Source organism: Mesoplodon densirostris, chromosome 10 (assembly GCF_025265405.1).
Source record: "Mesoplodon densirostris isolate mMesDen1 chromosome 10, mMesDen1 primary haplotype, whole genome shotgun sequence".
Taxonomy (NCBI): domain Eukaryota; kingdom Metazoa; phylum Chordata; class Mammalia; order Artiodactyla; family Ziphiidae; genus Mesoplodon; species Mesoplodon densirostris.
Window position 1 is genome coordinate 22,329,007 of NC_082670.1, and position 140,499 is coordinate 22,469,505.

A 140,499-nucleotide genomic window follows, 5' to 3' on the forward strand; every position below is an offset into this window, starting at 1 on the left:
GAGAAATAAATACTCCAACCTCTCTGTCTTCTCTCATTCTGGTTTCCTGCTAGTGCTCCCACAAATGAAACTCAAAGCTGAAGTCACAGGGCAGGGGAGCCCATGCTGTAGTCCATACAGGCTGGCCTTCCATGGAAGAATAGGCAGAGATCAGAATGTGTGTGTGTGTGTGTGTGTGTGTGTGTGTGTGTGTGTGTGAACATTAACAATTAAATGCACTTAGCTTTCTATCAACATTTTTCTCCATTATAATGCTTATGTTGTGTTAATGAAAGTCAGTTTAATATCCAGTGACATACTGTGAGTCTTATAAGTTTTCATCTCTTCGGAACAGTAATTCCCTAGATACTGGTTCTTCTTACCTAGATCCAGACTTGGAACACAGCACCATGAGTGCTCTTATGAGGTTTATATAAATCACTTAGAACAGTGTCTGGCCCATGATAAGCTCGATCCAACTAGTGGCTGCTATTGTTATTTAGATGGAATGACCTCTAGAGGTTCAGGCATATCTCGGTCTCTCTCTAGGACTGTGTGGTGGGAATGTAGGAGGAGATCGTGTGGTGAGATGGTCATTACTAAAGAGTCTATATCGCTTCTCACTGCTCCTCACTTTAAGGTGTATGTAAAGATCCCAGTTCAGTAATGCAATAGACACCGAGATGTGGAAACACTTCTGCCCTCACATACCTTCATGCGTCTGTATGGAGAAATTTGCTCACTGCTCTATTACTCTCTGTCCTGTTTGTTAAGTACTCTGTGGTCAGGAATAGACTATTCCTTTCTTTACACAATCTCCTTTTCTCTGACAGGAATTATTCCATAAAAGCCAAAAGCCTTCATATCTCGTGTGTATGTGACAGCTGCGATTTTCCCACGCCAAAAACAAGCAAGCAAACACACAAGTAAACAAAATTAGCCTTTATAATTAGATGCCCCAGGCAGGAAACGAGGATACTGGGTGGGCATTAGATCGCAGAAGCAAACTATCTGCAATGAACCTCTAAAGAAGGTCAAAACAGGTGGAGGAGCAGGGTGGGATTAGGGGTGGTGGACACCGCCTTGATTTCTGTAACACGCGTCACAAAGGAGCGGTTACCACTCTGGCTTTTCCCGCAAAAGATGCCGGACGAGCTGGCTGTATGACTTCGAATGCGGTTTTCCTGCAGGCTCAGGGAGGATTTGGAGGAACCGGGCGGCGCAGCCTGGAGGTGCTGGACAGCGAGGCGGGTAGTCCCTCCAGGAGCGCGGCGGGTGCTGGGAGACTCGCGGAGCGAGGGCTGGGCTGTCTCGGCTTCTCGGCGTCCTCCATCTGGTAGGAAGCATCACGGACCAGCCAGGCGGTGCGCGGTGATGCTCTGCCTCAGTCAAATAGCCCTTGTCTTCCATGGATATCGTTCCCTTCTTGGGGTCAAGGCGAGGAAGAGCCAGAGTCCGCTCGCTCTTTCTCCTCAGCCTTCTCTCGGGGCTTCTAAAAGGAGCACCCCCGGATCCCGGGGAAATGCTGATTTCCGCTGGCGTAGAGGAAGGATCACATACACGCTTCCGCGAAAGATGAAAGCGTCTCGAACAAAGCGTGTTTTATTCGCCAAGGTAGCCGCGGTGGAGGAGGGTAGGGGTGAAAAGGGCCCCTGGCAGTGCCACGCGCTCCAGCTCCAGCTTGTCTCGGGGACCGAACGCTCCCGTCTCTCCTGACTCTGTAGAGTGCGCACCGAGAATACAAAGAAAGCATGCTCCAGTGGCGCAATCGGTTAGCGCGCGGTACTTATACAGCAGTATATGTGCGGGTGATGCCGAGGTTGTGAGTTCGAGCCTCACCTGGAGCATGTTTTCTGCCCTTTAAGATTTCAGTCTCTTTTCATTCTACTGCTTTCTGTCCCTCTTCTTTAAAGAAAAAGCTAAGAAGAGGTTATTACATTTTCCATGGTGAGAATGCAGATATTCCATGATTAAGGAGGATGTTTGTTCATTTTTCAAACATAGGAAGAAATCACAAGCCAAAAGGAGGCAAATTGAACATGTTCAAGCAAATTCGATTCTCCTCAATCAGGAGAATTTAAAGTCAGGTTGTACAGCCTCAGATGAGTCTCCCTCACCCTTTCCTCGCTCCTTTTAAAAAACCATTTCTCAGATCCTTGGCGACTGAGTAAGGAGGAGGAAAACCTGGGTCTCGTGCTCTGCAATTTCGTGCAGCTGTCACCGGGGCTCACGGATTTGCGGAAGCTGCTGTCAGGCATCTTAGCTTTGAGTTCCACAAGATGTGCAGTGAGGTTGCTGAACTCCACCTTTGAAATATAAATGTACTTTGAGTCAGGCTCCACCGCCTACTTTACATACACCGGACTGGGGAACAGAAAATAATTTCCCCCAGCAATGAAACATAGGTGGCTATGTATGTATCTCTTCCTAATTTCATCAGAAAATAAACGGCCTGGTTTGGAAAAACGACATTCATCCTGACGCTGTGTCTGAAATAAATGATTGAATGTTGCTCTGCTTTTAACCAGTTTCTCCTGGATTTCATTGTCTCACAGGGCCCCCCTTCTCTTCTGTCTCTTACATATGGCTATATCCCACAGTTCTATCTCAGCTTTTTTCTCATCTAATGATATATACATTCTTTGTATTATATTCATTCCCTTGATTACAACATCTCTCTAAATACTGATGATTGTAAGATTTCTTTCCCATCCAGTCCTCGCATTTGAATCCAGACTTATGCATCCTACTGCCTATAGGACGTTTTTGTCCAGAAATTCACGCAGGTCTGTTACATCAACACGTGGGATAATCATCAGCTTCAAATCCACTCCCTCTCCTGTGCACTGTATCTCAAAGGCAGTCATTCAACAAATACCTGATGCCTGCTTTTTGCCAGATCCACTCTAGGTGCTGAGATTACTGCAGTAAAATTCAAAAAATCAAGCCTCTGCTCTCTGGAATCTAAGTTCTAGTAGGGAGAAATAAACAATGAACGATTAAATATAAATATATAGTTAGACAAAGTGATGATATGTTTTATAGAGAAAAACAAAAATAGTATAAGAGGGATCAGGGATACCAGGGATTATGCTGGGAGTGCTATATGAGGTGAGGTTGTTAGAGAAGGCCTCTCTAAGCAAGTGACATTTGAGCAGAAACCTGAAGGAAATAAGGGAGAAAGTCTTGGATATATAGGTTGAAAGAGGTGGAGGCAGAGGTAAGAACAAATGCAAAAGCCTAGACGTGGGAATGGCCCCATGAGCATACTTAGAGAAGAACAAGGAACAGAGGTCGCTCCAGTAAGTCCCCTATGTACGAACCTTCAAGTTGAGAGCTTTCAAAGATGTGAATGTGTGTTTGCACATCCAACCACATAAGTTAGTTCACGTGTCTGGCGTACCTTGTCATGTGCGTGCATCCGCTACAAGTGGGTGTGTTTTTGTGTACTTTACTGTACAGTACTCTATAGAGTACAGTAGTACAGTATCTTTATTTCAAGCCCAGGATGTCTGGAGGCAAGCATAAAAGCAGTGGTGATGTAGATGGTACTGCTAAGAAGCACCAGGAATTGGAGGCTCAGAGAAAGGACAAAGAGAGACAAGAGAAAGAAGTAACTGAAGAACCAAAGAGATTCACGATGCAGGCAATAGCAAGGGGATTTTCTTTCTTTGAGGAGGCACTGTTAGTTTTGAGGTAGGGGATCTGAAGGTAGAATGGTGCACGAAGGTTGCAACAGCCGTTCAGAACGCAGTCCAGTTCTACCATGTCATCTACGACGAGAAAAAAAGAGCTACTACCCAGACATCACTGGATCGTTTTTTTCAAGAGGGTAGATAGAATTGAATCCAACAAGGAACCAGAACCTGTGCCACCAACGTCAGGCATTAGTGAAATTGCACCTTGCCCTCCATCTCCTATTGCTGACGATCCTTCAGCTCTACCATCTCCCACCTCCTCTCCCTCCTCCATTCATAAGTCTTCTTGCCTGTGCACTCAATGCCAGCTGTTGGACTGTACTACTGTACTTTTCAAGGTACTGTACTGTAAGGTTAAAGTTTTTTTATTTTTGTGTTTGTTTTTAATGTATTATTTGTGTGAAAAGTATTATAAACCTATTACAGTACAGTATTATGTAGCTGATTGTGTTAGTTGGGTACCTAGGCTAACTTTGTTGGACCTCGGAACAAATTGGACTTACAGATGCACTCTCCCAAGGGAACTCGTTTGTATGTAAGGGACTTACTGAATTTTTAAACAGAAAAACCTCTTCAATGATTCTTAAAAGCTAATGCATGACATGATATTTTTTTTTTTGTTTTTTTTTTGTTTTTTTTTTTTTGCTGTACGCGGGCCTCTCACTGCTGTGGCCTCTCCCGTTGCGGAGCACAGGCTCCGGACACACAGGCTCCGCGGCCATGGCTCGCGGGCCCAGCCGCTCCGCGGCATGTGGGATCTTCCGGGATCGGGGCACGAACCCTAGTCCCCTGCATCGGCAGGCGGACTCTCAACCACTGCGCCACCAGGGAAGCCCGACATGATATTTTATAATACTAGTTAAGACAGTGGCCAAATGACGTTTGAGGAAACAGTGTGAAAGTAAAGTTGCCAGAGGCACAAAGATGTCTCCAGGGGCTATTCATGTTTCCTGTAGGAATCTCAGTCCAGTCAAGGGCTGGGGTTGTCCCTGGTTTCCATGGCTTGATTTTAGAACTCTGTAATGACTCTGATCACACCAGCTTCTGCGGAGCTGTTCAAAACAGAAAACAGAGATACAGTTCTCTAACATTTCCTTTTTAGTAAGACATGTATGTACAATAAGATTCACCCATTTTAAGTGTACAGTTTGATTAATTTTGATAATTGTATTAATTTCCTATTGTCGCTGTAACAAATTAGCACAAACTTAGTGGCTTAGCACAAAATTATTGTCTTGCAGTTCTGTAGGTCAGAAGTCCGAAATGGCTCTCACTGGACTAAAATCAAGCTGTTGGCAGGTCTGTGTTCCTTCTGGAAATTCTCGCAGAGAATTCTTTTCTTGCTTTTTCTAGCTTCTAGAGGCTGCCCACATTCCTTGGCCATGGGCCCCATTCATCTTCAAAGCCAGCAATTGCATCACTCTGATCTCTGCTTCTGCTGTCACATCTTCTCTGACTCTCCTTATGCCTCTCTCTCCTATCTTTAAGGACCCTATGATTATATCAAGCCCACTTGGATAATCCAGGGTAACCTCTTTGTTTTAAGATCCTTACCTTAATCACATCTGCAAAGACCCTTTTGCCATGTAAGGAAGCACATTCACAGGTTCTGGGGACTATGGTGTGGACATCTTTTGGGGAACCCTCATTTGCCTACCACAGTAGTTATATACCATTGTACACATAGCACTGCATTTAACATGGAGAACAGCACTTTCCCCTAAAAAGTTTCCTCCTGCTCTTTGGTAGTCCATCATCTCCCTACACTCCTGCCTCTGGCCACCACTGATCTGCTTTCTATAGTTATAATATGTCCTTTTCTGGAATCTCATGTAAATAAAATGATACCGTTTGTAGCCATTTGTGTTAGATTTCTTTTACTTAGCTTAACACTCTGCTGATCTCTGTGGCAGAGAAACATTTTTGATTCCCGGCTTCTCCACACTCCCCATATTTACCTGTTACTGAGTCTTCTCAATTCTATCTTACCTCCTTAATATCTCTCAATATTTCTGTGCTCACAGTCCATGTTCCCGAAGGCCTCTGTACCTTGGCAGATACTCCTCTTCTGCCCTGAAATTTCTTTGCTCCTCCTTTTCATTTGCTTCTACGTCTTCCATTGGAGATCACTCGTCTGTCCTCAGGGCGTGATGAGAACTCCACCTCCACGGGTTTGGATCTGACGCTCTCCTGTGAGCTACATATGCTGTGCCAGGCACTTGATGTATTAGTTCAGTCTTATCTTAATTCACTCTCATTTATTGGGTCATAAGCTCCTTGGGGGAGACAGGGACTGCATCTTCATTGCTTGTTTATTTAGCACCCAGCTCAGCTGCTGACCGAAGAGATTGTAACTCCCACATACTTTTTCCGCCTGTGGTTTCGTAGAGGTCTCTGCTTCCTTTACAGCACTACTTTGTCTTACCCCATTCTCACTGCTTAGGGTGAACGTTTATTGTATTGATTTAATTTATTCATTTTGGCAAAATAAAGGTTAACTTTCAGCTCTGGGAAATGAGCAACATTAGCAAGAGAGTTTTGTTTTGTCTTGCAGTTTCTTTCACTAAAGGAATGTAAAGATCTGAGGTCAGAAAAGAGATTTGCCAGTGCAAATAAAAAAGACCTCTTCAGCTCTTTTCTCCACAGATAATGCTCATCTTCCTCTTGTCCATGTGACAGATGCCTACTCATACTTCATGGCCCAGAAAAAAAATCTGATAATTTATTTCTCCTTACTAATAGATAATTTGTAATATTAAATTCACATTTATCTCATTGTAAAAATGATGTATTTACACATACAACTATCTTCCTACTAGTTTGCTTATCAAGGACAATTGCCATGACTTTATTTAAAAAAATTTTTTTTCAATTAAGTAGTCCAGTATGTGACACTTAGTAAAGCCTCAAAAATATCAATAGAGTATCAAAACTGTACAGTGGAATAAAGTCAGAACTTTGGATAGAAGAGGAGGATAGGAAAAGAAGAAGGAAAAAGTAAGGTGGTTTGGATGGGAATGATGAGAAGGAAAAAAAAGTGTTTCTTTTTGGTTGTTCCAGATGAAAATATTGGACATTTTGAACACTGTTACTCAAGGTTTTTCTAGAGTTGATATATGCTTCTGCCAAATAAAAGACTAATATATATGTTTGGCTAATAATTAGAATTCGAAATGAGTTTGTTTTAACCCCATCGTAGGGTAAATAATTACTGTAGATCTCATACTATTATGAAAAAGAGTTAAATATTCTGCTTAAGAAATTTTCCTGTTCATATAAGAATACTCCAATAATTTTTTAGACTATAGAATTATAGCATCTTATATAATAGTGGAACAAGAAACTTTTCTTACCATTTTGACCTTTTGGGTTTCTTTACTATTTATTTCTCCCCAGTTTCTGTTTCTGTTGCTGATGCAAGCTGAAAAGATTTGTATCCTTAAAGGGTCTCCAAGTGATTTTGTCTATAACATAAATATGGCCTACTTTGTGTCTTTGGCATGTCCAAATTATATTTCATATAACTACTTTGTTAATTTTCAAATTTTTTGTATACATAATATATTCATATGGTTCAAAATATTTTATGTATAATGGCCCTCCCTATTCCGATCCGCAGCCAACCAGTTCCCCTCAGTACAGGCTATTCATTTATGTTATTAGTTTCTTGGAAAACTAGAATTATTCTCACTCTCTTTGCCAGATACCATTCTAGGTGAGGGTCTGAGGAGGAGCCCATCCCTTCCCACGTAGAGAAAAATTTGGCCACACCCAAAGAGAGGTCTGGCCTTTGCTCTCAGCTTTTGGGAGGTAATCTATATCACATCTAATAGTAGTGTAGTTGGGGTGCAGGGGGTGGTGGGGTTGGCCATTCTCTGTAGCCATGTCAGAAAGAGCAACCAGGTGATTTACAGCGAGGGCTTCGGTTCACTCAGTATCAGTCAGCCTAGCGAGTGAGCTCAAGCATGTGGGTAGTCAATCACTCATGCATATGTAATGAAACTCCAATAAAAATTCTGGACAAGGAAGGTTGGGTGATATTCCTGAGCTAGCAATAGTCTGTGTGTATTGTCACACATCGACGTCAGGAGGGTAACTCATCCTGAGGACAAGGAAAGTCTTATATTTAGAACCCTGCCAGAATCTACACTATATGTCTCTCCTTTTGGCTGATTTTAATTTGTATCCTTTTTCTGTAATAAGTCATAACCAGTGAGCATAATAGCTTTTGGTGAGTTCTGTGACTTCTTCTAGTGAATTATCAAACCCAAAGGTGTTTCTGGGAACCCTCCCAAACTTGCAAATAGTGTCAGAAGTGAGAACAGTCAAGGGGACTTTGCTGTTTGACTAACTCCAAGTAGAGAGCTAAATACCTCTTCCAATTTGACAACGCTTCCCATGCAACTCATCAATTGTAATATATCAAATAAATTAAACTCTTTCTAGCACCTCTCTTTTTACCTCTTTTTCTAGGACCTTCTGGGAAATCTCAAAGCCAGTTTTAACTGCAAATGATGTACATTAGGACTTGATTTGAGGAAGAAAAAAGTCAAAAGTTGTCAGATATTTCGAACACCTAATTAAACAGGATCATATATTACTGGAAAACAATACTTGGCTGCCTAGTTAATCAAAGTAACAATAAGATTTTAAAAGTAGACATAGAGGACTTCAAGTTTCTACCCCAATTGTAAAAAGTTTGGAAGTCATCACTCCCTACCTCACAACAACAGGAAAGCTAAGAAAAATTCAAAACTAACAACTCTTCTTAGATATATCAGAGAATTGAGTCACAGGGAAACCTGCTGACAAAAAAAATGGAGAGAGAGGCAGATCCCATGAATCACAGTAACCAGGGGGTAGAAGTCCAGGAGCAAAAGCTCACAGCTGGAGCCAGTACTAGTTGGAGTATCCAGTACAGAAACTCTAATTGATATGCTAAGAGGAGAGAAAAAAGAATCTATAAAATGCTCAATTAAACCCAGAGAAGGCAGAAACAGAGTGGAAGACAAAGAATAAAACAAAGAATAGGAAAATGAATAGAAAGTAGTTACAAATATGGTAGATATTAATCCAACAATAGCAATAATCACATTAAATATAAATGTTCTAAATACACTAATAAAGAACAAAGACTATCAGAGTGAATAAAAAGACAAGTTACAACTACATTGTTATCAGTTGAGTTGTGTTTCCTCTGCTCCAAATTCATATGTTGAATGCCTAACCTCCAGTATTTCAGAATGTGGGCTTATTTGGAAATAAGATAATTGCAGATGTAATGTGGATAAATGCAAATTAATTAAGTTAGGATGAACTTATACTGGAGAGGAGGGGAATCCTAATCCAATAAAACCAATATGACATCTCCTTATAAAAAGGGGAAATTTGGAAGCAGACATGAACACAGGGAGAATGCCTTGTGAAGAGAAAGGCAGAGGTTGGAGTAGTGCATTTACAAGCCAAGGAACACGAAAGATTGCCAGCAAACCACCAGAAACTAGGGGAGCTCACAATTTATATTTATAACTAATCTAAATACTCTTTCAAATAACACTACACAACTTCATGTGTAGTGCAAATACCTCATAACAGAATTTTCCCAATTCCTTCCTCCCATCAATTATAACACTGTTGTTACTCATTTCAATTATCTATAAGTTATAATCAGTGAATACATTGTTGCTATTATTTTTAGCAAACTGTTACCTGTTAGATTGATTTTAAAAATAAAAATAAAATATTTGATTTTACCTTTATATATTCCTTCTGTCTTTTGGTTGAACTGTGTTTCTCCAAAATATTTTGAACTAATAAAAATTAGAATACAACTTATCCAAAGTTGTGGGATGTAGAGAAAGTAGTGTTTAAAGGGAAATAGACAATGAATGCATATATGAGAAAAAAAAAAAAGAAAGATCTAAAATCAATAAGCTTCCACCAGAGGAAACTAGAAAAGAAGAGCAAAATAAATCCAGGGTAAGAAGAAGAAAAGAAATGACTGTAAAAATTGAACTTTAGAACTGAAATCGATCAAATTGAAAACAAGAAATTAATGAAAAAAATCAACAAAACCAAAAGCTGGTTCTGTGAAAAGATCAATAAAATTGAGAAACCTTTAGCCAGGTTAACAGAGAAAAAAAAAGAACACAAAATTACTAATATCAGAAGTGAAAGAGGGGCCACGAACACTAGATAATAAAGGAATATTACATATTATTAGTTATGCCCACAAGTTTGATTACTTAGACTGAATGAGCTAATTCTTCAAAAGATACAGTTAAAATCCCAGCAAGTTACTTTATGTGTATTGATAAACTGATTCTAAAGTATATATGGAAAGACAAAAGATCCAGAATAGCCGACAGGACGCTGAAGAACAAGGTTGGAGGTCTGACATTATCCAACTTCAAGATTAGTTATAAAACTACAGTGATCAAGACAATATGGTACTGGTGAAAGAATAAACAAATAGATCAATGAAACAGAATAGAGAGCCCAGATATAGATCTAAACCAATATAGTCAACTGATCTTTGACAAAGGAGCAAAGACAACTTAATAGAGAAAGGACAGTCTTTTCAACAGATGATTCCGGAACAGCTAGACATCCACATGCCAAAACAAAACAAAGCAAAAAACAGTCTAGACACAGATCCTATGTCACAAAAATTAGTTCAAGTAGATGATAGACCAGACCTAAATGTAAAATGTAAAACTTCTCTAGATAACATAGGAGAAAATCTATCAGACCTAGGGTTTGGTGATGACTTTTTGCCATCTGCAGGGCTTACGGGATCTCAGTTCCCTAACCAGGGATTAAACCTGGGCCAGGGCAGTGGAAATGCTGAATCTTAACCACTAGACAACCAGGGAACTCACATGGCAATGACTTTTTTAGATGCTACACCAAGAGTATGATCGGTAAAAGAAAAAAGTGATAAATTGGACTCCATTAAAATTAAAATCTTCTGCTCTGTGAAAGCCCATGCAAAGAGAATGAAAAGATAAACCACAGACTGGAGAAGATATTTGCAAAACACATATCTGATAAAGGACCAATATCCACAATACGCAAAGAACTCTTAAAACTTAGCAATAGGTAAACAACCCAATTTTTAAATGGACAAAAGATCTGAATAGACATTTCATCAAAGAAGAACTACAGGTGGCAAGTAAACGTATGAAAAGATGTTGAACATATATATTTAAGGATTTGTAGATTAATACAATGAGATATCACTACATACCTTTTAGTAGGCTAAAACCCAAAAGACTGACAACATCAAATGCTCTTGAGGATGTGGAGACAGAGACTCACTCATTGTTGATGGGAATGCAAAATGGCACAACCACTTTGGAAGACAGTTTGACAGTTTCTGACAAAACTAAACATTGTCTTTCCAGATGATCCAACAATTGCACACCTTTGTAATTACCCAAATGCATTGAAAACCTATGTCCACACAAGTATCTGCACACAGACGTTTATAGCAGCTTTATTCATAATTGTCAAAATGTGGAAGCAACCAAGATGTCCTTTGTTAAGTGAATGAATAAACGGTGGTACACCCATACAATAAAATATTATTCAGCACGATAAAGAAATGAGCTATCAAACCATGCAAAAGACATGGAGGAACATTATATGTGTATAGCTAAGTGAAAGAAGTCAGTCTGAAAAAGTTACATACTGTATGATTCCAACTATTGAACATTCTGGAAAAGGCTATAGAGACAGTGAAAAAGGTTGATGGTTGCCAGGGGTTGGTGGTTTGTGTGAGGGATGAATAAATGGAGCACAGGAGATTTTTAGGGCAGTGAAACTATTCTGCATGACATTATAGTGATGGATACATGACATTATGCATTAGTCAAAATCCATAGAACTATACAACACAGAGAGCAAACCCTACAGTAAACTATAGACTTTAGCTAATAATAATGTACCAGTATTGGTTCATCCATTGTAACAAATGTATCACACTAATGCAAGGTGTTAATAATCAGGGAAACTCCGAAGTGGGGAAAAGATGGTATATAGGAAGTCTCTGTATTTTCTGCTCAGTTTTTATGTAAACCTAAAAATTCTCTAAAGAATAGAGTCTAGTTAAAAAAGTAAACATAGGAGGTAATGTAATTATAAATAACCTTAGCTGTTTCGAAAGTGGAAAGACTTTGTTACCTTAAGTAATCAAGACATAATAAAAAGAGTGTCTTAGTAGTTAAATTCTGCCATTTTAGGAGGTAATGAACTGAATTGTTATCATAATGCAAAAGCATGTAATGGTGAGGGTTGAGGGGTGGATTTTATATTTTAACCCCAAATGCCAAAGGTAAACAAAAACTGGCAACAAAACCAAACCAAAATAGTGCTCAAACAAGGAAACAAAATCAAATCCTTACCATGCTACAACTGCACATGTCTGGAGCACAGGGCCCAGGAGCTGGACTCACTGAGGGATCTCCAAATTGCCAGTCAGGAAAGAGCCACAGCAGGCATGCGAGGACTCGGTGCCTGGATGGAAAAGATGGGTGTCTGAGGTGGGCTATGACTCATGGCAACAAACTGTCAAAGACAAAACCCAAATAATAATAAATGATAATAATAATAAATGAGATTTATTTTACTCAGGCTATTACATTCAGGAGAGAACTCCAGATTCAAAGATCAGTGTCTCTGCAAAGTGGCTTGCCTTAGATTTTTATAGGGGATAGTAGACGAGTTACAGGTGAATTTATTTACATTGGAAATTGCTGGGAAATCTCAATCAGGTGAATAGAAAATATTTATCTCTGGGTCTAGTTACTTTTAAGGGGATTGTACAGAAAAGGGTTAACATAGAAGCCTGAGATTGCTATTCTTAGGAAAACCATCTTGCAAGATGGGCCCTTAGCTGGCATCTGGAAACTAAGATTTTGAAATAGTTCCCACCATTTCTTAAATGACACAAGTGGCTCACTCTGCCTAAACTGCAAACAATATGGTTTATCCTGAACTCTTTCTTTCTGAGAGTTCTGGTACATGCTAGGCAGCTACCAATAAATATCTGGACACTGAGTCTCTAATGAATGAATTTCCCTTGTGGACATTTCCCATGTGTTGTCTTTGCAATTATATACAATATATATTATATATAATATTATATATATATATATATATATATATATATATATATATATATATAATGACTCCTATTTATAGATTAGAATGTTATTGTTGTTAATGGTGCAGTAGGTACTGACTTTGGGATTTCTCATTATTCATGGTGCTCAGTTAATTAGGCTTTAATTACAACAACTAAACATTTCTAAATATTTTATTTCCATTTTCAAATAGTTATGATAGCACTTTTCTATGTAAAATGGTGTAAGAAATAATTTTATTAGGATCAGTGGGTTCTAATAATGTCCACATCAAGTATCCGAGCTCTTTCTTCTTGATAAAGACAAAGACTGTGTCTTTGTTATGGCTAACGTGGGTAGTATGCTGGGTAAAGCTTTAGTTCTTTTAAGATGAGGTCCTAAGTTCAAGCCCCTTAATATGAAATTTGAACTTAACTTCTGCCTCTGAGAAAAATTATGTAGGACACGAAATCCTAAAACTCCCACTACAACAAGAAAGAAGGTGAGATGAATCACAATTACAAACATCATATTTGTAAAACATGGGAGTGTTATGGAAACAATGAAGACTGTATGAATTGGAGTTTCAGAGAATGGTAAACCCTTCTGTGGTGAGCTTATATTAACTGGATGTTTTTCTTTTGTTTTGTAACATACTGAGATTAGCTTGTAAAAGGACTGTTCTGGAGGAAAGAGAAGCCCGAAAGGATTTGGTTGGTTAAGGGAGCTGACATGACAATTTAGAAACTACAGGAGCCCCAAATATGATTAGTTTCCTTAATGAGACAGTTGATAGATTGGGGGACTATACAAGCATACTTGGGGAGTTTGGCCAAAGGCTTCTAAGGACAGAGTAAAATCTTCCATAATCATACTGTTTAAAACAGAAAGTCCAGCTAGAGACAGGCCTCTATCTTGTACACACAGCTGCTCTCCCTTTCAAGATGTTTGCTAGATTTGAAGCTGTAGGAGATAGGAGACTAAAAACTCAAAATATCTGACGGCCAGCATGTCATCTCCTACAGTCTTCCACAGCTAAAGAGACAAACATCTGTCAGGGTAAAACAAACAAACAAACAAAAAATGCTCAGGAAATTCAAGGAACAAGAACAAACTAGACATAGTAAAGATGTGAAAATTTAAACTGCATGATTAGCCAACCTCACCAAATTAACATATCTAAAACAATATATAGAACAGTGTTAGAATGCATATTACTTTCAAATGTACATGGAACATACATCAAAATAGACCATATAATGAGCCATGAACAAAATCTCCAAAGACTTAAGTTATGTAGTATATACTCTCACATCACAGTGGAATTAAATTATAAATCAATGAATGTATCTAGAAAATCTCCCACTATTTGGAGATTAAGCAAAGAACACATTTCTAAATAACACTGGGGCCAAATAAGAAATCAAATGGAAAATATAAAATAGGTAGAATTGAATGATAATGAAAATATGACATATCAAAAGTGCTGAGGTGTAATTAGAGCAGTGTTGAGAGGCAAATTCACGTCTTTAAATGTATATGTTAAAAAGAAAAGTTGAAAATCAAATATTTAAGCTTTCATCAAAAGAAGCTAGATAAACAAGAGCAAATTAACTCTAAGAAAGTAAAATGAAGAAGATGCTAAAAATAAGAGGAGAAATCCATTGAAATGAAAGCTAACACACAATAGAAAAAAATCAACAAAGCAAAAATATTAACATTTTTTGCCAATGAAGTTAACGATTTAGATGAAACGATTTCTCACAGAGGGAAAAATGCAATTTGCCATAGCTGACACAAGAAGAAATAGAAAATCTGATCTGTCCTATATCAATCAGAAAAATAGACTCTCTAATATGAAATTTTCCTACAAATTAAACTTTAGGTCAATATAGCTCACTGGTGAATTCTTCCAAATATTTAAGAAAGAAATAATACAAATTGTACACAAATTCTTCCAGATAATATAAAAGGAAAGCTTCTCAGCTTACTTGATGAAGTTAGATGATCCTGATATCAAAACTTGACTAAGACATTATAAAACTGGAAAATTTCAGGTCAATATATCTCCGGGAAATAAATGAAAAATTCTAAATATTGGTAAATTGAATCCAGCAACATATTAAAAGAATAATCTATTATGACCACATGGAACTCATTCTGTAAATTTAAGAATATTTGGTTTAGCCTGTAAAAAACAATATACATTACCACACTAAATTTTAAAGGAAAAAAATTATATGTATATCTCAATAGATGCAGAAAAATCATTTAATAAGGTTCAATCCCCATTCATAATTACAATTCATACAAACTAGGAATAAAGGTATCTTCTTTAATATAAAAGAGTATTCAGGGGAAAAGAAAACCCTACAACTAACCTTATGCAATGGTGAAATATTGAAAGCTTTCTTTGAGATTAGGAATAAGACAGGAGTGTCCACCATAGTAACCTCTAATCAGTATTGTACTGGATGTTCTAAACAGCAGGTAAGGGGGAAAAAAAAGTATAAAGACTAGAAAGAAGTAAACTCAGCATTGATCACACTGACATGATAGCATACCTACAAATCCAAATGATCCACTAACAATTATCATTAATAAGTAAATCTAGCAAATTTACTGTATATAAAGTGGATATACAAAAATGAATGGCATGTCTCTATACTAACAATAAGCAATTAGAAAATGAAATTTAAGAAGAAATGCCATCTAAAATAGCATTGTTAAATATCAAATGCAGAGCAGTTAATCTTTTAAAACAACACTTCAACACTGAAAACTTCCAAACATTGTTGAGAGAAATTAAAGACTTGAATGGAGGAATCTACCATGGTCCTGGCCAGAAAAATCCAATCTTGCTAAAATATTAATTCTCTCCAAACTTACTTATAGATTTTATGCAATCACAAAAAACCAAAAACCAAAAAACAAAAACAAACAAAAAACTGCTAGCAGGATTTTGGGGGAGAGTGGGAGGTGGAAATTGACAGTTGATTCTAACATTTATATTGAAATAATAATTTTTTAAAAAATCCAGAATAGCTATGGCAATCCAAAGTGAGAAAAACAAAACTGAACCCCTATATTATTAGATATTATTACTTATTTTTAAGTTAGAAAAATTAAGACACTGTAATATTGGTGTAAAGACAGACATATACCAATGGGACAGAATAAGAGAGCATGGGGGAAAAAAAAACACATATGCAGTTCCCTGTTTGATGACAAGGAGACACTGCAATTCAGTGGGGAAAAGATTGACTTTTCAATAAATAATGCTGGGTCAATTGAAATCATATAGTAAAGAAAATGATTTCAATCCTTATCTCACACCATATATAAATTGAAAATGGAATATAAACTTAAATGTTAAAAGTAAAATACTTAAACTTCTAGAATAAAACATAGAATAGCTTCATGACTTTAGTGTAGGCAAATATTTCTGAACTAGGATGCAAAAAAGCACTAACTGTAAAGATTGGACTTGATTAAAAGTCCAATTGGACTTCATTAAAACTGAAAAGTTCAAAATACAAAATTAGGAGAACTAAAGGTGAGCCACAAATTAGAAGATATTTGCAACACATATATCTGACAAAGGACTTGTATTCACAATACATAATGAACTACAAATCAATTTTTTAGAAACTGGCAATCAACCCAATTTTTTAAATGGGGAAAAGCATATGGGAAGATGCAAAATATCATAGTCATCAAAAATGCAAGTCAAAATCACAAAGACCTATCACTACATCCTGGCCTGAGTAGCTAAAATTAAAATGACAGTACCCAGTAGTGGCTAGGCTGTGAAGCAACCAGAAGCCTCATACATTGTTTTCAGTAGTGAGAACTGGTACGTGCATTTTGGAAAACAGTGTAGCAGCACCTAATAAAGTTAAACATACATATATCCTATAGACCAGCAATTCCACCTATGTATCTATGTATCTATCTAATAAATCAGTGATTATGTTCACCTAAAACCATGCACAAGAAGGTTCAGTGCTTTTTATAATAACCCTACATTGAAAACCAAATGTCCATCGACTTTAGAATGGGTAAGTAAATTGTAGTATATCCATAAAATGGAAGTCGATAAATAGGAACAAACTGCTTTTAACTACTTTAGAAAACATAGATGAATCTCAAAGACAATATTGAGTGAAAGAAGCCAGACATAAGAATGTGGAGTCTACCGGATTCAGCGTAGAAGTTTAAAAACAAATGACAGTAGATATAGTGAAAGAGTTCAGAACAGTGGCTTACTTCGGGGGGGTATCAAATCGGAGGGAGCAGGAGGGAGCGTGCATGGTGACAAAGGGGTGTAATCTTGTAAAAATCAACACTCTGTACACTTAAGATGTGGGTGCTTTACTGTATATAACTTATACCTTAATAGAACAGAAAGGAATAAAAAACAACTGAAAGAGTAAAAGATATTTAAGCGTCAAGCTAGAAATGATCTCAAATGATGTTGTCTTATGTATCTAGGAAGCTTACCATTCCAACGGGAAACTCTGAATCACCACACCCCTATAGCTATCCAATTCGTATCCTTAAGAACAATACATAAATTTTCTTTTATCACTGTTTTTTTGTTCTTCCTATTATACTCAGGAAACTTTGAGTATGTTTCCCCATTGCCTGAGTTTTTGTTGGCACAATTATTTTTGAAAAGGGAAATACGTTATATTTTCAGAAAACAAGACAAAATTTTTTCTTTTTTCTTTCTGAAATGGAAGAGGTTGTTAAGAAAAGACTATTTAAAGGGAGTAGTTGAGAGAAAGCTTGCTAAGGGGTGGCCGAAATAGCTCAGTTGGGAGAGCGTTAGACTGAAGATCTAAAGGTCCCTGGTTCAATCCCGGGTTTCGGCAATTGTTTGTCATCCATTTTGTAAATGTGAACTAAGGAGATACTGACTCAATACCAAGTGTCCATCACCTTCAAATATATTGTCCGTAGTGCCATTTATACAGTGAGGGGTTACATACATTTACCCTTAATTTCCATGGCAAAATGCAATTCTATGCCCATAAGCATAAATTCTTCCACAGCTTCAAGTTATTCCTTGCGGTAAAGAAAAAAACAAAAAAAACTCAAAATACCCCACAAAACTTAGTGCTTTATTTAGTTTGAACCTAGATGTTATTAAAGGCATCTGTAAGAAGCAGGGCATAAGCACTTTCCATTCTCCACTTATTTACAGTAATTCTTTCGGTGTTCAAATTACTAAAACAAGCTCATTCCTTCGCGAAGGCTTTCTATGTGAACATCAGGGATCTATACACAAACTGTGGGATGTACAAGGATCTTCAAAAGCCAGAATGTGGTTGATTTTGACACGTACAGAGGACATGTGACTGCGGAAGAGGTGTCAGATAGATGTCTTTTCTGTGATTTTTGAGCACCTGGAAGTCTTAGCTCTTGAAACCCAAGACAAGAGCTCTTGAAGACTAGAGGAATAAAACTTAGAAGACTCTGGTGGAACTTGAGCCAGTAACGGTTGAATATATACCACTAGAAACCCACACTTCTCTCTTGAGCCAGCGTCGGCCTAAAAATCAACAAAATCATCACTTGCTGATTCATTTAGCTTTAAATTAATGTATTCATTGAAAATTTAACTAGGGGTCAGTCAGCATGAAAGTTCTAAAAGTAGAAATGATACAACCTCAGGAAATGTAAAGGGACATTTCCCGAGGCTGCAGGAGATTCCTTCAACTTCAAATGTTAAAAACTATAGCCTCACCAAGGACCAAAGAGCACATCTCACTTGTTCTATCCTCTCCGACCTAGTGCTTGGATCCCCTGCTTCTCAAAATGCAAGTTGAGTGATACAGATAATGCACAGTTGGGTGAAAATTTTAATACTGACTTGAAAAACTTAGGTCACTAAGTTGCAAGTCATTAAAAAGACGTTTGCAATTTGTGATCCAGCAGGGACATGCTTCTAAAAACCGGAGGCTCCCTTCATTCACGATTGAAAATCTCATAACAGTGCTTTCTCCACAAATAAACTAGACAGCCTCTGCACGAAAATTTCTCCGTGGATTTTCTAGTCCAAATAAGAAGAATTGGAATAGTGTAGTTTCCTCATGAAAGTCTATGAATGTAGTTAGAGGGAGCGGGGGAAAAGAAGTTCCTTTTATTTTTCAAACACAAAAAAATGTAAACGAATTTACTTTCTTAAAAGAGAATAACTTTCAGAGTAGCAGGTTAGTTCAGTTGGTTAGACCGTCGTGCTAATAACACCAAGAGCGCGGGTTTGATTCCCCAAGCGGCCAGTCGAGTGTGGTTTTGACCTTCTGGTGCCTGCCGAGTAGGCACTTAGAATCCAAAGTACCTGTTAACTCCGAAACGCTGCTGCTCAGAACCGGAAGTTCAGATATTGTCTTTGTGAAACAAGAAGGCTATGTATTTTCGTTTCGCCTTGGTTGTTGTAGTTTTTCAAAGTAAAAGTAACTTTAAAAGTTCAAGTTACAAAAACAAAAAAACCACAAAAACAAACAAACAAACAAAAAGTTCAAGTTTATTGAAGAAAATTGAAGGAGTAGTGTGGGAACGAGACTGTTGTGTTTTAGGGAAGGATTACGGTTTAAAAGAGTTACGAAATGTGCCTGCTTAGTTTTTGTGAACCTTCAGGAGACAGTATTATTTTGGCGCTTGTAAACGAGTTTCAATCGAGAAAAGGAAGCAAGCTCAGGGTGGCCAGTGACTGAGTTGTTTAGAGCGTGGTCCTAGTAGCAGCGAGACGCGGGGTGTGTCCCCGTAACGTCTGTGCTTCCTTCTCTTTCCTTATCCCAGGCAGTTTCCAAGGTAAATGCCCGCTCCACGTGAGGTTGCCGCTTGGCTTTCACGGAAGATCTTTTCTCCCTTTAGCAGTAAAGAGCTGGGAACGGGATACGAAGCTGTAAGACGCCAGTTCTCCTTTCAATCCATTCACAGCCCAATAGACTTGGGCCCCCGGAGGCAGCGCGCTTGGTGGTTCCTTTCGTTTCAGCCTCAAGGGCTCCTCAGAGCTCACGTCGGCAACTTCGATAAATTTACCTGCGGTGCAGAGCGAGGATACAAGCTACACCTGCGGAAATCGAGCCACATGTTAAGATGCTCTTTTGGTTTAGTTTGAGAAATCCTCCCCACCCCCCACCCACCCTCCCGCCTTGGCAGTGATTTCCCCCCAGCCTCTCTGTTCTGTCTCCACACAGAGAAAAGAGGCAGTTCTGTTCTTTGGAGGGGCCGCTCCAAAGCTGCCTTCCCACGTCTTCCTTACACGCTCATCTATCTTCTCCTGGGGTGTTTACTTTAAAAAAAAATAACGGGGAGGGCACTCCTCTTGGTTCTTCTGTCCACTGAGGTCCGGTTTCCCAGCTCCTGCCTACTTCCAGAAGATGGTCAGTTACGGCTGGTGAGGGAGGAGGAAGAGGGGCATCCGCCGGGCTTCAGAACTGGAGCCTAATGCGCCCAACTGAGTGAGGCAAGGAGCCTCTCGCATCCCGCGTCCCCAGCAGCCGAACCCTTCTTGACTCAACCTTTCCCCAGGAGACGTCCCTTTTCTTTTTGCTAGTAGCCATGCGAGGAAAGAGCTGTGCAGGGTAGTCCTCTGTGAGTGCGGACTCTTCCCAACGGGAAAAAATACTGATGGAGAAGATACTGCCAGGAAAGTTTTTTTCGTTTATTTTTTTTAAGTTTCTTTGATTTAAAACCCTCCCTTCCAGTGGTCTTTTTCAGCCAATATCTTTTCTCAAGTTCAAGAAGTGATGAAAGGAAGAACATTTTCAGGATGGTCCTCTGATGCTTCTGAAGTCTCTTTCAGACTCAACTGACAGAAGGTGAAGGATTACTTCCACGAAAATACATTCGAAAGACTTTAAAAATTGTTTCAGTATCTTTTTGAAAAAAGTACCTAGGAAGATAAAGTAAAAACCAAGCTTATCGAGCCAGCCAGGAGTCGAACCTAGAATCTTCTGATCCGTAGTCAGACGCGTTATCCATTGCGCCACTGGCCCCTGCTCACTGAGTCTTTTCATGTTCATATCTTCATTACTATCCACAGTTTATGCCAGCCGAAAGATTGATTGCTTTTTTTTTAATTGAGTAAGAGGTTAAAACCAGAGACTTTATGGACTTTGGGAAAGCATGATTTCTTTTGTGCTTTGGTTGCATAACGTAGATTTACATAAAATGATTTCTTTGAAAACAATGGTTAATCTTCACTTATTCTCTCACTATGCGTTGAAAACTTGTTTGGTGCTTAGTATGCAGCAGCTCTCGTTGCTTGAACAAATCTCTATGAACTCAGTCATCTATTCACTTTTCCTCACTCTATTTCACATCCTTTCTTACCCAGCTTATATTACTGCCTAGTTTTGAGCTCTTCATTCCTTTTTTTCCCTCAGAATATTCATCTGCCCTCAAAATGCAATAAGGAGACAAGAATCCAACAGAAATATACATTTTAATAATCTCATTTGACAAATAAACTTAGAAACCAGAATAGAATTGGCTTTAAAAATGTACTTAGCTGTTCAAAATAGGCAAAATAGCTGAAAATGCAAAAGTGCTTTAAGAGTGGTTTAGTACGTTAAGAAGGAGACCAAGTTTTTGAAATTCAAGGCAAAGTCAGAAGTTAAAATGTAATATATCCTCTCTGTGCCTCAATTTCCTCGTTTGTATAAAACGCTTGTCTTAAAGAGTGCGTAGCAAATATGATGGAATATTATCTTAAATTTTTATGGCTCTCACCAGCAGCCGCTGACATCAGGACAGACACTGAAGATTGCTGCCTGGGAATGTTTTAAAGAAGCGTTCTTTATCATCGGCTCTCTACAATCACAAAGAGGAACGATTTTCCCAAATTACAACGTCTCGTCTGTACAGTTTGCTGCTGTAATCTCCTTAACAGATTTAACAACTTCATTTCATCGCAGCCAGTACTTTTGAGCGCGCTCTAAACCCAGTGAGGACAGTGGGGAGGCTGGGCTCAGGAGGCTCACAGAGCAATGAAAGGGATTGAAATCTGGCAGCCGCCCACGGTCTTTAAACCTCTTTAAAATCTTGGGTTCCAGATCGGAACTGCAGCCGGAGGGATTTCTGTGAGGCGAGTTGGCACAGCAGTCAATTTTACCGAAGCCACATCGAAAACGAGGACGCTGTGAGCAGGATTTGAACCTGCGCGGGGAATCCCCATTGGATTTCGAGTCCAACGCCTTAACCACTCGGCCATCACAGCTCACCGGGAAAGTCTTCCTTCATCAGACTAAAGACAAGTATGCATTGTTTCCATGCAAGGTGGAAGAAGAGATAAGATCATGGACTTCTAAGTGTCCCCAAGAAAAACTTCTCCAACTCCAGGCTTGCTTATTTCACTCAGTGGCGATTTCGACTTTTCAGATATTTAGGCAAAAAAAAAAAAAATCTTGGCAACATTTTTTAATACTCCAATTTTTCTTTCATTCCACGGATGTGGGTGAATTGTCTTGTTCTACTAATAAAATGTATCTAGATCTGGAAAACTTCTCACCACCCCAGCTGCTACAGCCCTGCTCCAAGAAACCTTCATCTCTAACATGGAATATTGCACAAATCTCTTAACAGGTTTCCCTTCTTCCACGTTTTTCATGCCTACAAAACAATCTATGAAAAGCAGTCTGAGAGATCTTTGTGAACCTAAAACACGTTATGGCACAGCTTTGCTCAAAACTGAACCGGAAACTCCTCATTTCATCAGAGTAAATGCCAAAGTCCTCACTGGGCCTACTGGATTGTCTGTGATCTCATTTCTCTGGTTGTACTCCTTCTTGCCTACTCTGCTGCCGTTACTACTGACCCTCTTGTTTTACATTGTATGTATCAGGCACATTGCTGTTTCAGGGTCTTTGCACTGACTGTTCCCCCTGCTGGTAATACTCTTGCTTTGATATATGTATGACTCAGCCCCTTATCTACTTCAGGTCTTTTCTCAAATATCACCTTATCAGTGAAACACGGCCATAAGTATAAACTCCCCTCATTCCGATGCTTCTCTTCCCCGTTCTTTATTTTTTTCCATATCACTTATGATCATTTGACACACTTTAAAACTAGCTTGTTTATTGTGTGTATTTTCTGTCTCCTCTATGAGAGTGCAAACTCCAGTGAGGGCAGAGAGTTTTGTCTGTTTACTGCTAGACTCCCAGTACCTTGAGGAATGTCTGGTACATTTATTGAATGGATGACATTCAATAAATATTTGCTGAAAATGAATGAAATGGGTTTTAATATCCCATTTTGCAGATGAGGAAATGAGATGCAGAGAGGTTATTAAGTTTCCCAGGATCACAACATAATAAAACCAAGACTAAAACCCAGCATTCAGACTTCCTTCCTAAAGATCTTTCTGCTCTTCCAGAGATGCCTTAAGGGTTAGGGATGAAGTTGAGGGGGGAGGATAGGGAAGCAGTGTTGGCTGACTTGGGGAAAGAGGAAGAACTACAGAGGTTGGGATGGTTCAAAACAAACTGCTTCCTCCACAAGAACCATGTATTTGACTAGAACTTTTCTGATGCTCACATTCAAAGGCAGCAATCTATATACTGTGTCTTAGGGAACACTGCCTCAACATCAGGACCATTGTTCATACCCATTCGCTTAAATGAAAAAATTCAAGTCTCCTTTTGTTCTGAAATATTCATTTCCCTATTTCCTCCAGGGGAACAATACCAACAACAAGCATAATATTTGTGACAGTTATCTCTGGTTACTCTCCATGTCCTCCGAGACTCTTCATATCTGGCTTTCTCTGCCTTCTCCCTAATCTGGTAAAATCGCTTTCATATTCTACGCTCAGTATCACCATCTTAATATCCATGTCTTTCTGTAGGCCCACCCTTCTTCTAGAAAACTGCAATAATGTGGAACACTTTAGCCCCAGTCACTCATGGATGCAAATACTGGCTCCAAGTTTTACAACTTGGTGATCTTGAGCACTCCTCCGTGTCTGCATCTATAAAACAAGTAAATGATTGTCAATAACAACTGCACCTACCCCCTTAGGCTTGCTTGTTAGTTTATATATGAAAAATCAATAACTACTTGATTTAATAGCTGGTAACAAATGGTAGCTATTACTACTGTTCTAGCTCTTTCTTTCCCATTTTTAGTTTCAACAACATGACATGGGGAGGGAATCAGAATATGCTACCCCAAAATATGCCACTTTGGCATAAGGATGGTTTTGAAGGCAATGGAGAAAAAGCAAACGCAGGAAGGCCTCTCAGCCCTCTTCCTCTCTGCCTAAAAGCAGGGCGTAAATTTCCCTTTGTGAAGATGTTCCCCTCCCCATCTCCTGTACCAGAAGGAGGAGAACAACCCTTATCACCAGAGATGGAAAGTCAACACCAAGATGACTCTGCACAAACAACCTTGCTAAAATAACCCTTATCTTCTATTAGTTTCCCTATGTATTTACCTTCCCAGATTACTGCCTTTGGAAGCCCAAATCCCTCTTTTCTCTGTCTCTACTGCTCTATAATTTATTGCCCTTTGTTAAAACAGTATAAAATCTTTTGAGTCTAACTGCTTCTTTGGGTTTTCACTTCTTTTTTGTGAAGTCTCTGTGCATGTAAAATTAAAATAAAAATATTAACATCAATAAAATTTGTAAACGTTTTCTTTAAGTAATCTGTCCTTTGTCAGTTTAATTCATAGGTCCCAGCTACAGACCTAAGAGGGTTGGGGAAAAGGTTTTCCTCCCTTACCCATGGCAGGTGCAAAGATTAGAGCTTTGCGACTTTGAAGAAAATACACCCACTTCCAATAGGATATTAAGGAATGAACAGGTAATGTGGAGCCAGGCGTATTTCATGTTTGAGTCATAACACACACACTAGATCCACACTTAGGCCAGATAGGCGATCACTGCAAGACTCAGTATCTCAAATTACTGAGATACTGAGTCTTGCAGTGAAATTAGGAAAAGAATACCTTCCTCAGAGAATCATGGTAAGGGTTCAATCTTAACACCAGTATCTACTGAGTGTCTATTTTGTATCAGGTATATGCAAGGCAGTGTGGATTCATTGATGAGCAAAACTAGACGCTGCTCTTACCCTCATGCAATTTACTACATTCCAGTGAGAGAAACAGACATTAAGAAAGTTATCACCCTGATAAATGTAAAATGTGCTGGGAAAGAGAATACATGATACTATGAGTAATACAGGACGTTCACTTAGGGATTTTAAGGAAGTCTTCCCTGAGAAAGTAATAATCCAGCTGAGATCTAAGCACGAGCAAGAGATAACTAAGCAAGGAGGCAAGCACAAAGCTCTTCAACTAGAGGAGACATCATGTGCAAAGAGACGGATTACCTGAAGGCCCATGAGTATGGAACACAGACTGAAAGAGACAGTGAGCTGTGACATGAGGGTGGAGAAGTATTTAAGAGTTGGTATTTGGAGCAGTTATACGTAATGTGTTGTATAATATGACATCTACAACGTGTAGTGTGGTTCAGACTCTTAAAATGCTTGTTTCTGCCTCCTCTTGCCTCCCTTTATCTAGACAAAATATCCAGAATATGAGATCTGGTGTGACTTAACCTCTAAGGAAAACCCAGTTAAATTCCCCCAATAAGTTTGAAAGAATTCACCTCAAGGATCGTGAGAACCCTCCAAGAGGCTGCTAGGGGCAAATTCGGAGCCCCTGCTTCCCATTCGGAGATCCCAGTCTCTGTCGCCCCCGTGTGGTCACTTCGTGCAGGCACGGATGTTAACTGAGTTGAACGCTTGCAAGACGAAATAATTTCCCTGAAGGTGGGTCAGGAAAGCGGAAGCACCCTCCTTCCTGTGTTATGTCCATTCCAAAAGAAAAACTGTCCTCCTTAATGGTTTTTAGCAAATATATCATGAAATATACACAAACAAGTCACCAAACTTCTCAACCCTTTCTTATTTCTGGGAAATCCCTCAAACTGCCCGAATACCGAACTGATTTCAGAAATGGTCAGGATCCTTCCTTTCATCCGGGACGGTCTCCGCCTGAGATGGATGCCAGATGCTGAGTTTTAGGAAAACGTTGCGTTGATTCCGCTGAAGAAAAGGAATCAACGACAAGCGAGGGCCCCGAGGCCTCCCTGAGCCTGGGGGTGGCGTGGTGGGAGGGGGCGGATCCGGCATTTCCCCCTGCGGGGCGACACCCCCTGGAGTTGAATAGCCCAACATCAAGCCCCGCCGAGAAGCAGACCCAGAGGATCTTCCTGGGGTAGTGGGAACGGAGGGGAAGGGGCGGTCCCGAAAATGCAGGGAAGAGTCGCCTTTCTCCAGGACAGATACCCAGGGGGTTCTTGAGGGCAGGGGTCTTCTCTTACTCAACCCCCCACCCCTATTCCTCCCCACAACTCTTCTTCCCCATCTACGCCTGATGAGTTTTGGAACTACTGGATGGTACCAATAGGAATAAGCATAACTGGACAGTTTGCGGTCGCTGCTCAGTTTCGAAGCGGAGCACTTTTCTTCCTCTGAAGTTCAGGAGAAAGTCACTTCGCAGAAAACCCACACGTCCAAGGGAGCCAGTGTCTCCCGCGCAGCGCAGGCGGGGTCTTGTGCAGCGGGTGTCTCCTCGGGTTGACACCATTCCGGCCTCTAGGCCCTTCCAGCGGGAGGACGCCGAGTGCAGGAGGAGAAAGAGCGGCCCGCGACCTGCGCGGGAGGGGAGGCGGGGAGACCCGGGCTTCAGCGCCGGTGGCGTCGGTACGGCTTTTCATTTTAAACCCCTGGACCTCAAAAGAAGCGCAAATGAAAAAAAAAAAAAAAAAAAGCGCAAATGTCTGTGTATGTTTTGAAGTCTGGCACCACGAAAAGGAAGCAAAGGTTTTATGCCGAAATGGGAAACAATTCAGAAATCAGAGAAGGAAAAGCCAGAGCTGTTTCCGCCCGGTTTCGAACCGGGGACCTTTCGCGTGTTAGGCGAACGTGATAACCACTACACTACGGAAACCGGACACGCAGAAAATAGATGAAGATATTCCTTGATGCCCTAGATCTCAATTTTTTTCCATTTTTTTTGAAATCAACAATATTATACATGAATAGAAATGCGTTTACCAAATATGTCTACCACAATGTTCAGAAGAAACCTGTTCGAACAGCCAAAAAACTAGAATGCCCTTGAAGGCTTCCCAGAGAAAATGACACCAAATCTAAGACTTCATAGATGAAAAGAAGTATGATGGTTGTAGAGAGGTAGAAAGGGAATTTTGTTACTGGGAACTGAATGAAGTGGGAATAGTTCGTGGAGTGGAGCGGGGGTGGGAATCCAAGAATTTGAAGCAAGGCATGGAAAGAAATGAGACTTAAATGGAAATATATGAGCCAGATCAGAGGGAAGAGGGATGTGCCTTCCAAAGAGGGGGAGGTAGATTTCAATCTGAATATGATGAGAGATTGGAGACTGCCCTTTAATTCTTGGAGTATAGACGTTATCATTGAAGGTTTTTTTTTTTAAATCAAAGTGTAGTTTACATACATTAAAATGCTCTAATCTTAAGGGTACTTATAGCTCAATGGGGAAAAAATGTGACAACAACTCATTGATTCAATAAGTTCAGCAAATAACAACCAGGATAAACATAAAGAAAACTCTAACTAGCCAAATTATGTTGAAATTCTTGAAAAACAAAGATAAAAACATCTTAAAAGAAGCTGGAGAGAAACGATACTACATGTTAGGTTAAACAAAGATTAAATGGAATAACAAATATTAATTCAAAGAAAGGTAGAAAAGGAGAAACAGAGCACAAGTAGGACAAATGGAAAAAAATTATGATGACCAACTTAAACCCAAATATAAATAATTGCATTTAATGTAAATGGAATAAACAATTAGAAGGCAGAAATTGGCAGGCTAAATAGTAAAACAAAACAAAGAAAAACAGGAGCCCTCTGTGTCCTGCTTACAAGACATACACTTGAAAAATAAGACAAAAGATTGAAAGTAAAGTGACGGGGAAAGATAAACTATGAAAACATCAACCATTAGAAAGCTGGTGTGGGTATACAATACGCGATAGAGTAGACATCAAAGTAAAAAGTCATACTAAAGATAAAGAGGAACATTTCATAATGATAAAATGATCAATTCAGCAAGAAGACATATCAATTCTTATATGAAGCAAAACTGAGAAAACTAAAACAAGAACTACAATAAGCACAATCATGGTTGGTGATTTTAAAGACCACTTTGAGCAGCTGATGAGAAACTGACAGAAAAGGGGAAATAAGTAGGGATAGAGAAGACGAACCATAGCTAGTAACCAATCAACTTGACCTAACAGACATTCAGACTACACCCAACTACTGCAGAATTCACATTATTTTCAAGTGCATATTAAAAATTCACCAAAACAAACAAGTGCCATCAAACAAGTCTCAATAAATTTTAAAGGGCTAAAACAATTTTTTAAATGTTTTCTGACAATAACAGAATTAAACTAGAAGTCAATAACAAAAAGATAATTAGAAAATTCTAATACTGGGAAACAAGCATTACACTCCTAAATGAAGTATAAGTACAATGGAAACTAGAAAATACTTTGAACTGAAAGAATGAAAATACAACATGCAACTAAGCAGTGCTTAGAGGGAGATATATAGGCTAAAATGCAGATATTAGATAAAGAAGAAAGGTTTAAGATGGGGAAATTTTAAGGAGGAAATTATGTTTTGTATTTTAAGCCAGAGATTTTTGCTGTGTTGAGAATGGCTTTAGATGGCCAGTCTTGGAGACAGAGAGAACAGGAAGAGGCTGTTGTAGATTGTGGTGAAGAAGAGATATTGAAGATCCAAATAGGAACCAACAGATGAACAGAAGGGAAGGACATCTCACATATGCTGAAGGTAAAATCAGGAAGACTTTGAGATAATTTGATTGGTCAGGTAAGGCAGTGGGAGGAGTCAAGTTTTACCACAGATTTCCAGTGGGATTGATGATCAGTTGAGCTCATGGTGTACTGTGCAAGTGGTACTCATGTGAAATGCAGGTGGCAATGGAAATATGAGTTTGATATTAGGGAGAGACCTCTTTCAGACATGGATATTTTGAAAGCTCAGCTCCAGGCAGGCAGCCAAGGAAAGATCAGCTCCAGAGACTCCACAATGGAGACGAGATGTAAATGTCAGCCCTGGAGAGTGCCGAGTGCTTTCGATTTTTCCATGTGTGATCGTGGTTTAGGCGCAAGGTTCAGAGAACTTTAAACTTAACAATCTGTGGATGTTCAAGACTCCTAAGTTTGGTGTGCTGCTTATGTGGAATTGTAGACACAGAGAAGAAAGTATGGTAACAGGAAACAAGGACAGTTGAATCCAGAAGATCTCAGTTGAGTCTGCAGAGTAACAATGTTTGGAAGTAGTTTTCCATAGTGTAGTCGTTATCATATTCACTTCACACACCTAAGTGTGTGGGCACCAAGTGGAAACACTTCTTAATCATTTCTCTCCCCCCAACATTTTCCATCATCACCGTGCCTTACCTTCCACCTTTTTAAGGGACTTTCCATTTGAATCGGTTCACCAAACTTTATCCAGTGCCCAACACGAGAAATGAATACCTGGCCATGAAGAAGAAGGAACCACACAGCTGGCCTAAGACAACGTCAGGCCTACATTGAGAGCAAAAAAGAGGAGCTGTCCATTTGAGGATCCCAAGCCAGGACACATTTAATGGGGGAGGAAGTTTGAATGAAGAATTGTTTAGGTCAAGAATGAAATAGCATTTCAGTTAGAGAGAAGTCCCTTTAACAAAGACATGATTGTGAATGTCCATGATTTGTTTAAAGCTGTTTTATAGAATAACAATAGTTTTATCATTTAGTACTATTAAGTAGTCAACATTTCTGGAGGTACAGAATATTACTGATTAGATTCAATTCCATTTTAAGGGGTTCTTTAAAATGTCAGTCTTCTGACACATTTGCATACCTGATGCTCAACAAAGGTGTAATTAATCTGTTGGCCCATGACAGTGAGAAGCAAGAAGGTACTTAGGGTGCAATCATTGCTTGTAGAATTCTGTGCACATTTCTAAGTATGGGGGATTGAGCATTTGTAGAGTCTGACAAATTATTTTAAGATATATCTTAGAATGCCAAAAGAAACTGCAGATAACACAGAAACACATTTGTTTTTAGGATTTGATGTGTTTTTCAGAACTTTTATGTAAAAATCTGTCTAGAAAAGAGTCTAAGGCTTCAGACCTCAAAATGCTTTTTTCATTTGTCTCCAAACTCTTGTTAGATGCTTTATATGTTTTGTCACTAATCATTTTTCTCTTAGGATGACATCATATTCTTCTCTTTTCAAAAATTTCACTGATGTCCTAGAGTCCAGAATCACTTAAAAAGTAGAAACAGCTATTACAGTACTCAATATAAAGTTTAAATTAGGGTTTTTTTTAGCCCTTTCTTTAATTTTTTCCCCTTACCTTCCTCTATTCTTCCTTTAGAGTAGAGGTAAGAGCAAAAATGCAAGGGAAAATTGCAGGTTTACTAGGAGAAATGGTGAGTAGCAAGAATGATTCAATGGTAGAGGATTTAAACTCACCCCCATTGGCCATGGGTCTCTGTCTTCAGTGCACTATCCATTGTCCCTCAAAGGTACTTGATAAATACTTCTACTTATGACCTTGAAATTAGAAAAGTCATTAGCCATTTAATGGTTCATTGTAAAAAAAAATTGAGTGCAAACTCTATTCCAAGTGTGTTTGAGGTTGAAAAAATAATTAAACCTCTCAGTAATCAGGCAAATCCAAAGGATATCTGAAAGGGCATGTATTTAAAGCTGTTGAATCTCCATCACTTGATTCAAACAGTTGGATAAAGGGGCAAACCTCTGCTAGGCTAGGCTACCTATCCACTGCTAATATCATGATTCGGACAAATATTCAGAGTCCTTCAATTACCCTTGGTATGTGTATCGGGAATGCTTCTCTGGATATTATTCCACCTTCTACCTCTGTCCTCTTCTACAAGTACCCCATTTTTCCCAAGCAAAGCTTAAGTCCTGGAGTATTGGAAGATTCATCGGGTGTCAATTCAAGTTGGTTTCTACTCACCCAGAGAAAAATACTTCTCTACCACGTTGCTCAGTAGGGTAAAAGTAGGCCCCACTGGGACTTGAACCCAGGATTTCCTGTTTACTAGACAGGCACTTTAACCAGCTAAGCCACAGAGCCTGCTGCACTGTGTTATTTGGTTACATATCATTTGAAAACAATTTTATACATCTTTGCTCTAATGAGCTTAGTAACTGGTTTACCAGGTGATTAAAAAATATATATATATATGTATATATGTATATATATATATACATATATATATATATACATATATATATAAAGACACCTTGTCTCAGTCAAAACCAAGGAAAACATATTCGTTTGGAAGAATAAATACAGGGACTAGATTAAGATGACTATCTCCTCCTGGGAAATTGTTCCAGCGTGGACACCACTAGATTCACTAGACTGTAAACTCTGGCAACAGGGGTCAAAGACTTTTGTCCCAAGAGAAAAAATGAAATGGCTTTCTACTAACCAGCATTTTGTTTAAACCACACCTGCTTTCTTCTCTGTTAGTGTGTTGAGGCGTTACTGGTCAAAGATTAGCACATGTCTGACACATGGTTGCTGGAAGAACTGTGTTTGTTGCACCTGTCAAATCATCCTCGGGATGGCAGCACTTATTTCTCCACTTCAGGAATGTTGACTTCTGATCGCTTACTACTGGGTTGGTCTCTGGGCACTGCCCTCAAGGGAAAAGAGGCACCTTGCTCAAAGTTATACCTGCCCCTGGGTGCAGCTCAAATCCAGCCTCAGTTCAGAACATTACTGAAGGGCCATTTCAGGTTCAGATATCCCAGTGAGATCAGCTGAGGCCGCTGTTACAACAGCAAGTTCAACTTCTGCCTCTTAGGAATCCTACTTCCCTCACCCTCTCACTGCTGTTGATTCTAAGAGTGCTCCCAATAAAACTCCTGCACACAAATCTCCACCTCAGTGTCTATTTTCCAGGGAACTGACCTATGACCAAAAGCAAGTGACTGTGGCCTACTATCAAAGTAAGTCTGAATGTGGCCCAGGTTTTCAAAAATCACTTAACCGTACCAAGTACCCTAGTAAAACAAGAATGATAGATACTACTAATAATATTCTGCTCTACAAACTTTCAAAACTTTCACCACAGAACAAAACAAATGAAGACACCTGCAGGTTGATTTGGAAGATGTACAAATTTAGTGAAAGGTGCTAAAGAACCAGAAGAATCATTTACATTTATGATATTAAAAGCAAAGGATTGAAATGGAAAGTTAGAAAATAAATGGCAAATTTAGCTAGTCAAAGGATATGATTCTCATTTCTAGGGGGAAAAAAAACCCCGTGAATACCAAATACTAAACACTTTATATACTAGCAGTGCATATCCAAAAGGAAACTATGTAATATCTATAGATATATATGCACACATGTACTTATAAATGGCGGGAGAGAGCATAAAGAAGGCTTTTTACAATGTACACAGGTCAATTAACTTCTGAAAAATACTACTACCCCGAACTTAACAGAAACAGGCGTGGTGGGAAGGAGGGAAGAAGTAGAACCCAGCAAAGAGAGCAGAGGGTGACTCAGGAATTAGCTGCTCTACTGGCCCTTCCCTGGGTTGACACCTGCCCGCAGGTGGATCAGGGTTCACTTCGGCCTGGAAAGGGTGCATTTCTCAGTTATGCCTCTCGAAGGAGGTTTCCCGCCTCTTTCCACTGAGTTGCCCAACTGGGGCCTCGGCTCCTCCTTCCCTTTCAGATCCCAACGTTCCTCTCAGGTCCAGATAACTGACCTGACCCCTGACACGTCCTGGCTTCGACATCCCTTGTCTTTGGTTCTACCCAAGGACATGGCCGGTCAGATGCTCTTGAGAAGCCATCCGCAAGGTTCTTTCCCTCCCGCGGACCCCAGCCACTCAAGTGTTCGATGACCAGCACTGCAGCACCAAGGCCGTGACTCCTCCGCGCGGAGAGGGAGGCCCGAAAGCACAGCTGAGGACTCAGGGTCTCGATGACCGCGGAAGGACCCCGGGGCCAGGCGGCCACAGGGTGCAGGTTCCCGGGTCCCGAGCCTTCCAAGAGGAGCTGACCTGCCTGAAATGGTCTCCAGGAGCAGAGAGGGATCTGGATCCCACGCGCAGGAGCCGAGTCCTTCAAGGTCTGTGGCGGCTCAATGGTCAGTTCCGTGATCCATCCGTCGCGGTCTCAGGAGGCCCTGCCTGGGGACGTTGGCCTGAGTCTTTTCGGGCCAGAATCCGATGTTTGAGAAAGATTAAATTTTCCCGGAAGAAGGACACTTCCTTGAGACAGAATAAGAAGCTTTTTCTTCCCTCCTCATCCATTTCCCCGGCCAAAGAAGCAACTCTGTCTTTCCAGTGTAAACTGCAAGACAATGCTGTTTAAGTTTCGTTGGTAATTTGAAGAATGCTAACCTTGTTCCGGCCGGTTAGCTCAGATGGTTAGAGGGTGGTGCTAATAACGCTTCCCGCACGGGCCAAGCCGCTTTGACCTTTTCTGTCTCCCAAAAGAATAAACCTACCCTAGAATGCTAGAGTTCTGTATCTGGCGTCCGAACTGCACAGAGGAAGAGTCTCTGAACGTAGTAGGACTATCACATTTCCTTCTAACTTCCTTGCTAGGGGGTTCTAGAAGCTTGCTTGGGCGGAGTAAACAGACCCCCCCCCCCCGCCCCCCACAAGGCCTGGTACCTTTTCTAGGCTCCAGGCTCTTCTCCAACTCACAAAGCACAACAGTAGCAGAAACCTGTAGGTAAAAGGTGCAACAGAGGGCCATTCTTTGTTTATTTCATTTTGTTTGTTTTTTTTTCCTGCAAGGAAACTATTTCTTGGAGAAAAAACTGGGTTATTTGATTGCTTCCTCCGAGAACAAATTGTAAAACCACCCATTCTTTATGTTGCTCCCTCTGGGTCATTCTGTACTCCCCAGTTCCGTCGAAGAGAAAACAAGATTTAAAAATAGAAAGAAAAATTGTCCAAAACTTAAGTAGAAAAAGTGACAAAAGATCTTTATTTTATACACTCTGCACATTTATACCAACATAAAAGGTATACGTAACTTTAAACATTTTTAATTTTGTTTTTCTTGCATAAATAAGATATTCACATGTTTAAAAAAGGAGAAACTAAAAATAGATACATTGGAAAGTTTCGCTTCCATTCTTATCCTCCACCAGCCCACTTTTCACCATCACCTCGCATAGGTAAAGTCTGTCCTTAAATTTTCATTTATCCTTATTGGTTTTCTTTATGCATATACAAGTAAAATGTATATTGATTGTTACTTTTTCTTGTTTTTCCACACGAAAGATAGCATAATTATTTATTCACTGTTTTGCATTTGCATTTTTCTCTTAGTATATATTGGATGTCCCAAATTGCACTTTCAACTTTGTACACTGTCAGATCAGTTTATTTTAAAATGAGTTGGTCCTGCCAGTCAGAAGTTGACTGACTCTGCAAACTTCTTAACCATTGTACGAAGTGTAGGCTTTTCCAACCCAAGGAAGGAGTTGATGGAGATGATATCCATAATTTCCTCTTATAATGTGAAATAAAGCACTTTCTTAAGCCATATAATGTTCAAAGAGGTTTGAATATGGGCTCCCAAGCTGCTCAATAATCAAATAAAATTAGGTATAATTTCAACAAATATTTATTGATTTCTCTCTCTCACTTTTCAGTATGGCAATATTGTCCTTCATGAAAAGATATGAAGGAAATATAGCTAATCGACAAATTAGAGTACAAAAAAATGTGTGCGCACGAAGATGATCTCTTAAAAAAATACACTGCAACTAACTCTCAAATGGTTCAGGGGGAAAATGAGTACATATGAAGAGAGAACAAAAAACCAAACAAATGTAGAAAATGTGTTAACAATTGCTGAAAATGGATATAGAGTATATAGAGGTTATTTGTATTATTTTTGCACTTCTTCTGTAAGTCTGACATTTTATATATATATATATATATATATATATTTAGAACCTTAAAAGTGTAAACTCAACGAGAATGTGTACACACATATATTAAAGGACATTCAACAAATGTGTTGAATGGTAATTCCCTCCAGATGGTGGAATTTATGGACCATATTTATTTTCTTCTTTTTGTTTAACCACACCTTCTAAATGTTCTACAATGAACCTTTATAAATAATCGTATAATATAAAAAGAAAAAAAACTTCAGAGAAAAACAAAGAGGGAGAAAAAATCAATCAATCTCTAGGGTGTTTGCTCTCAATATACCTCCTTTCCTTATTGGGGAACCAAGAAGAGGAAGTGAATTACTAAATAAAAGAGTAAAATTCCTAGAAAGAATTACCCTGCCATAATAATGCAGTGCACATGGCTGCTGCTCAGAGTCCCTTATCTGGGATAGGAGTTTTCAGGTCCATGTTACATATTCAATATTAGTGGTGAGATTAATATTAATTGAAAATTGAAGCAATTAATACCCTGGGGTATAAATCAAGATGCTATGAATTTGGTTATTTGAATAGGAGGGTCCTCAGAATATAGTAATCCAGCAACAAAATGATGAACATGATTTTAAGAAGCAGTTTAGTGACTTAGTTAAAAGGAAGTTCTCTAGAGCTAAATGATGAGAATGCTGACTCTAAATTCTGTCCTTGGTTATTTGTAAAATGAGCGTGGTTATAATACCCACCTCATAAGTTAGTTGTTATATTTAAATATGTTAACTCATTTGAAACACATAAATAGTGCCTGGTACATACGTCTAAATAGTAAATATTGAAAAACCAGAACTACAGTATAGCATAGCAATTCTGGGATCAACCTTAAAAAGCAGGTCTATTTTATTCTCACAACACTACATTCATTCCCAAATTCAATGTATATTCTTTTCTACCTGTCCTAAGAATCAGCTGACTTTTCTCACCTCAGATCTAGTTCCTAGTTTGTTCATACAAAGTTTTGTTCATTACTATTTCCTGGGTTCATTTTAGAGCTTTTTCACGATGAGTTTTTTCCTAGCTCAGCCTCATTATCAAGGTCATATGCCTTTTGTTTATCACAAGCATTACATTTCCAGTATTTCCTTGTGGAAGGAAGCTTTTAATTTTTGCTCAGGGATGGATGGATGGATTGCTTTAAATTAGTCGTTCTTTAAAAATACTGCTCTTATTATTCCTTCCAACCACTCATTCTTCTCATTCCCAAAGAGTCTGCAGGTTGGAAGACTCTTTTCCCATCTCTTATCATCCTTTACTGTGGTCTCAAAGATGCAAATACATCAAAGTCCTTACAATCGAATGTTTCAATTTGCCATTTTCATTACAAGTGGTTTTTGTACTTGTTACAAAAGAATTTGCATTGGTTCCACGAAAGGATGTCCTGAAAGACAAGGTTCATTCTTGACCAAGACAGAGCTTTCTTCTTTACTTTCTCTTTTAACGAAAAGTGGGCCCGGTGGAAATACGACTGATGAAATTCCTGTTAGTGGTAAAGAAATTCCACGAAGTCAACGCTGTTAAAAATATTAACGAAGACAAATGGTGCACATGGTGGCCTGTTAGCTCAGTTGGTTAGAGCATGGTGCTAATAACGCCAAGGTCGCGGGTTCGAGTCCTGTACAGACCATACCTTTGATGCCCCCGTGGTAACTTGGGACAGTTTTCTTTGCTCATGAATCAAAAGGAAATCATAACTTCTTACAATCATGAAAGTTTGATTATGACAATTTAGATCCATTCCCTACCTCTGAACTGATAATAGCCAGCAGGGGAACACTTTTGCTCATTGGTTTAAACCTAAATTTGTAAATCAATCGCCTATAAAGGCACAGGACATACATATTTATCATAGACTAATCATGAATTGCCCCTGGAACTTAAAATGGGGGTAGAATCTCCTGAGATATCCAGTTTATGTGCATGAGTAGTGCATATCTGAACAAAATCAGAATTATATTAAGAAAGAAAAAGGGTGAAATGGATACCAGGTAGCAACTGTGACCAGTAGTATAGACTGGCTTCTACACCTCTGCCACCCCGTTGTAGTGTGCCTCCGATACACTGGGCCTGCAGCACTAAAGGCTACATTTCTCAGACCTCCTTGTCACTAGGATTCCCTGTGTCACGTAGCTTTGGCTGAGCAGACGTACTCGTGCGAGACTTTGGAGAAATGAATATTGTGAGATAAAGCTTGGATAGCTCTTCTGGCATATGTCAGTCTAAATAAAGAGGTAAACTGAGGCAAGTTAAAAGGACCAGAAATTGAGTTTATTTGGGAATAGCAGAGGAATTGCAATTCAAGAAACGCATCATGTAGCAAGCCAAGGGTGGGTCTGTTGAGGGTTTGGGGTGGCTGTATTTACGGGCAAGGAGTGTAAAGCGGGGGAAGCCCAGCCAGATTAGTGGCTATCCATGGATCAGGAGATAAGTTTCTGTCTTCTGTAAAACAGGCATTTAGGGGAAATCAGTCCCTCAGTTCTCACCTTCCATTCTTCTGAGGGTGCATGTGTGAGATTCTCTATTTCATATCCTCTGGTTCAATTTTAGATTGAAATCCTTTCACACGTGCATGGTTGTTGGGATATTTTAGTTTACCTGCAGCTACTGTCTAGGGTTTTGTGGAACCAGAAGTGGCAGCAGTAAGATTTCTACCGAAGCATTTTCATGGCTGGGTGCTTCCGACCGTGTAGTATCCACACTTGATTCTGGTCTCCAAGAAGCTCTGTAAACTCATAAGAAATCCCTTTTAATTTTACCTAATTAGAGTGGATTCTATTTTCTGAAACTCAGAACACTGATTAGCTATCAACATTGTCTGCTGCAGTTGTGATAAAGATAAATGGTGGGAAATAAAGGCCAAAAAATCCATTTTAAAAAGCTGTGGTCCATATTTGAGGTAAAGTAAAACTTAAAAGAGTTTAGGCAATTGATGGAGTGTAAGAGAAGGCCTTGACATTGGGAACACTGTAAATGACTTCTGACTTTTTAGCTGGCTTTTGCACAGTGAGGCTTACCCATCATAGATCAGCCTACAGATCCTACTCCTTCGTGGACCTTGATCGTTTTACTCATCTATCTGATTGACAGACACCAGGTTTCTCTCTTTTCTTTCTTGTGCTATCCCACAGCCATGATAATCTTTTCTCTTTACCCATTCCACTGATTATGATCCTTGTTTCTCTTTTTATATCTCTATCCTTGTCCACATTCCTTGATTTTCTTTTTGCCCCACTACTCCATCGTAGTACCATTACCCACCATTACCACTATCTGAGAGACCTTCACATTCCTACCTCTTTCCTACTGTCCTACTCTTTCATTCACATAAACTTCATACCCAGATATCAGCTTTCCCAAGACAGCTTTCCCAGACCAGGCCTGATGGAAGTTTGTCGCCAAACCTTTGATGATAACATAATGCTTCAGATGATCTATGTCTATGGAATTGATAACATATGGACCTTAGATACTTTTATCTAAGAGATATCTTTTATTTAAGAGATGTCTTTTAGCTAAGAGAGCTCTCCCTCCAGCCCCTCCTTGTTACTCACCTGTGACCTCAACAGGTTTCCAATCTGTGCACAAAATAGGCAAAGAGTTTGCTTTTATGGAGCTTTCATTCTAGTGGGAGAGACAAACAAGTAAACAAATGAAGGATCAAGATAATTCTGAATAGTGGTAGGTGTATTATACTTGTGAGAACATAAGACAGGGTGGTATGATGGAGAAGACTGGGCGGAAAGCTGTTTTAGATGGGGTGGCCAGGGAAGGGCACCCTGCAGATGTCACTTTCAAGCTGATAAGGGAATGTGAAAAAAGTCAGCCATGAATGATTTGAGGCAAAACAACTCCAAAGGCCCTAAAACCAAGTGACCTTGCAATGCTGTAGGGACAGATGGCCAGTGTGGCTGAAGAAAGCTGGTAAGGGAAAGGATCTAGTACTCTGGCTTTCCCTGCTCATATAAGTCTTGGAACAATCTCTAGTTTCAGGTCGTCCATCTGCAAAGTCTGCTTTTGTGAGGTAGGTTTGCTGATCTGTGGGCTTTGCCATTAGGAAATAGACTGAAGCTGGTGAAGGATGGAAGAGTATGTTGGCCCCAAATATGTCATTTTGGCATAAGGATTATTTTGAGCTAAAGGCAGTTGAAAAATAGCAGCTATAAGAAGAACACTCTAATTTTCCTTCTTTTTCTTTAAAGTAGGAGATAAAATTTCCATGTGAAAGATGTCTTCCTTATACTCAGAGAAAAGTAACATTTCTATTATTAAGGATGGAAAGTTGAGGCTGAGGGAAATCTTTACAAATTAACCCTTATCTCCCTAGTCAGTTCACCCAATTAACTATCCTAGCCCAAGCCCCTTTGCCTTGTCATGGTTTCATAATGTTACTACTCTTTTTCTGATTCAGTATATATGCATCAACTCTTAACTGCTTCTTTGGGTCTTCATTTCCTTATGAGGGCCCCCATATCACAAAAACTTAAATACATTTGTATATTTTTCTCCTCTTAATCTGTCTTTTGTTACAGGGGACCTAGCTGAGAATTTCGAAGGGTAGAGGAAAAGATTATTTTCCCTCCCCTACACTGGAGTGAGTGACTTGAGTTTTCTGATGTGTGCATTCTTAAAAGTCCCTGGGAAACAAAACCTCAGGTTTCTACATGAAAAGGAGAAAGAGAGAAACTATAGATTCAAAAACTTGAGACATATAGGTCCAATGAATTGTTTGTAAAACACATAGATATGATATATATATCTTGTACATATGTATGATTTTTATAATATATATTATAGAATATATTTACAAAATAAAGCTGGTGAAATTTGAACAATGATTCGATACTTGATCTTATTTTTATTATTTTTAGATGTGATAAGGATATTGTGATTATGTTTTTCAAAAGCATCCTTATCTTTTAGAGATACTTTAGTTTCAGTCTTGTGTCAGTCATATAGGAGCTAAGCAGAAGGAAAAATTAGTAATACTGATTTTCTATTTAACATACTGTACTCATTATGGATTTTTTACATTAATTTTCATTTAAAAATATTGCTTTAAAATATTATTTGTCTCTATTGCTAAGCTTTTTGGCAGCCTCTTAAATTTTGTGCCCGAGGCAAGTGTCTAACTCGTTTCATCTTAGCCTAGGCTGTGTTAAATTTATCAATGACACGTGTCTGAGATTTACTTCAAACAATGTGTCTGGAGGAATGAGGATTGGGTTATATGTTAATAAGATTGCCGTGGGTTGATAATTGTTGAAGGTGTGAGATACAAACATCGAATTCATTGTACTATTCTATCTTTGCATATATACTTTTGAAGTTTTCCCAAATAATTTCTCTGTCAAACCTTCCCAGCACATTTAGAAGGCAGGGCCTGGGACCGAGTTAAAGGCACGTGAAGCTTTAACAGCTAGAAATAACCACAGAGACGCAGAAACCTCCCAGGTTCCTAGAGCAGACCTGGAAATAACGTCAGTGGACGTAAACCATCCTTTATTCAACCCCAGGGCGGAAGAGTTCGCCGTTTTCTTTTCCGGAGAGTGGGCCTCCGCGGCCTCTGGAACGAACGCCCTGAATCTCGTGCCCAGGCAGCACCGCCTGGTGCTTCCAGGCGGCTTGAGAAGGGCTAGGCTTCGGAGCCTCCAACCTGACAAAGGTGGGACTTGGGCAAATGTCGAGAGGCCTAAGTCGGGGACTAAAGTTGGCCTCCATGGCGCACATTCTTGCTCAGAAGCAGCAGATTGCAAAAATCAGGAGGTGTCGGGGCGGGCGCGGGATGAAGACAAGTAAGCTCCGGCGCTTCGCCTCCGGACCCCAACACAGCCTCCGCGGATTTGGGAGCTGAGCGGAGTCGACGACTCTGCAGAGACGCCTCTGGCCAGAGAGCAGATGGCACAGGCCTGCACACTCGCCATCAATAAGGTACATCCGGAAGCGGCCTGGCCTTGCGGATGGTAGCAGGTAACGAGTCACTATTTATGGGTGTGGTTGTGAGGGGCGGACGCATGCAGGGAGGCATTCAGGCTCTTGAGCGACAGGTGCTGGAGAGTCCACATGCTCTGGGTAATAATACTTGGTGGAAAACTGTTACCCGCAAGGCAGAAATGTTGCGACTGTGTTGATTGCAGTTTGATGATTCTGGGTATCAAGTAAATATGAGCTGTGTAATGGTAAAGGGGGGTGTGTTCGTCATCAGACAGTACCTCTCCACAGCCAGCCTGCCTTCACTTTAGAACCACCTAGAGAGCTTTTAAATTTCCTAGGTAGTGCTAGTTTGCAGCGAGTGACAATAATCACTGGGCTGCTGTCGGATCCAAGAAGTGCATCTCACTCTTTACTCTCTGGGCAGAAACCATTCTTCTGACACTGTCTAGTCGGAGCACGAAGCATTGGGGCCTAACTAGCACTTAATTTGTGTGTAGAGGTTCTCCGAATGAAATTTATCAGCAGGGTACTGAGTCCAACACTTGGATAATACAAAGACTGAGTAGAAGAAGACAGTTCTCATTTTATGCTGTCTAATCTGAGGCACTCAGCAATATTTTTCTATGTTTAAGCAGATATTTCTTCAACAAAAAGAAAGAAAAGCAAGATGATTGTTTAGTATAAGAATCAGGGATGTTTGAAGATATGGTTGAGGATGTATTTGCCCTCAGGTTTCATCCTTGTGGTGGCATGTGTCAGAATTTCTTTTCTTTTTAAGGCTGAATATTATTCTATTGTATGTATATACCACATTTTGTATATCCATTTATTCATTGATGGGCACTTGGATTGCTTCCACCTTTTGGATTGTGAATAATGCTGCTATTGCACATGGGTGTACAAATATTTCTACAAGACCCTGCTTTCAATTCTCTGGGGTATGTACCCACAAGTGGAATGGCTGGATCATATAATTCTATTTTTAATTTTTTGAGAAACCTTCATACTGTTTTCCATAGCCTCTGCTCCATTTTACAATTCCACCAACAGTATGCAAGGATTCCAATTTATTCTCCTCCTTGCCAACACTTGTTATTTTCCGAGTTTTTTGATAGTAGCCATCCTCATGGGTGTGAGGTGGTAGTATCATTGTGGGTTTGATCTGCATATGCCTAATGATTAGCGACGTTGAGCATCTTTTCCGGTGCTTATTGGCCATTTGTATATATCTTCTTTGGTGAAATGTTCGAGTTCTTTTTCCATTTTCTAATCAAGTTTTTTTGTTGTTGTTGTGATTTTTTTTTTTTTAATTGAAAAACCTCCTTCATCTGCTATTGTTTGCAGGGATGGTAGATAAAAGAGAAGATATGCTCAGAAATAAGTCTTGAATCATGTTCAATTCTTCTGGCTCTTTTTTTTTTTTTTTTTTTTTTTTTTTTTTAGTATATGTGTGTAGAGAAGGTAACACTTAAAACATGAATTCTTGTTTTCCAGATGGACAAGGTGAAGACAGAATTCCCAGGCAGCAGGATGGTAAACAGTGCAGATCTGAGAAACAGCCTGCTGACCTCTGGTAACGTGTATAGCAACAGCAGGTAAGTCTGGGGAGAAAGAGCTTAATAGATCATGTAGGAGACTTAGACATACATCTTGTAGCCCAGTGCTGTCCAAGAGAACTTTGCATAATGGTGGAAATGTCCTACATCGGTGTTGTCCACCATGGTAGTCACTGGCTACCTGTGGCTATTGGACGCTTGAAATGTGGCTAGTACTATGAATTTATTTTATTGAATGTTTATTAATTTTATTAGCTCCATATGGCTAGTGGCCACCATATTGGACAGTACAACTCTAGGCAGTGGTTTTAAATGAGAAGTAGCATAACCAGATTTGTATCTTAGAAAGATTACTTTATAGGCAGAATGTGGAGAATGTGTTAGACAGGCGCAGGACACCAAACAGTAAAATCAGTTAAGAGACTCTTGAAATAATCTTGGTAAGTGTGTATAAACTTTAGCCACCTCCTCAGTTAACAACCCTTTATTCTCTTTTTTTTTTTCATGTATTTGTTAGGTTGTTTATATGATTAGAACCCCAAAGAACAAGTAACAGTGGTTTAAGTAGGATAAAAATTTATTTATCATGTGAGTGTCCTGAAAGGCAAGCCAGAAATTTCTGGAAGCTCTTCTCCAAAAAGTTCTCCAGTGGCCTGTGCTTTTCTTGCTGCTCTGCGATCTCCAGAGCACTATCCTTGTCCACATGGGCAAAACCAAATCACAGCCTATAGGAAAGAGAAGGAAAATATTGTGACCAAGCAACTTCCTTTTAAGCAACATGACAGAATGAAAGTTGCCCACAACACTTTTGCTCACACTCTGTGTTAAGCTAAAACTTGGGACATTCTTTCTGACATCAGAGGGGCCATATATTTAGGAAAGTGTTTGTAAGTATGAAAAGCCTGGGCAAATTTTCGGCCACAGCTCAGCCTTTATATAATAGTGTCCTTGCATGGAGAAAGAAGGAAGTGGTCTTTGAATGTGAGGAATAAGAGAAAACTTTTGTACAACATCAGAGAATCCTTGCTGTACTAGTCTGCTAGGGCTGTGGTAACAAAGTACCACACCTGGATGGCTCAACCAACAGAATATATTGTCTCACAATTCTGGAGTCTGGAAGTCCAAAATCAAAGTTTGATCAGCAGGGTTGATTCCCTCTGAAGGGCTGTGAGGGAAAGATCTGTTTCAGGCCTTTCTACGCTTGTAGATAGCCATCCTTTCTCTATGTCTCTTCACATTGTCTTCCCTCTGTGTGTGTCACTGTGTTCATCTTTCCTCTTTTTATAAAGACAGCAGTCAGATTAGGGCCCACCCTAATGACCTCACTTTAACTTTTCCTCATTTTATTTCTTTAAAGACCCTGTCTCCAAATAAGGGTCACATTCTGAGGTACTGAGGGATAGAACCTAAATGTTTGAATTTGGGGGGAATACAACTCAACCCATAATACCTAATAAATATCCGACCAGAGTTCACATCTCATTTGACACCAGGAATCCATATTCCTTAAGGAAACCATTCATAATAACATTTAATATGGTTTTATGGCAACCGCAAATAAATTTGCCAGCTGCTGCTCTGTTTTGATAGTTAAAGCAGAGGTGCCCAAAGTACAGACTTCAGTGTTTTAAACAGTTAGAAAAGAAATAAATCCAGTCCTGCCTATCTTCTTTAAATAGTCATCCAGTTTCTTCTGTCAGGGAACCTAAATCTCCAGTTATTAATGCCAGCCTGCAATTCAGGACAGAAGAACTTAATTCTTAAGTTAATGCTCCTTGTTCCCCAACTTTATATAAATGAAACAGGAAGAAAATACATGAAGAAGTCTTTTTTAAAGAAGTATATGATCTATTTGGGAGGTCACATTAAAACACAGGCACACCGCAAGAACTACCCTGTAGGACTACTTAGAAACAGGTATTTAAATAACATAAGCAGCATTTACAAGTTCAGTAGAATCTCTTAAAAAAGGAAGAGAGAGAGCAATTAAGAGGCTTCCATGCGCTCAGGTTTTATGATTTCATGTGATGGCTGAGATGGAGCATGCAGAGGAGTAGACATCCTTTTTGTTAAAATATTTGGATGCTTGAGTCAAGAAATGTGGGCTTGAGAGCCATATTTTTTTTGATCTTTAAAAATCTAATGAAAGCTGTGGACTGACTCCTCAAAAAAATACACATACATTTGATAATTTGCATGAGTTTCTGTGTGTTCATGGAAACCCTTTAGGCAGATGCTGTATGTTATTTATCCTAAACTCCTTTCTCCTTTGATTTCCTCCACCATGGTAGCTAGAGAGCCAAAATCCTTCCCTTCCTTCTCTCTTGTAGTTGGGGTGGGATGTGAGCTGGGTCTGACCACTGAGATTCAAGTGAAAGTCGCTCGTGGGGGACTTCTGGAAACATTTTAAAAATATGAGTGACTTCTCTAAAAAAATAAAATATAAAGGGAGGGGCTGTGACTTGGCTGGCATGCTCCATCAACTCTTTACCCTATATCCTTTGCTCTTCTCTCTCCCTGTCTGGAATTCAGACAAGATTCCTGGAGGAACAGCAACTATTATAGGTCTGTGATGATAAAAGCCACGGAACAAAGACAATTGAGCAAAGAAGACAGAGGGAGCCTGGGAACTTCATGACATTCTTGAACAGTGGTGCCAGCCCTGGATGATTGACCTCAGGACCTCTTGCTAAATGACATATACTAACTCCTTTCTGTTTAACCCACTGGAGTAGAATTTTCTTTTGCAGTGAATCCAATCCTAACTGATTGGCTAATATGTATTAGCACCTGTTGTGGGCCAGTGAAGTTCTAAGAATGTTTATGTACTAATGTTTTTAATCCTCACAATGAATGACTTTATGAGATAGACCAAAGGTTCTCAAAGTGTGGTCCCTGAGCCAGCAGCATTAGCATCACCTGGAAACTTGTTAGAAATGCAGATTTGGGGGCCTGACCTCAGACCTCCTGAAGCAGAATCTCTGGGAGTGGGGCCCAGCAGTCTGTGTTTTAACACACCCTCCAAGCGATTCTGATGTATGCTGAAGTTTGACAACTTTTTCTCTGTAGATAGGGTATTGTTGCTGTCCCCATTTTACAGATAAGTAGACTGAGCTGAATTTAAGTCACTTGCCCAATGTCACACAACCAGCAAGACTGACTCCTAAGTCTGTGTTTGTAGCCACTATGTTACTCACATGTTAAGAACTCCTGCTCTAAAGTAGTAGTCTTCAAAATTTGAAAACATACTCTTCTGAAAAATTATGTACCCCCCTGCACATTTTTAGATCAACATCTAAAAATTTCACATAAGTTTAAACAGTTGTAAAGAATCTGATTTCCAGTACATTGTAAATTGTGACATTTCAAAATGTGTTCCATCACTCTTCTAAATGAATCTAAATACCATAGTGATTATTTTTTAAATGGACTATCATCTATTTAAAAAAATAAGTTTTCTCTAACATTTGAAATTTTACATCCTCTCTTTTGTATTTGAACTCGTATTTTCATTCCCCTACCCCACAAAAATACATTCTATTGTAACATGGCTGTTTTTGATCTACTCTGTTGTGCTTTCTGCAACAACAAAAAAAGTATAAACATTGAACTTAATTTAAGAAAAAATTTCCGGTGACTATATAGCTTTGAGTTAACAATTTGTTTTCTGCATTAAGTTATTGCAATTTTTATTAGATCAAATCACTGTGAGTGTATGTTTTGTTAAGTTATAGACATACAAACTAAAATTGAATTGAAAACTCATAATGAGATGGATGGGACTAATATTTTCTAATTAATTTGTGTATCCATGGATGAATAGTCCTTGTTGCAAAACTGAAACAGTTTCAACATCAATTTTATGTCTATTTCATTATTATAGATATGAGTTAAATAAGTAGATAGGAATTAAAGGAGTTTTGAAATAGGAATGCGATTCTAATTTTTCTAACCCCTGTATTACATTAAAATTTTTTATTTTTGGCCGTGCAGTGCGACATGTGGGATCTTAGTTCTCCGACCAGGGATTGAACCTGAACGTGCACCCCTTGTACTCGAAGCACAGAGTCTTAGCCACTGGGCCGCCAAGGAAGTCCCCATTAAAAATTTCTGTTTATCTATTATTGACAACTGGGTTAGACCCTCTTTCATGTTTAAAAGCAAATACAATAAGAAACCACCTGAGTTGCAAAATAATTTTGTTAACCAGTCTTTAAAGACATTCACTTTCTGACACCATTTTTTAGAGTCATTTTGTCAGATGCTTCGAGGAGGCTTTGTGTCTTGGGGAAATAATGAAGGGTAAGATATGGGATGGTTGAGAGTTATCTCCTTTTTCCTTGTGGGAGAAGAGTTGTGACAAAAGGAGGTGGGAAAGCAGAAAGTTTTCAGGCAGCTCACTCAGTCCTCATGGGTGTCCAAGGTCAGGAAAATGATTCCCTTAAAACTGTCTGTGTCCATTTATTCCCAGGGATATACATATTCTAGTTTTAAAACTAAAGGATACTAAGAGATACCTCTTAGAGTCACCATTGTCAGGTCTCTTCCTCTGTCCAGAAGCCTGGGAGGGTAGGGACTTAGTCGTCCCCAGCCCAGTGCTGCACACTTAATGTCAAGATGTATGCTGCAAAACAAGTAGTTTAAGGGATCAAATGGTAGTTATTGTTACGTTATGTGTTAGATGTGAAATTAATATCTACAATAGATAACATATATAACACTTAGGAAACATGCTTATATTAATCTAAAATATAAATACTGGTTTCCAGGTATCCATAGGGAGGAAGTGTGTGAGGGTCACTCAAGAGAGTCAGTAGCATCTTTGCTCTCCCTGTCCCCAAGAAAGGGACAGGGAAAGCAAAGATGGAGAGTGGCCCCCAGAGGCACTTGACGTTCTACCAGACACAGCTCAATTTTCTGCTATCACACTTCCATCCTCACATTTTACATTAGTTGCTTTAAAAATTAAACAAATAGAAATCTATTAGTTTTCTGTTGCTGCATAATCCATTATTACAGATTAACAAAACAATGCCCATTTATCTACTCAGAGTCCTATAGGTAAGAAATGTGGGCACTGGGTAGCTGAGTTCTCTGCTCAGGATCTAACAAGGCTAAAATCATTCACGGAAATGCAGTCCAAGCTCTCAAGGTTATGGTAGAATCCCCGTTCCCTTGCTGCCAGCTGCGTGCTCTCAGCTTCCACAGGCCGCCTGCATTCCGTCGGCCCCTCCATCTTCAGAGCCAGCAACAGAGACCCCTCACTTCAAATCCCTCAGTTCCTCTCACACAATCTCTGACTCTAGGAAGAGCCCAGTCCCTTTTAAGGGCTCATCTAATTAGATCAGGCTCACTCCTGATAATCTTCCTTTCTTAAAGTCAACTGTGCTACATAGCATACCCTAATCAAATTCCCAGTACAAGGGATTGTGCAGGACTTGTGCACAAGGGGGAGGGCATCTTGGGGCCACCATAGAATTCTGCCTACCTCAAGAAACAACAATAGATGCTAGAGTTGAGTAGAAATTGCCTGCAGCATCCATGATTGGAAGAATTTAATAATCTAAGATACAACAAGTTCAGATCTTCCCTGTGGCAGAGATGGGAGTGGGATGGTACTTTTAGATCTGCATTTGAGTCTCTTGTGAAGCAAAATGACATAATTTAACCTCTGTAGGGATGGAACCCGGACATTGGTATCATCAGCATTACACTCTAAACAACTTTGCTAACCAGTCACTAAGAGACTGCTGTGTTTTCTCTTTAGAAAGTTTCAATAAAGGTAAAACCTTTGTTCCCTGGAGTCTCATTTCAGAAAAAAACAAACCCTCCACTCATCCTCTGTCTACCCCATCCAAGGGAAAGAAACACAGATTAGAAAAGTCACCTTTGGTAGAGATGAATCTTGCCTCTCCACAGAAACTTAGCCTTTCTCAAACCAGCTTATTCAGATAAAAGTTCTCAGGAGGAGCTTCCTTCCTTCTTCCCAGCATGGCCAGGAGCAAACGCGAAGCTGGTGGCTCAGACTTGAAACCCAAGGCAGCTCATGAAAATGACCCACTGAACTGCCACTGGGATCGGAGAACTTTCAAATGCGGAATCTAGGTGTTGTGATATCAAAACATAAGGAACTTAACTATCAGGATGATTTTTATCTGATTTCTGGGTTTCTTTTAAGGACTACTATAAAGGAAGGGTGTGAGTTTCTTCTAAGGGGAAAGGGGACTAACCTGCAGAGTGGCAAAGAGCCCTTCTTAATCTGCCAGCCCTTCTTCATATGTAATCTTTTCATTCTTACAACTACCTTCCATGAAGTAGGGATGATTATCCCCATTTAACAAATGAAGAAATCAAGGCTCAGAGAGTCAGTGGGAAAGCCAGAATTAGAATATATGATGGTTGAGTTTCAAAATCCACGTTCTTTCAAATCATCTTAAAGATGCCAGGCCTCTGGTCCTCTGAATTTTAAAGAGAACAGAATTTAATATGCTGGCATTTTCAATCAGTGGAGAGAATATGGATATTCAGTAATGGTGTTGGGATTACTGGTAATCCTCTGGAAATAAAGTAGAGTTGGATCTATACCTCGCATGTTAAGACACAGAAAAAATCGAATATATCAAAGATCTAAATATAAAAAGAAATAATGGACATTCTAGAAGAAATCATAGAGTTCTTTTATTACCCTTGCTGATCCTGTAGTGGGAAAAGGCATATCCAAGTCAGACATAAAACCAGAAGAAAAGACTGATAATTTCACCTGCATAGTTCAAAGTCTACATGTCCAAATTTGCCACAAAGTGCAAAGGCAAATAGCAACCTGACTACTTGTGACACATCAAAACATGACTTAATCGACTCATTTAAAGAGCTCCTAAAAATCCGAAGAGAAAGACCTAACAATTAAGTAGAAAAACGAGTGAAGAATATTAAAAAGCAGTTCACAGAAAAGGAAATACAGGTGGCTTTTAAACATAAAAGATGTTCGATAACACTACAAGACAAATGCAAAAAAAAAAAAAAAAAAAAAAAAACTCCACTAAGGGACCACTTTTACATTTTAAACTGGGAAAACAAAATAAAAAACTCGTATTCTGCTGGCGAGGAATCAATATTTTCCAGAGTTGGAGGGGCAGCCCAGGCAGAGTTGAGTTGGGCTTTCTGAGTACAGCCATTTGGAAACAATGAGAATCCCCCTACTCACATCCTGGGGGCTACAGAGAGCTTCTTTACTGTTGCCTGAAGAAAAATGGGTCCAAAGTTCCATTCCTCTTAGAACTCAAAGGGCTGGAGTATTGAAATCTCTTTAGGCAGGCTTGATTTGGGTGGTTTTTCTTATGTTGGCAATCTGATAAAACGGGGGGAATATAATCCACACACTTAATGCTGCCTACTGAAGCAATTTCTTTAGGCTTGAAGACAAAAAGCAAAGTAGTGTTTTCACAAAAGGATAGAAAAATAGACATGTAATCAATCACGTATATTTCCAAAGGCCTGTATTCCTTTCCGGAAAGATTCTGGGGATCAAAACTCAACCTACCGAGAGTGGGGTTCGAACCCACGCGGGCACTAGCCCATTGGATCTTAAGTCCAACGCCTTAACCACTCGGCCATCCCGGTTGCTGAGCTTTCTGCTTTTGCAATTAGTTTTTAATTAAAAGCAATGTATTTGTGGTGCGCATTTAAGGAAATACTGAATTATTTCTGGTTTTGTGGAGTTGCATCAAAATAAGAGGAGGATTATTACAGAGAAAACACAGCAAGCTCCCTGTGCTTTCAGAAACCGCCCACTTTTTCCGATCCTCTCTCACTAGATCACCTCAAGTTCCAGAGAAATGTTTTTCTTTACTCAGTACGAAAAAGAGAAGACGAGTGGGAGGAGGGGAACAGAGAGCAATAGAAACCACCGCATTAACGCCACCTACTACCTCGACTTTACCAAAGGCGCTGTCCCAATTTTTCCTTAAGAGATCATCGTTTTGCCTGCTGAATTCAAGCCCCCACCCCACATCCAGCGAAGCATTGGAGGTAACAGGTTGGGGCCCCAAAGACATTATATTAAAACGTGCTCACCTTGGGGTTACATTTGGAAATCCCTAGTGGACACAGACGCAGTTCAATTTGTGACTTTGATTTTAATGACAAAATGCGTTAACTGACAGCCCAATATGTCCACAAAAGAAACACATTGAGCTAGGTATGGGCTACAGACAGGAAGACACCGCACCAGAACTCCAAGGGCTTCCAGAAAAGCCAGCGATTGTTACAATGGCGAATCCAATCTTTTTGGCCAAAAGTATCCCCCGGGAGACTTATTACAAATGCAGATTTCAGAACCCCTCTTGCAATGGATCCTTTACTAAAGAGATATAGCGTAGATAGATCCCAAGACTCTTAATTTTACCAAGCATTCCCAGGTGATTCTAACATCAATTGTCTTCTGGCAACACTGAGTTAAGAGTGCTGAAAGTTGTCATGGGAATTTAAGAATACATGAAAGAAACTCCCAAATAGGAATTTTGGTGTATCTGGAGGAGACAGAGCTGAAATGAAATCCTGAAGCAAGGTTGGACTATAACTAATTAATACTGAACACCTAATGTGTGAATGTCCCTCAGGTAACCCCACAATGAAAGAGTTGTGTCAGCTGTACCAGACAAGCAAAGAGGGTCCAAGGACAACTGCTCAAGTTGATGAAGAAGCCCAATCCTTATTGGGAATGTTTGGATTGACTGGGTCCACACCCAGATCTTTCTCTTTGCCTGATAAATTCATGTACAAGAAACGGCCCCCTCAAGTCCTTTGGCTGTCCAGTTCTGAGTTTTATCTCTGACCAGATCAAGGTTCCATTCCTAGAAGAGGAGATTCCTGCCCAGGTACACCTTCTAGTTAAATCCCAAAGAAACTGCTGAAATAAAAAAAAAAATTTGCAGATTAAAATATGACATTTTGTAAAATAAGATGCTCAGTATCTTTGAGGAGTGGTGGCTTTGTGGCTTAGTTGGTTAAAGTGCCTGTCTAGTAAACAAGAGATCCTGGGTTCGAATCCTAGCGAGGCCTTTCTCTGCACGGTTTTATAAGGTAAAGGCAAACTCCTCACTGCTTAACAATTCAGATTTAAACCTGACTGAAGCCTCAGATGTTGAATCTTGATGACTGCTGTTTGAGGCATCTTGCAGAAAAACAAAAAAACAGCAGTTAGAAAATTACTCGCCATAGAAAATTACTCGCCATAAACTATAATTGGGTTGTTGTCTCGTTGACTTTTAACACATTTTGGGTAACAGTCCTTTATTAGATGTGTCATTTGCAAATATTTTCTCTCCGTCTGTCTTGTCTTTTCGTTCTCCTCGAAGTGTCTTTCACAGAGCAGAAGTTCTTAAATTTTAATGAAGTTCAGCTTTAATTCTTTCTTTAATGGATTGTGCCTTTTTAAAAAATTGAAGTATAGTTGATTTACAAGGCTGTGTTAGTTTCAACTGTACAGCAAAGTGATTCAGTTATTCATACCTATATCTACATCTATATATACAATCAAACATGTTGGTATTATTATTTTGAACAAACCGTTATCAGTCAGATCAATTTAGAATAAGAAAAATAAAAGTTTTTATTTTATCTTTACTTATTATTTCTCTGATGCTCTTTCTTTATGTAGACCCAAGTTTCTGACCTATGTCATTTTCTTCTCTCTAAAGAACTTCTTTTAACATTTCTTGCAAGGCAGGTCCACTGGCAACAAATTCTCAAATTTTGTTTGTGTAATTCTTTATTTCTTCTTCGCTTTTGAGGGATAATTTCACAGGGTGCAGAATTCTAGATTTTTTTTTTTTTTCTCTCAACGCTTTAAATATTTCACTCTACTCTCTTCTTGCTTACATGTGTTCTGAGGAGAAGTTGATGTAATTCTTATCTTTGCTCCTCTGTAGGTAATTGTTTTTCCTCTATCAACTTTCAAGATTTTTTTCTTTATGTTTGTTTTTCTGTAGTTTGAAAATGATATGCCTACGTATAATTTTTTTTGGCATTTATCTTGGTGTTCTCTGAGGTTCCTGGGTCCGTGGTTTGGTGTCTGGCATTAATTTGGGGAAATTTTCAGTCATTGTTGTTTCAAACATTTTTTCTGTTTCTTTTTTTCTCCTTCTGAAATTTCCATTACACATATGTTATGCCTTTTGTAGTTGTCACAGTTCTTGGATATTCAGTTCTCTCTCTTTTTTTTTTTTTTTTTTTTTCCTTCTTTTTGTTTTTTTGCTTTTCAGTTTTGGATGTTTCTGTAGAGATATTCTCAAGCTCAGTGATCCTTTTCTCAGCTGTGTCCCGTCCACCAGTAAGCCCATCAAAGGCATTCTTCATTTCTGTTACAGTGTTTTTGATCTCTAGCATTTCTTTATGATTCTTTCTTAGAATTCCCATCTCTCTGCTTACACCGCCCATCTTTTCTTGCATGTTGTCTACTTCACCCATTAGAGCACTTAGCATCTTAAATGTGGAGAGGAAAAAAAAATGGAAGAATAGAAATAATTTTATCGTGATTTGTGACTAGAAGCTAATTTGGAGGTAAGTGTGTGATAGGAACGGTGACAAATGAGGTTGGAGATGTGGGCAGGTTAGGGCAGCAATCATTAAAATGTGGAAAGCTGCCCGAGCAAAGTGGAAAGAACTTGTCCTGTCTTAGGATTCTCAAAGGTGACAACAAGGGCTGCTCCCTCATGGGTTGCTACCTGCAGTTTGAAGAACTGCGCCACACGGATCAACTTAATCGAAGTGCAGAAGTATTACTAACATAAGTCTAAGAAAGAATCTAAGGAATTTGCAGCTAAGATGGGACGATGTGGCCTGAAAGTGGTTAAGGCCCGGGACTGCTAACCCATCGTGCTCTGCCTGTGTGGGCTCAGATGCCACCCTCTGAGAAAGCTCAGTGAAGAGCAAAGCCGCGAGGGAAAGCAGCTTCCAATCAGATATTTATCACGTCTCAGTTTAGACTTCCTTTTCCAGTTTTAGGGTAATGTGACCATTCTTTTAAAAACAGAAAGTCCGTTTGCATGCGTACATAGATTCCTTTCTAGGAATAAAGCCAGGCGAGACAGTCGAGAGACAGCCCCTCCACACCCGGACCTGGGCACAGGTTACAGGATTGGCGGCTGCTCCCCGCGGCGCTGATTTCTGCATACAGCTTCGCTCCAGCAGCCGGTGGGCTCCGATTTCCGAAGCTTGACCAAGATACTATTGCTCATTATGACTGACGTGTGGTGGGCTGGATTACAGGGGGAAATGCTGGTTTTAAGGGACGAGATTGCAGAAATAAAAATGAAAAAGATGAAAACGGTAACAGTCGCTAAGGTCCCACCGAGATTTGAACTCGGATCGCTGGATTCAAAGTCCAGAGTGCTAACCATTACACCATGGGGCCCACGAAGGACCACTTTGGAAAGGTATCTCTTGTGACAAATATCCATCTTTTAGGCACCGGATCCCAACTAGTGAATTTTAAACAACGTGTTCCCCCCACCCCACCAACAAACCTGTACCGCCCCCTGGAGGGGCATTTTGAAAACGTGTGGGTGTTTTGGGTGTCTCAATGGCTCAGGGCACAACTGGCGTTGACGGAACAGGGCCAGAGATGCTGGAAGTCCAGCTGTGCTCAGGACAGTCCTATACCCAAGAATTATCGTGAGGACTGCACAACTTCTGTAAAACGACATCTTCATCTGGGTTTTCAGGGACCTTTCCTAAGGGTGAACACTGGCAATGCTGTGTGGGACCTGGTTAGGATTTTGACTTTTCTCCTGAGATGGGAAGTCACAGCTTCTGGTTGAGTGTCCTGGGACGCTCACTTTTGGAGTATATGAGAAGTCTGAGCATTCTGGGCCACCACACAGTTAGGAAGCCAGACCACATAAAAGTGCTCTGGCAGACAGTCCCAGCCCACAGCCAGTGTCAATTGCCAGACATGTGAGTGAAGTTGCTTCCAGACGATTCCAGCCCTCAGCGGCTGTCCCAAGAATCACAAGTCAGTGATCCTCCACCTGGGGCCCCAGACGTCTTGGAGCAGACAGCCCTTCCTGCCGCGCTCTGCCCCAATTCCTGACCACAGAATCCATGAACATAATAAAATGTTTTGTGCCACCGAGCTTGGGCTGCTTCTTATGCAGTAACAGTAACCTGAACAACTCTAGAAACAGGAATTTTCCCGATCTACTCCCTTAGTTTTACCCAGTAGGACTGTCCCCAATTTTTTGCCACTATAAGTAATGCTTTAGTGAACGTCAGTGTCTTCTTATGGGGCTATTTAAGTTTGTCATATGTTTCCAAAAATGATGATTGTTTACAAAATTGTTGGGCTTGTGTGGGGTTTTGTGAGAGTGGGATGATTAGAGATAAGAAAACTCCCCTAAAGACACCATCTAAGTGCTAAGTACGGTTATTATATTAAGCTGTAAAAAAAATTTGTTGGGGCGTCATTCACTGAGTGTACATTCCAGGCTCTGTGCTTGGTGCTGGGGTATGGCTGAGAACAAGACTCCTTTGTTGGAATTCACCTCTTTCGGGATGGTTTTGCAATAATACTGTTTGCTTTCCTGGATCGAGAGCCTAGCAGAGGTGGCGCCATCTCGTCTTGCTTTGCAGGGCATTTTTTTCAGCAGCTATTTAGAAAACATGCAGGCTGTCAAGACTCTGTGCAGAAATTAAGTTGGACTAAGAGAAAAAGACACAAGAAACTCAAAACTGCTCACCCCATAGCTCCCTTTCCCCAGCCACAACGGCCTCTTGCAGTTCCCAGAACACACTAAGTACCTGACTTGGTTACTTGTTCCTTTTGCCTGGAACAGATTCCCCCAGGTAGTGACTCAGCACTTTATGCCAATGACTCCTCCACGACGCCTTGTCTGCACACCCTCCTTAAAACTGAGATCCCCAACTTCCTATCCCCTTTCCTGCTTTATTTTTATCCAAATCACATACTAAGGAGCTGATATATTAAGAATTTTATTAATTTATTTTTTTATTGCCTAGCTTACCCCTCCCCTCAAAGTGCCACAAGAGCAGGAACTTTCACAGGCTTTTTTTTCACTGTGTATCCTCCATACTAGCATAGTGCTTGTCACATAATCATAGGTGCTTAACAAATACTTGATGATGAAATAAATTAATTTCCCTTTTGCTGGCTGATTGGGTCACATAAAATCCTTGGCTCTACAATGATATGCCTGATTTATAACTGGAATTGGCAATACTTTCTATATAATACTTCTTCCCTTATTGCATGATGCTTAATTATTTCACTGATACATATATTGTCTTATTCGATCCAAACAACTTTTTGATGAAACTGGGCTGGCTTTCTACCCCTGTTTTGCGGATAAGGAAACTGGTACGATGAGTTTCACTGACTTGTCTGTGATCGCACAGTGACCAGAATGGCATTTGCCTCTTTGTGGTAGTGAAGTCACCCCTCGGTGACCTCAGATCATCCATTTTCTGGTATTTTGTTTTGTTTTGTCTTGTTGTGCCAAGGAACCATGGTATTGGTATCTAAGAGTTCTAACTCCTACCTTCATTGCATGGAGAGGGAGAGGAAAACCTGGGGGCCACTAACGAGAGGCTGGACTCATCTGCTTGGTTAAGTTTGCAGGTCTCCTTTTCACCCCTTTCCCTTTCTTCCTGCAGCACAGTTTTATAAATGACAAAGTTTTGTTTTAAAATTCTAAGTTTGGGGCTTCCCTGGTGGCGCAGATGGTTAAGAGCCCGCCTGCCGATGCAGGGTACACAGGTTCATGCCCGGTCCGGGAAGATCCCACATGCCGCGGAGCGGCTAGGCCCGTGAGCCATGGACGCTGAACCTGCGCGTCCGGAGCCTGTGCTCTTGCAACAGAAGAGGCCACAACAGTGAGAGACCCGCGTACCTAAGTCTGTAGTCTTTTTTTGTACACACAGGTATTGAGATTCTAAATCAACACATTTGAGAGCCTGAAGGGTGCTAACCTCTCCCATACGCAAGTGCATCTTTGGGGGCTCTCATCTGGGAATTCAGTTTTATAAACCTTATGTGGGGTTCTTTCCCAGAAGTTGAAGAAAGGGTACAGAAATAGAAGCTGGTCATAACAGGAGCAGGAATAGATGGATGAGGTTCTTTGAAAGCACTTCCTAATCTCTAATGTTTCTCAGATATTAAGAAATCATGCAGTCAAACGTAAAATGATATAAAAGTGAAATTCCAACAATTTAATGACAGATATGTGCACCGGAGTTGAGACGGAATGCTAGAATCTGAGCAAAGGAAAGGTGAGGTGTGAGGATTGTTGGTGACCTCTACTTCAAAATCCTCCAGGGAGACAATTCATGCTAGATTGCAAGTGTGACTGTTTAAGATACAATTATACCAAGAATAAAGAGAGAGAAGTTATAGTGCTGTTAAAGATTTATGAAAATGTTTCTTAGGAATCAGGCAACTTCATTTACTTTCTTGACTTACTAAAGCAATATATGACCAATAAATTGGTCAGTCAGGCCAGGCATACTTCTCATTACAACTAATATAGTGAATTCTAGTTTGATGAATATCTCTTGTGAGTTTTGTTATCGTGAATATATTCCTCAGATGTAAGAATCCTAATAAAGTCCCAACTTGAAGCATTCCATTGCTACTTCCAGTTTATAACAACTAAGGCTTATAGAAACACTGCAGAGGAAGACAGGCTAGGGGAGAAAGTCAGGTTTCTCCTTAAGGAAAGCAGGCCCTCCTTAAGCTCTATGGATTATCGCATCTCTGTTACAACTTCTGTCTTATAAACCTGCTGAGACAGACTAAATAGTAGGTTCTCACAGAAGAATATGAGGTTATAGAAAACAAATTTATTAAAAAACTTGCATGAACGAAGGTGAGGAATGTACCTACTAAACATATGAAAATAACAAAAAACAAAGAATACCCTTATTATTGACAATAAGCAAATCTGTACAGTAGAGAGGACTTCCTGGATGGTGGAAGATAAAGCCCTTTTGAAGGATAAAATCCTCTGCAGTCTTTTTTCTATTTTTCATGTAAAATATGAACTCAGGCCTGCTCTTTCTTATAATATTAACTAATTAAATTTCAGAACCTAACCTTAAAAATGAAAGTCTATAATTAATGATTCTCAAAAAAGCAAGATGTTCCTCTCCCCTGAAATTACAGTTCCAATCCTCCTTCATAAAAGTAGTCAAAAGAATGTGATCTAAAGAGTTGTCAGATTCTCTTTCTCCTGTCCAATATGGAATTCTCTGCCGGTATTCAAAACTACCACCGAGTTGTCTGTTCTCAGTTAATAAAAATGTGCGAGTCTCACTTGATTTGTAAGAGATCTCCTAGGAAGTCCAAACATTAGACATTGTTGCATATTCCTTAGATATAGATCTATGCAGTTTGCAATTCTGATCCCCTGGCTGGCTGCAAAGGTAACCATGTTGTATTTGACATCTCTTCTTAGCTGGTTAAAAAGAGGACTACTAGTTCCAAAACGGACCAGTGGTGCTTTCTTTTTCTCCTTCATGCTCAGAGGAACAAAGAAACTCCTATGACTGCTAGATTAATTTAACAAGTAATGTGAGAGTCTGCTTCATTTAAGTAACCATACAACGCTAAATTGGCATCTTGAATCGTGAATATTTCAGAATCTTATCTGATAAACGTTTCATGGTCCATACCTAGTGGTTTTATACTGAAATCCTGTCATCGTTTTGAGAAGCCCACTCCTGTAGACTTTAGTCCCACTAACCATTTCCGATGCCTTGAATGTGATATCCACTTTCTTACTTCAAGTGCCCAGAATGCTGTTTTGTACACCACCCTCCTCTATTGGTAATATTATTTATTCTGTGCTCCTTGGACTTACCATGCACATCTCTACTGAAGCATTTATTACCTTACGTGTGTTTTGTTTGTTTATTTATGGACAATGTGTACATATGGTTCAAAATTCAAAGTGCTTAAAACGGGCACAATTAAAAAGAGCCTCCATCCATCCCTGCCCCTAGGCCATCCAGCACATTCCGCATTCTCTGGTTAATCTCTTTTTCGTACCTAAAATACATCTCTGTGTCCACAGCACCTTTTCTCCCCTCCAAGGGCACCGCCCCTTAGGCCTCACCTTATCCAAGATGAACTCAGCTACTTCGGGAGAAGAGGGTACTTCCTCCTCCGCCTTTGTTTGGAACAAGGAAGGGGGCGGAACGAGAAATGCGAGTCTTTCCCTCTCGAGTTTCTCTAGCTTTCAATTTGGTCCGAAAAATTCAAATAAACGGCTGCCCCCCACCCCACCCCCGCCTTGAGTACACCTTTTTTCCACTGTTGACTTTAGAATTTCGGTGTATCTGTACTCTCAACATGGTAAGGCCGCGGCAAGGCGGGGAGGGGCTAGGGTTAATGGTGGTGCTAAGAGCCACGGTAAGGCCGTGTGTGCCAACATCCAGGGTATCACCAGGCCCGCCATCCGGCGCCTGGCCTGCAGCGGTGGAGTCAAGTGCATCTCCGGTCTCGTCTACAGAGACCCGCGGGCTGCTGAAGGTCTTGCTATGAAATGTGACTATGACCCCATAACCTACACCCAGCGTGCCAAGCGCAAGACGATCACTGCTGTAGACTGTTCTCTCAAGCTCCAGGGACACACCCACTATGGCTTTGGCGGCTGACTGCATTGTATCTTGTACTGCTGTTTTCAATTGTAAAAGCTCTTTTCAGGGGTACCTATCTTTTCTTTTAAGGGGTTAACTGTTCAGATCACATATTGTAGCTGACGTCTTGTTCCTTAGTTCCTGCACTAGTGTACGGCATCGTGGTCTGCTGCAAAGTGATACGAGAAAAAGGGCTATGCAGTGAATGGTTCTGGAGTTCCTGTACACGTAAAAATGGCTTCCATTCACAATGCTTACAGGCTCCCAGGCGCACTTATAGAATGTGCTAAACTGTAAACATTTTAATCTGGGGCTTCCTAACTGTGACGTCCTGGATTTCCCTGGCGTTGTCATTGTTCTCGAGGTTTTCAGGTACTGTCTGTCCAGTCAAAACCTGGAGAGACGGGCTAGATGAATCAAAAAACGTAGTGTTGACACCAGAAGTGCTCGCAAAAATGCACTTACTTGTCTGAACATTTGTCAGATTAACACCAAATTTGGGTTAAACGTCACCTCTTCAAATATTACCCAAATTCAGCAAAGACACCTCCTCCTCCTCTCTCCCCGCCACCTCCACCCCCCCCCCCCGCACGGAAATGACAGGCAAGGTGCCCCAGCTCTCCTGAGAAGTGTTAAGTAGCTCCGAAAAGAGCCTTTGGGTTTGGCAACGCCTATAAACACATTTACTTGGAGCTGGTATACTTGGTGACAGCCTTGGTACCCTCAGACACGGCGTGCTTGGCCAGCTCTCCAGGCAGCAGCAGGCGAACGGCCGTCTGGATCTCCCTGGAGCTGATGGTCGAGCGCAATGCGCCAGGCGCGACGCCTCGCCCGTGATGCGCTCGAAGATGTCGTTAGCGAACGAATTCATGATGCCCACGGCCTTGGACGACATGCCAGTGTCCGGATGGACCTGCTTCAGCACCTTGTACACGTACACGGAGTAGCTCTCCTTGCGGCGGCGTTTGCGCTTCTTGCCGTCCTTCTGTGCCTTAGTCACCGCCTTTTTGGAGCCCTTCTTCGGGGCAGGAGAGGACTTGGCAGGCTCAAGCATGCTGAAATACTACAATCAAAATGAAACAAAAGACGAGGAAAGTAAAAGGCACTTCTTTAACAACAAGGGCTTATGCAAATGAGGTGAGATTAAAGTTTCTGGTGATTGGTGATTTTCTCCAGTGAAGTCATAGCTCAGTTTTGACCAGTCAAGGTAGGCATCCTGCATAGTCGCGTTTCCATTGGCCTAAATGAAAGTAAAATGTTAGCCAATCGTACAGCTTCCTTTTCGCGCCTAGCAGGGCCTATAAAATATGCGTTTTTAAGTTTTTGCTTGTTATCTTTGATAGCGGTTGTTGATCCCGAACCATGTCCGGGCGAGGCAAACAAGGCGGCAAGGCTCGCGCCAAGGCTAAGACTCGGTCTTCGCGGGCCGGCCTCCAGTTTCCCGTGGGCCGAGTGCACCGCCTTCTCCGCAAGGGCAACTACGCCGAGCGGGTCGGGGCCGGCGCGCCGGTGTACCTGGCGGCGGTGCTGGAGTACCTGACGGCCGAGATCCTGGAGCTGGCGGGCAACGCGGCCCGCGACAACAAGAAGACGCGTATCATCCCGCGCCACTTGCAGCTGGCCATCCGCAATGACGAGGAGCTCAACAAGCTGCTGGGTAAAGTCACCATTGCGCAGGGTGGGGTCCTGCCCAACATCCAGGCTGTGTTGCTGCCCAAGAAGACTGAGAGCCACCACAAGGCCAAAGGCAAATAGAAGTCTGGATTAGTTTAATGCAGCTCAAGTTTCTCAATCAAACCAAAGGCTCTTTTCAGAGCCACCTACAGTTTTCTGGGAAGAACTGAGCACTAGGTTTATAAAGCTTATACTCTAGATAATACTTAGGACCATTATAGGTGAATTATACTAACCTCAAAACTTGTGTTAGGAACTGATTTCCACTCCATGTGGAAAGTGAAATAACCTATAAATTTTGATTCATCAGCATTGGCAAATTTGAGGGGTTATGTGGAGTGAGTCATTCTTAAGTATTGTACCTTCACCTCTACCCATCATGAACCTCTGGAAAGCACAAACTTCTGGTGGGAGGTCAATGTGCCTTTTTGTGGCAGTTTTAAGAAATTTTTGTTTTCTGGGTTCTAGACATCTGAGTATTCAGGGATCAAACCAAACCTGTATCTTAGGTCAAATGCTGTTTTTGGAGCCGTAAGACTTCTGAGAAAGACCTAATTTCACATCAGTGTACATTACCTTTTACATTGCTGATTAAGGAAAGTTTAAATACTCAGGCTTCTTATTGGAAAAGTTAGCCGAGGTGCCTGGCGATTATACTCATTGTTTATTAATTGGGTTCTCAAGTATTTTCCAAGCTCCCTTGCACACATCCATACAAACAGGTGTCTATATAAGTCGATGATCATTCGTTTCAGGATAAAAATGCTAAGTTCTAGTTTTTAAATGCCGTTTTCTTAGTCTTTTTATTGTTAAAAGACCCTGTACTGATGGGATTAGATCATTTTTTCCTTAAAAAAAAAAAAAAGCTTGCCTTGGTAATTTCTAGGCCCTGGGGGGAGGGGGAGGATCAGATGTATCAGACGCCAGGCAAGGAAGCTCTCCTAAGGTTCTGCCAGTTGCTAAGGAATTACTGGATGTAGATGCAAACTCAAGGGGTGTGTAGCTTGCGGTAAACATAGGTTACTGGTGGGGAATTAGATTCTTTAAAAACAAAGGAATTACATTCCTAAAATGCAATTCCTTCTTGTTGTCTTCTTGTTGTCGTACTGCAATGGAATTGTTTTATATTAACTAACAATGAAAAGAAGTTCATGTAAGGATGAGTTTCCCTATGAAGTTATTAACCCTTTAATTCCTCACATGCAGATCAGATTGTACTTACTGAAAAAAATTTAAAAGTTCTTAAAATTCGTGTTTGAAGGAAAGCTGAGGGGTGATGGTACAGCGCGCTATTAACCAATTGTGGCCACTGATCACTGGATATGTGGCTGGTTTGAACAAAGTAGTGGACACGTAATATACACACTGTATTTCAAACAGTGCAAAATAAAAAAATGTGAAATATCTAACAATTATATTGATTACATGTTGAAATGAATATTTTAGATATCTGGGGTTAAACAGAATACTATTAAAAATAATTTCTTCTGTTTTTATTTTGTCCTAATGTTGCTAGAAAAGTTTCTGTTTCTTATGTAGCTTGTATTTATTTCTATGGAACTTGCTGTTACAGAGCAAACAACTTTACAGGAAAAATGAAAAAAAATTGAGGTCACAGATAACTGACGATATCGGAGGATTGGGAGAACAACAAATAAAATTTTCGAGTCCTAACCAGTCCGGTTACCGGTTGGATAGTCCTGGTCTCCTTTTGTCCAATCAGCTTGTGACTCTCGCTATAAATAAGTGGCTAGGCGTCGCCTTTGTGCTAGCTGAACTATCTAGCCATGGCTCGCACTAAGCAGACCGCTCGCAAGTCTACTGGTGGCAAGGCGCCGCGCAAACAGTTGGCTACCAAGGCGGCTCGGAAGAGCGCGCCGGCCACGGGCGGTGTGAAGAAGCCGCACCGCTACCGGCCCGGCACGGTGGCCCTGCGCGAGATCCGCCGCTACCAGAAGTCCACGGAGCTGCTGATCCGCAAGCTCCCGTTCCAGCGGTTGGTGCGCGAGATCGCGCAGGACTTCAAGACCGACCTGCGCTTCCAGAGCTCGGCCGTGATGGCGCTGCAGGAGGCGTGTGAGGCCTACCTGGTGGGGCTCTTCGAGGACACCAACCTGTGTGCCATCCACGCCAAGCGCGTCACCATCATGCCCAAGGACATCCAGCTTGCCCGCCGCATCCGCGGGGAGAGGGCGTGAGCCTGAAGGTCTCCCATCCACCCCAAAAGGCTCTTTTCAGAGCCGCCCACATGCACACTGAAAAAGGACTGTTTCCCTGCTAGTTACTGATACTAGCTTTGCTTGTGGGAGACAGGTTAACTTTATACATTGTGATTTTCTAAGTACTAGGTGTTTGTGTTACTTCCATCTCCCAACTTAGTAAAACAAGTGGTTAGATCTTCCTTACATTCCTAATTTCTCTTTTAGTTAGAAAACACTACTGCTACGATTAGACTGTCAGATGTCATCATGCCCATTACTTTTCTGAGGGGGCTTGTGAAATGTAGGACCTATGATTTCTACATGGGATTTAGGGTGATGCTAATATTTTACCAAGTTAAAGTGATCTAATGCTTTCTACTTGGATTAACACCTTAAGCAAAAAGTAATTGAGTGTCCCCTCCCAGGAATCAGCCTTCCTATGGGAAAAAAAATTTGATGGGAAGCAGTCGTCCCTCACCCCTGCCCCGGGCACATCTAAGGCCAATTTCTAATCAGATTGGTATTCTTGAGTAAACAGGGCCTTCTGGCTTGGGGAACTGAGATATTAAGTCAAGAGGGGCCCACAACAGAGATGGCCCTTTCTGCTGGCTGGGTAGGGCACCCTCCCCTGGATATATGCAGTCAGTATATTGCTTCCCCAAGTAATCTTTCAGTTCTCATTATTTGAAGATTTATTCAGGGGAAATGAGCAGTCCTAGTTATGTGTACATTTCTAATTATGTGGATACAAATATTCCATGTCTCTAAACTCTCTATGTGCTGAATTCCGGTAGTCAGTTTTCGTTCTGCCTAAGCTTTTCTGGGATTTCAACATAATTTCATCATTCCATACAAGGAACTTGGAGTTTTGCTATAGTAATGGCTCACAAAAATGAATACTCAGACACCAGACCATTTTGGCTCATGCTAATGGGTAAGATGGTGATGCCAAGTACTAAGATAAGATTCACTGGGAAAGTAGTGATGATGATTGATGTTCAGTCTGGGATATACATTTTGAATTTCCCGGAGATCTACAAGAATATCAGAAAGTAGATGTATGTGTATGTCTGAACTTGAGATAAGTCTGGGATGGACATAAAGATTTGGAAGTCATTAGTATATATAAAGCATTTGAAACCAAAGGGCTGGCCTAGAGATCCCTCTGGCTCTTCCTCTCTTGTGACCACTCTGCCTTATTTGCCAGTATCGAACTTTTTGTCATTTGCCTGCACATACCACAAGCCATGAATTTGGTGACGCTCATTTTCTGCTGGAATCCCTACACTTTCCTCTATTTCCCGACTTCCTTTAACCCTCAGACCAAGTGTTACTACTTCTCACAGATCTTACTCCTCTATGCTCCCCTTATATTCTGAGCTCACTTATCTTGCTACATTGTTCTTTATTTACTTTTGTTTCTCCCCATTCGATTTTCTTTAGGACCGGCGGCGTCTCATTAACATTGTATCCTTAATGCATGGTACCCAAGTGTGTGATATTTGTTGAAAAAAAGTGCATTAGAATTTAATAAAAGAGGAAACAGAAGAAATTTCCTTTGTGCCTGCATTTCTTGAAATGGCAAAACTGCCACGTGGCATACATGTTCCAAATCTTTACTAAAGCATAGAATTAAAGGACCTTGCTATGCCTGATCAGAAATACGAACATAGCAGAATCTTTTACTTCATTATTCTGAAAATGGCCTTTGGTTTTTTCAGAAGAATTCATCTTTTTTTTCAAACTGTAAGTCTTAATCATTAGTGCTCTTGGAATCAATAGCATCCAGCACCATCGTTGCTACAGTTAAGCTTGGATTGTTCTATTTGTATATCTACTTAGTTTTCCCAGCCTAAATAACGACTGGTATCGTAAGCGTTTTAAAACAACTCTTTAAAAGCAAATTTTAAGATGCAGGATTTACTCTTTCTACTGACACCCCCAATGAGTTTGTGTATCATTCACAAAAAAACACTTCAGGGCCCCTCCAACAGATGTTTTGGCTTCATAAAAACTCACTTATGCCACTTGCCTAACTCCCACATAGGGACCTCGATAGATATGTCAATAACCTTATAGCTTCAGTGACTGAAATTAGTCTAACACAAATGTCAACTTTGTTGACGACTCCTAAATAGCAACTCAGAAATGTGTAACAGGAGAGATGAGGATACCCTAGGACTGAAGCCTAACTGGAGAGTATCAGTCCTGTACTTCACAGAACAAATTTTAAATGTACTAAGTCGTGTCACCTTTTTTATGATGATAGAAGTGGCTCTGAAAAGAGCCTTTTGTTGCTTCCAAACTTGATCCCTACTTGGCCTTATGGTGGCTCTCAGTCTTCTTGGGCAGCAACACGGCCTGGATGTTGGGCAAGACGCCGCCCTGAGCGATGGTGACTTTACCCAGCAGCTTATTGAGCTCCTCATCGTTGCGGATGGCCAGCTGCAGGTGGCGCGGGATGATACGCGTCTTCTTGTTGTCGCGGGCCGCGTTGCCCGCCAGCTCCAGGATCTCGGCCGTCAGGTACTCCAGCACCGCCGCCAGGTACACCGGCGCGCCGGCCCCGACCCGCTCGGCGTAGTTGCCCTTGCGGAGAAGGCGGTGCACTCGGCCCACGGGAAACTGGAGGCCGGCCCGCGAAGACCGAGTCTTAGCCTTGGCGCGAGCCTTGCCGCCTTGTTTGCCTCGCCCGGACATGGTTCGGGATCAACAACCGCTATCAAAGATAACAAGCAAAAACTTAAAAACGCATATTTTATAGGCCCTGCTAGGCGCGAAAAGGAAGCTGTACGATTGGCTAACATTTTACTTTCATTTAGGCCAATGGAAACGCGACTATGCAGGATGCCTACCTTGATTGGGCAAAACTGAGCTATGACTTCACTGGAGAAGAATCACCAATCACTAGAAACCTTTACTGAACCTCATTTGCATAAAGCCTTGTTATTAAAGAGGTACCTGTTGTTTTCCTGATCCTTCGTTTATACTTTGAATCGCAGTTCTTCGCCATGCCTGAGCCTGCCAAGTCCGCTCCTGCCCCGAAGAAGGGCTCCAAGAAGGCGGTGACCAAGGCCCAGAAAAAAGATGGTAAAAAGCGCAAGCGCAGCCGCAAAGAAAGCTACTCGGTGTACGTGTACAAGGTGCTGAAGCAGGTCCACCCGGACACTGGTATCTCGTCTAAAGCCATGGGCATCATGAATTCGTTCGTTAACGACATTTTCGAGCGCATCGCGGGCGAGGCGTCGCGCTTGGCGCATTACAACAAGCGCTCGACCATCACCTCCAGGGAGATCCAGACGGCCGTACGCCTGCTGCTGCCCGGCGAGCTGGCCAAGCACGCCGTGTCTGAGGGCACCAAGGCTGTCACCAAGTACACCAGCTCCAAGTGAGTCACTGATTGCAGAGCGATTGGTCAGACTTTCTCACACCCAATGGCTCTTTTCAGAGCCACCTACACTTTCCGAAAAAGAGCTTGTCCGTTGTTAGGTCTGTTTTGAAATGTTTCATGTTTTCTTGAATGTGTAGGTATAGCTTTAGATTAAAAGTTTGTACGTTTTGGGGGGAGCCTTGATTCTCATACATTTTTGCATGTTCGTTACAGTTACCTTTCACTATCATAAATAGATTTCGTGTACTTAGTGAAGAAATAATAATGCATGTATCCTTCGGTTTGCAGAAGTATTTGAAGATAACTCATTACACTGCAAGTAGCCAGAGCATCGCAATAACTCCTGGGGTTTTCTTTAATCTTGTCTCGATCCTATCCCGATAAGCTACCTAGTTTCTGGGTCCTATCCAATAAGCTACTTAGCTAGCTACTTACTGCCTATGAAATTGAAGTAAGGAATCCAAGGAGGATTCAGAAGTCGAAGGTATTAGTTGACAAGGAGGCCGAATTCGCAGCCAGCGTGTCTGAGTGCTTCCTCCCTAAGCTGCAACGGGCCCACAACCTTATGCATTATTAAAATCTCAACCTTAATAGTTGGAAGCTAGGGTAATTTTAAGATCGAGTGCTGACAGGACTTGATGACTTAAGAGTTATGAGACAGCATAATGTAGATTGTTCCATTTTCTAGTTTCTCACCTAGTTCCCTCTCCTTTCAATGAGTACCCCACCTTGCTCCACCACCTCCCATACATAACTGTAAAATGATAAGCATTGTTAAAGGGATTAGATGGCTTTTAGTCATGGAATAAACAAGAGCAGTTTGAAAAATAAACCTGAGTCCTTTCTCTTGTAAGAGAAAAGAATTGGAAATTTAAAAATTTTTCCTTCACCTCTTCAGTTCTCTTTGAAATGATTATACCTTTCCTATGTTGGCAGGAAAGCCTGGTGCCTCCAAAAAACCCAAAGGCGTTTTCTTTTTTCTTGAAACAAATTACAATGTTTAAAACATTTTAATGGAAACACAATAGGAAGAACTAGTGTCCCCAGTACATTACAGAAATTAAAGAGGGTACTTTATCACTGGCAAATAAATCCATAAATCTTGCTTGCTGACCACTTGATCAACCAAAGACAAAAAAACACATCTATCCCCAAATTAATTCTGAACGTAACAAATAGATTTTGGAAACCATAGTATATAGAACACAATCGAATTTTAGTAATAGCTCCAAGTGTGATGTTAAACGCATTTCATTGGTGGAGAAAAGAATTATTTTAAAAATCTGGCTGATTAAGGAATTGCTAGAGAATTGTTTAAAACTGTGCTATGGAGAATTCATGGGAAGGAATAATAAGCAGACATTAATAACTTGTTATTAAAAACTCAACGGAAATTGAGTTAAATACACCAGTGTAAAGAGGTTTTAAAAGGGCATATGCAGCATTGCATACATTTTCTTTGAAAGAATATGGGCTTTTATCTATTCAACAAAATACCAAATCAGCTACCAGCAGTGATCTCTGTGTGGTGAGATGAAGAGTTTTGCCCTTTTCCACAACACTAATGTTTTGCGTTCGCATTCAAAAGCAATTGTTAAAGCCTTAAAACATGGTAACAAAAAAGTTACCACAGCGTGAAACAGTACAAAGGAACAGAGAAGACCTCTTTTCCTTTTTTTTTTTTTGGGGTCAAATTCCCCTCCCCCCTTAGGGAGGGACTTCCCGCCTTCAGGTTCTCAGTTCGGTCCGCCAACGGACTAGAAAAGCTTGCATCTGCGAGCCTTGAAGCTAAGTTTTGTTGAGCTTCTTAAGTGGTCCTCATGTCGGGTCGTGGGAAAGGCGGGAAGGGTCTCGGGAAAGGGGGCGCCAAGCGCCACCGCAAGGTGCTGCGCGATAACATCCAGGGCATCACCAAGCCCGCTATTCGGCGTTTGGCCCGGCGTGGTGGCGTGAAGCGTATATCTGGCCTCATCTACGAGGAGACTCGCGGGGTGCTGAAGGTGTTCCTGGAGAACGTGATTCGGGACGCTGTCACTTACACTGAGCACGCCAAGCGCAAGACCGTCACCGCCATGGACGTGGTCTACGCGCTCAAGCGCCAGGGACGCACCCTTTATGGCTTTGGCGGCTGATTGTTCGGTTTTGTGTCTGTTCCGTTAACAAAAGGCCCTTTTCAGGGCTTCCTACATTTCGCTTGTAAAGAGCTGTGATTCTTATTTTTTCATTGCTTAGAGATGTTAAAAAGTATTTAATTATTGTACTTTGGTCTGCGAAATTGTTTTGTGCTTACTCTGGGACGCGTGTGTTCCCAATCCTGCCTAGGTACAGCAGGGGTCGTTAGGACCGCTATCCAGTCAATTCTTTACCTAAGGATATATTCACGCTGAATTGGTACGGGGTCTTCAGTTGTGTAGTTTGCTAAAGGAGGTACTGAGGAAAGTTCTTGCAGATGCCTACGTTCGCTACTATGTAACTTGTTCTTTTACAAAGTAATTTTTATAGTTTAACCACCTATTAAAAGTGGGGTAACTTTGTATCAGTTAATACGCTGTACCACTGTCAAGAAGTCACACACAATCTGGAGTCTGGCAGTGTAACTTGGAAAAAGTGTATTCAGATCCCAAACTGGGAAAGTGTTTTATAGAAAAAGAATTCGTCTTTAAGGTTAGTTAGTGACATCTCTGCCCCTCTAAAGGTAATAACTATCTTGTCAAATCAAGCTTGCAGGCATGTTCTATGTGCCTGGAGGGATAGTCAGGATCACTTATTTACCACAAAGGATAGGGAGAACATTTTAAACTTAAATTAGTCCACTCATAGAGTCAAGTGAGTAAAGGGTTTTTTGGTTGATTTTAAAAGGCGAGGCTCATAATTAGTGCTCATTAAGTCTTAATTTATGTATTTGGTGAAATGGTGAATGTCACTGGTGACAAGAACTGGGGAGGGACAGTTATAGTAATGGATTCAGATAGAGCAAAAGTACAAAATTCCTGGTCCACGTATGGAGAGCACATGTTTTATTTAGACATATTTTTCTTAATTCTTTTGTGACTAATGTAAGCATGTTAATGAAAAATGTACTTGTTTTCAACTTGTGAAAAATCGTCCGATTTGGCACCGCTAAGCAGACCCACATATATTTTGGACATAAAAAATAATCTCTGTTTAGGATGTAAAAGATAAAAATAAGTATTTTAGGAGATGTAAATGTCCTGTTTGTGACTTTACTACCAAAGGGATGCAAGATGGTGAAACGTTTAAGCATAATCATTAGAAGCAGATGGTTTGGGATTAAACCTATACCACCATTCTCTTGTGGTGAGAACGGGTTAAGTTACACATCTTTTCTGGGCCTTAGTTTCTCCATTTATACAACTGTGTGATAATGATATTGATACCTCGCTCAAAGGACTGTTTTGAGGATTAATGAGTTGATAAATGAAAAGTGCTTAAGTACCAGTGCCTGACAAATAGTAAGTGCAAAGTGAAGCAGTTATTACTCATTTATGCCTCATCCCTAACTGCAGCACAACCACATTCCAGCTGAGATTCTCGTCTGTTATGGGGCCATGGGAAATACCCTACAGTCAATATGTTTTTGGAACCAGTTTTTGCACTTGGAGATATTATCTTGATTATTCCTACAGTGTCACACCTGTTAGTTTGTACTCACATTCTGGGTGGTAAATAAAAGGCAGGAGGAGCCTTCCTTAGCCTTCTGAGGATGATCACAGCATAACTGGATAGGTTTGCTGTCCTTCCTTAGCCTTCTGAGGATGATCACAGCATAACTGGATAGGTTTGCTGTGATATTTGTAGTTCTCTTTCTCACTTTCTATCAACCTCATCTCATTTTTCTGAATAGCCATAGAATTTAACTGCCAAAGAGAAACCCAGACATCATGTGGACAAAAGATCTGTCTCTTATGTGAAGGCACATAAGAATTACTATGAAAAAGTTGTTTGTTTAAATAATAACTGGTCTTTCCCTAGACCAGTTAATCAGAATCTGTAGGATTGGGTCACCTCAAATACAACTCATTAGCACTTCCCACTTCTACTGGTCCCACAGGCCTTTTCAAATCTAAGGGGAAAATCTCAGTGTTTTAATACCATCTTTTCATCAATTTCAACTTTAAGAGAATGCTCTCAAAGGCTGTGGAACTCTCAGACCCAAAGCTCAGACCCAAATTAAGGAACAAAGGATCAATTATCCTTTGTTGCAATGAGAGGACCTGTCCAGGAATTCAAGTCCTTACCTTTCTCCCAAGAGAGGATTTAGTTCAAAATTCATGGGCTTATTTTATCTGTGGTTAATGGATTAAAGTTTGTTGCATAAAAAGTTCTTGCTATAAATATCTGCTAGGTTCAGCGGTTATAGAATCGAGACATCAGAAACCATGGACAACTTCTTGGCTTTCCTTTCCAGCTGTACTGGGAAAACTACCCTTAGAAAAGAAACCATAGGAGTTCCCTGGTAGTGCAGTAGTTGGTGATCTGCCTGCCAATGCAGGGGACATGAGTTCCATCCCTGGTCGGGGAGGATCCCACATACTGGAGAGTGGCAAAGCCCATGTGCCACAGCTGCTGACCCTGCAATCTGGAGCCCGAGAGCCACAACCGCTGAGCCCGTGCACCACAACTACTGAAGCCCGCACACTCTAGGGCCCACGTGCTGCAACTGCTGAACCCGCATGCTGCAACTACTGAGGCCCACGCGCCTGGAACCCATATTCCACAACAGGAGGCGCCGCAATGGGAGGCCCACGTACTACAACAGAGAGTAGCCCCCGCTCCCCCGCTTGCCGCAACTGAAGAAACCCCACGCGCAGCGACAAAGACCCAATGCAGACCAAAAAACAAAAAGCACAACATAGTCTACAATAAAACCTTAACAAATAGAAAAAAGTATCGTGACTAAATACCCTGAGAATCAGCATGTATTACTTAACACAGTTTCATTGCTTGTTCAGGACTCTAACTTAGTGAGTATACAGTAAAGCTCTCAGTCGATAGCATCAGGAATGTTAGTTAATTAATTCATTTATTCATTAATATTACTAATGACTGCTGTGCTTCAGGCATTGTACTTGGCACTGGTGATACAGCAAGGGAAAAAAAAGTCTCTTTTTACTAGGGAAAGACAGAAAATAAACTAATACACAATCATTTTTCTACATCCAATGGCCAATTATTAGTCTTCATTTTATTTGAACTATTGGAAACACTGACATAATTGACCCTACAATTTCTCTTTGATATACTTTCTTCACTTTGGTCTCTCTTACCAGATAATCTGTATCTATTGCTAGCTCATCTCTTCTCCCCAGACCCTTAATGTTGGGTGATACAGGGCTAAGTTTTTACTACTTTTTCTGTACTCACTCGCTTGAAGGTCTCACCAAGTTCAGACTTTCAATACCATCTGTACAGTAATGACTTCCAATTTTATATTGCCAACCCAGGCTTCTCTCCTATAATCCAGACAGACATATACCCAATTTCTTTCTCTTTTTCTTTTCTTTTCTTTTCTTTTTTTTTTTTTTTTTTTGTGTGTGGGGGTGGGGGGCGAGTGGATTGCAGTACCTTAGTTCCCCCACTAGAGATTGAACCCAGGCCTCAGCAGTGAAAGTACCGAGTCTGAACCACTGGACAGCCAGAGAATTCCCCACAGTTCCCTATATTTTTTCTTCACATGGATGTTTGACATCTTAAAGTTAACATGTCCAAAATAGAATACTTGGTATTCCCCCCTCCTAATCTTTCATTAAAACACTCCCCCCATTTAGTTGATAATTACTTCATTCTTGTCTATTCAATTCTTCTAGAAATCCTCTTGATTTTGCCTTCAAAATATATATGGAAACATCAATTCTCTGTACCACTATGCTACCACCCTGGCTTGAGGACCGTCTTCTCTCCCCTAGGTTACTGGCTTCAGTTTCCTTAATATTTTTCCTACTTCCACATTTGACTCCCCACTGTCCTGTGGGAAGGTACCTTGATGCCCTGGTAGCCTCCAAACACACTACCAAGCAAGCTCTCCCATGGCATAAAAAGACTCAAATTAAATCAAAATGTTGGGTATGCATGATTTTTTAAATCAATTTAAACACATAACCAGAGACAAGGGGAAAGATGTGAGGTAAGTTAAGACTTAAAATAAGGTTTCAAGGAGATGGGCCACAGTAGCTGAATCATGGGTTACACAATGTTCAGATATCTTTCTGCTGCATCAATCTTCCTTACTGATGGTTTGGTTATGAAGCCCAGAGTCCAGGTTTGGGCAAGAAGGTCCACAGATAGACCCTGGTCAGTATCTATCAAAGAGAGAGCATTACCCCTGGCCACATCTGTTGCTCACCAATTTGCCTGCCAAATAGCCATGGGTTTTATTTGTGTTATCTTGGGCAAAGGACGCATGGGGGCCAGAATGGATACCTCATATCCCAAATATATTTTGTGTATCAGGAATATATAGTGCCTCATGTATCCCAGGCATATTTAGTGTCCAGGTGTATCAGGTATAACTAGTGCCTCAAGGATCGTGCAGATCTCCTGGTCCTTTCTCCTTATACTTAACACACATGTGCTCTACTTTCTAACTACTTATCTATACAGTATTTAGTGCATCTTATGAGTTTCATCCATCACATTTGTTTCTCTGTAGCAGAATTAAATCTCTGCAAATAGTATAAGAAATACATATTTCATAATATTTAGGAAGCCAAGAATTTGATTAAGTATGTTCATACCTTTAGATAGGTATTTTATAATAGAGTATTTAAATTTTTATCTTTTGTTTAACTTGGTCTGTTTTTTATTAATATGACATAGTTGTGAAAAAAGGATGAAGGCTTACTTGTTTTAGATGAGTGGTTAGTTCTAAGCCTATATTAATAACCACATTCCTATGAAAAAGGATTTTATATAAAATCCAATCACTCTTCTGTACTGTTTTGTAGACAGGGCCAATCAATCTATATTTTATATTTTCAAAAGTCATTGTTAAGTATTACTGTTTATCAAAAGTTATTTTAATGGAATATTTTTCTAAAATTTGAGGAGTCAGCTTGAAAAATATAGCAACTGAAAGTATAAAAGGGTTTTAGTAAAGGACCTTTAGCTACAATCAAATCAGTTCATTCAGTCCAAAGTGATTAATTCTTGGGAATTCCCTGGCTGTCCAGTGGTTAGGCCTCCACACTTCCACTGAAGGAGTCACAGGTTAGATCCCTGGTGGGGGAACTAAAATCCCCTCACACCATGTGGCCGAAAAAAAAAGTGATTAATCATTGCTTTGTTGATCTTGGGTTAAGCAGCCTGCTTCTAATATGGCTTACAAAATCTTAAATCAGACCTGTGGTAAAGCCTGACAGTATCAGGTACAGTTATTTATTAAAGTTCTTTTGAAGTTTCTTCTGGAAAACTCAATTTCAGATCTGTTTTGTAGCAGAGGCCTTTAGAGATAACTGTATGGAAAACCAGCAACTATCTGTTGATGATAAGAGAGAAAACGTCTGGTCAATGTATTATATTAATGAACATTATCAGTATGGAGTAGGATAGAATCCCCAATTTAGGTATGTATTATGAATAGTGAGGACATTGACATACCTCCGAGTGCCCTTTGATATATGCCATAAAGTATTTGCTATTATTGTCACCAAATGAGAAGGTATTTATACCTAGGAACAAAATCTGTTGGCAGTTTTTTGTGTCTTTTATATGCATATAATTATGGTCTACCCAACTTAAAAAGTATAACAGTTAAACATTTATATCAATAACATTTTATCTGGTTAACTTAGGGATGTATAGTTTCTTCTTTTGATTTGCCCTCTTTTTTCAAATATTGCACAATATATAGAGAACAATTCTCACAACTGTATATGCTTCATTACAAATATAAATGAGAGAACAAACCTTACGTGTGGCCTAGTGGTCACAGCTACAAAAATAATTTAGATATAAATAGATAATACCTTAATGGCTTCATTATTCAAAATTTGGGGGTCTGGATTTAGAAAAAGTAAGATCAAAAAGAAATCAGGCTATGAATGTAATAAGAGAGTTCTACAGCCAAATACTAAAATATTGGGTATAAGATAGCATTTAAACTATGCACAGAATGCTTAGGGATTTCTTTTCTTTTCTTTCTTTTTTTTTTTTTTTTTTTTTTTTGATTGTTGGTTTTTTTTTTTTTTTTCTTTTTTAAAGAACTGAGAGACTTTTGTCAAAATTATTCGAGAAATCAATGGAAAGCCACAAATAGTAATAGACCCTCAGAAAATGTTGGGGAAATATAATTAAAAGCAAAATCTCCCAATTCAGAAAAGCTCTCCAAAAAGGGAGTAGGAACAGAAAAGTTTTACTATTGCATAAGCATTAAACCAGAATGTGAAGCACGTCACAGGCAATTTGCTAAAGGGATTGGCAAAGCAAAGAGAGAAATCTCTTTTATACAGCTAAATAGGTACAACCCATTCAAACATTATGTAGGCTTAGCAATATGGAATCTTGTGGTAAGGGAAGTTAGGCCTGTCTCTTTACGGAACAGAGATTGTGTTATCTTCCTTGATTGTATTTCAAAGAGAAAACATTCCTGAGTTGGGAGACTGGCTAGATGCGTATTTAGCGCTTGACATTATGAATATTAACTACTGGTGAGGCAAGGGAATTTTTAACTTCAGCTATAAAATATGTAAATCTGGTCATTGTTTTCTCATTTTTTGTACATGTGGGCAATTGTCCTTTAGTCTGTGTCTCTGCATTAGTCAAGCTTTCACCTTTGGCTTTGGGTTTTTTCCTATAGCTTCTAAGACCTGTGGGAAGATACTAAGGCCTCCTTTGAGGTTAGGTCTGGATTTCCTAATGTGTTAGGAAAAATTCTGCCAAGGATCTTATTTTACTTAGTTCTCCTAGCTTAGAGGGCTGCCCTGTATTTTTTTCACCGTAGAGAACATTTCTGTAATGCGACCTTGTTTCTTTTATAATTTAGTTGAAATGCCTTTTAATCACATCCCACCCTCACCAACTATTCTGAGATATTACAGTGAGCCTGTCCTTTATCAGCCTTCCATACTGGAGTGTTAAAGCCTATTTAACAGCCACGGGTTTTGTTTCTTGAGCAGAGGACACATGGAGCTAGGTTATTGTGATCGAATCGTTAAGGCCTTATGTATACTAAATATGCTACGAATTAGTGAGGAGCCAGGTGCACTTCTCTTCCATCCCTTTCTAAACATTCGCTTGCACTCCATCTACAAAGAGAAATGCCACTCTGGTAAAACTCTCAAGTCATATGTATTTGGGTGACCCGTTTACTTCCAGCTTATTACCATCTAAGCTTTCTGTGCTCGAGCAAAGGAACTTTCACAGTAAAGGGTGTAAGTTGTGCTCCTAAACGGTTAAGGGTAAGGAGAAAAGCGAAGAGCCAAGGGTGTAGAGAATGTGAAGCGTGAAAAAGCAAGCTCAAAACAAACCAGCATCACAGCTCCTCAGATGAAAAGATGCGGGCCCTGAAAAGGGCCTTTTGTTGAACAAAGAGCGCGAACACTCAGCCGCCGAAGCCGTAAAGGGTGCGTCCCTGGCGCTTGAGCGCGTAGACCACGTCCATGGCGGTAACAGTCTTGCGCTTGGCGTGCTCTGTGTAGGTGACAGCGTCCCGGATTACGTTTTCCAGAAACACTTTTAGCACCCCGCGAGTCTCCTCGTAGATAAGACCAGAAATGCGCTTCACACCTCCACGCCGGGCCAGACGCCGAATAGCGGGCTTGGTGATGCCCTGGATGTTATCGCGCAGAACTTTGCGATGACGTTTGGCGCCCCCTTTTCCAAGGCCCTTACCGCCTTTGCCGCGACCAGACATGCTGATTAACCTGGAGGCTTAACAAAGGTTAACTTCCAGGCCTCCCAGATGCAGGCTTTTATACGTCCGTTGGCGGACCGAACTGAGAACCTGAAGAAATGTAGCGGGAAGTCCCGCCCCGGGAGCGGGGAGGGGAATTTGACCAAAGGGGGAAAAAAAAAGCCTTTTTTGTTCCTTTGTATTGTGTTTCACACGGTGGTAACTATTTTGTTACCGTGTTTAAGGCTTTAACAATTGCTTTTGAATGCGAACGCAAAACATAAATATTGTGGAAAAGGGCAAAACTCGTTATCTCACCACACATAGATCATTGCTGGTAGCTAATTTCGTATCAATATTTTGGTGAACAGATAAAAGCCCATATTCTTTCAAAGAAAATGTATGCAATGCCGCAAATGGCATTTTGGAACCTCTTTGATTACATTTTAACCAATTTCCCTTATTTAAAGAGAAAATACATTTTTTATGTATGCTTGTTATTCTTATGAATACTCTTTAATACAGTTTTAACCAACTCCCTACCAGCCAGTGTTTTTTTTAATAAATTATTTTTTTCCATTTAAGAAAAATTTACTTCTTCACTCTACTTGGGTTTATACTATACTGACATTTCTAATGAAGGAGAGCAGAATACGCCACTCCCAAATATCCTTTAGCATAAGGATTATTTTGAGCGGATTGTTTCTGAGAAAAAGCAGATACAGGAGAAGCTCTAAAAACAGAATAGAATTTACCCCTTTTTAAGGGAAATTTACATTTACATGAGAAATCTCCATTTGTAAGGGTATCGCACTCAATGCGCCAGGAAAAGAAAGATAACTCACAAGAAACTTACCAATGGAGAAGGTGCAGGATTTAATCGGCCTCCCCTTGTTTACTGTGCTCTTCCGGGTCACGTCCTACAACACCCGCCCCCCCCCCACACACACACCCATGTCTTTTGTCTTTAGCTGAAGATGATATTTAAAGTGGCGGTTCGGGCCACTTCTGGGAGTTTTACTCAGTTCCCCTCTGTTTATTCCATGTATACATGAGACGTACACTGTATTAAACTTTGTTTTTCTCTTGTTAGTCTGTTTTTGTTTATTTTTTAATTACAGGAAGGTGTCAGCCACTGAACCAGTGAAACTAATGTTTTCATATAAACAATTGAAATAGTAAGCATAGATAAAGGTCTGGAAGAGGAGAAATTTATAAAAACCACAAAAAACAACCTTAGGGGAAAGGCATTGTTTGGGAGCCTCAGAGATTCGTATTGTTGAAGGCTCCCTAATCCTCTGTACTTAATGTCTGCCCCTTGTCCAGTGTCCCTGCCTTCTTCCAAGTTACTGGTCCCCAAAATCACTCAGTGTCTTCATTATTCCACCAGGTAATTAATAGTCATTAACATCAGTAGCATTTATTTAAATGTGAGACTGTTGCTAGAATGGAGAAGGAAGTAGGAGGTACACCAAATTAATAAGGTCATGCAGATCAATTTTTTTTTTAATTTTTTGCTTTATAACAAATTTAATCAGTTATACATATACATATGTTTCCATATCCCCTCCCTTTTGCGTCTCCCTCCCACCCTCCCTATCCCACCCCTCCAGGCGGTCACAAAGCACCGAGCTGATCTCCCTGTGCTATGCGGCTGCTTCCCACTAGCTATCTACCTTACTTTTGGTAGTGTATATATGTCCATGCCGCTCTTTCACTTTGTCACAGCTTACCCTTTCCCCTCCCCATATCCTCAAGTCCATTCTCTAGTAGGTCTGTGTCTTTATTCCTGTCTTACCCCTAGGTTCTTCATGACATTTTTTTTTCTTAAATTCCATATATATGTGTTAGCATACAGTATTTGTCTTTCTCTTTCTGACTTACTTCACTCTGTATGACAGACTCTAGGTCTATCCACCTCATTACAAATAGCTCAATTTCATTTCTTTTTATGGCTGAGTAATATTCCATTGTATATATGTGCCACATCTTCTTTATCCATTCATAGATCAATTTTTTTACAGATAAATTAATATCACAAAGTGAAAAGGCAGTGTAACTCTTTACAACTTGTCTTTGCTCATTGGACCCCGCTGATCTTTAGGCTCCTTCCTCCAGTTTAGCTACTTTGAAGTTATTCATTTGAAAATCCCTACAGTTTCCTCCATGTGATCTCATCCTTGTTTAACTTTCAACTTCTTTTTTGCCTTTATTTATATCACTTATTTAGTTTATAAGGATTTTTATTATTATAAAAGTAACAGAATTTTTTGACTATATTTTATGGGATTGTCATTGAAATAGGGTCTGGGGATATGCAAATATGAATAAAACCCAGTCTCCACTCTAAGGGAATTTGTACACTAATGGATAAGATACCAAAAGTGTTCAGAAAGAGCTCCCCAAAATGTTCCACATTTGCACATTGATTATTTTGAGGTAAAGGCAATTGAGATCCTGCAATCTCAAGATAAATTTCTGCCCCTCCCTTAACTACTTAGAAGGATTTGAATTGGGGGGTCTTTCCCACTATGAGAATTATTATCGGAGAAAAATTTTATCTAAGTGAGCCAGCTGCATGGCAGGGCAAACTAATTACCCAATATTTGATTTCCCTCTTATTGCCCATGTGAATTATCCTCCTGTGCTTGGAAGGCACTAAGCCATTCCTTAGCTCAGGATGGCATATATACCTCATTTTACCTTTCTGTTTTTGAACTTCTCATGTATGTGGGGTTTCTGTATGTATGAATTAAATTCGACTTTCTCCTGTTAATCTATCTCATGTCAATTTGATGATTAGACCAGCTAAAAGAACCTTAGAAGGGTAGAGGAAAATCCTTGCTCCCCGACAATATACAACAAATCTAATATGGGAAGATACTGTTAAGTTCTTTCATGGTAGTCCAGAGTCTGCAGAAAGGGAAATTAATGGGAAGACCAACTCCAGGAATAAAGTTTAAATAATACTTTCATAAATCTTGTGCTACTAAAATTGAACTGTACCTCTTATGAAAACAACTTTACAGTATAAACTATGGAGTCCTAAAAAGTTCTTCAGGATCTAATTGAAATTAGAAATATCTAAATTATTTTGGCAAGATTTTTGGAAAGTTTCGTTATCTCCATTTTTAAATACAAGTTTTACTTTTTTTCTGATTATGTAGATAGTAAAGAACAGTAAGTGCCTTATCCAATGAAATTGGGTTAATAGTCCATTAATTTAAAAAACTCAGTTAACACGTGGAATTATAAGCAATGACATGTCACACTTGAATATTTTATTTTATTTAAAACAAAAATTTATATTCATTTATCAACTATTTGATTATAGGTTCATTGATTTTATCAATCAAAACCACATCAATAATTGTAAAGGCATTATTTTAACAATGTGGTGGTTCTTGCCATGGGGAATATAATGATGCAATGAAGCAAGTGTTAGTAATTGCATGATCAATGTCAATAATGATAACAACAGCATATTTTATTATTAAAAATTTAAAGAACTCATAGGCCTTCCTTGGAGCTGTATCACTTACTCTACTTGACAGTTCTACTTCTGAGATATAGTTGTTTAAAATATACAAACGCAAGTAATGCAGATGACTTTCTTTTTTAAATTTATTTTATTTATTTATTTATTTTTATTTTTTGGCTGCGTTGGGTCTTAGTTGTGGTGCTCGAGATCTTTCGTTGCAATGCGCGGGCTTCTCTCTAGTTGTGGCGTGCCGGTTTTCTCTCTCTAGTTGCAGGCTTAGTTGTCCAGCTGCATGTGGCATGTGGGATCTTAGTTCCCTGACCAGGGATCGAACCTGCGCCCCCTGAATTGGAAGGCGGATTCTTTACCACTGGACCACCTGGGAAGTCCCGCAGATGAGTTTTTAAGAGGGAAAAATTGAATAATTAGATTCACTGAAATCAGGATTCGGGTCTTCCAACATCAAATAATGAAGCCAAAAAGAAAAGGGAAAAAAGGTAACATTTACGTCCTGTTTGTGATTGCTGAGGTCACTTTTATTCCAAGGAATATTATTTACATGTGATTGCGGTTCAGATTTAAATATAGGATATACTGGGAATTCCCAGGCGGTCCAGTGATTAGAACTAGGCGCTTCCACCACAGGGGGTCTGTGTGTGAGTGTGTGTGTGTGTGTGTGTGTGTGTGTGTGTGTGTGTGTGTGTAAAACAAATATTTCAGGAGACTCAGAAAACCTATTCCAATGGACTAGGACTGCCATAGAAATTCATTTTCATTACAATGTATTCATAAGGAAAACTACACATGAGCTGATGTGGAGAGGAATTGAAGGCCCTCTCTAGCTAGGGTGACTTGGTGATCTGAGAGAAGGTGAGAGCGATGATGGTGGGGGAAAGGGGAAGCAAAAATCATTGACAGGCCTAGGACTATAAGAACCTGATAAGTGATTTACAATGTCGACCTTTCCTATTTGTTAAGGCACACCCTCTTCCTAATGCAGTTTCATACCACCTTTACTTCACCATCACTGATGTAAACAGTCCATTATGAAATGTATTCTCTGCCTGAAGTTACTTTTAAACAAGTAATTTACCTGTCTGGATTACTACTCTATTCCCGTTTAGGAGGGTGTGTGGTGGGCAGTAAGACTGAATTGAATTAGAAGGGAAGGTAGGCCAAAGTCGTATGGTGCTAAATTTTTTGTCTCAGATGGACATGTGCCCCTGTAGAGGAATCACAGGGATGTTAATTTTGCTCATAAGTTTAACCTAAATTATGTAAGCAAATGTTTTGCATTTGGGGAGGCATTTAAGGTACTTTGGGGAAAATAACCTAGATGTAAATGACTTAGCCAAACTTTGTTATAGGATTAATATTCAACAGCATCTTGCTTTCCAAAACAATGTGACTTTGAAAGCACAGCTCCTTTTATTGATAAGGTGGGTGGCTCTGAAAAGAGCCTTTTGGTTTGGAAAGATTTGAGTTGCAAAGAACGACGGACTTCTACTTGCCCTTGGCCTTGTGGTGGCTCTCGGTCTTTTTGGGCAGCAGCACCGCCTGGATGTTGGGCAGGACGCCGCCCTGCGCGATGGTGACTTTACCCAGCAGCTTGTTGAGCTCCTCGTCGTTGCGGATGGCCAGCTGCAGGTGGCGCGGGATGATGCGCGTCTTCTTGTTGTCGCGGGCCGCGTTGCCCGCCAGCTCCAGGATCTCGGCCGTCAGGTACTCCAGCACCGCCGCCAGGTACACCGGCGCGCCCGCCCCGACCCGCTCGGAGTAGTTGCCCTTGCGGAGCAGGCGGTGCACTCGGCCCACGGGGAACTGGAGCCCGGCCCGCGAGGAGCGAGTCTTAGCCTTGGCGCGAGCCTTGCCTCCTTGCTTGCCACGTCCAGACATACTGATAGTAAAAACCCACCAATAAGAGTTAGGTCTGAATAGATACAGCGAGAGCTACCCTACTTATAGTTTTCACTGGGCGCGAAAATGAAGGTGTACCATTGGCTAAAACTAGTTTTACTTAACCCAATGAAATCAGAGTTTGAAATACACTTATTTTGATTGGACAAAACTGTAACGTGCCGTTTCCAGGATTCACCACCAATCAGACGCTCGACTTTACTCACTACCTCCTTTGTTTAAGAAGCTGTGAAGGAAGAGGGCTCAGCCTGGTTCTCATTCTTCCTGTTATTTTTGAACTGCCTGGCAGTTAACTCCGCACCATGCCTGAACCCTCGAAGTCTGCTCCGGCCCCGAAGAAGGGCTCCAAGAAGGCGGTGACCAAGGCTCAGAAGAAGGACGGCAAGAAGCGCAAGCGCAGCCGCAAGGAGAGCTACTCCGTGTACGTGTACAAAGTGCTGAAGCAGGTCCACCCGGACACCGGCATCTCGTCCAAGGCCATGGGCATCATGAACTCGTTCGTTAACGACATCTTCGAGCGCATTGCGGGCGAGGCGTCTCGCCTGGCTCATTACAACAAGCGCTCGACCATCACCTCCAGGGAGATCCAGACGGCCGTACGCCTGCTGCTGCCCGGCGAGCTGGCCAAGCACGCCGTGTCTGAGGGCACCAAGGCCGTCACCAAGTACACCAGCTCCAAATGAGCCAGGCCGCAGCGGAGCGAGCGGTAAGGCTAGGCCCACAACCCAAAGGCTCTTTTCAGAGCCACTCAATCTTCTGAAGAGAAGTGGCACTCACTTTATGCAGTAGGTGTTTCTTATTTGGTTTAAAGTATAACAAGTTCCGCGATTCCTTTTTTTTTTTTGTCTTTAAAAAACATTTATTTTCTCGCAGTTCTGGAAGCTAGAGGGCCAAGATTTGCTGTCAGCAGGGGTAGTTTATTCTGAGGCTTCTCTTTGGTTTGCAGATGGTCATCTTTTCTGTCTTCATTTGGTCTTCCTTCTGTTCGCGTTTCATTTTCATCTTGTTAGAAATTACTTCCACTACAATATAGGTGGTGCTGCAGCAATGCTCGAGACATTTTTATATGTTTTTATGTCGAAAAGGGTGAGGTTCATTATCAGACAAACGTAGTGAAGAAGGCAAAATGCACTTTGTCCCAAAGGAAAATCCGCTCGCCTTTAAGTTTGAACCCGGCAAAAGATTTTGCTAACAATGGCTTGAGCGCCCCATCTTTAATTTTAACGTTTACATACCTGACTAATGAATTGCTTGGCACACAGTAAGAAAGGTACAAATCGTTTTATTCACTTATGTTTTCTTTGGGGAGGGGTGCTGGCTCTCCTCCCCTTTCCCTGGGTTTGGGTTTGCCAAGTATTAATTTAGAAAGGCAGAAGAAAAACAAATAGAAGTGAGAATCCAATTCAAATTATCGCACACATCAACCAGGTGTCACGTTTATTGATAGCCAATCCAGACGCTGGGCGCGCAGTTTGAAGTTTACCAACGGTGTCCCTCGTGAGTCTATCCCGATTGGGAGATTTCTGGGCCACGCGGCTTTGTTGGAAGAACTCTGCCATTTTCTGCACTCCCTAATTTCTCTGAGTGAAATTCCTCTGTATGGGAGGGATTAGGTCCTACTCCTGCCTTTACTGTGAGGATCCTCTCCATGTTTTCTTTCTTTCTGCATGTCACTTGCATTTACTTTTCTCTATTCATCGGAATAAATTTTTTAAAAATAGAGAAGGGCTGTTCCCCTATCCTCAGTTCGGGAAACCAAAATCCATCTCTTCATTTTAGGCCCTTAGGAATGAATGGCATATTTAAAGCTATTTTAGTCTTTACAGGGAATCAGCATGGAAATGCTTCCCCCAAAAAGTATGTTATTCTACAAAGTGACCACTTGATGCAAAAATTACCATTTGTTCATATTGCATGTGAAAATACATAGGTGACCTAATATGTTTAATTTGCAGTATGCCAAGACAAATGAGTGACTAGCCATGAAAAGTCTCTTAAGGACTAAAGTCTTGCGGTGGGGAAACTACTTTGAATCTTTGCTTAAGGGCTTACATTCAGAATTAATAAGTATGACCTACATCTTTGCAAAGTGTATTATATTATTTTTTCTAGGTGATTTATAATTTCAAATTTCTGACTCTTTATATTAGGCATATTAAAAAGAATCATTTTAATGTAGGTTATAATAAAACATAGAGACAAAATATTTCCCAGAGGATTTCCTCATGTGCTTAGAATGAAGAAAAATATCCATTTATAAATTAGGGGTTTTTTAATGTTTTAATTCTTAAAAGTGACTTTTTATATCGTCTCTGCTTTAACTGTGAAAATAATACAGGATATAAAATTGAGAGTGTAGGCATGGCCTATTCATGCATAAAATGATAAATGTTCAATGATGATAACTTCCTAAAGTCCTTGCACATGTCCAAGAAAAAAAAAAAGAAAACTATAAAGTTACACCTCATTTAATACTAGGAATATGTATATGTGATGTGACTCTGGAGTTGCACCTAAAATATTGCTCAAATATATAAGTGTCTTTTACTAGTTGGTTCTGTGGAACAGTGTTTTGAGAATATGAATTGTATAAAAATATCCCACTCAAATTTGATACGTGACATTGTATAAATGTAACATTGGACTTTTAAAAAGTAATTTTTTAAAGAAATTTTATGTGCATAACATTGCTAAGTTAATTTTATTTTATTTTTTGCCTTATTTTCCTCATGTGTGGAATGAGACGAACAAATACTACCTCAGATGCTCATTGTATTTATTTATTTTGGGCTGTTTTGGGTCTTTGTTGCTGCGCGCGTTCTTTCTCTAGTTGCGGCCAGAGTGGGCCACACCTTGCTGCGGTGCACCGTCCTATCACTGCGGTGGCCTCTCCTGCTACGGAGCATGGCTCTAGGCGCGCGGGCCTCAGTAGTTGTGTTACGCGGGCTCAGTAGTTGTGGCTCGCAGGCTCTAGAGCGCAGGCTCAGTAGTTGTGGTGCATGGAATTAGTTGCTCCGCAGCGTGTGGGATCTTCCCGGACCAGGGCTCGGCCCCCTGTGCCCTGCATTGGCAGGCGGATAATCACTGCGACACCAGGGAAGCCCCTAAAAAATAATTCTTGATATTAATTTGATTGTATTAATTTGATTGTAGCTTCGTTTTAATTTACTCCTTCTTCCCCAACATTTTAAACTGATATCTTGAAAATAAACTAGTGATACATTAAGATAACTCTGTATGTTTTAATGTATTTGTATTTGGCCACATAGCTGTATTTGACCAAAAATCTTAAGAAATTGAAATTCAATGCTTTCTGCAATTAAAATAATTATACCATAATATGAGTGTGTGCATGTATGTATATGTACATATATTTATGCATATACATATAATATACACATAAAATATGTTTTATTTATACACACATTACTAAAATATGTTATATTTTAATTTTTCCAACACTCTTACTCCAAGATGGTGACAAAAACTATAAAAGCACTGACTGTCTAGTGTCTGATTATTTTAGGCTCTTGGTACGGAACAGCAGTGAGATGGAGAGCATAGAGCCAAACGTTTGAGATTTTTAGCTATAGATTCCATTAACCAGGATACACTTTATACATGCATACATGTATATAAAGTTTTAATTTCTATTATATTTTTATTATATTTAATGGAATTAATAGAATAATCAGAAAGTGGAAAGTGTTGGAAAAATTAAAATTTCATTTTCTTTTAAAATAACTGGTGTACAGATGATAATGACTGGGAGAATCATTTGGGACAATGCATTGCAAAAAGAAAACATAGTTAGAGCATCCTCATGTTTATGAGCTGTGGACTATATTAATTCTTCCAAAAGCTCAAAGTGAAATATTAAACTTACTAATGTATTATGTGTATCTTAGAAATATATACCTGGATAAAAGTCCATTGTATGTTTTATAAAATTTTAATAGCACTGTTTTTTAAGCACATTGTTTAGATAGGCAGCCCAAACTCTAGTAAATGAACCTTGGTGAGGTGATGTTTTATATGGCAAAGAAGAGTGAAGCTATCAGCTCAAGAAGAAAAGTGAGTGATTGAAAAAATAATTTATTTGGAGACAAGATAAAGGACTTTCTGTGAAAAGAGTAACAGGCACTTAGCCTTTAAAAACAGGGTTTTTAGTCTGTCATCATCGTGTTCTCAAAGTCATCTGATGCAGCCAGGTGCATCATGCAAAACAGTCTAACATAAACCCTGGTATGGAGATTTCCACCTCTATTCAAGAAACTAAATTCCTTAAAGAGGAACTGATTACAAGTTTTGAGACAAGGGAAATTCTGAAGGGTCTAGAACACCATGCTAACTGAAAGCAAGGATGAGCTCCCATGTTTGGAGTAACAGTAAAGACAGTTATGAGGAGAGTGCCAAGAAAGCCTGAAAGAATCCCCACGGTGTAAATAGTGCTAACTTGAGAATTAAAACTAAACAAACAGAACAGTTGTAGTTGTTTACTGGAATAGATTCAGTATATAAAAAGCCATGAATCCATGATAATAAGCAATTGGAACAAATACTATGATGAGCTGAATAAGAAGTTTACCTGGTGTGTCGCACTATTCATCTTTTCCAAAGTCTTTGTGCCCTATGTCACTGAGACGAGCATCTTCTTCTCTAGAAAGTGCCTGGCTTTACAGTCTTAAGGTTCTGTTGTTCTTATATTAGGGGAAACTCCACCTCCTGCAATGCTGTAGGATCAAGTCTCAAAAAAGAGCTCCCTGAGAAACTCGCTGATGCTTTGTTCAATAAAATTTCAGGAGAGCAAATTGCATTTTAATGATTGCCATTGTTGGAAATCAATCCAAACACTAATTCCCAAGGCATTCTCAAATTGTCCTGTGTCCCAGCTTCTGCCACAGCCATCCCCAACACTACCACCAACAATGTGCTTACTAAATAAATAAATAAAATGTTAGCTTTCTCTTTGTCTTAAAGGCAGTGATTCTCAAAATGTTGTCTGGGGACCCCTGGGGGTCCCCAAGATCCTTTTAATGGGTCTGTGAAGCTAAAATTACTTTCACAATTATCCTGAAACTTATTTAAAAGATACTTGCAAAATATAGAACAATGCTAATCTTCTTACTAATTTTTTAATTTTGAAAAATATAACTATCTTCATAAAATATGTATGTTGAAAAGGGTTTATTGTCATTTTTAAATGAATTAATAAAACAAATATTCTTTCAGTTTTAACTTCTAATAAGGTAAATATCAATAGTAGTAACCTACAGAAACACAAATTCTTTGGGTCCTCAATACTTTTAAAACGTGCATGGGTCGAAAACTTTGAGAACTGCTGCCTTAATAAATTATGTCACACTAGGACTGTTTGATTTACTGTTTTTCAAATTAGTTGGAAATAATTTCCTGTGTACTTATGCTACCATCTGAATACACAGATCCATTTGCTTCATTTTGCTGTTATGTTTAGGGATTTGGCTTTTTAAAATTTAACCTTATCCTTACATAAAATATTTTAACATAGTTCCAAGGTCACATCAAGGTATGCTCAAAGAGGTCTTTCTCCTTTAGCCTATAGCCTCTCTCATCTTATAAGTAACAATTTTTAATGTTGTGATTTAACTTCCCATTATTTGTTTGTTAATTATAAGCATACATTTGTGTATTCTTAGTTCCCCTTTATTATATTTTTTTATATTTATTTATTTATTTGGCCGCCTTGGGTTTTAGTTGTGGCATGCAGGATCTTCGCTGAGGCATGCGGGATCTTTCATTGCGGCGTGCAGGCTTCTCTCTAGTTGTGGCGTGCAGGTTTTCTCTCTCTAGTTGTGGCTCACAGCCTCCAGGGTGCGTGGGCTCTGTAGTTGCGGCGCGGGTTCCAGAGCACGTGGGCTCTGTAGCGTGCGGCACGCGGGCTCTCTAGTTGAAGCGTGCGAGCTCAGTAGTTGTGGCGCGCCAGCTTAGTTGCCCCTTGGCATGTGGGATCTTTAGGTCCTTGACCAGGGATGGAACCAGCTTCCTCTGCATTAGAAGGCAGATTCTTTACCACTAGGACACCAGGGAAGTCCCAGTACCCCTCTACTAGATAAACAGTAACATCTTACACATAATTTTCTCTACCTTGGGTTTTTTTTGTTTCTGGTTTTTTTTTCCTTTAAAATATATATATCCTGAAGATCATTCCACAATAGTATATGGAGATTTTCTTCCTTTCTTATTTTCTAGCTGCCTAGTACCCTGGGCTTTCTTCTTTTCCTGATTCTTGGCTCTGTAATTCATTTTCTTGCTAGCTGCCTGACCCTCCAATCGGATGTTTTCTAGTTGTTCTAAGCATCAGGGTTTATCTGAGTTGCCTAGTCTACTATTACTGGACATAGGATCAAGGTATAGTATTTGTTAAAATGTTGTTTTAAATGTCAACCCATAAATTACTCTAGGACTTCCAATCCTTAAAATCTTTAAAATGCAGTTGTGTAAAATTGATATGGGTCACTGCAGGCATACCCTCTGGTCCAGTGATAACTCAAGTTCTTGCTAACGATGCTCAAGTTAGCACATCAGTTGCCATAGTGGGTTAGTTGTTCATGATCAAAGAAGTGAGATGGTAAATTGAATGTAAATAAATACTAGTCACAGGACTAGAGGAAGAGACTAAACACTGTATTGTTGGTTCAAGAAATCAGGTTTATAAATTTGAAGAAATCAATAACTTTTATGAAGTGTCTGTGAAGCCCAAAATTTAAACACACAGAGATTAACTGCAATACCTTATCAGTAAATGGTAATAGGATATACCTTAAAAAGTATAGGTTATATATGAGTCAAATCTCTGGAAGTTTAGACATTTCATTCTGGCTCCATTTTTTTGCAGTGTCCACACCAAAGAGCTTAACATTCAAACACCTTTACCTCACTGTCAAGGACATTTTTATCAAAGCTACCATCTCTTCAGTCACATCTTTTTTTCCTTGAACTTTCGCTTATGCCTTGTTTTCCAGAGCTACATCCATCACTTCGTGCTTGAGAAGGGATCCTTTTGAAGTCATCAGAACAATTAACCTCATCAGAGTACTCAGAATGACATCTACTATGGATTCTCCGCTTCTGCCATCCTGACAGTCCTCTGATATATTTTTGTTGGAACCAAAATCTTGGCGGAGGGAAATCCCTGAACAACATCCTGACTTCTTAAGGTGGGATGCTTATCTCCTTAGGCTACATCAGACTGTAGCTATTGCTTACTTCAAGCCTAGTGTTAAATTTTCACAGTGGCCACACCATGGAACATAGACCTCTACAAACCACAAACCATGATGGAGTTAAGAAATATAGAGGAATATATACCATTAATCTGCACCGTGCCCTGCTGCTCCAGTGTCCTGGACCTCAGTCCATCCTATGTAGGAAGGTGATAGCCTGCAATAGAACTTTAAGACCACTCTCATTCCATACCTATTTTCTAGATGAACAAACTGATGCACGGAGAAGGGGAGTATTTTGTCTAAAGAGCTAGAGGATCAATGACAGAATCAGTTTATAAGCCTCATGGTAGTGGCCATCAGTGTACAAATGATAGATTTTGTAGTCTTTTGTTATCGTCAAACTAAATTCTTTCAAAACAAATGGAGATGACTCATTCATATCTGTCTTAATAGTGAAAAAGATGCCATTCTTTATTTGAAAAAAAAAAAAAGTTTCTCCCTCTTGTTCCCAAGAACAGGAAAAAAAAAGTCAATTTTTTTTTTTTTTCCCCTTGGAGAATACTGGTCAAATTCTCTTTGGAGGGTCCTATAGCTCTACCCTATCATCATCGTACAATTAACAACTTTTGCCTTTCCTGTGGGAAACAAGCATGTATAGCAAAGTCTGCCTGTTGGTTATAGTACTGAAATTAAGACAAACTAAACTCCGTCTGTAACTTTTCCAGAAGACAGTGTTTGAAAATTGCAACTTATACTCACACAATGCTTTACAGACACACTGTATTTCAATTGTTGGAAATATGTGCCACCAAGGAGCAGAGAGAAACCTGCCCACTGAAATTGCGCCACGTGAGACATGGAGTTGTTGTTATATCTCTTATCTGACCATTATTTCTGCCTTGAAAGCAGTAATGAAATAGACAAGAAGAGGCCTCTCCCTGAAGCAGCAGCCCCCCCTGGGAAGACCCTTTATACTTATTCTCCCAGAGGCTCAGCAATCCAGGTTTGCCCAAGTGAAAGGCTAAAGTATCACTGTGGATGAGACCTGAATGCTGTTTAATTATTTGCAGTAGATACAATGTAGTTATTTTTAAAGTAGACATTTAAATATTAACCTATCCTTATTCTTAGTTTCTTTTGTCCTCCTCATTCCAAAGAGCCAAAACTAGGCCTAGTCCAGGGAAGGTAGTCATACACCCCTGATTCCTATTGGCTGTTCTATTTAAAGGAAGGCAGCTATTATGGGGAGAATTTTATCCGCCTCCCCCCGTCTCGCTAAACCCTCAGAATGTAACCATATTTAGGGATAGAGTCTTTAAAGAGGTAATTAAATTAAAATGAGGTCCTTGGAAAGTGGGTAAGTCCTACTCCAATATGACTAGTGTCCTTTTAAGAAGAGGAGATTTGGACATAGACAAGTACAGAGGGAACACATGTGAAGATAGAGGGGGAAAGATGGCCGTCTACAAGCTAAGGAGAGAGGCCTAGAACCCATCCTTCCCTCACAGCCCTCAGAAGTAAACAGCCCTGCTGGCACCTTGATCTCAGACTTCTAGACTCCAGAACAGTGAGAAAACAAATTTCTGTTTTTTCAGCCACCCAGACTGAGGTACCTTATTATGACAGCTTTAGCAAACTAATAAAACAGCCAATATGTTACTATAATGTTACAATCCCAATCCTGTGTCTCTTTAGCTGTAGACCAAAGATACCACTAGCACTTACCTCATTAGATTGGAAAAATAAATTAGATAATGCACAGTATCCAAAGATAATACACACTTAATAAGTGAAAGCCAATAACTACTGTGATTTTTTTCCCCTATATGCCAAAAGCAAGATGTAAGTGCCGTACAGTTTACTGCTTAAGGGCAGATCCTTGAGTGAAGAGCCATGACGTAAACTCTGACATTCAATAATCCCTCAAATGACAAAATATTAGAGCAAACGAAATGAACAACTTCCAGACGTACTGGAGATAAGCAAGAGAAATACATGAACGGGAATAAAATGCTGAAAATAGCAAAACCAAATAGAGCACCAAAGGAAGGTCATTTTGTTAATCTGGATTAATAAAGAACCTACTCTAAAGCAGCCTAAACAGGTGGAAGGAACATAGGCCCTGGAAAACCTTTTGTGACTGAAGTTCTGCCCAATGCTTGTTAGCTGGTTATCTTGGATACTACTTCAGTGAGCCTGTGTGTATGGTCAGGGCACACAAGATGGCTGTTCTCTTGCTCTCTGTACATCCCCTGATCGAACAGTCCCTGCTTCACCTCACCCTACTCACAGGACTGACCTTTCCTCTTAATCATAGAGCTTATCAGTATCTGCTTAAGTGCTTGCCCCTGCTCCAACCAGAAATTTTTCTGATTCTTAGAACAAAACGGCTCTAGCATGCTGAGTTATTAAAGGGAAATATCTGCCCCCTTGATGGTTGTTAACCAAAGGGACGGTGAGGGATGTCCTCCTCTGCTGGCTTCCGCGGTAACTGATGAGCCCACCTGACATCAGCTCCCCCTATAATTGGTACACTGGTACACCCCCCACCCAACCCCCACCATGAAGACTGCTGCCATGTCCTGTCTGCTGTTGGTACGGAGTGGGGAGTCACTCTAGAACTTTGCTTCAGACATGTAAGATTCCCTGTTCAATAAACCATTGATGTCTCTGTTGCTGTCTCCAGGCATTTTCTTTGGTCTCGAGGCTGGGCAATTACAGGACTTGCAGGCCTACAGGGTGCAGCCTAACACTGTGATTCTTCTGATTACCTGTAAAATGGAGATAATAATAAGGCCCCAGTTTTCTTAGAAGGATTTTATGAGATGATGTACCCTGCTTCCAAGTGTGTTCTTGGGACCCAGGTGAGGTGCACAAATAAAAGTTACTATGAAAAAGACATTAACACAGATTTTTTTCTTTCAACAAAATAATTATTAAATAATATGAGAAATAAAAATAAGTATAATTTAATAAACGTTCCACCACAAAGTGAGCTTCCCTGGGTCATATAGCTTTATATTTCCTGAGTAAGACATATAATAGTGGCTCAATTAAATAGTACATTAATTAACCAGTATTTTCTCAGATCTGTACTGAGTATCACTGGGGGCATGGAAAATTATCATAAATAGTATGTGGACTTTGGTGTTTAAAATGTTGAAACAGAGTGAAAATATCATTCTCTTTTCTACTCTCTCTAAATCTTTCTGATTAAGTAACTGGGAAAGCATTAATTTGGTGCTAGCAGATCTTTAAGACCTTGCAAACACTTGTTAATCCTTTCCCCCTTCCCCAGTCTTTCAACTTCATAACAAAGAACAAGTTTCAGACTAAAAGTAGTAGACAGCAAATAGCATTTAACTGAAATTGAATAATATATACATATATTTACATATTGTTTTATAGTTGTATTCTGTTCATGGTCAGAGGCAGGAATTTTCCACTATGGTTATCTTTTAAAATAGATTGATTTCATTTTTTTTTTTTTTTTTTCTTTTTTGGCTGAGCAGCCCTGCTTACAGGATCTTAGTTCCCCGACCTGGGATTGAACCTGGGCCCACAGCAGTGCAAGTGCAGAGTCCTAACCACTGGACTGCCAGGGAATTCCCCTAAAGAATTTTATTTTTTTAATATTAAGTAAACAATAGTATAGATTGCACCCTGATACAGAAAAAAGAAAAAATCATAAAAGTGGAACTCAAATAACTGAAGTTTGAACAATACTGAATAAAATAAGCAATGTCATAAACCAGTAAATGGCAAAATGGCACTATATTTATACTTCTATATAAATTATAGATCTATATATGTTATATAAATATATAAATTATATATTATAGCATTAATATAACACTACTTATATATAATTGTATATATAAAATGTAATATAATTAATATTTATTATTATTACATCAAACTGTATTTAATATTAACTGCTGTAGGAACTTGGAGGGAATAATATTATTCTGGAATGTGGCAATCTGGGAAAGTTTCTTGGAAGAGGTATAACAAGATTTGACTTCGAAAGGATCATTAAGGTTTCAGTTGGTATCTTATTAACTAAATATGTTGGGTAACACATTATTCCAAAATTGAACAGCTTAAAACAGCAAACATTTATTACCTCATAGAGTTTCTTAGGGTCAGGAATCTGGGAGCAGCTTTGGTGGTAGTCCGATTCAAGATCTCTCACAAAGCTGCAATCAGGTCATCTAAACTTTAGATTCTAAAGACTTGACTGGGACTGGAGCTTCTGAAGTCCAAGGAAAAGCTTGTTTATAATGTTGTTGGCTGGAGGCCTCAGTACCTCACCATGTGGATATCTCTATAAGGTTACTCAAGACAAGGACTGGCTTCCTTCCTCTGGAACAAGTGATCCAAGAGAGTGGGAGTGATCAAGATGGAAGTCTCTTATCGAATCTTGAAAGTGACATACCATTACTTCTGTCATATCCTGTTGACCATAACGCTGGAGCAATGTGGGAAGGGCACCAGTATTAGAAGGTAGGGGTCACCGAGTGCCATCTTAGAGGCTACTTCCCACAGTTGGTACAGAAGAGTGTGCCTCTCAATCCTCATAGCCATCAGCATTAGCTGGGGAATTTCAAATACCCCAGATGTCCAGGCCCCTCCTCTGATCAATTGAATCAGAATCTCTAGGGGCAAAGCTCTGAAGTAATATATTTTTTCAAAGTTCTACCAGCAAGTTTGATGCATGATTAAAATTGGAACCACTGGACACAAGAGGAGTGAGAAACTAGGAACGTAAAAGTGAGAGTGGCCCTTTGATTATTACCTAGTTACATGGATAATGTACCATGAGAAGAAATATGAGAGATTTTGCTCTCTTGGCTTGAGACAAGGGTGGAAATAAGGCCAGAAAAAACTAAAGAAGTTGGAGAAAGGTTAAGATTCAGGAGTGGACACATGTATTAAATGATGGGTATGGGTTTGATGTTTGAAAGAGCCTTATTTGTCAGTGGCTCTTGTTTGTGTGGTCCCTGGTGACCCCCAACTGGAAACAGATTCAAAATCAGTGATTCTTCCAGAGGAATTTCCTCAGTTCAGGAAGCTTTGGAGAAGAGGACTATTCTGGAACAAAAAGTAACTGTTGGGAGTAAAAGGCCTGGAGTTCCTATATCTGTAAGGAAGGGTTTGGTACTTCTCCGGGGTCCCTGATGCCCTGACTTGGCCTGGTAGTCCTTCTCTCTAACCTCTCTGAGAGGTTTCAGCAAAGAAGTAAAGACACTTCCACACAGAGCACCATGCCCATTGTCCTTTTGAAGTCCAGGATCAGGGGTCAAAATGAGTCACAGCTGATCACCCAAAACCCACAGCTTTCTGCAGCTACTAAGAATTTGAAACATAAGAATGAAATCCAAAGCCATTATACTGTCATATACGGTCCTACACATTCTGGAAGGCCCCGTTCCCAGCACCGTTTCCCACCTCCAGCTATTTTGCCACCTCAGACCCAGTCACACTGGCCACCTGCTGTCCCTTGTCTAACACTGGGTATTTCCCCCTTATCCCACATATACATTCGGGGTCTCTTGTTCCTGCTTCCTTCTGCCTAGAAGAATCTTCCCCACTCCCTCGTCTCTTCATCTTTGTTAAAATTTCACCTTGATGAGCAGTCTGTGATTATGTTATTTAAAATGGAAGATACAAAACCATTCTTTATCTTCTTTTCTGCTTTGTTTTCCTCCCAAATGTTTAATGTTCATTATCTTCTGACACTCTTTTTTTGTTGTTGTTTTTGTTATGTGCGTGTCTGTTCCCACATTAGAAAATAAACTCTATGTGTGCATGACTTCCTTTCTGTTTAGTTCATTGATATATTTCTGGCACCTAGAAGAGTTTATGGGACATAATATGTGCTCAACAAATATTTATTGAAAGAAAAAATGAACTAGAAAACACTGTACGGGCTGAACTTTGAGATTCAGTTTGATAAATGAAGATGACCTTAAGCCTTTCAAATGCCAAATAGATGTATAAGATTCCTTTTTAATATATACAAAATATGTGCATAATAATTCTTAGACATTCACAAAGCAGTCTCACTGATCCTCACAATAGTCATGTGACTAGGAATTGCTGTTATGCCCAGTTTACTGATAGGGAAACTGTGTTTCAGAGAAGCCAAAATCTTGGCCTCTTAAAATAAGTGGCAAATGTTTTAGGAATTGGTCTCCTAATTTCAAGTGTAGGTCCCATAGGCCAATCATAACAGTGGACACAGGTAATGTTGATTAAAAATGAATTATAAGGGAATTATCTGGTGGTCCAGTGGTTAAGACTCTGTGCTTCCAATGTAGTGGTTGGATATCTAGATCCCACAGGCCATGGCACGGCCCACCCCTCCTCAAAAAAATATTGTAAAATAAAATGCTAAATACTGAAAGAATACTCTAGAAATAAATCACACTTCCTAGGTCTAATGGAGATAAAGGCATAAAGATATAGGAAAGACTGGGAGGTCCCGGCTTGCATATAGACAGGGTGTATGTGTGTGGGAGAGGTTGAAATAAAAAGGAAAAAAAACTCTGGAGAAACTTCAAGAAGGTAAAACAATGCAAGTTGGAATAATCAGAGAGGCGATTAGATTTGAGATTGGCTTTGCAGGACAGACAGGATTTCGATGGTAGAGGAACTGGGACTTAACAGAAACAGAATGGAGAACGGGCTATATGGTGCATTTCAGGAAATAACTGTATCTTTCTAGGCCTAATATTAGTCATGTCTTCACTACATCAATAACAATTCTAATTTCATATTCAATGTTAATTGATGTAGTAAAGAAATGAACTAATATTAAACTCCATAAATATTCTGCATGTTTCTAGTGACTTTTTGAGGCTACAGGGAAGGCAATCACTGGCTTTTGTCTACAGTTTTGGCTTAACTCTCCTTTGTTCCTGAGCTCATAAGTTCAGCCCCAATTTTGTGCTTTCTATTCCCAGAAGCCCAAGGCCTCCTGTCCTTTAATGGGAAAAGATTGAATAATATCTAGAAAAACAGTAAAGATGTTGGCTTTTACTATCTTAATATCTGATAGTCTGTAGCATGCTTGGGACTTATATTTCCACACTGATTCTTGAGAATGCCTAATTAGCTCTGAAATACGGGCCTAAACACTGGGAGATTGCGCTTCCCCCTTGGAGAAAAATGCCACCCTTCAGGTCTCAAAGACTGCCTTTTCATTTAGAGTTTCTCCCTTATTACAAGGGGAAAAAAAGGTAAAGAGAAAACAGAGTGAGATGAAATGTGGAGCTGATTCAGAAAAGAAACGGATACTCTATAAATTCTTTTTCCCAATTAAAATTTTGACCATGTAAAAATAATAGTGAACAGAAATGCCATTCCCAAAAGGGGTGACACATTAAAACTCAAGAATGCAGCAGGATCAAATTACATGAAAAATCTAAAGGGGACACAACCTGCTTGTTTTCCTTTAATTCCTTTTTTGGGGTGATATTTACAAAGCATGGTGAGGGTCAGGGCATGGAATGGCAAGTGTACGACTGCGGAAAAATGATGTAAGATAAGTAAACGTTCAGTTTAAGAGCATTTGAGGGGGCTTCCCTTCCCTGGTGGCGCAGTGGTTGAGAGTCCGCCTGCCGACGCAGGGGACACGGGTTCGTGCCCCGGTCCGCGAGGATCCCACATGCCGCGGAGCGGCTGGGCCCGTGAGCCATGGCCGCTGAGCCTGCGCGTCCGGAGCCTGTGCTCCGCAACGGGAGAGGCCACAACAGTGAGAGGCCCGCATACCGCAAAAAAAAAAAAAAAAAAAAAAAAAAGGAAAAAAAATTAAAAAAAAAAAAAGAGCATTTGAAATTCGCTAGCCACTAACTTATTCAAAGATTGATCCTCAGAGTAAAGCTGAGCTGGACGGTAAGTGAAATAAGCACAATAAAATTCGTTTTGGGTGATGGCTGTAACATGTACAACTTGTTATCAGATCATCTTATTTGAAATGCCACAAACCCAAAATATAATTTGTTTCACAAATTAAGCAGCATTTACTAAAGGCTTCAGATTAACATTGCTTTTGTCTACCTCTAAAGCTGTTTAAACTAAGTGCCAGTTCTCTTTGGAAAGCGTGGATGGCTCTGAGAAGAGCCTTTGGATATGACGGAACCTGATCAACTGCTTTGCAGCCAGTGGCTCACTTGGAGCTCGTGTACTTGGTGACAGCCTTGGTGCCCTCAGACACGGCGTGCTTGGCCAGCTCGCCGGGCAGCAGCAGGCGTACGGCCGTCTGGATCTCCCTGGAGGTGATGGTCGAGCGCTTGTTGTAATGAGCCAGGCGAGACGCCTCGCCCGCAATGCGCTCGAAGATGTCGTTAACGAACGAGTTCATGATGCCCATGGCCTTGGACGAGATGCCGGTGTCCGGGTGGACCTGCTTCAGCACTTTGTACACGTACACGGAGTAGCTCTCCTTGCGGCTGCGCTTGCGCTTCTTGCCGTCTTTCTTCTGAGCCTTGGTCACCGCCTTCTTGGAGCCTTTCTTCGGGGCAGGAGCGGACTTAGCAAGCTCAGGCATGGTGAAGTGGCGTTAACAAAATCCTCGAGAAACAAAGAGTGAGCAATGGGCGAGGCGAGTCCGACTCACTTACAACTGCATATTCAAATGAGACTTAGTAAAGTTCTATGTCTGATTGGCGAATACTGGTAATGACGTCATTAAAATCTTGTCCAATCAGAACGCGCATTTAAAGGACCGACACGTATCTTTTAAAACGGAATTACTACTTTACCCAATGGAATAGCTTCTTTTTCGCGCCCAGCTGCAGCTATAAAATATGCGATTTTCTCCTTTCCCCTTAGTTGTTTCTGGTGTAGGCTTTAAAATATTGCATTATGTCTGGACGTGGTAAGCAAGGAGGCAAAGTTCGTGCCAAGGCCAAGACTCGCTCTTCTCGCGCCGGGCTCCAGTTCCCCGTGGGCCGAGTGCACCGCCTGCTCCGAAAGGGCAACTACGCCGAGCGGGTCGGGGCCGGCGCGCCGGTTTATCTGGCGGCGGTGCTGGAGTACCTGACGGCCGAGATCCTGGAGCTGGCGGGCAACGCGGCCCGCGACAACAAGAAGACGCGCATCATCCCGCGCCACCTGCAGCTGGCCATCCGCAACGACGAGGAGCTCAACAAGCTGCTAGGCAAAGTCACCATCGCTCAGGGCGGCGTCCTGCCCAACATCCAGGCTGTACTATTGCCCAAGAAGACCGAGAGCCACCACAAGGCCAAGGGCAAGTAAGGCCTCAAGAGCAACGCCTTCGAAACCAAAGGCTCTTTTCAGAGCCACCTACTTTTTCTGCGGAGGAGCTGGGACAGTAGTTTCACTTAATTCCATTGTCATAATTGCCTGGGGAAAATAAATTACTTCATGTAGTAATTTGGCAAGCAGTTTGAGCCATTTTTCGGACTCCTAGTCATGTCCTCGGAATGTCAGGAAGAAATCAAGAGCTTTGGTAAGGAAGTAAGTGCAGTGTCAAGATGTAAAATTCCTCGACCTCTGCCAGTGCTAAAGTTAAGCTCTGTGCCTTGATTCCTGCAATATCAAATTTAAAATAGATGTCCAGGAAATCTTTTGTTGAGCTTAAAACAATGTGCAGTGAATTAGGTGGGGCATAAACCGGAATAAAAACGTCTACCATTTGAACAGAAACAGTTGACCTATCTGAACGTGACGCGGGCTTTTTAAAAGTTCCTTGTAGCGAAACACCCAGGAACCAAAATATCTGAAAATGGTCAGCAACTCACATTTAAGATGTTTGTGGACAATTTTGCAGGTTACTGGATCCAGGTCAAATTTCTAACTTTGTTGTATTTTAAAAGGAATATCATGTTTTTCGCTTTGAGTTCCAAGCAGGAGGAAAGGTGAAAACATTTAGTGGAAGTAGAGGGCAATTTTTCTTGGCGACCGGCCGAGAATAAAATATATACGTTACTCAGTGCACAGCTGTTTTCAGAGATCTCTGGGTGGCTCTGAAAAGAGCCTTTGGGGTTTGCTTCTTAAGCGCCAACTTTCTACTTCTTTTTGGGAGCCGCCTTCTTTGCCTTTGCAGCTTTGGGTTTTGCCGCCTTGGGCTTGGCAGCTTTGGGTTTCGCCGCTTTTGGCTTCACTGCCTTAGGCTTAGCGGGGCTCTTAGCAGCCTTCTTCGGCTTTGCCGCGGCTTTGGTTTTCTTGGGACTCTTGGCCACCTTTTTGACGCCAGCGGCTGCAGGCTTCTTCGCCTTCTTGGGAGTCTTCTTCACCGCCTTCTTCGCTCCCGCAGCCTTCTTGGGCTTCTTAGGGGTGGCCCCTGCGGGTTTTTTCGCTTTAGCAGCCCCCGCCTTCTTGGCCTTCGGCTTGGCTTCCCCGGTGGGCGCCTTCCTATTGAGCTTAAAGGAGCCGGAAGCACCCGTGCCCTTGGTCTGCACAAGGGTACCCTTGCTCACCAGGCTCTTGAGACCCAGCTTGATTCGACTGTTGTTCTTCTCCACGTCGTAGCCGCCAGCTGCTAGCGTCTTCTTGAGCGCTGCCAAAGAAAGGCCATTGCGCTCTTTGGAGGCAGCCACAGCCTTAGTGATCAGCTCGGAAACTGGGGGCCCGGTCGCCTTGCGCTTAGCCGCGCCACCGCTCGCGGATTTCTTAGTAGACTTCTTCTTGGCAGGAGATTTCTCCACCGGCGCCGGGGCAGCCGTCTCAGCAGGAGCGGTCTCCGACATGGCGATGGGAGAAACTGCTAGAAGAAGAGAGATTCAAAACCCAAAGAGCAAGTTTTGCAATGCTACCTTGCTCGGGCCCGGGGCTTATATAAGCCGGTGCTGCCCTGTGATTGGTGGAGTGTCCGATCCACCGCCCTCAGGCAGCCGGCTTTCGTGGTTGGACTCCCAAATTGTGTTTGTTAGTCCCAAAATTTGATTAAATGCTAAAAACAGTGGTACAGAATTTGACTCTTTGAAGCTCCATAGGAGGAAAACAGCCTCCATGTTCACATACTTGTTTGTGTTTTTATGAATCACGCTCAATTAATGAAAGATATTTTTAAAAATCCCTTCAGCTTTTCATATGTGTGCATCGGGCGTAAGGCATCGAGCTAGTTAGTTGCATGTTGCAATAAATTTTTACTAAGTACCAAGTGAACGTTTTTTAAAAGGCTTTGTCCCTAAGTTCGGCCTTTGATTTTTGCAAGAGGAAAGACACTAGGTTCCGTGGTTTTGCCATAAACTTTGTTTCAAACTGCGGCAAGTAACACAGGCGCGGGACAGCTGGTTGCCTACAGCCCCAAATTAACCATATAGATCTTACTTTAAAAACCGGTTCTGCCTCCCAAGGAGTTTCCACGTGCCACTGTCTTTAGAGAATGGGATTTTGCCGCTAGGAAAAGTTCTGTTGCCAAAGTGACTTCTTCCAGAAGGAATAGAAATTGCTTTGGCTACAGGATCCAATGACCTGCATTCAAACAAATTTGGTTTGTTTTTGATTGAGATGCTTTCTATCTTTAATTCCTAAGCGAATCCAATAAAATAACAAAGAAAAATGCTTAACCCCGATAATGTATTTTAGAAAAAAACCCTGAAACCTGCTAAAAATTATTCAAGGTCTTCCAGTAGCCCTCGAAAGCGCAAACTGTTTAGATGGCGTGGGACTTTGTCCCTCTTTCACGGTGCTTTTCCCAATGCTCTCAAAGTCCTTACCTCCATCAACATTTAACAAATTACACGGTCAAAACACCTTCTTTTGTAGGACATCACTGTGGATATTTTTGTGTGTTTAAGTGAAGATAGACCTGTATCTTCCAGTGAAATAATTGGCCACTGACTATAAGTGTGGACTGGCTCTTAAGGGACTGGAGGTTATAGAAGTTTAAGAGAATTCAGGAAAACATTAACATCCAAGGGAACTGAGGCAATGACCAGGAAGTGGAATGGAGGATGAAGTTTGCTATTTATTGGGAGGTGGGAGGGGGAGGCATGGACAGGATTTTGTGCCTGGATGGGGTGATGATTAGGATCTCTCATGCAATCAACAGTCAATTCTCCCCTGTGAAAAACTGTAGGCCAATACACTTCATCTCTTCAGGAGCTCCTGGAGTTGAAACTATAGCCTACTATGGCCAAATCTAGACAGTGGCCTATTTTTGTATGGCCGTCGAACTGAGTTTTTCTATTTTTAAATTGTATTTTTAAAAAACTGTGACAGACTATATGTTGCCTGCAAAACCTAAAATACTTACTATTTGGCTCTTTTGCTGTTTTGTATTCCTTCTCACAGACACAGTTCATGGTGCGTTGCTACAGGCCTGCCTCTTTCAGGACTATGCAAATAAAGATCTAAAGAAAAGATCTTAACAAGAAAATGTTCCAACTAAGTATTTCCCACTTTTTCAATCACAAAACTTTCAGAAAATTGGGGGAGAAGGTTGGGGGAAGTCATGCTTTACAGGAGAGGAGCACAATAAATAAAAAGAGCTAACATTCATTGAGCATTTAAGTGTCAGGAACTAGTCTAAGCATGCCCTACAAACTAATTCGTCTGCTACATTTTACAGCTGTTCTAGATGAGTCCCAGAGAGATGAGTAATTTGGCAGACTATACAGCTAGTAGTAATTGGCAGCTGTGAGGCTTGAACCTCGACCACTATTTCTTTCCACAACAGGAAGGCAAGAGGCGCATTTTCTGAAGTCAAGGAGCTAGGGTACTTAGCAAAAACAAAAAAACAAACAAACAAAAAAACCCTTCATTTGCCATTTACACAATTATCCACAGAAACCAATAAACTTTCACAAGGTATGGGCCAGTTTTTCTTCAGTCGCTTCGTGTAGCCAAAGGTTTAATAGTTGTTATCACTTTAAGTACGCTTCACCAGAAACAGCTCAATAGGCTGACTAGCACAGAATACAGTAACCTCCGTCTGCAGCTTAATCTCCGAATATGCAGCACTCAAGTGGCACAGTAACAATTGAGCCCACAACAGATATTTCATCAAAACCCTCCTGCCATTTTTCTTTTGGGGGTAACGTATCCTCTAGAATGAACAGTTCCTTTCTGGTGACAGTTGAGGGGCTCTGAAAAGAGCCTTTTCGGATGAGGTATATTAATAGAAGGCGGTGTAAGTTTTAAGCCCTTTCCCCGCGAATGCGGCGGGCGAGCTGGATGTCCTTGGGCATGATGGTGACGCGCTTGGCGTGGATGGCACACAGGTTGGTGTCCTCGAAGAGCCCCACCAGGTAGGCCTCGCACGCCTCCTGCAGCGCCATCACGGCCGAGCTCTGGAAGCGCAGGTCGGTCTTGAAGTCCTGCGCGATCTCGCGCACCAACCGCTGGAACGGGAGCTTGCGGATCAGCAGCTCCGTGGACTTCTGGTAGCGGCGGATCTCGCGCAGGGCCACCGTGCCGGGCCGGTAGCGGTGCGGCTTCTTCACGCCGCCCGTGGCCGGCGCGCTCTTGCGGGCCGCCTTGGTGGCCAGCTGTTTGCGCGGCGCCTTGCCACCAGTGGACTTGCGAGCGGTCTGCTTAGTGCGAGCCATGCATAAGCGGTGCGAATTACTTTAACAGTAGTAAGAAGAACCAGTCGTCCCAATATATATAGGGACCCTCGCGTCTTGATTGGACAATAAACTGATGCCTCCCTCGCCTGTCCCGTCCTTCCCCGCCCACAGAATTGGTTCTAGGCTTATTCCTCAAAGAAAAGGAAGCGTTTTCCCGCTTCTACTTCGGTCATTAGGATAATATACAGAGGAGATATCTTGTTGGCTTTAAAAGACTGCAGGATGCATCAAAATTCTTAAAGTGTTATCTAGAGAATCTCAAAGTGCCTTGCACTATTTTAAATACAGTACAAGATGTCATGATTGGGTTCTTGATAAAAATAGTTTACTGAATAACATAAAAGGGAACCAGCTTATGATAAATGGAGGCATTGAAAGTCGAAATCCAGCCATGTTCTATGCCAGTGGTCTCAAACTTCAGCGTGCTTAAGAACCTCTCAGCTTATTAAAACGAGGGTCGGCCAACTTTTTCTGCAAAAAAGATATAATAGTATTTTAGGCATTACTCGTCATACTGTATCATTACTTTGCCCTTGACGTGGGAGTGCGAGCGCAGTCGACATAGGTTAAATGAGCCCAGCTTACACTAAACTTCTGTAAAAACTGGCAACTCAGGAGTTATCAGAGAATTTGCCACTGCAGGTGGAAAGGCTGACGAGGGGCTGGGGACTGCGACAAAACGCAAGTTACTTAAACTTCAAACTTTTAGCACCCCCCCCAAACCACCAACCCAACACAACTACTCCAAAATACTTCAAATGCGCCTTAATGCCTACAGCTCTTTAATAGATTTCGTGGGTGGCCCTAAAAAGGGCCTTTAAGCGACATTATGATGCCTTGGAACAACTCTAGCCGCCAAAGCCGTACAGAGTGCGTCCCTGGCGCTTGAGCGCGTAGACCACGTCCATAGCTGTGACAGTCTTGCGCCTGGCATGCTCAGTGTAGGTGACAGCGTCCCGGATCACGTTCTCCAGGAACACCTTCAGCACCCCACGGGTTTCCTCATAGATGAGGCCGGAGATGCGTTTCACCCCACCACGCCGAGCTAGGCGTCGGATGGCAGGCTTGGTAATCCCCTGGATGTTATCACGCAGAACCTTGCGGTGGCGCTTGGCACCTCCTTTCCCCAGGCCCTTCCCACCCTTACCGCGCCCAGACATCTCACCAATTCGATCAAATACAATGCTCTAATTCGCAAAGGCGGTGTTTTATATAGTGGTATATCGGACCTGGTTGGGAACCCGTCAAGCCAGCTGCGTCTCTTCAGGGAGGTTCCAGCCCCGAAGCCCCGCCCACGTTTTCAGCAAACTGGAAAGGGCGGTGCTTAAACTACTTGGTCAGACCCGGTGCCTAATAAAAATCCCTCAGCCCAACTTCTACATTGTGTTGCGCTCGCCCGCCCCAGGAAGACCTTTCTTTTGGTTTGGTCAGGTCTTACCGTCCGTTTTGTTTTGTTTTCTGCCATCTCTTAGCGACTTGTGACTGCTGGAATGAAGGGCGCAATCTCAAGAGCGATGATTGTAGGCATTTGGGAGCTTTTGTGAAACCTCGTGGCTGGACGCCTGATTATAGATAGCTTCCAGGTGGGGTTTTTCGCCGTTCTCAGCGTCGGTGCTCTCCCCTTTTCCTTACTCATCCTATCACCTTACTTTCCCTTCCCTCACTGGCTGCCACATTTTGGAGGGTAGTACTGGCTTTTTCAAATTTTCTTCACCTCACTTAGAAACACTTCAGGAAGCTGTTTGAGGAAGGTCATCTTTTACCTGTAGTTTCCTTGGTGAGTCCATGAACAAGTAAAAATGCCTCTCAGGGATTACCGCCCTTCCCCCCACCCCCCCTCGCTTCTCTCCTTTGTTGAACTGAGAAATCAAGTGCACCCAAAAACTCCATGCCTTTAATTTACAAATACAGTTGCCTTGCCAATGCTTTGCCCTGGAAATATTTATATTCACATCCATGTGTCCCAAAGGTGTGATTCTCTTTGTTAAAATAGTTTGTTAAGTTTCTTCTCCCACCTTCATGGAGGAAACAAACTGACTGCAGATTTCTCAGCTTAAAAAATTTGAGTCTTTTAATAATTTATAATGGAAAAGAATGAAAAAGATAGATATCTGTATGTACATAGATATATAGATATATTTGAATCACCTTGTACACCTGAAACTTACATAAAATGTAAATCAAATATAATTCAATAAAAAAATTAAGTTTGAGAATGCTATCTTATTAAATTAAGTACTGTTCAAATGCTTCCTTTTTGTCTTTCTCAGCAAATAATAATGATATTGCCTGATAAATTCTTGTTGAATAATTGGGACAAATATTTAGGAGTTGTTTGTTTGTTTGTTTCTCACATTAGGAGAGATATTCTTTTCTGAGAGAAATGTTGGCAATGCTTTACAGTCCATAGAATTCCTCTCCCTTCAATCAGATGAATAAATGAGGTAGGTTTACTTGCTTTTCCAATGTTCTGAGGGTTGCTACTGATTCACACTTGTCTGGCTGACAATTCTTAATGTTCTTAGTTCCAAGTGTTGGGCTCAATCCTTTCCATTATTACTGTATTTTCAATTTGATGTGCCACACGTTTATTTTCTTGACACTTGATTTTGTTTTCTCTGTTTTGCTTAAACCTTTGGAATTAGCTGGTAGATTGTGTTTACATCTCTTACTTTTCTTTTTTGTTTTTAATTTTTTTCTTTTATTGTTCTTCGTTCAAAATTAGTTTACTGACTAGTAACTAGTACCTTTCCTAATTCTCATTTCTCCTGTCCCCAAACACACACACACACTAATCCGAAACACCACTAGCCATTTGGAGTCTTTTCAAATCCATGAACTTAACCTCTCAAATCTTTCCTTCCATTCCATACAGTCTTATTTCTCCACATAGACTGGCCTTTTACCAGGTCGGAACCTTAATGGAAGCATAAAGTTTCCCTTCTTTCTTGATCCTACCTCAAAGCAATCACCATCCTTGCTTTCATCTTTAAAGTTTCCTTAAGCATTTATGCCTCCATGCACTATCAAGACCAATTTAAAAAATTTGAAGATGCAGAATCTACTGCCCTTCCTGGCCTCTTCCTCTCTTCATCTTACTACACCTTCTTTTTATTTATTTATTTACTTCTGGCCGTGCCAGGAGTCTTGCAGGATCTTAGTTCCCCGACCAGGGAATTGAACCCGGGCCACAGCTGTGAAAACACTGAGTACTAATCCCTGGACCACCAGGGAATTCCTCACACCCTCTTTCTTGAAGTTCACTCTGCCCTGTTCTTGTCTGCTCATGGCTTGAAATCTGATTTGCAAAACCCTTTAAGAAACCCCTTACTTACTCCTGAAACTCTCTCAAGACCTAAATGTATTCTCTAATATACACAGCTTTTCATGCCTAACACTCCCTCCTTGTTTTATATAATGTCCTACCTTGTTTCCAAATTTTTATAATACCATGGTCTTTTTAGTCCCTTCTAAGTGTCTCCTAATTTAGCTAGATATCATGCCTGAAATATATCAAACAATAGCTGCCAGAAACTCTGATTCCCTTTCATTCACTTCAACTTACTAGCATCTGCAGGGTTGGATACTGAGAAAACAAGAATCAAAATGAAGGTGTGGGTGCCTTGGGATAAGGGTCCTCTACTGCCTCGCCCTCTTGGGTTTACAACAGGGACAGAGGCTAAGAACACAGTTCATAAGCTTCTAATCTTTAAAAGCAGACTGGTTTCTATAGACTGAATGTTTCTGTTCCCCCAGAATTCATATATTGAAACCTAATCTCTAATGTGAGGGTATTGGGTATTTGGAGGTAGGGTTATTGGGAGGTGCTTAGGTCATAAGTGGAGGGCCCTCATGAATGCGATTAGTGCTTCTATAAAAGAGACCCCATTGTCTCTTCCACAATGAGAAAATAGCCATCTATGAATTAGGAAGTAGGCTCTTACCAGACACTGAATCTGACAGCACCTTGATCTTGGACTTCCCAGTCTCCGGAACTGTGAGAAATACTTCTATTGTTTATAAGACACCTAGTCTATGGTGTTCTGTTACAGCAGCCTGAGCAGACTAAGACACTGGTACTCTGCAAGTCATGCTTTAAAAAAGGACTCAGATTTTTTGCCTTTGGTTTTGGTGGTTATTCTGGATTTGCTTGTTTGTTTGTTGTTGTTGTTTGTTTTTTAAAATAAAGCTAGAAAATGCTGTTGGGGATCCTGGCACAGGTGTGCCCAGGTATGGACTGATTCTTGGGTTCAGCTCTTATTTTTGCCATTTATTTGTTTCTTGATCTCAGAAGAAAGAGAATTTCTTATTATGTGCCCACTATATTTTATTTATTCCCTTGTATTAGACCAGTGAAGTCTGTCAGATAACTCCTAACTCTTCTTGTTTTTTCTCTTGCATCTGTTATTTATTATTGTGTAGTGAATTACCAGAAAAGTTAGTAGCTTAAAACAACAAATGTATTATCCCACAGTTTCTGAAGGTCAGGAATCAGAGAGTAGTTTAGCTGGGTGGTTCAGGTTCAGAGTCTCCCAAGAAGTGAAAAGTCAAGCAGTCAGCAGGGGCTGCAGTTACATGAGGTTTGACTGGGCCAGAGATGGCTCACTCACACGGCTGTTGGTAGTTGCCCACTGACTGTTGGAGAATGCATCAGCTTCTTATCGTGCCGGTGTCTCAACAGGGCTGCCTGAATATCTTCTCAACATGGCGGCTGGGGTTCCCCCGACCCATCCCCAGCAAGTGACCTGAGAGGGAGCAAGCAGGAAACACAGCACCTTTTATGACTTAGTCTCCAAAGTACTCATTGTCACTTTGGCTTTATGCCACACCAGTCTCTAAATCCAGCTCACATTCAAGGGGAGAAGAATTAGGTTCCTTTTTTTTTTTTTCTTGGCTGCGCGCTGCGCGGCTTGCGGGATCTTATTTCCCCAACCAGGGATCGAACCCGCGCCCTCATCAGTGAAAGTGTGGACTCCTAATCACTGGACCGCCAGGGAATTCCCTAGGTTCCATTTTTTGAAGGGAAGATTATCAAAGAATTTTTGGATATTTCCTAAAACCACCTTTTCTACAATCAAATTTAGGCTTCAAATAGAACATGTCCTCATTGACCCATAGTACACTTCTGAGATCTGAAGTTCAGATCTCAAAAGACTCCCAAATCCCAGCAGATGTCCTTGCTGAGGAGGACTTCTGCCTTTCCACTTAGAGGAAATCAGGCTTTTCTGCCCAGCTCTTTCTTTCTTTCTTTCTTTCTTTTTAAACGACTTCTCCTCCTTTATTTACCTACAGTCATTGGAGGCTTACCCAGATCTCGTCCCCTTTCAGGGTTTGTTGAAAGAATCCGAAACAGATTTACTGGCTTTGTCCTCCCAATACTTGGCTACCTTTAGAAAAGACAGACTTTTCTAGAGCGAGTGAAGGATTAATATGTGCCTCATCTAAACCCGGGGAGCTATTACCAAGTTCACATGTGAAAAGACATGTGAAAATACTTTGGAAACTATAAAGCTTTATATAATTGTTGTCGTCAGTATTATATCTACTCCCCATAGAATTCAAAAAGAATCTGTGATGCAGTGTGTAATGCAGAAGGTGGGAAGCACTCAGTGACTGAGGCTATCTGTGTCTATAAGGTTGATAATCAGGTATACATTCATTCAACTAGAATTTAATGAGCACCTGCCTGCGTCAGGCTTTTTCTATTCTGCAGAAACAACAGTGAACACGAAAAGATCTTTGGCCCTATATGTATATGGTGGGAAAAAGGGGGTAAAATTCGACTTTTACAACAGGTTCACACAGAGTTGGGAGACTACGCTCCTGGAGCTAGTATTTCATACTTGTGAGTGTGACCTCATGTAAGGGATAAGGAGACACGGGGAAGTGCACACGTGGTGTGGGGGGTATTACTGTCCCAAACGGGCTCACTGTGGCTTCTGCCTCAGGTAAGTCACCAGATGTTGATGGCATGCACAGTGCCTGTGGATTTCTCCTCGTGCACATCTGCATTAGGAGTCTCCTGAAAGCTGTCAGATAAAAAAGTTAATTTGTTAATTTTACAGTATCAAATCTTGGAATGGGTGTGAAGGAGTAAACAGTTCAGAGCTTTATCCCGTAGGGTTACCAGGTGGTACTACTAAACAGTTAGAAATGCAATTCTCATGAGAACAAAAATGCTTAGTTTGAACACCCTGTAGCTTCAGCCAGATTCATTCTTTCTTTTTGGAGTTGTATAAAAGAAACTGAATTAGTACATTAGAAGTCAGCCCACTACTGTTAGATCCCGGGCAAACCACCAACATTGTCTGGCTTAATCAAGATGTACTCTGGCCTTCCTGGGACCCTGGACAGTTCAAATCAATAATTGATTAGGGCATGCAAAGTGCATGTCCTTCCATGCACTGCGAATACATCACGTAACAGTCAACCAGAACTCCGCACCCCGACTATATCCGAAGTGGGGGAGGGACTGGCTAATAAATATTTATGCTCTGAATCCCAGTTTACTTGGTTGAGAGTTCTTTTGTTGACTGACTCCTTCTAGTGAAATCTTTGATTACTCAGGGTCCAGGTGACCTTATTGCTGGAGACACTGTTGCCCTTCCTTATAAGCTGCTGTTCAGCAAGTCCTTTTAAATAGCTAACAAAATGAACACGGTATGTGTGTGTAGTCTGGACAAGTATTCTGTATACTCATTTTGCATGATAAATATGTAGCTCCTGAAGGGAACCCTTCTCCCCCATTTTCTAAATACCCATCCTAGTATAACAGCTACTCTCAATGAGGACAGAAGTGGCTCTTAAAAGAGCCTTTGGGAGGAAGCAAATACGCCCAAGCCAGATTAAAAAGGACAGTTTATGCCCTCTCCCCGCGGATGCGGCGGGCGAGCTGGATGTCCTTGGGCATAATAGTGACCCGCTTGGCGTGGATGGCACACAGGTTGGTGTCCTCGAAGAGCCCCACCAGGTAGGCCTCGCACGCCTCCTGTAGCGCCATCACGGCCGAGCTCTGGAAGCGCAAGTCGGTCTTGAAGTCTTGCGCGATCTCGCGCACCAACCGCTGGAACGGCAGCTTACGGATCAGCAGCTCCGTGGACTTCTGGTAGCGGCGGATCTCGCGCAAGGCCACCGTGCCGGGCCGGTAGCGGTGCGGCTTCTTCACGCCGCCAGTGGCCGGCGCGCTCTTGCGGGCCGCCTTGGTGGCCAGCTGTTTGCGCGGCGCCTTGCCGCCAGTGGACTTGCGAGCTGTCTGTTTGGTCCGAGCCATGCTTCGCCTCTATGCTAATGCCGCGAGACAAGCAGCTGAGCGCTTCCAGGACCAGACTTTATACAGACGATCCGATCCTGATTGGCCAGAACTTTGCGGGAGTAACCTGATTGGCTTTTAATTCTATCTTCATTTGGTTTTTACCGCCTCTGAAAAGGTTTTGTTTTCCATACTATTAATTTTGTGATTTCTGTTTTCGCAGGAAATAATTATGGCTGTACTCCATCCTGAGTTTATGGTTTTCGACCAAAACGTTAAGGTTTCACCAGTAAAAAACGAGTCTGGCTCAGAATTTGTGGAAGTCAGCGCCTAAATTGTCCTAAAAGAAATGCATTTTTTCATCGGAGACTTTTTCCCTTTTCAGATAATGTGGGGGGAAATTACAGCAAAATAATGTATTTGCTAGTCTCTCTAAACAGTAGTTCCATTTCATAACTGCATCAGGATCTACTTTTAATGACTGTACCAAGACCTAAAAAAAGAATTTCAGAATAGACTCTGGCACACCGGCATCCTGAACACAGAACTTTGCCCAGCGTGGTGTGGGGAAGGGGGAGCTTGATGTGTGCTTGACTAAATACTAGTAAATGACTATCTGACTTCATTAATTGATTTTGATGCAATCAAATGGCTGATTGGACTTTAATATGTAAATTGTGTACTTAGCAGGCCTGGAGTAATGATACGTTTACATTGACCAGTGACTAGGTGTTGTTCTGTAAATAGGGGTAGCTCTGAAAGGAGCTTTCGAGTAGGGGCAGTTTTAGTTACCTAGTGGACCATCGGGTTTTAACGATGAAGACCCAGAAACAAGACAAAATTGGTTTCATATTTAACATTTGCTGGAACAAATAATCACCGGAAATGTGTTCCTGGGGAGGGGACAATACATGCGGCCATTTCATGGTTTCACAATCGAGCAAACTAGTTTTTACCAGATGAGTTAACGCATGCTCGGTCAAATCAATAGGAGGACTACATTATTTCAACGTACAGTACTGTAAACTTAGCCAGGGATTCGTGATAGGTTTCAGGACAGTGTTCAGTTCTTGCACAGAAGTTGTGGGTGGCTCTGAAAAGAGCCTTTGTTCTTAGAGATGGGAGTATTAATTCAGACCTTACTTGCCCTTGGCCTTGTGGTGGCTCTCAGTCTTCTTGGGCAGCAGCACGGCCTGGATGTTGGGCAGGACGCCGCCCTGAGCGATGGTGACTTTGCCCAGCAGCTTGTTGAGCTCTTCGTCGTTGCGGATGGCCAGCTGCAGGTGGCGCGGGATGATGCGCGTCTTCTTGTTGTCGCGGGCCGCGTTGCCCGCCAGCTCCAGGATCTCGGCCGTCAGGTACTCCAGTACCGCCGCCAGATAAACCGGCGCGCCGGCCCCGACCCGCTCGGCGTAGTTGCCCTTTCGGAGCAGGCGGTGCACTCGGCCTACGGGAAACTGGAGCCCGGCCCGCGAGGAGCGGGTCTTGGCCTTGGCGCGAGCTTTGCCGCCTTGCTTGCCACGTCCAGACATAGTGCAACGCTTACGCAACCTACACCAAAAAGACTAAAGAGAAAGAAAAACGCCCAACTTATAACCGCAGCTGCGCGCGAAAAAGAAGCTATTCCATTGGCCAGAGTTGCTGTCCCATTTTAAACAAGTCAAATGCATTTCCTAATAATGCGTGTTCTGATTGGACAATATTCAAGAACGTCATCATAATATTCACCAATCAGACGAAGAACTTTACTAAGCCTTATTTGCATATGGATTTGTAAATAAAAAGGACTCGACCGATTCTCTATTCTCTCTTTGCTTCTCGGGAATCTTGTAATTTCTTTCATCATGCCTGAGTTGGCTAAATCCGCCCCGGCTCCGAAAAAGGGGTCCAAGAAAGCGGTGACGAAGGCCCAGAAGAAAGATGGCAAGAAGCGCAAGCGCAGTCGCAAGGAGAGCTACTCTATCTACGTGTACAAAGTGCTGAAGCAAGTCCACCCGGACACCGGCATCTCGTCCAAGGCCATGGGCATCATGAACTCATTTGTCAACGACATTTTCGAGCGCATCGCGGGCGAGTCGTCGCGCCTGGCGCATTACAACAAGCGTTCGACCATCACCTCCAGGGAGATTCAGACGGCCGTGCGCCTGCTGCTGCCCGGCGAGCTGGCCAAGCACGCCGTGTCCGAGGGCACCAAGGCCGTCACCAAGTACACCAGCTCCAAGTGAGACGGCCCGCTGCCACACATGACCCAAAGGCTCTTTTCAGAGCCACCTACACTTTCAGAGAAATAGCTGGTGCACTTGCCTGTTAGTCTAGTTTCTCTCGGGAGAGTAGGGGGTTGGTTTGGGAGCGGAAAACGGGGTAAAAACTTAAGCCCTCCGTAAACATTCTAGTATACGTATTTATGCAGTGTCATGCAAGTTTAGTATGGATTCTTTGGCGTCCTTTGAAAAAGATTTTCAGTTTTGCCCTCAGCTGCAATAGCCAAAATTTCGCTTTTGTTTACACTTTTTCAATGCAAGGAACGCTCCCCGTCTCTGATTGGGCAGATGCACTTTTTGAAAAGCCCGCCGTGGGCTGCAATTGGCCAGATAGTCTGCCATCAGGGTTGTGCGTTTTGAAGAGATTTTCTCGAAAGTAAAAGGATGACTTTTTATCTGCGGAAATGCACCGGGCTCTGGAGCCAAGAGCCATAAAGCTGACAACGGTACTGTGTTCTGCAGTCGGATCCTGGGCGAAATTAACCTCTTGGTGTCTATTTCTCATCCACTACAGAATGGGTGCGGTAACATTAGACCTGTCTATCCTACGGAGATCTTAGGGTGAGTTGAAATGGTTTATGTTAAAGTGCAACGGGAATATTAAAGGTCAGGGACGTTCCTTAAGGAGAAAAGGTTGAACAAGGAACCCAGCAATTTGGGAAAGCCGCGTTCTTCCAATGTTTAATCGATGTGCCGGAAGGAGATATGCCAGGACTCGCTAGGCCGAGGGAGTAGTTATCTGGCAGTGATTTTAGAGTCCACGATTTAAAATCCCGCGATAGAAGTCAGAGAACTCAGTATTTAAGAGAAGGGCGTATTTACTTAACGCATGGGCTAGCTAGGAATATTAGGGAATGGAGTCTCTCAAGGCATGATCGAAAGTCCATCAATTCCCCCCTCCCCTGCATCTTTCAACAATGCCTAAATTCTTTTTTTTTTTTTTTTTTTTTTTTTGCAGTTGGAGGCATTAACATTTTCCTCTACCCTGTCATCCCCTCTCACCAGTAAATGACTGCTATTGTAAATCTTTTTCCCCCCATTAACAGCAAAATAAGCCCCTACTACCACATCCCCCCTCCAGGCTGTAACATTTCCTGTCTTTCCCTATTGTCACTTCCCTTAAAGTTGTAGGTATAGACCCTATCTCAGACGAACAGACTTGTCCCTGTCACAGACAACAAGCCTCCAGGAATTTATGCCAACAGGTCAATGGGTCTGCAAAATATACGGGTTTGTCATTCACTCCTCTAAGATGAGATTCTTTTTCCAGTCCCTGCGCCCCTGTCATTAGGTCTTGGGAGCTGGCGACAAAATCCACCGACAAGCTACCCTACTTGGTGGAGAGCAGTCCCCTAATTTCATCCTGAACTCATCAGCATCATATTCATCCCCTCTTTCTATTATTTGCTTTTTCCGGGATTTTTTTCTTCCACTGTAAAGAGACCAGAGGGATAATTACCTTCAGAGTGGGTGAAATAAGAAGTATTGCCCTCTTCTGCCATCTTGTGGCACGAAAACAGAAGGACCGATCCAAGGCGTCGTGTTTTCCAGATCCAACTGAAATGCTTCCTAACTTCAACTTTTTACTAACAGTAAGTTAGGATGAGTACAGTGATCATTTCTGTCTCCCTTTAACCGCCGGATTTGTTAGTCACTTCAAGAGTCACTTGTGCGCATGTGAGAGAGGGAGAGAGGTATTGTATTGTGCTCTGGTCATAGCTGTGGAAATAAAAAGGAATAAAATTTTAAAAAGAAATCAAAATATTCTGCACCCTAAAATAAGTAAAAAATAATAGGGTCATGTTCACCCTAGTTCTGGTCCTCAAAGTAATAAATACTTGAATGTTTTCTGTAAACCTAAACACCTGACAGAACAATGATACCCTGATTTTTGCTAGACTGCTCTTTGAAGAAATGTGTCAGGACTTGTCAAGATAATGATTACCATGTGAGTTGCAATTTTTCCACCATGAACAGGCCAATGTGCACGTGGTAACCTCAGTCATTTTGCAGCTCCCCCCTCCAACACACACCATTTTAAATACGTGTGTGTGTGTGTGTGTGTGTGTGTGTTTTCCTCAAAGTCTGACTCTTGACCTCTTTGCAGGTAGACTCTTTCCTTTCCAAATGTTTCTGTCTCTTAGTCCTGCTTTGACAGTTTCTACTGCCTAAGTCCAAACAAACATCCTATTAAAATGCTTGTATTAGTTTGCTAGCACCGCCACAACAAAATACCACACACTGGGTGTCTTAAACAACAAAAATTTATTTTCTCACAGTTCTGGAGGCTAGAAGTCCAAGGTTAAGGTGTTGGCAGGACTGGTTTCCCTCCTTGGCTTGCAGCTGGCTGTCTTGCTGTGTCCTCACACACTCTTTTTTCTGTGTGTCTGCACCCCTGGAGTCTTTTCCTTTTCTTATAAAGATACCAGGGCTTTCGGATTAGGACCCTACCCTTATGATCTCATTTAACCTTAATTACCTCTTTAAAGGCCCTATCTCCAAATATAGTTACTTTGGGGTTAGGGCTCAAAACAAAGGAATTTTGAGGGAACACGATTGAGTCCATAACAGCATTTAGGCCATTTTTTTCCATGCTTTGATTCCAACTTTCTATTCCAAATTGTCTTTCATAAAATGTTTACATTTAGCTTTAACTGCAGCTAAAGAGACAGTTGTGATATACCCTAAACCAGAGGTTAAAAGTCAAATGCTCATGGGGGCCTAGCAGATAAAAGCAAAACTGGCTACAAGGTGCTCTTTGCTATTTTTCTTGAAGTACAAAGACTTCTGACACTGTATTTCACCTTCCCAGTTTTAGTAGCATGTTTCACTGTTCTCTTAATACTACCCTACAAACAACCACAGCACAAGGATGTTGATAAATGCCAACTAACACTTGGAAACTAAGGGGACCAGTGGGAACTGCAGAAAACTGTAGGCTACAGAGCCTATGCCCTATGATTTCACTTGACTGTTGCCTCGTGGGGCTGCAGGCTCAGGGTCAGTGAGTCTTTCAGTTTTTTCAAGAGGATTTGCATTTTAATAAGGAATACTTCAAATTTTCAAAATTGGCAATTGTCAACAAAAAAATTAATCGGTTGATCTAAGAAAGAAATGGAAAATTTTATTCAAGCCAAATTGAGGCTGATAACCCAGGAACAGTCTCTCAGAAAGTTCTGAGAACTGTTCCACCCGTTAAAGATCAAAGCACAGTTAAGTTTTTGAGACTGGGACCTGTACATACAATGACGTGTTACTGACAGTTTACACAATCCAGATCTATGCATACAAATCAAGTAGTGAGTCAGGGCCATCATGGCCCCTTAGGAGATTATGACTATCTCCTAAGGAATAGTGACCCTTGATGAGATTAATAAGGAATGTTATCTCCTAGGGAGATCTGGTTAATACAGATGTACAACACACACTAAAGGGGAGGGAGGAGGCCCAAATAGGCAAAGAAAAATTTTATCTTTAAAATTTTCTTATCTTGCCGTAAAATATGAATTTTATTTCATCACAACTAATAAAAAATGTAGAATAGTGTGGACTAAACAAAAAACACCTGAAAGCTTCATGAAAACCTTAATCCCACAGCTGGAGAACTCTGGACATTAAGAGAGATTTCTGTGTCCATGTCAAGCTGTCCAGTATACTCTCCATACCACCAAAACCCAGATCAAATGCCTGGATCTCCCCATCCTCCTAAATCCTCAACTGAAAAGAATCTGTTTCTCACTTGGCAGCTCTAGACAGAGCAGAGGGTCAGACACACAGCAGGCATTCAACAGCTCTTTTTTTTTTTTTTTTTTTTTTTTTTGCAATTTAAGTAAATGGATAAAAAAGTGAACTAAACAAATAATTTAAAAATTTCAGCTCCCTACCAACAATGAGGTAAAAGTGGTGAAAGTTGTTTGGAATAGTTTATTGTAGATTAAATAGTTAATAAATAAACTCATTCTTTTCTAATTATGTTCTATTTGTCTTACTGTGATGTATTCTCCTCTACCTACTTTTCTTTGGTCCTTTCAAATTTTTCTCTCTTTTTTTTTTTTTTTTTTTTTTAGTAACTGTTCTTAGTTCTCCTGTCTTGCAATGAATAAAATGAAAGGGGAAGGTAGAGGCGGTAAGGATCTAGCGGAAGCTCCACCTCTTCCCTTCCTGGTTCCACTGCCTTCTGCAAATGGCCCACCCTTGTTCCCTGAACCCAGCTTGCCCCTCTCTCTCCTTTAGCTCCTTGTTTCTTCTATTTACATGAGGCACAGACTCAAATTCTGTTGAAATCAGCTCTCTAGTGAATCATTGATTTCTTTTAATATTTTTTTACTTTATCTCCACGCATATGGGAGAAGTAGGAAAAAACAATTGTCTTCTTCTGATTAACAAATATCAAAAAGATAAAGATCTTGAGGAAAAAAGGAGCTGTCAATTAGCAGCTTATTGCTAGGGCAAGACATTTTCTTTGAGAAAGACAATCACTTACAGGCTTTTACAATTTAAATGTTACTTCGTAGTAACATAGGTCATAGTAACAATCTCTGAGGTCAACCTCTTTGAACATCATCAGAAATAGCCATTTTACAAAGCCCTACAGGATCTGTTCCTCTCTCCAGCACTAAAAAGTGTCTGTGTTTTCAAGGCTAGATCCTGGAATTCCACTGGTCAGTATAGCAATAAAAGCAGGCCTGAGAATGAAAACTTGGCATCGGAGAAGTAAAAGGGGAAAGGAGGATTATTAACAGAATGTGTATGAGTTGTCAGAATAAGTTACCAAACTTGGAAGTGTGTGAATGGGATCTGTGGACAAAAAATGTCACCTGCCATATCAGTAAATGAAGGATTTTACCGCAGCCATCAAGCCATCAGCCACTGCCCCGCAGGGACTGTGCACCCTGAGGGGCTTCAGGATGGAGAAAAGCAGGATACTGGCCCTAGGTAGTTAAGATACATATCAAAGGAATGATTTCAATGAGCCCAGACTCTTGCATCTTCCCACACATAAAAAAGCGCTAAATTCATTAACTTGTGATGTCTGGTTTTCTTTAATTAGCAGTAATATTTTGATGCTAGACCACCAGGTGTTTGTTTGTTTGTTTGAACTCCTGTATATCTTGGCTACTCCCTTACCTCTTCACAGCAGTCCCTCAAAGCTATCTGAGAGGCTGCATCCTGGGCTTAAGTCCTCAGAAGGTCCACGGAATAAAACATAATTCTCCACTTTTAGGTTGTGCATTTTTTTTCAGTCGACAGCTCCCAGGGAGTCCTTTCAGTGGTGCCCGGTGGGGTGGCGCCAGGTGGCTGAGCCTCCAGGATTATATGATCTATGGAGGTGTGCATCTTTGATTGCCTTTGAATGATTAGGCTATTTTACAACTCAGAGATAGAATGTAAGTTGTAGATAATTAATAAAATGCAAATGATTCCAGGTGATGGGTGTGGACAGGAAGGAGGAGGACAAAGGTAAACTGGTCTGAGTCCCATTTTCTTCCTCCAAATCTTATTGAATAGACACTCAACTCTCAGCCAGCGGATTATTGCCCCACACAAGCAGTTTCTAGGCCTCTCTAGGAAATTCTGAGATTTGGAAATCTCTATAGTCGGCATCCAAAGCTATGAAGTGAAGACTATAATTGAAGAATAACACTTTGCGGAATCAGAAGGCTTGGGTTTTATCCACCACCCAACCCTGCTGCCACTGCTACCACATTCTGTGTAATTTACTGGACGGTCTCATCTTCCTGGTCTGTTCCTGAACTAAAAGTGATCTCTGAAGTCTCTCTTGCAGCAGAAATAATCTGTTTCTAAAAATAAATCTCCTTCTTGCCGGTCACTTGAAGCTACTGCTAACAAATGTAACAGATGACAAACTTTGTTTCCATCTCGCAAAATGCTTTTTGTGGGAGCTGTGCTATACACAGAGAGTGTGCCTGGAGGCCCCACAATAAAATGACTATTGTGAAATAAAGTTCACGTTTTATGGCAAGACAAGAAAAATTTAAACATAAAAAATTTTCTCTGCCATTTGGGCTGCTTTCCCCGCGCCCCCACCCCCCACCTCCCTCCCCCTTCCCATCCCCCCTCCACTGTGCCTTGTGTGTATGATGCATCCACCAAACCACTCCCATCAGCAGAAATACTGGCCTCAACCGTAAAGAACAACATTCTATCACCAACAAGACAACTCCTTAAAAGAAAACCTTCCTTCTTGATCTTGTAAGGAGCCACAACTTCGTACTTGCAGATCTGAATTGTGTAAACTGTCAATAATACGTCGTTTGATGTACAGCCCTCTGTCTCAAAAAACTTGTATAACTGTGTTTTGATTTCTAATGGGCGGAACAGTTCTTGGAGCTTTCTGAGAGGCTGTTCCCTGGTTATAATCCTCAATTTGGCTTGAATAAAGTTTTCCATTTCTTTCTGAGATCAGCTGATTAATTGTTCGTCGACACTATCATAATAGAGCTCTTCTCTTTTCATTTTTATGCATGTCAATAAGAAATTCTAGGTAAGCATGAATTTGACACTGCAAGAAGATGCTCAATCTATGGTTACAATATCCAAGAACCAACTGAAAATTTATTTCTTAAATAGAACCCAGAAGAAAATAGTGACTAATGTTTCATCTTTCTGGGCAATTTTTTTCCTTTTGATTAATCACATGTTCCTCTGGTGATCTGTGAGATTAAAAAGCTTGTTAATGAAATACCTCAGATGGAAATTGTGTCTGCCATGGGCATCCACGTAAGCAAGACTGAAAATGAAATGAGATCTCACCTGGTACCTAAAGTGATTCTTTACTGTGATAGGACTTTCATGTGGAAAAAAATTTAAAAAAAAAAAATTAAATACAGTTGATAAAAGAACTTTAATGACAGGATTTCTAAAACCTCTATTGCTAGGTTCATAAAGATGTTGCCTTCACTTTAGAACCAACTGAAAATCAAATATGGCCCTTTGGCCTCTCAGTCCAGACACTTAGGTAGACATTAGGTATACTCATGTTTGGTTATAGATTATTACATAGAAATAGACTTACTGTCAATGGTATCATAAAGGAAAGCCTTTTATGTGGGCACTTTGTCAATGTTTCTGAAAATAAGCATTGTGTTATTTAAATGAAAACTTTAATATGAGTTTTTCTCAGACTCTTTGCAAATAAAAATTATTCATAAAAAAAAAAAGGAATGGGAGATATGCACATCAAATTCATGGTAGAGTTGCCCTGAGAAAGGGGATATTAGGACTGGGTTTGCAGCTGAAGAGTACTTCAATTTTATGTTGTTGTTGTTTTCCTTAAATATAAAAGAAATTTGTAGTTTATATACCATAATGTTAAATAGTAGATAGATTCTGTGTGGTAATTTTTGTACTCTTTTGTAATTTTTTAGAAGGTAAAAGAAGAAGGTGAAGAATAACAAAGAATAGTCGTCTTTGGTGTATTAGAAATGGTAGCTTTTAACGTATTTAACAAACGAGCAATGCCCAAGATGTGACAGGCCATGTTGTAGATACTACAGGAACCACAGGGGGACTAAATACTGAATATTACATAGTGATATATATATTACATAGTGATAAGTGCTAAGAAGGAAAACAGAGCAGGGGGGAGAGATTGTTGAAAACTGTCATTTTAAATAAACCCCAACTCCCTTTAACTAAATCTCTGAAACTGAAATCAGCTATATATGGTTCTTTTTAACTCTAAATTTAAATTCTCGTTTACAATACAGTAGTAGGTAAAGATGGGCACCTTTCAGCGGATGGATTAATATTAATTCTCTGCTCTCTGAGATGGGGCACCTGACATTAGAGACTTTCTGATTTGTGAATTATTTTCGTCTCAAAATTTTCTTGGGATAAAAATCTACCCCTGAATTACCCACATTTTCATGAGGTACAGAAAGAAGGGAAACTGGGCTGCTAAGACTACGGAACCTCGTTTTTCCCCCCGCAAAAACCGTAAGCACCTAGCAGAGAATGGTTTCGATCCATCGACCTCTGGGTTATGGGCCCAGCACGCTTCCGCTGCGCCACTCTGCTGAACGCGACAACACCTGTTCAAAGTAATTCCTTTATTATATTTTTATTTAAAGGGAGCTGTTTTTATAAGTTGGAAAAAGTTTTCTTTCCCTCAGAGCCCATTCGCTGCCTTTACTCATGCTTCAAACAGAAGAATGAATCCGGAGCAGATTGACTTCATATATTCTGAACACAGAAAATTGGATGTTTCTTTTAGGAAAACACCCCGTCTCCAGCCAGCCTGCCCCTTTCACCTAGCAGACGTGACTCCGGGTCTTATGGTCACAAAATATATGAGTAGGTCAAAATTCGAATGTAGAAAGTGTCCGAGTTCAAAACCAGAGCATTTTCGAAATTGGAAGGATTTTTTGAAAACAAAAGGTTCCTTGCATTGGCCGGGAATCGAACCCGGGCCTCCCGCGTGGCAGGCGAGAATTCTACCACTGAACCACCAATGCTCACACGGCAGTCTTTTGCACACTTTCCACATGGCTTTTACCTGTTATTTTTAGCGCTACATCGAAGCAATCTGAGTTTTCTTGTCGAAAAAAATGTTTACTTTTTGCTCTTACTGACTAGAAACTTGTAATGTTCCTTCTTTTCAGGAAACCCTCCCTTCCACTGAAAGCTCAGAGCGTCCCCCTGCGACACCGGAGGCTGGCCCGGGTGTGGGCGGCCAGGTCTCGGGCGCGTCTCAGCGGCCGGTAGCCGCCCCCCCACGATGCTAGCCCCTTGGACCCTGGGTCGCGGGCGCCCTCGCATGTGTAGGGGCTCGTGTGTTCGTGTGTGTGTGTGTGTGTGTGTGTGTGTGTGTGTGTGTGTGTGTGTGTGTGTGTGTGTAGGGGCTCCACGTCCAGGCGGGTTGTGGAAGGTAAGGGAGTTGGAAAAAAGGGGTACAGGGGCGGGAAGCAAGAAGAAAAGGGAGGGGAGGATCGAGGAGGAAGAGAATCGAAGAGAGGAAGGGAAGTGGGTGGGGAGCAAAAGGAGGAAGAAGGGGAGGAACGAGAGGGAAGGGGAAGGGAAAGGAGCCTAGTGCTGTTCCCCTCTGGTCACCCCAAAGGATAGGCTGTGGGAGATTTAGGAATTCTGTGGGTTTGTTTTCCTTATGCTTCGGTTGCCATGGTTATGGAGGTGGCACTAGAAACTCCTTCCAGTCAAATAAAGAACAAAGGTCTTATTAAAGGGTAATTTTCCCCAAAAATATACAATCGTGACTCTCATACAAGTATAAAACTGAATCCCTTTGAAAAAATTTTAACTCATTAACGAGGTAACTGGTGTGGTGTTACTACAATTCAAAGGAGAATTCGAAGAAAGGAGGCCATTTATAGATCAGGAATATCGAAATTAAAGTGTAAATAGGGCCCAAACCGGCTTTTACACGGCTGGGGACTGGTGGGGAGGGTGGACTAGAGAGGGAGAAAATGTCCCACCAGTAGACAATTAATTTGCATGTCTATAGACAGGAGTTATTTTCTATTGCTATCAGATATCTACAATCTACAGAATTCTAAAATAGCTCTCACAGAATCAGAGGACACAAAAGGGTGCGCTATAATTTTCCTTTGAAGCACAAATTTCCCTGACAGTCCCTTTCTCAGGAAAATTCTGCAGACTTAGCACAGACAGAAGGGCTAAACTCAAATTAAACACACCGTTTAAAAGCTCACCATAGCTCAAAGCGAAGGGCTCTGGTCTGCTGTTTCTGACCACCTCCCCTTAAAGTCTAGGGTGGGGGATTCTTAACAGGTGGGTTCACAGATCCTTGTAAGAACTGATGAAAGACCTGGATAAACTCCTTAGAAACGTGTGCACATACACACATTTGCATTCGAGTTCAGGTTTGGGGCCTAGGATAACAGTCCGTGATCCAGTAGTTCCAGGGTCTCTGCTCTCCCTCTTTTAACCTGGAAGGTAGCCTTCATTAAGTACCATCCTCTCCATACTTCTCATTCATTCATTCCTGCCATCACCCACTTCAGGAACTGCAGCTTCTCTTTTATGAAGGCCCCACTCAGGGGCTCAGCGTAGTTTAGGGGTGGGGTGGATGGGAGCTAATGTATAACTAGGTGTAGATCAACCTACATTCCTTAAAATCATGTCCAATGCCCTACATGCCTGCCTTACCCCAACCTACACACACGTTGTATGATTAGGTCACCCAAGGTGGCTCTCTGTACCTACGTCCCCCGCTCGACCAGTGCCTGCTTCATCTACACCCTACTCACCTGACTGACCTTCCCTCTTAATCATACATCCTAATCAGTAAATACCTATGTACTTGCCCCGGCCCCATCTAGTGACTGTTCTAATCTTTAGATCGTAACTATCTCCACTATGATAGCTTATCAAAGGAGCGGTGAGGGGCACAGCCCTCTGCTGGTTTCCCTGGCAACCGATGAGCCAATCGGATGTCAATTCCCCCATAACCTGTAACCTCCCTCTTCCCCTGGGAACAAAGACTACTGGCATGTCCTGCCAGCCATCTGCCGCTGGCGTGTCGCACCAGGACCTTGCTTCAGATATGTAAATTGTGGGAAGAAAATACACGGGAAAATTAATAGAACACAAGGGTTATTTTAGTGAAGTATCTTTGTGCAGATTCATCTTGGTGCTGACTTTCCATCTTCTTCATGGTCATAAAATTCCCCTGGAGAAGGGATTTATGGCAGTCCTCATTTCTCAGAATTTTCTGCTTTTAGTCAGAAAAGGGAAGTTCCAAGCTTTCTTTCTACATCTGTTGTTACCCGAAAACTGGGTTCACCTCTCAGCGAGTATAGCCAAAAGACACAACCAAACCAAAGATCAGGAGAAGGAAGGATTTACTACTTGCAGCAAGTCCGGAGAACACCAGGGCTCTTTCCCAAAGCAGTGTCTCCCAGAGCAGCAAAACTGGAGAAATTTTAAGCTAAGAGTACATGCATATTCATGAAGGAGCTTGAACAGAGGAGAATTCAGCATAGAATTGGGGCAAAGGTCAGCAGCTTTAGTCAAAGTCACAAGGGTCATAAAGGGTCAACATCATCATCCCTTAGGCTCCAGTTGATCTGGTGGTTGAGCACTTGGATTTAAATTCTGCAAGCCAGCTGGAGAATGTGCTTCAGGCTAATCTTTACCACAGAAACAGGACTGGGAGTCTTTACCACTGATTTACTATCTATCTTTGCTATTGTCACTCCTCTTGCCTGATAACGGTCCTTTATTCCTGCATTCTTTTGTTCCCTTTAGATCATTAATTACTGAGACCTGTTGAAGGACAAGGATCGTGACCAGGTTTAGATCAGTTATGGGCCGTTTTCAGGCAAAGCAGGGTCAACCAGGGTATGGTTGTTATGCATATTTAAGTCAGTGCCTTCTCCATTGATAACGGTTTCTAGAGATTTGGTTATCTTGCTATTCCTGATACAGAGAGGGAGACATCCTTGCAAATAGAGATTTCCCTTATAAATATAAATGTCTCTTACAAAAGCGGAACTTTTACTCAGTTTTCAGAGCTTCTCCTGTGTCTGCAGTTTGGTACTATTTGATAAACCAATATTTGCTAGGTCATATACATTAATATGTATAAAATAGATAACAAATAAGAACCTGCTGTATAAGAAATAAATTAATTTAATTAAAAAATATTTGCTAGGTCACGCAGAGACAGTGGTCTCTGATCTGTAACACCTGCCGAGTTTCCACTCCACGCCTAGCCCATATTTGTTGCAGTGTAGGGGAGCAGAATTTGCCACCCTAAAATATGTCTTTGGCATATTAATTGTCTTAAGCCGGTTATATTCTGAGAAACAGCAGACAAGGGATGTAAAGGAGCAGGACCCCATGGAGCCTTCTCAGGACAGGCCTTCCTCCATATTCTCTGCTTTAGATCCTCTCTGAAGTGCCTAGATAATAGCATTTGATGCACATTTCCTGGGTTGTTTTGCAGATGTAAAAAACCTCCCCCTCTCAAACAAATGGAAGATGTTAACTGCTTGAGGACCATAAGCACATAGACCCAGGCCTCCTGGAGCTTAAGGACTGATAATGTTAACCCCTGTGACACCACTCTGCGAACTCACCATCAGCCAGTCAGAGAATTGTGGACAAGCTGATCACAGACCCTGCAAACCCTCCCCCCCCACCCCCACTTCCTTCAGGGAGCTTGGGGCTTTTTAGGGCATGAGCCACCTGTCTCCTTGCATGGCCTTGCAATAAACCTTTCTCTGCTCAAACTTTCAGTTTGTTTGGCCTCACTGTGCATCGGGCACACGAACTTGTGTTAACAGAGGAGGGCTCTGAAAATCAAGTAGGAGCTGCCCTTTTATATGGAACATTTACATTTTTAAGGGAAATCTTTATTTGTAAGTGTGTCTCCCTGCCTGTACCTGAAAGAGGAGAATGACCAAATCTCTAGAAACTTTTTATCAATGGAGAAGACAATGACAAATCTCTATCACAATCACCTTTGTTTACTATGCTTTTCCTGGTAACCTCCCATAACAGACTCTCCTCACCCTCAACATCCTCTTTTATCTTTAGCTGAAGACGGTATTTAAGGTGGGAACTTTGGCCATTTTGGCAAGTTACTCAGTTTTCCTGGGTTCTTCCATGTATACATGTTATTAAACTTTGTCTCCTTTTTGTTACCGAGTCCAAGCTCACTCTGCTCACCACAAGACAAGGCAATAAATCGGGAGACGAGGTGTTGAGGCAAGGAATAGCAACTTTACTCGGAAAGCTGGGCATCTGAGAAGATGGCGGACTAATGTCCTAGAGAACCATCTCATTGGGGTCTGGATGCTAGTTTCTTTTATAGAAGGGGGTGGGGAGGCGGAGGTTAGGAAATAAAGTTAAAAGGCCATAAGTCTTGCAAAATATCTCCTAGTTTGACCAGCCTCGGGTAGGGGATGTGTTAATTTCTTCTTTCTTGCAGCCATTCACAGGTGAGCAGGGTCAGAATGTTTCCCTGTGAGCTGAACAAAGACATTTCAGTTTAACATTTAGGCAGGGGGGCAGGGTTCCCTGATGGAGGTCATTATGTATGCTAATAGCTATAGACAACATCCTTTTAGTGATTACAGTAACAGAAAGCAACAGAGAGCAAAGGTTAAAGTAAAAGAAACAGATCCAACATGGAGTCAGCTTTTGTTCTTCCCTGTTACACTTTTAATCTGTGTCATGTCAATTTAATTCTTAGACCAGCCACAAGAACCTAGAAGAGTAGAAGAAAATTTCTTCCTGACAGTGACATGGCCCAAGTCCCCTTTTCCTTCCAACCACTTCATAGGAGAGAACACAGCCTTCCACAAACTCTTTTTAAAAAGAAGCAAGGGGGAAAATGCTCCAGATTTTAAGGATATCTAAAGTAGATTGAGAGAGAAAGGAAAGTTATAGGCGAATCTCCTTTATAGCTAGAAAAAATCTAAAGAAAATGTTAGCAAACAATTCAGCATTATATCAAAATTTAAAATTTTTGCTTGGTGAAAGACACAGTTTAGAGAATTTAAAGACAAGCCACAGACAGGCAGAAAATATTTACAACTAACTTATCTGATAAAAGACTTTTTCATCCAGGATATATTGTCAAATAAAATGCTAATCCAGACTCAGTAAGGAGAGGCTCTATCCAAGTGGATTATTGCAGGGTTTGGAGGAGGGAAGGGTGAGAGGAGGAGAGAGTAACTACCATGATAGGAGAAAGGGGACCTTTGCAGTTTTAAAAGAAAAAAAAGAAGAAGAAATCAAAATTCAACTAAGTAAATATGAAGATCTAGTTGGCTTTATTCAGTGATTCATGAATAGAGCAACATCCCATCTAACAACTAGAAGAGCTCTCTGAGGAGGTACAAAATGGAAGGCTTTTATACAAAGGAAGGTGGGGCAAAGAAGCCATTAGCGAAAGAAAAGAAAATGTTATTTTGGGCCAGGAAATTCTTTTGGTGGGGGAGGGGGTTGGGAAATAGCAGAGGTCTTTATCATGCAGATTTCCTCTTCCTACAGAGAGGGGGAGGAATGGAGAGGGCCCATGTGACAGATTACCTCATTAGTGCTGACCAGAAAATTCCAAGCTGGTCGAATAAGATTTCTGGGGAAGGCAGAAGCAGCAAAGTCAGATATTAAAGTCCAGGTTTAGTATCATGGGCTCTAGCACAAGTGATGTCATTTTGAACCTGTAGGGACAATAGTACAGCGATAGCTGTACAACACTCTGACCACAAGCTCTGCAAACGTCTGAAGGGTTAGGCCATCAAAAAAAAAAAAAATCAAATCTGGACTTAGTAATGTGAAATAAAATTCACATTTTACAGCAAGACAAGAAAACTTTAAACATAAAAAAATTTCTCTGCCTTTTGGCCTCCTCTCTCCCCTCCACTGTGCGTTGTGCACCAGCATGATGCATCGGCCAAACCTGCTCAACCATAAAGAGCAACATTCTCCCAGCACCAAGACAAGTCCTTAAAAGATAGCATTCCTTCTTAATCTTGTAAGGGGCCGTGACTCAAAAGGGTTATTGCAGGGGGGCCACACAAGGAAATCTTTAGGGTGACAAAATTTTTATATGGCATTATGGTGGTAGGATCCAACTCTATGCCTTCTCTGGGCTGATGAGTCTAGAGTTGTCTCTGGTGATTAAGAATCCTCCTGCCCTTCCTGCTAGAGTGGGAGAGGAGAGTTTTTCTGTCTGCTTCTTCTCAATTGCCTTCAGCTCAAAATAATCCTTATGCCAGCATGGATATTTTGGGGAGGCATTCTCTGAACACCTTCCTAGGGAAATGTGAAGAGCCAACAAAAGAACAGTACAATTTTGACAAAAAAGAAAAAGTTGGTCTTGGCCAATTTGATAGTAAGATTTCTTATAAACTATAGTAATTAAACCAACAGAAGAATTAAACATAAAGAGCAGGGACAGGTTAACAAATATCTAAGTATCTAATGTATGAGCTCAAGAAAAAAGGCAGAGGTCAACACCAGGCTCCTTGAGCACGGTGTTACCTAGCAGCTAGGGTAAGAAAGGATGATCCAAGGATGGATGTGAGAGGGTCAGGGAACCGAGTGAGGTGGGCAGCCAATCAGAAGCTCCAGGAGAGACCTGCCAGCATCACGTGGGTCAGAGCACAACCAGGAGAAGAACTGAGGCTGGACCAGGGCCAGCGCAGTAGGCAGAGGCTTGTCCCGCAGCGAGGGTGGAAAGAACCCTTGCGCCCCCAACCTGCCTCCAGCACGCCCTGACCCGTCACTTGAAGCAAAAACTCACACCCTGACCGTTGCAATGACTGTACGGGCCGTTTAGTTCTCTAGAATGACCGTTCAATCATCAAACCAACGTTCTTCTGAAGTTGGATTTGGAGAGGCAGGAGCTGGACTGAGCCACATCAGGAAACGGTGTGGGAGTCCTGTGGGGTGAGCATGAGGGTGGCCCTTGGATCTCTTCTGCGGTTTGGGGTCCCCAAGTCCTGGGAGACAGGTGACTGGGCTAGTCCTCCAGCTACAAGCCGGTCAGAGAAAAGAATAACGCCACTTAGGACTTATGGTCTGGTCACACCTCAGTGGCACCGAGGAAAAAATTTCTCAGAAGGAAGGCTTCCTGGGATGGATGAGATCTGGCCTAACTTCCTTCATTTTCAGGAGGAGAAACTGAGACCCAGAAAACAGAATTGATCCAAAGGCAAGGGGCATTTCTCTTTAGCAGGTAATGTATATTGAAGGTATTTGAAAGCAACATGTTAATTCACAAAATCAGATCATCTGCTGAGATCATTTCTGTTACATGCCCAGTACTTACTTCCCTGAGCACCTGTAGAAGAACCTCCAAGGCCAGGATTCTTGTCCCAAGTTTTTAGATGAGGGAGCAGAAAGGTTAAACCACTTGCCCCCAGTCACTCAGCTGATAAAGAATGAAATTAGGAATTGAATACATGAATATCTATACCTTCTAAATATATAAAATATATAATTACCATTCAACTTAATGGAGATCCAGGGTTTCTGAAGCCCTAAACCAGGCACAGGGGAGTGACAAAATTAATGATGAAGAAAAAACAGTCCCAAATTTCAAGTAACTTAAGTTTTAGGGAAAAGAGACACCTAGGAAGTGGTGCCTAAGAATACAATGCAATTATTTATGACAGTTCAAAGGATTGTGAGATATCCTCATGTGAACAGGGTAGAAGTCTTTACAGATGAGGTGAAATCAATCCGAGGGACATTCAAGAACTGTCCTTTATGAAAGTGTGTTTGTAGGGATTTTGTTTGTGTTTGGTGTCAACAGGATCTGAGTGCGCATTCTGTTTTGAACCAGAGCCCCCAACAGCATACTCTTTAGTAATTATATCATTGCAGCTTCTTCTGCATAAGGTTTTACATTTAATATATTTGCAAAGTTAAAACTTTAAAAAGTAGAATTTTATTGCTTGCATTTTCTTTCTCAGTTAAATGTTTTTCCTGTTTCCTAGAAAACAATTTATAATTTGAGAACCTGAATCATATCCTTTGTTTGCTCCTTTGCACCTTTTCTTTTCTTTTTTTTTTTTTTTTTTGTTTCATTTTTTACTATGTAACATATTGGCTACAGAAAACTGTCTTTTAAAAAGATAAAAGTACCCCCCCCCCAATTCTTTTCAAAATTTCCCTTTTTTTTTCCCACAAGGAATAAATTTCATAGCATTCTTCTCTAGAAAATTTGGAACCAATATTATAGGTTATAGGGAATAATGAGAGTCAGATCTCAAGGGAAAAAAGGTCACTATGTCCTTAATTACATTATGATGGCCCAGCATCACCTTTTACTTAATTTATAATACAATTTTAAAAGTTTAGTTTACTCACTTAGGTATGAAGTAGGAATAACCAAATATATTGTAACTGTTCTGCCATCTCCTGGGAATAACAGAATATTCTCTATAATAAAAACAGCAGAAATGTTTCATTTTCATTCTCTATAGATTCTTCCTTTCACTAATCTGTGCTTCATCCTTATAGATCTTTTACATAGAACAGGTGGAGGTTCAGGTAGAAATGAGGATTCAACCCACTGTGCACAATTGTATATTTCTTAGCTATGGTGCTTAAACTTCTTCCAAGAGAAATAAATATTACACATATGCTTGTGTATGTGTGTGTAGATGTGTTTATACTCACTGCGATTTTAAATTAAAAACCATGAGAAGATAGCTCAATAAATGCTTATAAATCAGATTATCAGATAATTTTTCATCTTATTTTTGTATGCCCCAGGATTTTGTGATTATTTCTTACATAGTTATTCTGAAAATAGATAACTGATACAATTTTATGACTCATTTTATAAAGTCACCATAGTTTGGATACCAACTCTGAAAAGGACATTACAAGAAAATTAGAGATAGATAGCTCATAAAAATACATATAAAAATCCTAAATAGTCATTAGCACATTTAATCTATTGTTACATAGAAAGTATGACATATCATAACCATGTGGGGTTTATCACATGGTATAACATGTGAAAATCAATTAGTGCTATATTATATATATATAATATATATATAATATACATAGTGCACTATATAACATCTTTAATGATTTCCAATGTTTTTTTTGTTTCATACATGTTTCTTGCAAATAGTTTCACTGCATTTTAGTCTTCTTAAGAGAACATAGTCTATACCATAAGTATTGGATTACCACACTGTACATCTTACCATGTCATCTTTAGGAGCCATCAAAGTGCTGAGAAAGTAACATGTGCTTACATATCAGTTGGTTCTTTGGATTGTTTAGTGATTCATTCACATTATAGATATTTAACTGTGCTTCTATCCATTTTTTCTCCCTTGTTTTCTTCTACCAATACATTATACATTTACAAAATACAATAATTGAAAAGTACTTTTATCATGTTTCTCCTTAAAACATTGCAGGAATACCATGCACTTTTGCCATAAAATAATGCTAACTGATAAGAGAAATAAATCTGATTTGTCAAGTTCTGATTTCCATTCCCTTTCCTGTTAGAAGTAAGTATCATTAAAAGAGTAAATGGAAGCAAAATGCTAATAGAGTACATTGGACATAAGATAATACTTTCCTCATTGAAAATGAATTCATTGCTAAAGGTCCAAATAAATGATATATCAGATATTTAGAATCAAATGTGCATATCAAGCCCAATGTCAGTGAAATTAGGTGAATTCTGAGAACATAGAAAAGAAATAAAATTGAAATAGCTTTTAATTTTTCTTAATGAAGGATTAATTGATTCAATTAATTTTATAGTTAGGTTTGATTTTATACTGGTATTTATACTGGTATACTGGTGTATAATTTTATACTGGTAAAAATGATTTACAGGGAAATTCTATAACTAAGCTATTTTTAGTTCCTTTGTGTTTTTTTTTTTTTTTTTTTTTTTTTTTTGCGGTACGTGGGCCTCTCAGTGTTGTGGCCTCTCCCGTTGCAGAGCACAGGCTCCGGACGCGCAGGCTCAGCGGCCACGGCTCACGGGCCCAGCTGCTCTGCGGCATGTGGGATCTTCCCGGACTGGGGCACGAACCCGCGTCCCCTGCATCGGCAGGCGGACTCTCAACCACTGCACCACCAGGGAAGCCCTCCTTTGTGATTATTAAAAATATACAAATAATTCATTTAGAATAAGAAATAATTTTACTAATTTTAAATGTAAAATAATTTTATTTATTTGTTTATTTGCAATGCTAAGAACTTTATTTTTCTAATCCAAATAATTTTTAAGGAAAATGTATTTTGAATGCTGTTTTCTTTAAATTGTGATAACAAATATATAGTATAATATTTGTCCTTTTATCCATATTTGAGTGTACAGTTCAGGGGCATTAAATACAATCACATTTTTGTGCAACTTTCACCACCATCCATGTCCAGAATATTTTCATCTTCCAAAACGGAAACTCTGTGCCTATTAAACAATACCTACAGGGACTTCTCTGGTGGCACAGTGGTTAAGAATCCACCTGCCAATGCAGGGAACATGGGTTCAAGCCCTGGTCCAGAGCAACTAAGCCCATGTGCCACAACTACTGAGCCTGCGCTCTAGAGCCTGCCAGCCACAACTACTGAGCCCACGTGCCACAATTACTGGAGCCCACGCACCTAGAGCCCAGGATCCGCAACAAGAGAAGCCACCGCAATGAGAAGCCCATGCATGGCAACAAATAAGAGTAGCCCCCGCTCTCCACAACTAGCCTGCGCAAAGCAACAAAGACCCAATGCAGCCAAAAATAAATGAGAAAAAAAAGAGAGAGAGCGGAGAGAGCAAACATACAACACGAGAGGATGGTAGAAGTTCCACATGTGGGAAAAATGATATTCTGATTTAAAAAAACAAAAATAATATCACTCTGGCTGCTCTACTGAGAATGGGCTGTGGGAGAGACAGGCAGAAGCAGAGGGCTCACTTAAGAGTTTACTGCGGTATTCCAAAAGAGAGATAATGGTGTTATCAACCCATCTTAGGAGAAAGGATGAACACAATGCTATATTCACAAATGGAATATTATACAGTAATGAAAATGAATTTTAACTCAGCAATATGGGTATATCTTAACATATTGAGTGAAAAGAAGCAAATTCAGATTACCTATGACATGATGCCTTTTAGACCAAAAACAACTAAAATTAAAAGCCTATATTGTTTGGCCATGTGTATGTATCAAGTAGAACTATCTTTTCAATAAGTAAGGGGACACAAAATACGGAGGGAGACAAGAGAAAGAGTTGTAGTAAAGGTTAGGTTATTGTCAACGTTCTGGTTCTTATAGATTTGGTAATGGATTAAAGAATGTTCACAATTTAGGGTAATGCAAAGTCTTAAGCCAGGCGTTACGATTAACCCCGTTTTGCATATCTGCGGTCCACCAGGGTTGGGGGACAAACCAAGGATTTGGGAAAAGTTTCCCATAAGTCCAAAGGTGAAGTTTGAGCCGCGTTCCTGCTGCGTGGGCTTCCATTTCACGGCCCCATACTGAAATGGGATGAAGTCAAGGATGAGGCCCGCATGGGAGCTGAAGAGGCAAGCTTACTACTACAAAGAGAAGAAAAGACGCCTTCTCCTTCAAAGTCTGAGGACTTCAAGACCGTAGCGAAGACGCCTGGGAAATGGAGTCCCGGTTCCTGAGGAGATCCGAAGGCTTCTGGGAAGCGCAGTCCAAAGCCGGCCCGTCTCCTTCTGCGCAGCCTCAAAAGTCTCTGTGGAAAGACGCCTTGGTGGGTATTGCAGCTCCGTCCTTCCACCGGAAGTGTCCGATCGGAACCAGCCCTGTGGGAGAGGTGAGTCCGGCTCTGGGGCCTCAGATGTCCGGCCCTTTGTCCCCTTTAAACACCCAGTCCCTATCATGTTCCCTTCGGGATTGCAGCAACCCTGTGGCGCTCTGGACCGGGACCTCAGAGGAATCCCGAGGAAAGGTGGAACTAGGTTTGGCGTTGGGAGAGCGTTCGCGCCCTCCTATTTCGGGAAAGGACAGGGGTTTCCATAGTTACCTCCGCCGCGCGTGACGTCATCGTTGAGGGCTAAGAGGGCGTGGTTGGGGGGCTGTTCGGGCATTCCTGCTTGCGGAGATTATAGGGTCACTGGTAAGAGGAGTGGCCTGACCCAGTCGGGCAAGGCGAGGAAGGCTGGCATCTGTCTTGGATCGGCTGCGTTCTGCCAGAAGAAAACTGCCCCACGGTCCGCCCCTGACTCCTGCTTCTCATGGAAGGAGTAATCTGCCTTTTCGCAGGAAAAGTGGGGACAGCCCGGCATCCTCATGAAATTTACTCACGCAGTAAATATTTAGTGAGTGTTTCCTGTGTAGCGGGGAGGCCGCGAAGCCAATATTGAAACCAATATCTCGTTCTAGAATGAGAAAGAAGACAGCAAATCAGGCAGTTGTAAGACTGGAAAGTGCCTCAATTTGAGAAACACAAGGTGCTGTGAGAGCTGTGACTCCCCTGCTCTGTGACCTCTACTGGATTTCCCCTGCCATCCCTCCGCCAACAAAACTACCCCCCCCACCCCCGTCCTCCTCCTACCCCAACATACACACCCAGAACCTACCCATTCACCAGGAACCTACTCATCCAACAAGAAGCCTGCACTTTACGAAACTTCCACCTTTCCCAACGTAACTAATTACTACCTACTCTCTGTTCTAATGGCATTTGTTTACTATCTGCGTAGCTATTTTTGTAACTCTGCTCCAACACAATGATTGTAAAGCACTAGATGCTCAATAAATGCTTTTTAGCTTGAGGTTAGTAAGACATTTGAAACCCAGCTTTAGGGGGTATATATCAAATCCTTGAGAACTAGATGATTTTATCTAGAGTTGTGGACTGTTTTAAGTGGATGAGAAGTGATTAAACATCTGAAGACAGAGCTTTCAGCTATGTGAGGAGATAACATATGTTGTAGAATCAGCTGCTTAGCATGATAATTTAAGTTTAAGCTAGGAATTGTGGATTCTGTAGGCCTACTTTACTGTTCACCTTCCTAAGCTAAATGAGATAATGCCCATAAAGATTTAAGACACTACCTGGTAAACACTTAACACACCTAGAAAACATAACAAGAAGTGAACTTAGGTCTCTATATCAAAAGAATGTCCCAATAAATTATGAAAGATTGAGACTGATATATATACCATAGCTCTAACCCCCCATTTTCCTCCTCTATCATTGCTAAATTTTGTTCTTACTTTCACCCCCTCAAACTCTGTTTTCCAAGGTTCAATCTGAGCCTGTGATCTTCATTTCATACTCTTGGAGAATTATCCTCAATATTTATCTTTAACTGCCCTTTCCATGGATCTTATCTAAATTTGTATTTCCATTCCTAACTCCTTTCCATTAAAATCTCTTAATATCTGTTGGAAATGTTTTTCTAAGTGGACGTCTCATCATCTAAAATACAGAATATCCAAAACACAAAGCAATTAGGAAACTCAAATTTCCTAATTTACATTTTTATCCAATAAATCAACAAATGTGGGAACTTAAGAATAAATATTAATGCATGGTCCTTAACCTCATGGAGCTCCAGTCAATTGATGGAAAAAAAAAGAAAAAGAAAACAGCCAAATGACTAAAAATAATACAGGTTAATATGTGTTGCATCCACAGATGTTGTTTTAGGAACTGTAGGAACTCAGAGTAGAGTTGGTGAATTCCTTATCAGAGGTAGTGCAATTCTTAGTCACTCCAATTACACCCTGCAAGCTGGTCTCATTATCAATCTGCTGTTCTTTCCCACTTCCTCAATTCTTTGCTCTCCCTTCCTTTTTGCTTTTCTGGATCTTTCTCATCCTTTATTGTCCAGTTTAAGCCCCACCACCTGTAGGAAATATTTGCACACATACACACACATTCTTTCCTTACCTCAGAGCTATTAAGATATTCAGTGTCTCTACCATGCAATTTGTTTAGTACTTCGGCTTTCAACATTTATCAAACATTTTCAATGTGTGTGTCACGTGAAACTTGTTTTGTTATTTAAATGTTTTGCATCCATGTGTGTTTTATGTCATTTCTTTCCAACTATTTTGTAAACTCCTTGCAAACTCAAATACTATTTTTTAAATTCCTTATATCTGTACATCAGAATAGAGAATATCTAGGCATACCCCATACTAACCAGGTCAGCATCTCCAGGGGCAGGGCCAAGGAATCTGTTTCTAACAAAGTTCCCACATGACAGTTAGGCAGTGAGCTCAGCTCTGAATTCAGACTTTCTTGGAAACCACTGCCATATAACTTCTAGCCCAATGCTTTGCTGTGTTAAGATTCTTAATAATGTACATGTCTGTGCAAGAGTCAGTAGTCAGCTTGGTGAAATGTTGAGTAGAAGGACATGAAAGATTGGTACTTGTATGTTGCTATTGTACTCTGGGGCTTTACCTCTCAATTCCTTTATTCAGTTTTTCAGTCCAGACACCAGACTGACCATTCCAAAGTGCTGATAAGACTTGAGGAGCTCATATCTAACAAAAAGACTAACAAAAGACTGGTGCTGGTTTATTATAATTTACTGGTGATATGATAGGCCTCAATGTCCAGGACATAGACTGAGCCATGAAACCAGAAAGGCAGAGAAGGAATTGTTGGGACAAAAGGAAACCTACCTGAGACTTTTGGGGAAGAAGCTAGTTACACTGACTGAAATTGTTAACCTCTGGCTGTCAAGAAAAGTTGCCCTATTTTATTATTTAAGAGATTTATAAGTAATCCTAGTTCCACATTCTGAATAGATAGTTATAATATTCTAAGCTTGTATTTCCCCCACACTTTTATGAGTATAGTAGCCTCTTTATGTTTCTATCTTTTCATATTGTGGTCCATCCTAGAAATAAACAATATATCTCCACAAACAGTATTTGTCAGGCCATTCTGCTCAGAAGCTTTTGTTGGCTCCCCAGTGCCTAAAAGATAAACTCTGAATTCATGAACTTGACATTTGAAGCTTTCTTCAATAGGGGCTTTGTCTCTGTAATTTCCTTATACAAACCTACTGACATTTTGCTTTCCCACTTCTGTGTTCCTACCATTAACCAGTTGTTCAAGCTGTTCCTTGCTTGTAATTTCCTATTTCTTTCTCCCACATCCTAGTCAAATCCTATCCATTCATCAGAAGTTAGTTTTTTAATTAAGCTTCTCCTGACCATTGTAACCTACTGTGCTCTTTTCCATCTCCAACTTTATGAAGCACTTCTGTCATTTTTCTGTTTTGATGGTTATTTTCTTTATGACTAATAAATAATTTAATTGCATATGACAAGTTAACATTTAATATTGCCTTATATTTATATTGTCTTATATTTAATATTTGTAATTTAAATTATCTTATTTTTAAAATAAATTTTTAAGCTGCTTTTAGGTAGAAATTATGCAACAGTTGTATTCCACAAAACAGGTATTTCAGTGCTTTTAAGTGTATAATGAAGAATAACTATTTCTATGATGTGATATTTTGTCTTCCTAGACAGTAATAACAATTTTTTTATCCCTCAGGAGAGCTCTTTAAACTAAAAAAGGCCTTTCACAGAGCAGAAGTGGGATTCTGATCATACATTTTATCTCAAGATGACAACAGAATCAAAGAAAGCTGCAGCTCAGAACCTTCAAAAGGATGAAGGACTTCTGATAGTGAAGATTGAAGAGGAAGATTTTGTCTGGAAGCAGGACACTTGCTTACAGAGAAGTGATCCCCTCAGGCAGGAGCTCTGCCGACAGCTGTTCAGGCAGTTCTGCTACCAGGATTCCCCAGGACCCCGCGAGGCACTGAGCCAGCTGCGAGAGCTCTGCTGTCAGTGGCTGAAGCCAGAAACCCACTCCAAGGAGCAGATCCTGGAGCTACTGGTGCTAGAGCAGTTCCTGACCATCCTGCCAGGGGATCTACAGGCTTGGGTGCATGAACATTACCCAGAGACTGGAGAGGAGGCAGTGACCATACTGGAAGATTTAGAGAGAGGCACTGATGAAGCAGTACTCCAGGTACAAAGGGGATGGGAGATCTAAGACCTCCAGGATGGGTGGAGTCCCACAAAGGGAGAAAAGGGCCTGAGATTGATATCTAGTGAGCTTTGTAGGAACTCGTAGTTCAGTATGCAGTTGTGTCTCCTTCCCTCTCTGTTTGGTACCATACTACCTTTTATAATTGATTCAGACTTAATTCTTCCTTCCCCAGTTTTATGTTATTGAGTTGGCCAAAAAGTTTGTTCAATCCGAACAAACTTTTTGGCCAACCCAATACTACAGGAGGCTCTCTTTGGTTTTGGAAGATGTTTAATTCCAACAGGGATTCTCTCATAAGCTCAAATGTACTTTGTTTTTCTCAGATTCCAGTCTGTGGACATGGACAAGAACTATTCAGGAGAAATGTGGCACCTCCTGGACCACCACTTAGTGTCCAGTTCCAGCCAGTGAACACCAAGGTCCTTCATGGTTCTTCAGAACCCCAACTCCTACTGGACCGTGGTAAGGGACAATACTCTCTGTGGTGCACGTCCCTGAAGAACTGGGACAGTGAACCTCCCTTCTCATATTAGTCTTCATAACTGCAGATGGTCCTTTCCTTTATTACTTCATGAGAAATCGAGAACTTTTTTCTTGTGTGTCATTGGCCAACCAGAAAAAGAGAGAGAAAACTTTGTTTCTTATCCAAAATGTCTCCTTTTTTTCATTTGTTCTTTATCCATAATATTTCTAAAACATGGATGTTTTCATGTTATGAGCAAGTTAAAGGAAAGAAAATGAATGAGTTGAGATCTCAGGGAATGAGAAAAGAAGCAAAAGGGAAAGAAACACATACACAGAAACAAAACATGTTCATAGAGAAGCACGTACAATGATAGAGAAAAAGAGGCAAATATGTGATGATATACTCAGAAATAGAATATAATTCACAGATACGTAGAACAAGATCCATATTGTTGCCTTTTTTTATTTTACTTTTGGTTTTACAAAGCTCTTTTATGTTTTTATAGAAAGTTGGCCATACTTGCACTGACTACTTCCATAGAATCCTCATTGCTGTTCGAAAACTCATTGTTTAAAAAGTTCATGGACTCAATATCACTTTACGTGTATATGGTCCCCAAAATAAACCCAAGAGTAAATTACAGTAATTTTTTTTTTAATTACCCAAATTCTGCTTTCAAGTTTGCTCTGGAAACATTTCCGTTCACCCCACCTAAAATTGTAAATTTTCCCACCCTAAGACCAGCACTGCCTAACCCCCTTTACTGCCTAGCTTATTCTAGACAAAGGACACCCTATAACAAAGAGGGGCTGCTTGATTCCAGCATAATATAGAGTCATGAGCACAGTATATGGCTGATGAGCTAGAAGGTAGGAATTTTGAGGACTAGATCATAGTCCTGGAAACCAGTCTGAAGAGCTCAGATGTGTCGTAGAAGAGATTAAGGGTTTCTGAGTAGGGTGTAAGAGGATGACAGGGTTTTTTGTTGTTATTGTTGTTGCTGTTTTATTTTTGGCTGCATTGGGTCTTTGTTGCTGTGCGTGGGGTTTCTCTAGTTGCAGCGAGCTGGGGCTACTCTTTGTTGCGGTGCACGGGCTTCTAATTGCGGTGGCTTCTCTGGTTGTGGAGCGTGGGCTCTAGGTGCGTGGGCTTCAGTAGCTGTGGCACATGGGCTCAGTAGTTGTGGCTCGCGGGCTCTAGAGCACAGGCTCAGTAGTTGTAGTGCACGGACTTAGTTGCTCCGCAGCATGTGGGATCTTCCCGGACAAGGGCTGGAACCCACGTCCCCTGCATTTGCAGGTGGATTCTTAACCACTGCACCACTAGGGAAGTCCCAGGATGACTGGGTTTAATGACAATTAGTCTGGTAAGGGTATTTAGGATGACTGGGAAGAAGAATAGCTCAGAGTCAGAACAGCAAGGAGGCTGTTACAGTTATCTAAACAGGAAGCAGTGAGATTCTATAGTAACAGAAATGTAAAGAAAGGGAGGTATATAGGGGACATTTAGCAGAAATGACAGAATTTGATTATCCATGAATGATGAAGAAGAAATGGAAGGGTGGATTGGATGGATAGATGGATGGAGGTTTCTCCCACCACATACATACCTCAGAGTCATTATAACTTTACTTTTCTCAATGCATCTATGTCCTCATCTGCTCTCTTTGAGATGGTGCCTCCCTTTCATCCTCTAAGCCTAACACTAGAAATATCATAGACCCAAAGTTCCTCAAAAGCCCTCTCAGTCACATTGCATAGTCCTTCTACTTACTTTGTTCCCCACCCCCATTCTTGCTGGTGGTGATCCTCTTCCTAATCTTTTCTGTTGTATCTGCTCATCCTCGGATGTCTGTTTCCTCTCTCTGCCAACCACTGCATAAATTATGTGCTTTTACCAATTTTTCTTTCTTTTGTATCCTCATCCATCAGTCCTCTCATTCCAAAGGCCACACATTTTTAGAGTGGCCAAATGAAGTACCAATAGATAACCATCTTGCGTGTACCTCGAAGTTTTATTGTCTATCAGCTCAGCAAACAGGTATTTACCCCTTTATTTTTTCATCATTATTTTAGACAATGAGAGTGAAAACAGTGGATCCATGCCAGAGCTGGAAATTTATGAGAGAATGGAATCGCAGAGAATTATATCAGGAAGAATTTCAGGATTTGTGTCAGAAGGACCTGCTGAGCCTCAAGACATCTGTAAGTCTACAGGCAGGTTAAAGAGACAACAGGAAAAAGAATCAGGGGAGTCTCAAAAACCATCATCAGCTCAGGATGGAGGTTTTAGTAAAATTCTCACCCACAAAAATACACTTACAGGTGAAATAATAAGCCATGATGGTTGTGAGAGAAGCTTAAATCTGAACTCAAATGAATTTTCACACCAGAAATCTTGTAAACACAGTACCTATGACCAAAGTTTCAAATGGAATTCAGATTTTATTAAGCATCAAAGAATTTACGCTGGAGAAAAAATTCACCAATATGGAAAATCTCTCAAGAGCCCAAACCTTATTAAACATGCAGCAATTTTCAGTGGAGAGAAAATCCATCAGTGTAATGAATGTGGGAAAGCCTTCAGACACAGCTCAAAGCTTATTAGGCATCAGAGAATCCACACTGGAGAGAGACCTTATGAATGTAATGAGTGTGGGAAAGGCTTTGGGGGGAGCTCAGATCTTACTAGACACCAGAGGATTCACACTGGGGAAAGACCCTTTGAATGCAAAGAATGTGGGAGAGCATTCAGCCTGAACTCACATCTTATCCTGCATCAGAGAATTCACACCAGAGAGAAACCCTATGAATGTAGTGAATGTGGGAAAACCTTCAGAGTGAGCTCACACCTTATTCGACACCTGAGAATCCACACTGGAGAGAAACCCTATGAATGCAGTGAGTGTGGGAGAGCCTTCAGTCAGAGCTCACACCTTAGTCAACATCAGAGAATTCACAAGAGGGAAAGCCTATTAATGTAAAGAACTTAAATTCATAAGGAAATAGCAAAACGTGAAAAACATTGAATAAAAAATAAATACTGGGTGAGATGAATGACTGTAAGACCGATGTCTCTTTATTCTCTCTCTCATTCTCAGTTTTCTGTTCTGCATATGATCTTCACCTGTATGTGTCTGCTTTCTGTGAGACAGTGTTCTCTCTCTCATTCTCAGTTTTCTGTTCTGCATATGATCTTCACCTCTATGTGTCTGCTTTCTGTGAGACAGTGGATGTACCTCTTCCGTTGACCGCTAAAATCAAACCAAAATAGCAGAATTTGGGGGAGGCTATTAAATGGGTTAGTCTACGGCAATGAAAATAGAAAAAGAGGACGCTCTTGGGAAATAACCATGATTACAGTGTGGGGGGAAGAAGATTCAGATAAAGAGACTGATCATCAACTCTAGTTAATGATTCTCCACAAGAGGAGGTAGGCTAAGCCTAGGAATGGAATAGCTTGAGCAAGGTACTGCAGAACAGTTCTTTCGGAAGATTCCTTTAAAGAATGAAGTCACAGCACAACTAAATTAGACAGTCACGTCAAACAAGAGGACATATGCAGTGGTGGCATTCCAGTATGTAAGCCAAAATCTGTGTTCAGAGGTCATGCCAGGAAGTGAACAACTGGAAGAGCATTTAAAGCAAGAGGCCATAATCCAGAGATTCAAATAAGACAGGAGGGGAATAGAAGCAAATTAGGCAAGAGCTAGGGTTAGAGGTAAGGAAAGGTGTTCAAATTGAAAT

At 40.8% G+C, this 140,499-nt stretch overlaps 15 protein-coding genes, 12 non-coding genes and 2 pseudogenes across 28 annotated transcripts in view; 13 read left to right on the plus strand and 16 right to left on the minus strand.

Annotated features, from left to right (window-relative positions):
• Positions 1-1,732: 1,732 nt before the first annotated feature.
• Positions 1,733-1,826, plus strand: TRNAI-UAU (transfer RNA isoleucine (anticodon UAU)). The gene is made up of 2 exons: positions 1,733-1,770; positions 1,791-1,826. It is a non-coding gene; the product is annotated as a tRNA-Ile (tRNA).
• Positions 1,827-17,606: 15,780 nt separating this feature from the next.
• Positions 17,607-17,679, plus strand: TRNAF-GAA (transfer RNA phenylalanine (anticodon GAA)). Its single transcript has one exon. It is a non-coding gene; the product is annotated as a tRNA-Phe (tRNA).
• A 3,059-nt stretch (positions 17,680-20,738) lies between these two features.
• Positions 20,739-20,811, minus strand: TRNAR-ACG (transfer RNA arginine (anticodon ACG)). Its single transcript has one exon. It is a non-coding gene; the product is annotated as a tRNA-Arg (tRNA).
• A 1,141-nt stretch (positions 20,812-21,952) lies between these two features.
• On the minus strand, positions 21,953-22,034 carry TRNAS-CGA (transfer RNA serine (anticodon CGA)). Its single transcript has one exon. It is a non-coding gene; the product is annotated as a tRNA-Ser (tRNA).
• A 4,672-nt stretch (positions 22,035-26,706) lies between these two features.
• On the minus strand, positions 26,707-26,779 carry TRNAV-AAC (transfer RNA valine (anticodon AAC)). The gene has a single exon. It is a non-coding gene; the product is annotated as a tRNA-Val (tRNA).
• Positions 26,780-30,935: 4,156 nt separating this feature from the next.
• On the minus strand, positions 30,936-31,009 carry TRNAT-AGU (transfer RNA threonine (anticodon AGU)). The gene has a single exon. It is a non-coding gene; the product is annotated as a tRNA-Thr (tRNA).
• A 5,414-nt stretch (positions 31,010-36,423) lies between these two features.
• Positions 36,424-36,497, plus strand: TRNAI-AAU (transfer RNA isoleucine (anticodon AAU)). Its single transcript has one exon. It is a non-coding gene; the product is annotated as a tRNA-Ile (tRNA).
• Positions 36,498-49,894: 13,397 nt separating this feature from the next.
• TRNAL-UAA (transfer RNA leucine (anticodon UAA)) lies at positions 49,895-49,977 on the minus strand. The gene has a single exon. It is a non-coding gene; the product is annotated as a tRNA-Leu (tRNA).
• A 1,366-nt stretch (positions 49,978-51,343) lies between these two features.
• On the plus strand, positions 51,344-51,417 carry TRNAT-AGU (transfer RNA threonine (anticodon AGU)). Its single transcript has one exon. It is a non-coding gene; the product is annotated as a tRNA-Thr (tRNA).
• A 2,281-nt stretch (positions 51,418-53,698) lies between these two features.
• On the minus strand, positions 53,699-53,770 carry TRNAQ-UUG (transfer RNA glutamine (anticodon UUG)). Its single transcript has one exon. It is a non-coding gene; the product is annotated as a tRNA-Gln (tRNA).
• LOC132497844 (uncharacterized) lies at positions 53,763-59,028 on the plus strand (annotated as a pseudogene).
• A 665-nt stretch (positions 59,029-59,693) lies between these two features.
• Positions 59,694-65,188, minus strand: LOC132497390 (histone H2B type 1-C/E/F/G/I-like; annotated as a pseudogene).
• Positions 60,373-60,765, plus strand: LOC132497368 (histone H2A type 1). Its single transcript, XM_060110507.1, has one exon. It carries the CDS (start codon positions 60,373-60,375, stop codon positions 60,763-60,765), a length of 393 nt encoding a protein of 130 aa, XP_059966490.1.
• On the plus strand, positions 62,472-62,882 carry LOC132497358 (histone H3.1). The gene has a single exon (XM_060110493.1). The coding sequence runs from the start codon at positions 62,472-62,474 to the stop codon at positions 62,880-62,882; it is 411 nt and encodes a 136-aa protein (XP_059966476.1).
• Positions 65,189-65,198: 10 nt separating the features above from the next.
• LOC132497373 (histone H2A type 1-H) lies at positions 65,199-65,585 on the minus strand. The gene has a single exon (XM_060110514.1). It carries the CDS (start codon positions 65,583-65,585, stop codon positions 65,199-65,201), a length of 387 nt encoding a protein of 128 aa, XP_059966497.1.
• Positions 65,586-65,896: 311 nt separating this feature from the next.
• LOC132497387 (histone H2B type 1-C/E/F/G/I) lies at positions 65,897-66,277 on the plus strand. Its single transcript, XM_060110530.1, has one exon. The coding sequence runs from the start codon at positions 65,897-65,899 to the stop codon at positions 66,275-66,277; it is 381 nt and encodes a 126-aa protein (XP_059966513.1).
• A 1,819-nt stretch (positions 66,278-68,096) lies between these two features.
• LOC132497845 (histone H4) lies at positions 68,097-68,408 on the plus strand. Its single transcript, XM_060111388.1, has one exon. The coding sequence runs from the start codon at positions 68,097-68,099 to the stop codon at positions 68,406-68,408; it is 312 nt and encodes a 103-aa protein (XP_059967371.1).
• A 7,427-nt stretch (positions 68,409-75,835) lies between these two features.
• On the minus strand, positions 75,836-76,147 carry LOC132497846 (histone H4). Its single transcript, XM_060111389.1, has one exon. It carries the CDS (start codon positions 76,145-76,147, stop codon positions 75,836-75,838), a length of 312 nt encoding a protein of 103 aa, XP_059967372.1.
• Positions 76,148-81,110: 4,963 nt separating this feature from the next.
• On the minus strand, positions 81,111-81,503 carry LOC132497365 (histone H2A type 1-D). The gene has a single exon (XM_060110505.1). It carries the CDS (start codon positions 81,501-81,503, stop codon positions 81,111-81,113), a length of 393 nt encoding a protein of 130 aa, XP_059966488.1.
• A 255-nt stretch (positions 81,504-81,758) lies between these two features.
• Positions 81,759-91,403, plus strand: LOC132497374 (histone H2B type 1-N). Its single transcript, XM_060110515.1, has 2 exons — positions 81,759-82,230; positions 88,529-91,403. Exon 1 carries the CDS (start codon positions 81,827-81,829, stop codon positions 82,205-82,207), a length of 381 nt encoding a protein of 126 aa, XP_059966498.1. The 5' UTR covers positions 81,759-81,826; the 3' UTR covers positions 82,208-82,230; positions 88,529-91,403.
• Positions 91,404-96,824: 5,421 nt separating this feature from the next.
• On the minus strand, positions 96,825-97,960 carry LOC132497381 (histone H2B type 1-L). The gene has a single exon (XM_060110525.1). It carries the CDS (start codon positions 97,284-97,286, stop codon positions 96,906-96,908), a length of 381 nt encoding a protein of 126 aa, XP_059966508.1. The 5' UTR covers positions 97,287-97,960; the 3' UTR covers positions 96,825-96,905.
• On the plus strand, positions 97,602-98,063 carry LOC132497371 (histone H2A type 1-like). Its single transcript, XM_060110511.1, has one exon. The coding sequence runs from the start codon at positions 97,604-97,606 to the stop codon at positions 97,994-97,996; it is 393 nt and encodes a 130-aa protein (XP_059966494.1). The 5' UTR covers positions 97,602-97,603; the 3' UTR covers positions 97,997-98,063.
• A 433-nt stretch (positions 98,064-98,496) lies between these two features.
• On the minus strand, positions 98,497-99,450 carry H1-5 (H1.5 linker histone, cluster member). Its single transcript, XM_060110482.1, has one exon. It carries the CDS (start codon positions 99,448-99,450, stop codon positions 98,770-98,772), a length of 681 nt encoding a protein of 226 aa, XP_059966465.1. The 3' UTR covers positions 98,497-98,769.
• Positions 99,451-101,844: 2,394 nt separating this feature from the next.
• Positions 101,845-109,546, minus strand: LOC132497847 (uncharacterized). The gene is made up of 3 exons (XM_060111392.1): positions 109,142-109,546; positions 103,144-103,463; positions 101,845-102,274 (listed from the first exon to the last, which is right to left on the minus strand). The coding sequence occupies exons 1-3, from the start codon at positions 109,544-109,546 to the stop codon at positions 101,845-101,847; spliced, it is 1,155 nt and encodes a 384-aa protein (XP_059967375.1).
• Positions 109,547-110,664: 1,118 nt separating this feature from the next.
• LOC132497366 (histone H2A type 1) lies at positions 110,665-111,057 on the minus strand. The gene has a single exon (XM_060110506.1). The coding sequence runs from the start codon at positions 111,055-111,057 to the stop codon at positions 110,665-110,667; it is 393 nt and encodes a 130-aa protein (XP_059966489.1).
• A 312-nt stretch (positions 111,058-111,369) lies between these two features.
• On the plus strand, positions 111,370-111,750 carry LOC132497379 (histone H2B type 1-L-like). The gene has a single exon (XM_060110523.1). The coding sequence runs from the start codon at positions 111,370-111,372 to the stop codon at positions 111,748-111,750; it is 381 nt and encodes a 126-aa protein (XP_059966506.1).
• Positions 111,751-119,754: 8,004 nt separating this feature from the next.
• Positions 119,755-119,826, minus strand: TRNAM-CAU (transfer RNA methionine (anticodon CAU)). The gene has a single exon. It is a non-coding gene; the product is annotated as a tRNA-Met (tRNA).
• A 366-nt stretch (positions 119,827-120,192) lies between these two features.
• TRNAG-GCC (transfer RNA glycine (anticodon GCC)) lies at positions 120,193-120,263 on the minus strand. Its single transcript has one exon. It is a non-coding gene; the product is annotated as a tRNA-Gly (tRNA).
• An 11,636-nt stretch (positions 120,264-131,899) lies between these two features.
• The window catches only part of ZNF165 (zinc finger protein 165), a 9,329-nt gene continuing 729 nt past the window's right edge, over positions 131,900-140,499 (plus strand). Inside the window, exons 1-4 of one of the 2 annotated variants that reach the window (XM_060110439.1) lie at positions 131,900-132,069; positions 135,784-136,266; positions 136,611-136,749; positions 138,829-140,499. The exon at positions 138,829-140,499 is cut by the window's right edge and continues 729 nt beyond it. In XM_060110439.1, coding sequence (XP_059966422.1) covers positions 135,856-136,266; positions 136,611-136,749; positions 138,829-139,736 — 1,458 coding nt within the window. In that variant the 5' untranslated portion in view covers positions 131,900-132,069; positions 135,784-135,855 and the 3' untranslated portion in view covers positions 139,737-140,499. Of the gene's footprint in view, positions 132,070-132,863; positions 132,903-135,783; positions 136,267-136,610; positions 136,750-138,828 lie in introns of those variants that run through there. The other variant, XM_060110440.1, reaches the window with a different exon arrangement.

Excerpts from the sequence above, each read along its gene's own strand:
- LOC132497381 (XM_060110525.1), bottom strand. The coding sequence starts at position 97,286 with ATGCCTGAGCTTGCTAAGTCCGCTCCTGCCCCGAAGAAAGGCTCCAAG.
- LOC132497379 (XM_060110523.1), top strand. The coding sequence starts at position 111,370 with ATGCCTGAGTTGGCTAAATCCGCCCCGGCTCCGAAAAAGGGGTCCAAG.
- LOC132497374 (XM_060110515.1), top strand. The coding sequence starts at position 81,827 with ATGCCTGAACCCTCGAAGTCTGCTCCGGCCCCGAAGAAGGGCTCCAAG.
- LOC132497846 (XM_060111389.1), bottom strand. The coding sequence starts at position 76,147 with ATGTCTGGTCGCGGCAAAGGCGGTAAGGGCCTTGGAAAAGGGGGCGCC.
- LOC132497371 (XM_060110511.1), top strand. The coding sequence starts at position 97,604 with ATGTCTGGACGTGGTAAGCAAGGAGGCAAAGTTCGTGCCAAGGCCAAG.
- LOC132497366 (XM_060110506.1), bottom strand. The coding sequence starts at position 111,057 with ATGTCTGGACGTGGCAAGCAAGGCGGCAAAGCTCGCGCCAAGGCCAAG.
- H1-5 (XM_060110482.1), bottom strand. The coding sequence starts at position 99,450 with ATGTCGGAGACCGCTCCTGCTGAGACGGCTGCCCCGGCGCCGGTGGAG.
- LOC132497847 (XM_060111392.1), bottom strand. The coding sequence starts at position 109,546 with ATGGCTCGGACCAAACAGACAGCTCGCAAGTCCACTGGCGGCAAGGCG. Across the intron at positions 103,464-109,141 it reads GCCGCATCCGCGGGGAGAGG|AGCATTGTATTTGATCGAAT; the intron begins GCATAAACTGTC and ends TTTGCGAATTAG. Across the intron at positions 102,275-103,143 it reads AAGCGCCAGGGACGCACTCT|TAATTCGCACCGCTTATGCA; the intron begins GTACGGCTTTGG and ends CTACTGTTAAAG.
- LOC132497358 (XM_060110493.1), top strand. The coding sequence starts at position 62,472 with ATGGCTCGCACTAAGCAGACCGCTCGCAAGTCTACTGGTGGCAAGGCG.
- LOC132497373 (XM_060110514.1), bottom strand. The coding sequence starts at position 65,585 with ATGTCCGGGCGAGGCAAACAAGGCGGCAAGGCTCGCGCCAAGGCTAAG.
- LOC132497368 (XM_060110507.1), top strand. The coding sequence starts at position 60,373 with ATGTCCGGGCGAGGCAAACAAGGCGGCAAGGCTCGCGCCAAGGCTAAG.
- LOC132497387 (XM_060110530.1), top strand. The coding sequence starts at position 65,897 with ATGCCTGAGCCTGCCAAGTCCGCTCCTGCCCCGAAGAAGGGCTCCAAG.
- LOC132497845 (XM_060111388.1), top strand. The coding sequence starts at position 68,097 with ATGTCGGGTCGTGGGAAAGGCGGGAAGGGTCTCGGGAAAGGGGGCGCC.
- LOC132497365 (XM_060110505.1), bottom strand. The coding sequence starts at position 81,503 with ATGTCTGGACGTGGCAAGCAAGGAGGCAAGGCTCGCGCCAAGGCTAAG.